Raw genomic sequence first — 144,179 nt, forward strand, 5'->3', positions numbered from 1 at the left:
GACATAATAGAATGTTACTGCAACATAAGAAATGATGAACATGTTAGAGTCAGAGAAATATGGAAAGAAAATATGGAAAAAAAAATATGAACTGATAAGACCAAAGTCAGCAGAATCAAGAAAACAAAGTACACGATAACTATAATCATATGGACAGAAAGAACAAATAAAATGAAATGTTGTATGGTAATATAATGATCAACTTTGGACCTAGAGAAGAGTTGGGAAAATGCACTTTCCTTCTTCCATTGCAGAGATGAGACACTGTGGATGTGGAATATTGCATATGTCCTCAGTTATGGTCAATATGTTGTTGGGTTTTACTAAATTGCTTTTTTCCTTTTATTTTTAATCTTTAAACAAAGGGAAAATCAGTTACAAAAACTGCTGAATAAAGGAAGGAAGGTAAATCCCAGAAATAAATGCAATATTAAAAGGGAAATTTTAAAATAAATTAGGGATTTAATAGGCAAGATGAGATATGTATTTGAATGTGGACAATGTGAAAATTTGTTTTACTTTATATATAATTGTTAGAAGGGTTATGGTTTTTCTGTTGAGGCTTTAAGGTTTAGGGGTGCTGGAACCCCAAAATTACAACATGCGGGTACAGTCCGAATGAATTCAACCCAAGTCTTCTTTCAGCTAAAGACAAGGTTTATTAAAGATCAGCCATATTGGCCAGATTCTTAAGGAATCTAAACATTTGTGACAATGGTAAAGACAAGTGCACCTGAGGAAGTCTCAGCCCTTAAATGGTGGCCAAGATGGACCTTATATACAGAAAGACTGTGGGAGTGATCTAGGAGTAGCCAGGTAGTTGGGGGTGACTGGAGGAAGGTCTAGGCAGGATCTGAATGGGAGTAACTGGGAGGTTGAATGGGATCTAGATAGGACCAAGGAGGGGAAGTTGGGGAGCAAACATCCTGTGGTAATAGACTATGCAGGGCTAAGAATAGGGAGATTGGGCACAGGCAATAAGAAAAGGTCAGTTGATATGACTACAGCTTCAGGCAACTGCCAGAAAGTTCAAGGAAAATTCATGGAAGTGGCTTTTTGGGGGCCTATCTTTGGCCTGTACCCCATCATTTCTCTCTTGTTAAAAAATTAGGTGTGGGAAGGACAGAAAAATGCTTATCAAACGAAAAATAATATGTTTTAAGCAATGTTTCGCAAACTTTTAAAACATGTTATATTGATATAGGTTGTTATTGTTGTTATTAATGACCCTGATGCAGCAAGCTAAGAGATGAGAGGAAAGGTACTAATGGAGAACAGACAGGAACCTTAACAAGAATTTTTCTTTAAAAATAGCTATTAGCCATCATTATTATTAATAGCTATTAGCTAGCTATTATGTAATGAAGGAGGATGGACACACATGAAGCTTTGGGGCCAACTTTAATGGGAATTCTTTTTAAGATCCTAGGAAATTCAATGATCAGAATTTGCCTCTAAATAACTATTCTTTAGAAATGTGTATTCAAAATAAATTTAAAAAAAACCAATCGCTGTTTCATGTTTGCTTGAATCAATATTTTGAAAAGAGTGAGCTTTCTAATTTGTAGTTAAAATTCTAGTACTGCCGCTCCACAAACTAAGATTAAAAAAAAAAAAGGTGTGTGTGTGTAATTAAAGAGAACTGCAGGTGATTGTAAATCCACCAATATAGTCCTACCCTTTTTATAAATATAACATGGAGGATTTTTATCTTTCACAATAGAAATAAACAAGTTAATTTTTTAAAAATTTTATCTGCTGTCCAAGACATATAGGAAATAGACACATATATGAGAACAAGAGTCATTTTCTCCCACTAGATAAAGGATATTGTGGCATTTTAAAAGTTTGAGAGATATAATTTCTGAGTAGTTAGTCATTTTATTAATAATGCCAGTATTTTAACAAAAGGAGATCAGTGACACTCTCAATTGCCAAAGACATTCATGGTGGTGGGCTCATGACTTATATGCCATTGGAAGAGGGGTGTTCCTAAGGGTGGCAGTCAACTTTGAATATTACAATGAGGGGCTGGGCCTATTCTAATGACTTTGATTATGTCATTTATTCTAAATTACGCAGAGCTTTGGGCAATCTATTCAAAGAATTTATCCCTACCGAGTAGACCTGAGTGGAGCACAATGGCTTCCCCACCTGGGTGGGGTCTGAACAAGATTATTAAGAAATTTAATCCAATCTCATTATCAGTAATGTTTTTTAAAAGACTGAACTTTGAAGAGATGCCTGAGAAAATCCTGGAAGTTGCCTGAGCTCTTCCCCATTTCCCTCAGAAACATTAATCAAGCCTCTAAATGGTGGTACAGTGGATAAAGCTCTGGCCCTGGCAGCAGAAGGACCTGAGTTCAAGTCTCACCTCAGACACTTGACTTAGTAGCTGTGTGACCCTGGGCAAGTCACTTAACCCCATTACCTCACCAAAAAGAAAATAAAACAAAAAATGAATGCTAAAAGACAGAGTGAAATAATTTTCCAGCTTAGGATAACTTAGAATTCAGGAAAGGTTTGTCTCACTTGTCTCACTTGAGTAAAAGCAGTAGTCCTGCCAAGCCAGCAAGAGGCTTTTAGCCAAAGTACAGATCAACAACTAAGGCCCCTCAGTCCTGGATCAGCAGGCCAGCTATAAGGCCTCCAGCCCCAGCACAGAAGACAAACTGCCAGTCTTGGAGGCCAGACCTCTGACCTCCAGTGCAAGAAGCTTGGGACAATGTTCCCAAGAGTAGAACTCAACTTAAAAAGTCAGGATGGTGAGGATGGGATCTAGACCCTAGGAAAAAAAGGAAAAACCCTGGATTTTCCCACAAGGTCAAATTGGCATTTGCCTGAGATTACATCCCATCAACTGGGCTTTCATTGTGGTTACACCCAATCTTCCAATTCTCTGTTACCTTTAACCTAGCCTAACCTTACCCCCCTATGGCCCCAGGCCACTTTCCACCCTTAATCCTATTCAAGGTTTCATTCTCCCTTGGCCATGTGGTCCAGATCCCTGGAGTTCTATTACTTCATAGACTACTTGGCCACTCCTAGATCCCTCCCATAGTCTTTCTATATATAAAATCCATCTTGTCTCCACCAGGATGCTCAGATTCTTATAATCTAGCCAATAGCTCACTAACATTCAGATTCCTTGAGACTCTGCCAATATGATGGATGTTCTAATAAACCTTATCTTTGGCTGAAAAAAGGCTGGGTCGAATTCTTTCTGACAGGACCTGCATATTGTGATTTTGGGGTCCCAGCTCCCATAAGTCCCTAAACCTCAACAACAAAATAGACTAAAAGACGAGCAAAAACCAGAAAAAAGCCCTGACCACAGAAAGCTGCTATGGCAACAGGGAAGATAAAGACACAAACTCAGAAGAGGCCAACATTGTTAAAATGCTTATGAATATGAATTGGTCACAAGCCCAAAAAGTCTTGGAAGAACTCAAAAAGGATTTCTAAAAATTAAATAAGAGAGGTAGAAGAAAAATTGGGAAAAGAAATGAGAGTTATATAATAGAGTCAACAGCTTGGAAAAGGAAGGACAAACACTGAGTGAAGAAAACAATTCCTTAAAAAAATACAATTGGCCAAATAAGGAAAAAAAATCCACTGAAGAAAACAACTCCTTAAAAAGTATAAACTGGCCAAATGGAAAAGGAAGTACAAAAGCTAACTGAAGAAAATAATTCCTTAAAAATTAGAATTGGGCAAGCAGAAGCTAATGATTATGAGAAATCAAGAATCAGTCAAACAAAATCAAAAGAATGAACAAAATAGAAGAAAGTGTAAAATACCTCACTGGAAAAACAACTGACCTGGAAAATAGATCCAGGAGGGATAATTTAAGATAAAGATCAATACTATATATGATAGGGAAGGAATAATTTCTATGGGAGTTTTAGTTAATTAGAAAATGGTTTATAGAACCTTTTGCAGTAATCCCCAACAAATTCTCAACTTTCAGGTGCTTAAATTAGAAACTTGATTACCCAATTTCTAACTGCTGTATTAATTACAAAGGGCCAAATTGGCCATCAATCCATAGCTATTTACCCAAGACCTCTATCCACTCTAAAAGTCAGATCAGCAGTCTTAATCACTGAGAAATATTCTACTCAGAAGAATCATTAGTCAATAAGAATGTCTGCCCTTTAAAATGAAGAAAGCTTACATTAAACAACATGTTGCCCGACTCAACCAAACTCACGTCAGATTCCATCCCTGCTACTACCATTCCAAACAGAAAAGAGCAAAGGAATAATAAATCACAGTTACTGGGCTCATGCTACAATAGCTTTGTTTCCTATTTGTCTACGCAGAGAAACAGGTAACAGATGCAAGGCCTGAATACAGAAATCTGGTCCCTTCTGTGATTGGATAGGGAACACTATGAAAATTAAAACCAGCATCAGGCCAATCCCACAAATGAAACCTAACTTAGAAACCTCTCTCCTTTACATTAAAGGAGGCAGAGTTGTAGCTGAGGAGTAAATCCACTGACTGCCTAGAAGGTACTTTCTAAAGGACAAAGGCACCAAGACAGCCAGAAAGTATAGACGGTGACAACTTCTAAAATTGCTTCCAGGAGATAAATCACAAGCTTTTGTTTGCCCTTTGCAGGGCTATCACTGCAATGCAGCTACTGGATGATGGAACAGGTTTATTTTGTTGCTGCATTCAGCACTCCCTAAGCCTCTGTGAAAACCACAGATTTACTGGTAGATACCCATGAAAAGCCAAGTCAACACAAAAGCAAAAATAAATTTTCCCATGGTGTCTCAGCTAGAACTGAATGAATCTGTCCTTTTTTTTCACCCCCAAACTCTTACATATATCAAAAGATGAATATGTGCATACCTTCTGTGATGTGATGTCCTCATTCTCCCTCCCCCCCCCATTCCCTCTTTACTTGACAAACTGTCCCCTAAGGCAGTGGTCCCCACCCTAGGATTTCCTCACAAAATCTTCATCTAAATATAAACATTGTCCTTGAATTTAAATGTAACTATAAAGATCACACTATTCTCATGTTTTAAATATTTTTACTACTACTACTACTACTACTACTACTACTACTACTACTACTATTACTGCTACTACTACTACTATTACTACTACTACCATCACCTTAAGGTTATATATGGTGTTGATTTTTTCCCCCTTCCCATTGCCTTTTTTATCTACTCAAAATGTCCTTGGACTCAAAATCTACAAGAGCTAGGAGGACACCAAAAAATTACGAAGGATCATCAGACTTCTGCACGGCCACTGAGGAGGCAAAGGCCACAATTTGGAGATTTGCTTAAGGGTTACATAGGAAAAGGCAACATTTATTAAATACCTATTTTATGTAACAGACCATGCTAAAGATGTTGTGTAGGGGGCCCAGATTGCTTGTAGTCGACTGGACAGGGCTAAGGCATGTATATAAACAGCTGTAATACAAGCAGGATGTGGTAAGTGGATTAAATGTCGGTGGGGGAAAAAGTAATCGCTGGGCTTCAGAGAAAACAGACTATTGCACTGAGGTGGAAGAGATGGAGAAAGCTTTATGAAGGTGTCATTTGAGCCAAGACTTGATACATAGGTGAAATTTCAAGAGGAGGAGATGTAGGGGGCAATATTAGTGATGGACTTGGATACAGAAAGACCTGAGTTCGATTCCTGCCTCAAACACTTATATGACCCTGGACAAGTCACTTCACCTCAGTCACCATTTCCCCAGCTCTAAAATGGAAATAATAATAGCACCTATATCACAAGGCTGTTGTAAAGATCAAATGAGTACAAATGTAAAGTGCTTTTGTGAACCTTAAAGCAATATATAAAGACTAGTTATTAGGTGGTGAGAAGTGAGGAGAGGGAACGATGACAGGGAGAGGGAACATTAAAATATGGAGGCAGAAAAGTGTTGAGCATGCTTACAGTGAGCAATGCACCTTGTAAGGTATAGTGTTTGTGTAGCTGGGTGATTAGACTGGGTAAGTAGATGGGATGCCTTGATGCCAACTGAATTTGGATTTCATTTAGTTGGCAATGGTGAATCACTGTAAGTTTGGGAGCAAGTCAATAAAATTATCTGAGCTATAATTTAGAAAGGTCGCTCTGGTAATGGTGGATGGGATAGACTGAAGAGGAGGAAGTCTGGTGGGAGGAAGCCTGGTTAGGTTATCTCAAAAATCCAGTCAAGAAGCAATAAAGGCTTGAACTTCGGTGGTGCCAGCGAACATAGGGAAGAGTACAAATAGATTAGATGAAGGGTTCCTAACCATTTTGGGGGTCAAGGTGACTTTGTCACCCTAGTGAATCCTATGGACCCCTTCTCAGAATAATGCTATACTATTTGTTACATTTATTACAAATTACATTTATTAGATATGTTACATAGTTATTATAAAATAAATCTCATACAATTACAAGGGCAACCAATTATATTGAAATAGTTATCAAAACATTTTTCAAAAGACAAAAAACAGGGGCAGCTGGGTCAAATAGTGGATAGAGCACCGGCCTTGGAGTCAGGAGGAGCAGAGTTCAAATCCGACCTCAGACACATAACACTTAACTAGCTGTGTGACTCTGGGAAGTCACCAATTGCCTCACCAAAAAAAAAAAAGCTTGAGGACCCCAGGCTAAGAATGTCTTAGTCAGAAAGAGATAGTGAGGGTAAAAGTGACAGCTAGTCCTCCTGACTCCAAATCTGGTGCTCTCTCCACAACACCTGTGGTATAATTATATAGCACAGGTTTAATATCTCAGAGAGAATTTCAGTTCACAAAGTTAAAATATAATTTCCCTCAACTCCAAAATTTAATCCCATGGCTTGTTACTGCCATTACATATATAGACTATTCATCAACTAGCATTTTGTTAAGGGCCTGATTGGGAGTCAAAAAAGTTTCTCTTCTCAAGACACTCACATCAGACAAGGAAAGCCTTGTAGCAGCAGTTACTTACTTCCTGAGTTGAGCCACTTCCTTCTTTAAACACTTCCTTATCTTCATCAATGTGTTTTATGAAATTAGCATGACAGACCTATTACATAATCGACTTTGAAACAGCGGATTCTAACATTATCTCAGTAACACAGAATCAGGTTCTTATATTCAGTAGAACTATTACAGAGGATATTCTACTATTCTAACTTTTTCTTCCATGAAAAACCTCCTGGTCACACCCACATTTTGTGAGCATGAGAAACTGTCAAAAAGAAAAACTGAATACAAAAAATCTGTCATGACTACTGTGCATCTAACACTAAAAAAAAAAAAACAACCATAAAAACTCTCAGCTAAGAGATTGTCTTCTTGGATTTGTCAATTTACTGAGGTGTCAGAGCCATGAAGCAGATACATAGAGATAAATTAATGATGTAATTACCTATCTAATTACACACCATTTTTTGAAACAACTTTTCAATGATCATTGCCCTTACATTAACTATCATGAAATTGTTCAAATTACATTTTTAAGAAGTTCCTGGCTAGCATGTGAATTCACTGTTAGTTTAGCTGAGAATTGGGTCAGCCAAGTCTAGAAGAGCTTGGAATTATACAAGAGAGATTACTGATTTGTTCCTACCTTTTGACTCAGGGATTCCTCAACTGGGAATATATTCCAAGGGGGAAAAAACACACATGTATCAAAATGTCCACAACAACATTATTTGCAGTAACAAAAAGCAGGAAACAAAATCTGAGCTCAAAGTGGCTGAACAAATTATTTTATGTAAATGGAGTAGATGGGGCAGCTAAGTGGCTGAGCTGAATTGCCTATGGTAAAATGGCTGGATGGTACAGTAGATAGAGTACTGGGCCTCAAGTCAGGAAGATTCATCTCCCTGAGTTCAAATTTTGTCTCAGATACACTTAACCCTGTATGCCTCAGGAAATGGCAAACCACTGTAGTATCTTTGCCAAGGAAACCCCAAACAAGGTCATGAAGAGTTGGAAACAACTGAAACAAAACAGCAAAATGGAATAGAATACTACTTCATTAAAACAATCTTAGATGAGTAAGAAGCGACCTTGGGGGCCAGAGTTCAACTCCCTCATTTTATGATGAAAATACTGAACCCAGAGAGGTTAAACATCCAGGATCGAACCTGGCCTACTCTTTAGGACTTCTCCATCTTGCCCCCAGGAACCCTGTCATTCTGTAAGAGCACATGATACTCACACCTCAATAAAATATTCAGTGTAGTGACATGCTGCCCAAATTAGTCACTCCTTTTTTCCATTAAATCAATCTGGTATTTGAAGGGATGTACTCTATAAAAAAGTTTCTACAGGCATTTGGGGGGTAGTAAATTTGTGGCAAAACAACATGTACCAATAAATTTGAAAACAGAATAATTTGTTTAAAAGCTTCTAAAAAAAACATTAGGACCATCACAAGGTTCATTTATTAGTACACAACTTCACAAAAAACAGACTACAGGCATAAAGTGTCATAAAATATTTATTTTTGTCAGAATAACTGACAGTTTTCTAAAGAGATACTTTTGGTTTATGTTTATAACAAGCATTTTCCCCTCTAAAGTCCATTCAAAATACTTCAACTCTGAGGTAAATTACAAACTTAAAAAATATACATATATATCCACCCCCGAGTTTTCATTATTAAGCAAAAAAAAGTTTTTAATTCCTTGAGTAGGATAAATAAAAATTATTCTCTTATGCTAATTTGGTGAACATAAATGCACTTTACACAGCAAAGGAATCTAGTGACTTATTGGCAAATTTAAAGTGAAGACAAGTCATGTACAAATTCTGTTCCAACAGAAGGCAACACTGCCTTTCCCACACATCCTTTTTACAGTTACCAACATTCTTCTGGCAAAGGCAGGGTTGTTTGTTTTTTTACTTTTATTTCTATCTTTAATGGCCTAGACAGCAGAGGCTTCAGATCTCAGCTACTCAGGGAAGGTATTAATCTGAATCTTCATCATCAAGATATTCTTCTGCATTGCTTAATGTCCGAACTACATCTAAAAGAAGAGAAAAAGCAACCAAATGTTAACACCCTTCAACACTTACAAAGCACTTCAAGTCAAGAGCAGGGGTTATTTATTGCTTACTGCATGAAGAAGTGGGGGGTGGGGGAGAGAAAGAAGAAAGATCAGCCCAACATTGGGAGTGAGACCCATATTATAATGCAAAAGAATACACGATAAGTACATCTCGAAGAGGCACCTGCCAATAAGAAAGAGCCAAATCAGGTCCCCAGATCCTCTTCTGAGGTTCTGTTCTCAAAATCGGCATCCAGCTCTAAAGAAGAAACTGTTCCCTAAATCTACAGTTTGCTATATTTTGGGACACATTTCTGAGAGACATGCAAAAAAGAAAGATCAGTAAATACTTCGTCCCTTGAAAAATACACACGGCCTACATGTATTGAACACCTATGCCCCCACATCTGCAGGTTTCCATCACCCCACCATGGACAACTCTATGACTGTTCTATTACTTAGGGGCAAGATAGACCCACGAGCTTAAATCTACTAGAACATGAGCTCATGAGGGCACAGACTGGTTAGCTTTTGTCCTTATAACCCCAGCTGCTAGCATTAGGCCTGGAACATAGTAGGTTTTTTAAAAGTGCTTGCAGATTTGCTGACAGTGTCAAAGACATGCACACAAGGGAGAGTAAGATAAATAAAAAAACTGACTGAACATAAGCTTGCTCCAGCCAAGAACCCACATAGCCAGGTGGTACAGTGGATGGAAGCATCAGGCCTGGAATCAGAAGATGAACTGAAATCTGGCCTTAGACATTTACCAGCTGTGTGACCTCGGGCAAATCACTTAATTGGTTTGCCTCAGCTTCCCCACTTGTAAAATGGGAATAATAATAGCACCTACCTCCCAGGATTGTTGTATCAAAGGAGATATTTGTAAAATACTTAGCACAGTGCCTGGCACAAAGTAGGAGTCTAATAAATGTCTGTTCTCTCCCCTCCCCAGGGAAAAAAAACCAAAACAAACAAAACACTACTAGTCTAGGAATAGCTACTCATCAAAAGCATTTATACAATGCTTTAAGGACATGTGATCCTTCCTAACAATCATAAAATTATATAAACAGTCATTAAGTAGGTGCTATAATTATCTTCATTTTACAGATGAGGAAACTGAGGCACGAGGAGGTTAAGTGAATTGCTCAGGGTCACACATCTAGTAAGTGTGTGAGGCAAGATTCAAACCTAGGTTTGACTCCAAGTCCTGTGCTTGCAGTCCCCTAGCTGGCCTGCGGCAATGGAGAAGGGGAAAGGGTAAACAAAAATAGAGATTCAAAAGGAAAGGCCCACTAAAAATTAGTACTCCCTAGGACCTGATTTAAAACAAAAAGCCAGGCCTCCATCTAGCCCAGTCAACCTTTCTATTCAGATTCCTTCAGTTAAGGGCAAGAGGCCTTTAAAAAGAATTTTAAAGAAGCAGACGGGAAACCTTTGTTAGGCAAATGTGACAGGGGAAAGAAAGGGTGCAGGAAGGCAGATGGGGGAGGATAGAGCTGATAACAAGTTTTCAAGCTTACTTGGAGTCAATAGATCATTGGGTAAATGCGCCTTAAGCAATCTGTACCTGATTTTTCCATAATAACCCCAACTTCCTAAATAGCTAAGAGCCATGGATAGAAAAGGAGATAAGCAACAGAACTGCAAAAAGGCCAAGCAAGACTCGTCTCCAGCCTTCCCTTCATCAGTCTCACCATCCCACTCACAGGAAACCTCTTCCTTGAGCCTCTGCTCTCCTGGTTGGTGACTCCTTTATAGGGATCATTATTTTAAGAAGGAAAGACCCCAGAAGACGCCTCACCCTACTCGTGGCCTCAATTCACTCAACACACTTTCTCTTCCCCCTCCCTGTCTCCCTGTTATATGTCATCTTCAGCTACTAAAATGACGGCAGGGACTGTTTTGTTTGCTTGTATTTCTATGCAAAGCACTTAGCACAGGACCTGGCATAGAGTAAAAACTTAATTAAGTGGCTTAGCCAGCTTCTGCTGAAATGCAATCAGTCTATGATCCACCACCACCACAGCAAAGCTCTTCCTTTTGTTTGATTTCCTTTCTTTTTTATATTCTCTCTTCCCTACCCTAAACCCAGATACATTTTGCTTTTTTTCTTGTCTCCCTTCAAAGTTACCCATGATATGCATTTTAATTGAATAATCAATCAATAAACATTTATTAAGTGCCTACTATGTGCCAGGCACTGTGATAAACACAAAAGACAAAAGATAGTCCTTATCCTCAAGGAACTTACAGTCTAATGGGTGAGACAACATGCAAACAAATATATATATATATATACACACACACACACACATACACACACACATATACATGTATAAAAATACGTATACACAGATTTATAAAACAAGCTATATACAGGATAAATAGGAAATAATTAACAGAGGGAAAGCATTAGAATTAAGAGGGACTGGGAAAAACTTCTTGAAGAGGGTGGGATTTTAGTTGAAAGTTAAAGGAAACCAAGGAAATCAATAGTTAGAAGAGAGGAGGGAGAGCGTTCCAGGCATGGTTAATAGCCAGAAAAAAATGCCTGGAGCCAAGAGAAGGAGCCCGTAAATGGAACAGTCAGGAGGCCAGCATCACTGGATCAAAGAGTAAGTGGGAGTAAGGTGTAAGAAGACTTGAAAGATAGGAGAGGGCTAGGTTATAAAGGGCTTTGGAAGCCAAGACCAAGTGGAGGGGTAGGGGAGAGAATGATCCTTTCCCCTGAAACCTGGCAGCCACCTGTGCTCCTCAGAGTTGACCCTGCTGTCAGAGATGACAGGAAATGGTGAAACAAAATGTATGCATTGTTTCTGCTTCAACACAGTGTTATTATGTGTGGCAGATATAAGATTCCACATAATACTCCATTTCCTACCTGTACCTTTGTATTGGCTGTCCTCGACACCTGGACTGCACTCCCTTCTCACTTCTGCCTCACAGAACCCTTCTCTTCTTTCAAGACACAGCTTAAGCAGCATCTTCTGTGTGAAGACTTCCCTTATCTTCTCAGTGGCTAATACTTCTTTAACTACCTGGTATTTAACTATGGTTGTTCAGTTGTTTCAGTTGTGTCCAACTCTTCGTGGACTCAATTTGGGGTCTTCTTGACAAAGATACTAGAAAGGTTTGCCATTTCCTTCTCCAGCTTATTTACAGATGAGGAAATTGAGGCAAGCAGGGCTAAGTGACTTGCCCAGGGTCACACTGCTATTAAGTGTCCGAGGCCACATCTGAACTCTGGTCTTCCTGACTCGAGGTCCTGTGCTCTATCCACATGCCACTTCACAGTATTTAGCTAATTTGTATTTATTCTGCATATACTTATATTTGTCTTTGTTGCACTTCTCCCCCCCCCATTAGAATATAAGTTTCTTGTGAATAAAGATTATTTCATTTATATTATTTGTATTATGAATAAGTGCTTGCTGGTTGATTGAAGGAAAGGGATAATTTTTCCCAGGCACTAACCCCGCTTTTTCCATTTGAGGCTTTGCAGGAAGGAGGAAAGAGAGGATAACAGAGGAAAAGGAAATGATGATAGGAGTGGTACTCAAGTAACTTGAACACATCTAAAAGTGAAAGAGCAGAATTAAAACTACCAAAAAAAAAAAAGACACACCATGATCCTTATCCCCCACTTTCAAGTACTAAAGTAAGTGGAATAAGTGGAATTTAGTGGTGACCCAGGGAAAAGACTCCATCATGACTGGGTCTGAGTGCTAGTCTAACGTCAAAGGCAAAATATTCAGAGGGATTATTCACAGAGAAATAGTGATCTGAATGTGTGCTATGTCTTCTCTTTCAAAACCACTGCATAAACTCTTTTCATGATTGTTAAAACTTGCTCTCAAAACCCAAAAAAGACTCCTCCTTTGACACAGATATGTAGACTTTGTTAAAATTTATCTAGAGAGCTATATATATATATATATATATATATATATATATATATATATATATATATATATATATATATATATAAAATAAATAGGACCTAAGCAAAGGTGGGGGTAGGAAGTAACTCCATCGATAGACTCTTGAGCTGCTAGAAAACAAAGACCTTGGAATAAATTTTGAGATTGTTGTATCCAAAAAACTCGCTGAGTGTTTCAGTGAGCATGTGTTTTAAATAAAAGATCTAGTTATAAATACGTTATCTGTAGCAAGGGATAGGAAGTACTATCCGACCCTGAGGAGCGATGAGATAAAAGCCTGAGTATGGGCAGGGGGGAGATTGCTGGAAAACCAACATTACCCAAATAGTAAATTGGGGGAATGAAAGGAGATATGAATCAAAAAATCAAAAGCTGTATTTCATTACAGCACTCATTTTTATCTGGGATTTTTTTTTTACGCCGCTAGGGTTCCTATTCCTGGTAGAGAAAAATAATCTTAAGAAGCCACCAAAACACCTTTTTTTGGGAAAACAATCTAACCTTAAAGTTTGAAATGAAGGTGGAAAGGAAAGAAATAATAAATTGAGATACCTGTTCCTTGTTTCTTCTTAAGCAGAGCAGCACAGGCAGCATTGGTCGCCATGTCCAGGGCCAGCTTCTTCTCATTATTTCTCAAGTCTGTCCTAGCACCTTTTACAACAAAAGACATGAGTCATTTTTTTTGGGGGGGGGGCGTGGAGAAGAACATCCATATCCTTAACAAATCCATTCCTCCACCACCCCTTTGAAAGCCTAAGAGAAACGGCAAAATCTTGTCTTTACCTCCCATCCAAATAAATGACCACCTTTGGCAAAGACAAGCAAGAGACAGAAGCATTATGTAACATAAAATGGCAAGAGTCCTTAAGAGGTCATCTAATTCAACTTTCCTCATTTTACAGATGGAGAAACTGAGTCCCAGTAAGGGGACCTTGTCTAAGGTCACATAGGTAGAAGGGGGAAAGGCAGTTTTGGCTTAGGAGGATTTTGTTTTAGTTCAGTAATAAAACAACAAAAACAAAAGAAGGAGGTTGTAATAGCATATTTGACACCTTCAATTAAGGACCTTGTGGCTAATGTGCTCATTACAGTCATCTGGGGATAGAGATAGGGACTAGATCTGTTATTTCATTTATATTGGGCACTTCTAAGCAGGGATACTCCCTCTACCATAGATAGAACCTTTCTCTGCAACCTGTACCTATAGCCCGTAGCCTAGCAGCAGTGGGAGGAGCAGGTAGGTGGATAGAGCATCAAGACCTGAGTTCAAATTTGGCCTCAGATAATTACTAGGTATGTGACCCTGGGCAAGTCACATAATCCAGTTTGCCTAAGCTTCCTCATCTGTAAAATGACCTGGAGGAGGAAATGGTGAACCATTCCAGTATCTTTGCCAAGAAAACCCCAAATGGGGTCATGGAGAGTCAGACATGATTGCACAACAGTAAAAGGTTAAGTGACTTGCCCAGGGTCACACAACCAGTATGTGTCTGAGTCAGGACTTGTCTCAAGGTCAGCTCCACTACATCATGATGCTTCTTACAATCTGTTATTACTCTTAAAAAAAAAAGATATTTCCCTTAATATTTCTATCAAATTAAGGTTAGAAAACTTGGCGAATAGTTTGTAACCACCCAGAGTAAATACCACATCATCAGATACATTAAAATAATAATAATAATAGCTATCATTTATGTAGCATTTTAAGGTTTGCATAGGACTTTACAAATATCTCATTAGATCCTCACAATAACCTGGGGGGTAGATACTAACATCTCTATTTTTACAGGTGAGGAAACTAAGGCAGACAGGCATTAAATGACTTGCCCAGCTAGAAAGGTCACACAGCTTGAAAGTATCTGAGGCCATATTTGAACTCAGATCCCCCTGACTTCAAGCCAAGAATTCTATCCACTGTGCCACTTAGCTACTAATTAGTTGTAAACTTTGAGACTATAATGACTGTGTTACAATTAACTAAAAGGTACCTTTTACCCTCTTGCTTCTAAAGATGTTCATTTAAAGGGAAAGGTCAAGGAGATGGGGAATGGATTTGATAGAGTGACATTTTATATCTGCAGGGTCTCTTTCAGATTAAATGAACTGGTTGCACAACTAAATCCACATATGATCTGCTGTTCCACATTGTTCTGTTGTCTAAAATAATTTATGCAATACATGCTTCAACTCTTCTTTAAAAAAAAATATGCAAAAAATTAACATTTAAAGGCTAAAAAAATAAAAATTTAGAAAAAGTCTTGAGCCAGACAAAACAGTACAATTTAGAGAAATAGGAAATAAAAATCTCTTGGGCTTCGTTTTTTTCTCCTGGGCAGTTCCAATTTATCTACAGCTGAATTTAAGTTGTTTCCTTCTATTCTTTTATTCACTTCTGCTTTATATCAGATTTCTTGTAGGATGCTGAGTAATACAGATTCTATATGCCCAAAATGGAACTCATTATCTTCCCCCAAACGCTATTCCTCCCTCTTCACTTCCCTATTCTGTTTAGGACACTATCATCCTTCCAGTCTAGTCTATTTACTGTTCCCCAAAGCCACCCTACCAGCTCCTGCCTCTGTGTCCCAGTGAATTTTGCCCCTCCCCCGACCTCTTCCTTAAATCTTTGGCTTCTTTTAAGGCTCAGCATATGTTCTACCACCTATAAGGAAGTTTTCCTGACACCCCTAGGTGTTAATACTCTCACCCTGTTTAGATAATTGTGCAAAGACATCTGTTTATATGCTTTATCCCTCTCTCCTAGGTAGAACAAAAGTTCCTTGAAGGCAGATACAATTTGGGGAGGAGGGGAGAGGGTCTTCATATACTAGCACCTTGAACAATGCCACATATGGCCTTCTAGGTCTTTGGGTGCAGGCTTTTTTTTTTTTTTTGGCTAGGCAATGGGGTTAAGTGACTTGCCCAAGGTCACAAAACTAGTAAGTGTTTTGTGTCTGAGGTCAAATTTGAACTCAGGTCCTCCTGAACCCAGGGCTGGTGCTCTATCCACTGCGCCACCTAACTGCCAAAGTCCCCTTTTTTTGTTTTGTTTTGTTTTTCCTTTTTAGGCAATTGGGGTTAAGTGACCTGCCCAGGGTCACACAGCTAGTAAGTGTCAAGTGCTTGGTCTGGGGCTGGATTTGAACTCAGGTCCTTCTGAATCCAGGGCCGGTGCTCTATCCACTGCTCCACCTAGCTGCCCCCCCCTTTTAAAGGCAATTGAGGCTAAGTGACTTGCCCAGGGTCACACAGCTAGTAAGTGTCAAGTGTTTGGTCTTGAACTCAGGTCCTCCTGACTTCAGGGCTGGTGCTCTATTCACTGTGCCACCTAGCTTTGGGTGCAGCCTTTTGACTGAGTTCAAGTTTTACAGAACAAATCCGTTTAAGATTTGTTCTAGGGGCAGCTAGGTGGCACAGCTAGGTAGCAGCACTAAACCTGAACTCAGGAGGACCCGAGTTCAAATCCAGCCTCAGACCAAACAGTTGACACGTACTAGCTGTGTGCTTAAAAAAAAAAAAGAGATTTGTTCTATAAAACTTGGACTGGCAAAAGGCCTCACCCAAGGATCTAGAAGGACACACGTGGCTTTGAGGCCACAGGTCTCCACCCCTATTCTAGGATAAAGATTGTGAGCTGGAAGGGAACTTAGAGGTCATCAAATCCAGCCCCTCATTTTATTGATGGGGTTTATGGAGGTTAAATAACTCACCCAAGGTCACACAGCTAGTCAGCTTTTGAGATCCAGGTATTCTTGACTCTGGGTTCAGTCCTCCACCCACTATACTCTACTGCCTTACCTTAGAAAGGTATCTAATAGGTACTTAATAAATGTGTGTGGTATTGGATTCAGACACCAACTAAACAGGTTAAACGAATCCTTAATAAATCCTTAATAAAAAGATTTGTTCTGTAAAACTTGGACTCAGTCAAAAGGCTGTATCCAAAGACCTACAGGGCCACGTGTGGCCTCGAGGTTGCAGGTTCCCCACCCTTGGGTTAAATATTAACTTTTTTCCCCCTGGTTAGTGAGTGCTACAGAAGAAAAGGCCAGACAGAATCTCAGACAAGCAAGACAGCTTTGAAAATAACACTGAATTTACTATAGACTCTAAAAGAAAAAAAAAAGCTGCATTTAATTGAGATTCACAGTTTCATATACAATACTCTTTTTTTGTACTACTATGTATATGGAAATGCTCATTTTGGTTATGTTTATTAAAGTTTGTTTCATTGTTTTGTTTTGTTTTTTCATTAAGAAAAAGAATAGAGTGAGTGCTGAAATCAATTTTTAGGTTTACCTTTCGCCAGAAGCATCTCTACAATGTCGGCATAACCCTTCCAGGAGGCAGCATGCAAAGCTGTGTCCCCCAACTTATTCTATGGAAGTAAGAAGAAAAAGCAATCTCTTCAACATACAAGAAAGAAAAATTCCAACTCTATAACACAATTAGACTTAAAAAGCACATACGCAGGTTACTAAAAAGAGATAAGTTTAAAGGAAGAGTTATGGTATGGTTTCCTCACCTGCTGATTTAGTTCAATATTTGGTTGGGTAAATAACACTTCCACTACATCTGAAAGATATAAAAGAGTAACACATTTTAAAAGGCAAAAATAAACCATATAAAATAAAATGAGATGTCAAGAATAGCATTTAACATTTTGACAATTAAAGAAAACCCACGTCATTAAAGTGCTTTGAGATTAGTCTTAACAGAAAAAAATTGAAAAAAAACCCCCCACAACTCTAAGTACATCTTCCATAGCATGGAAACATACTAGCAACAACGCATCATACCTTTGTGACCACCATGACAAGCCCAGTACAGAGCAGTGCTTCCAGCTTTGTCTAAGCCATTGACGCCAACTCTGTTATCCAAGCATTCTCTCAACCAGCTCAAGTTGCCTGCAATGATGGTAAAGTGCAAGTAAAGAAGAAGTTTGGTTTTGTTTTTAAATCAACACCTTTTTTACATAGAATTTCAGTTTGGAATGGATTAATCTACAAGGTCCAAATCATCACCTCTCTAATAATCCTATCACTATGGGTTGTGTTGGTTTTTTTTCCAGTCATTTCTGACTTTTTTGTGACCCCATTTGCGTTTGTTTTATTTTTTTTTAGGCAATTGGGGTTAAGTGACTTGCCCAGAGTCACAGAGTTAGTGTCAAGTGTCTGAGCCTGGATTCGAACTCAGGTCCTTCTGACTCCAGGGCCAGTGCTCTATCCACTCTGCCACCTAGTTGCCCCTATTTGAGGTTTTCTTGACAAAGATACTGAAAACGTTTGCCATTTCCTTCTCTAGTTCATTTTGCAGATGAGGAAAATGAGGCAAATAGGGTTAAATGACTTGCCCAGGGTCACACAGCTAGTAAGTGTGTTCAGCCAGATCTGAACTCAGGAAGATGAGTTTTCCTGACTCCAGGCCTGGCTCTATATCAACTGTGCCATCTAGCTGCCCCCTTTGGTACATTTTGTCAACTAAAGTCACTAATTTTAACTGTATTGTTACAAAGGCTCTATTAAGTTCCTGCCTCCTAAATAAACAATCCTTTCCCATGGAGTGTAGTTACATAAAAACAAAAGTAGAGGCCAAGAGAAAACATCAAATTCCGGACCTGTGCCATTATCAGCTCTTATTGAAGGAGTACTAACTGACCACTCAAAGTTACAGGCCTGCCAGTACTAATCCAAAATAATAAATTCTAAACATTCAGAATAATGCCTTTGGTAGACAGTACGAGCAGCCTAAAAAATATTAGCTTATTAATAACTCTAAGTTCACTGTCGGCCATAAGACTGAAGTGAGTACCTCTACATTACACCAATTTAAGAAATTTATGCAAATTAGCACTCTAGCAAGCCCCCTCAAACTAGCCAAGTCACACCCACCTCTCTTGGCAGCTTCATGAAGCGGATTATCTATGGACTCTGCTTGTTCAGCCACTAAAGGGAAAAGGAAAAAAAAAGGCAAACCCAAAATCAAATGACAATGCCAACTGGCACAAGATGCCAAGCCTGTTCAATACAGTGTGTGGCCTGTTTCACGGAGACTATCCTCTATCTAAAAAGTCACTGTCATCATTCCTATGGTTTTCGTTCCCATTTTATTTACTTAGCCAAAAGGAAGAAAACAAAACATCTCTCAGATGCTTTCTTTCCCTAAAGGCAAGCTAATCTTTATGTTTAATGAAAACAACCCAAGTGAAAAGGTAATTATATACCCACTAATTAGAAGGAGAAAAAAAGGAGATATACCACAAATCTGCTATTTCAAGCTTCTTCTAACAATAAAGAAAGAAGTTATATAAACATCCAATGCCTGTAATGCATTTTAAACATCTGTAGAAAGAACATTGAATTTGAGGGGCAAATTTAGTTTCAAGTCCTAGCTCTTGCTACCTCTTTGACAAATAACTTAAACTTTCTGAGATTCAGTTTCCTCATCTGTAAAATGAGGAAGTTGAACTTAATGATCTCTAAACTCCACCGCTAAATTCCATTAGTATGATTATTCTCAAGGTGCCTGAATAGAAGTACATATTTCCCCACTAATGAGTTGTTTTCACTAAACAGAGGAATCTTCTTTCTTAATAGAAATAACAATGGCTAATAAAAGCCACGGTAAGAATTAGCATGGGAAAAAATAGATGCCCCTTCTCTTTATCTCTGAGAACAGCAGTTTCATCTCTCAGAGGAAAATCTGTTCACTGCCCTCAGGAAGCCAGTCCAAAGAACGCTCTTTCAGCTGCAGGTGATCTAACATTGGGGCTGGGCTTAACTACCATGCAAAAACTACCTGGAGACTCACAATTTGTGGGGAATGGGGAGTTACGGTAGGTGGTGTTTCTATTGGCCCCAAACAATTCATTTCTTAACCAGGAAGCACTGGCCAGTAGGGAGAAATGTAGAAATGATTCACACCTAATCTCCTTTATGGAACCCCCCCCAAACTGGTCATACCTTTGTTCCAGTTATGCCAATAACTCCTACAAACCTTCCCCTGCCCCCCACCCCCCACCTCCTTTCCATTGTCTCCTGGGCCTTGATTATTCAGTACCTATATGCAAATCTGCTCAGCTCTAGGTAGCTATATATAGCTTCTTGTAAAAGTTTTTCCACTTTAATTTATAGGTACTTTTCTTTTATATCACTTGAGGGTGGGAACCATGTGTCTGATTCCCTAACTCTCCATCACCCAGGAGGTCATGGCAGTAATGACAAAGAAGTGGCACTTTGATATTTTACGTACCTTATTTCATCTGACCCTCACAACAACTCTGCTAGGTAGGTAGGTCCTTGAGGTATCATCCTCTATGACAGATGACAAAACTGAGGCTCCAAGAAAGAAGATGCCTTGTCTACAGTCACAGGGAGTGCTTGAGTCAGATCTAGAGCCCAGGTCTACTTCAGTCCAAACCTGGTCCTCTTGCCACTGCCCCGCATTGCTTCTTGAGGTAGTTATAGAATGTCACTTGGTGAAAAGCACTGTAAGATTAGGCTTTCCTTCCACGGATTTCAGGACACACAAACTAAGAAACAAATTGACTTGGCAACAGGAAGATTCAGGCCTCCGCATGGAAAGATGGCAGAGATGGCCATGAGATACTCTGTTCCCTATTCCATTTCAAGACTTTTGCTCATGGCACAAGCCCGTTTGGACCACTTCAGGGTGAAATTATTTGATAATCACATCTTCCATAATGGAAGGGGACCACATGGAGTAAAGAATATTCTAGATGGTATCTACCCTACTAATTCCTCAGTTATCACAGCCAGGAAGGGGGCCCATAAATCTAAGTAATTAAAAAAGAGGTTGAAATAATTATTCAGTGAACTGAAGTAAAAGTCACAAAATTTACCATAGTTGCTTGGAATGAGTCCAGTCCTGCCTTTTGAGGTCCCTTTCCACCAGTTGGTATCACTCTGGGGTGGCAGGTGGGAGAAACAATTAAATTATATTAAATCAATTTCAAATCAAATATGTGATATTAAAGATTAATGTTATGACTAATTATGTTAACTGTTATAATTACTAATAATTTGTAATATTAGATATTAAACCAATATGCACATTTGTTTCCAACTTATTTGCCCTATAAAAATCTATGTGCTCTATGAAATATAGACCTAGCTATCCATATTTATCAAGCTCTCTTACATCTTAACTACCTTTTTTCTCCCTAAACCATTAGATTAGCAACATAAATACCTACCTGTGGCAAATATAGTTTTTTCACAAAAGAAAAAAAAGATAAAAGGCAAAAATATATTAATTTTAGACCAAATGTCCAATTTAATTTATGTATTTCTGGTTTCCTTTAGTCCTTCTATGGACAGGTACTATTTTATGGTTATATTACATATAAAAATCTTTACATCTAGCAGCAACTTATTTATGCTTACCATGTCAGAAATGTAGATAATATCACCTTCTTCAAAGTACAATTCATCAGGCTTAAAAAAAAGAGAGAGGTAAAAGTTTGATTCCATTTCATTCCACAAATTATCTATGACTTAGTTAAGAATAAATAATTCAGAATCCCTAAAATGTGGTTTTCCATACATGGAAAAATTATCAGAGAAGTCATATTATGGAAGATGAATGGTAGATACAGATAAAAGAAGCTGGGTCATGCATCCTGATGGATTTCAAGTACCTATTTGTTATTATTAACAATAAATAGCATTATGTAGCACTTTAAGGTTTGCAAAACACCTTACAAATATTGTCTCATCACAATTAAAACAAGTTTAGTTCCTTTTGTAGTCTTCCGCAGAAGTCATTTATATTTAAAATGACACAAATTAAATACAGAATTTATAGAAAGCAAAATAAAATATTTAAATGTTAATTTAAGGAAACTTTTTTTTACAGAAATTCACTCTATCCCACAAATAAAGTTCCCAACAATTACTCATTCATTTTTTAAAAATTTATATTTTTAAAATTTGTTTCTGCTTTTGCAGACTCAGCTCCCCAGCTGGCATGCTACCTAAACTGACAGGAGAGGATCTGGTGAGGAAAAAAAAATCTACTCAGAATCCAACCATTTTGATCTAGTCCTGTGAATTCAGTGGTGCAGGGAATTCCAAAGTAAGGAACCACCTTCTACCAAAGCAGACTGGATGCTGCTCTGCAATTAATAATTGTACAAAACTACCCCATTAACAAAAACTTATAATTCAGAAGTTATCAAGCACTTACTCTAAGTCACAGTAACCAAAAGCAGCAACATCGAATCAATGGTCCTTTTGTGAGAGAGTATAAGATACACTGTGCTCTACATGTATTAACCAACTCAACAGGGCTGGATGTGATGGAGAAACTGCTCTCATTTATGGCTGACAGTCCCTTGTTAGAGGAAGCTAGGTGGTGCAGTGCATAGAGTGGTGGACCCAGAGTCAGGAAAACCTGAGTTGAAATCCATATCAGACACTCGCTGTGTGACCTTGGGAACGCATTACCCTCACCAAAGTAACCCATTCCAACTTTGGACAGCCCTAATTGTTGGAGCTAAAAGCTTTTCCTCTGGGACTTCTATTTACTGTTCCTGCTTATGGCTTCTGAAACAAAGCAACACAAATTTAATCCCTTTCTTTGTATGGTAGGTCTTCAAATGTCTGAATGTCTTACTAAAATACGTCACTCAAAACTACAAAAATATTCTTCCATTTCTTATTAGCATTACATTTTTTCCCTAAAGAAATGATCCAAACTTTTGTCTGTCACTATCAGTCTGTACATAAGGCAGCAGAATGGTCATTTTCCTTGTATTTTTTTTTCTAATGAAAATTTAAAAGAATCTATAAAAGACCTCCAAAATGGTAGCTTTCTAGGACATTAAGTTCAGACTGTTTCCTTGGAAAAAAAATATGGTGTTAATAACAAATAGAAGAGATAGTCCTACTTTACTTGAACCTGAAATGGTTTCATAGTTTTGAAGACCATATTTTAGGAAAGACATCGATAAACCAGAGCACCTCCATCTGGGTGGCAAGGACAGTGGAGGGGACTAGCAAACCAGGCATTGAGGTGGCATGGTAGATAGCATCAGGAAGAGCTGAGTTTGAACCCTGTCTCACGTACTTACTAGTTACATGACCCTGGGCAAGTCACTTAACCACTCCCAGGCTCAGTTTCCTCATCTGTAAAATGGAAATAATAGCACCTAACTCACAGGGTTGTTTGTTAAAAATCAAATGAGTTAGCATGTGTAAAGTACACTACAAACTTTAAATCACTATATAAATGTGAGTTATGAAGGAACTGTTCCAAATACATTTTGTTGTTCAGGTGTTTCAGTTGTGTCCAACTCTTTGTGACCCCATTTGGAGTTTCCCTGACAAAGATACTGGAGTAGTTTGCCATTTCTTTCTCTGGCTCATTTTCCAGATGAGGAAACTGAGGCAAATAGGGTTAAATGACTTGCCCAGGGTAACATAGCTAGTAAGTGTCTTGGATCAGATTTGAACTCAGGAAGACAAGTCTTTCTGATTCCAAGCCCTGTGCTCTATCAACTGCACTACTTAGTTGCCCAAATAAATTTTAGATTCATAGATCTTGTAGAATTATGGAAAAGAACACAGCCTAGAGTCACAGAATCTCTGAATCCTGGCTCTGCCACATACTATAACCTGTGCAAAGTAATGTGGTACAGTAGAGTCAAAAAGGCCAAGATGAAATTCTGTCTCTGCTAATTAATTTTGGGCTAGGTTCTCTTAAGTCCTCATTGTCCTAATTTATAAAACAGAGAGGGATATTATTTATACTACCTACTTCTTAGGGATTTTATGAGGAAAGCACAATGCAGATCTTAAAATACTACACACACACACACACACACACACACACACACACACACAATGTCCCAAAGACATTAAGGCATGTGTATGTATGTGTGTTATTAATGTGTTGGAGCTTGGAAGAATCTTAGACATAAGAGTCTTCATTTGTGTCATGTTTTCTGGGAGTTTTTTTAATATCTTTTTTTTTCTTTAGAGGGAGAAGAATAGAAGTCAAACAACATAAGAAAAATAAGAAATATTTCCTCAAAAAAATTTTTTTTCATGATGAGTTTCCCAGGGCCCTAAATGGGTTCCATGATACAATTAGATTTTCCCATATCCCCTTATTTGGGGAACAGGAGTAGATCACCAATTTTCTATACTTCTGACCACACACTTATAATGACTTTTAAGCCACAGGAAGCTGCATCCATCTCACCTCTCCACTCCTCTCACAGTTTGGCCTAATTTCTAAGTCTTAAAAGACAAGTTTGCTAAAGGTCTCAGTCTCACATCAACTAGACTCCTTCTCAACCTGATGATCTGTGCTTGTTAGGGTGAATTTTCCATATAATTACCTGATGAAAGATTTTTTTCTACAGTATAACTGCAGATAGATAACATTAATTATTAATTTCTTAACTTTATTAAAGTCAGAAGCAAAAGAACTTCAGACAAAATGAGGGGACACAAAACAAAAACATTTTCTTTGCTTATCTGTTAATTCATTCTGTTCTCCCTTGTTAAATGCTAGGGAATTTAGATAAGATTTTACTCCTCATTTTGCATCTGTATATGATTCTTTATATTAAAGGTTAAGTTTATAATTTTTTAAAAAGGTCCTCATTTGCCAAATGAATGAATTCTGACAGACAATGGGAAGGAGGAGGGTAATGTACCTGAAGAATGAGTCATCAGGAATAACCTGGGAAAATGGACAAAGCTGGTAACCTGAACCAGAATGACTATTTACTGGGCTCATTGACAGCACAGTTATCTTTGCTTAGAGAAAGAGCCAAGACAGTACACACTACTGGGTAGTCATTTAATGTTCGTTGAATGAAGCTGGATGATTTGTCAGAGATACAGAGTTAGGAATGCAGGATCATACATTTAAAATTGGAAGGGTCTTAGAGGTCACTTTGTCCAATGCTCTCATTTTTTATTGTGTCAGTTTGTTTTGCTTAATTGTACTTCTTTATAGCAAAAGAAGGTTCTACAGGGAAGAAGAGAATGGAGGAGTTTAGTTAGAAATGACAGCATTGTTTTTAAAAAGCATCAATAAAATATTTTTAAAGGAGACTAGATGGCAAGAATGTAGGCCAGGGCCTTCAGATATATGTCAGTCAACACACATTTACTAAGCACTTATGAGCCAGGCACTGTGCTAAGCACTAGGAATACAAAAGAAGACAGAACACAGTCCCTGTCCTTGAGGGGCTTAGAGTCTAATTGAGAAATTACATAGGGGGATATAAGAACAGCAGAGCAATGGGGTACAATATTAATGGCATTTTAACGTAGAACACAGGATAGTTATGTGGCATATTGGGTAGAGTGCCAGGCGTGGAGTCAGGAAGATTTATCTTCTCAAGTTCAAATCTGACCTCAGACACTTACTAACTGTGTGACCCTGGGTGAGTGAGTCACTTGACTATTTGCCTCAGTTTCCTCATTTGTAAAATGAGCTGGAAAAGGAAATGGCAAACTACTCCAGTATCTTTGCCAGGAAAACCCCAAATGGGTAATGAAGAGTCAGACATGACTGAAAGAACTGAATAATAATAACCATGATAAAGCATATAAGATGAAGAAATAATATGCAGGTATTAAAAAAAAAAGCAACTGAGGGCCTAATTTCCACAAAAAAACACCTAGCCACTAGGGAATAAGGTTATTTATATGAAGGTGCACAGAAAAGACCTGTCATTAACAATGACATTTATGGAATACTAAACGCAACAAACAAGAGTTAGATATGATAAAGAAAAATCCATCTATCTGACAAGAATTGAGCTAGAATGAATTCTTAGGTGTAGTGGAAAGATCTGGACTTAAGAGTCAGAAGACCTAAATTAAAATCCCATTTTCAACACTGGTCATGGGCAAGTCACTTAACCTCTCTCTGAGCCTTACTTTCTCCATCTGTAAAAAAAACGTAACAACAAATACATACATATATGTGTATAAACCTAACTCAAAGGGTTGCTCTGATAAAAGAGCTTAAAAAACTATAAAGCACTTTGGAAATGTTGTTAAGGTTCCTTCTGACTATAAGATTGTATTATTATGTTACCAATACTATCCTTCAAACTGGAAACAAGAACTTCCTAGGAAGTCCAAAAGAGACTCTTATGCTTGAAACAAGCAAAAAAAAAGGGTATCTGCTGATGGCCTTTGAAGAAATAAGGAGGAAAGGTTTCAAAGTGATAGCACTGGCTACCAAAGTACTTGGTCAATAAGAAAATTAGATCTAGATCTAGGTATGAATTAAGGACACAAAATATAGGAATATCAACATCAGAACATAATAAATATATTTTATATCCATATAGTGAATTTGCTTCAGGCAAACCCCAAAACAGAAATGACTGGGTCAAGAGTCCAGAGCTACTACAGGGCATGGAGTTGGAATAGGGTGAATGCCCAGGGTAGGGATCTATGGGAGCCATATAAGAAAGGATGCTCCTTACTCAGTATGGTATCTTTCAATCTAAGATAAGTCTAGGTAACTGGTTTAAGAATCTCCGATGTCCTATTAGATATCCAATCTACCTATGCGGGACATCTAGAAGCTTCATCCAGAATCTAGCCTTAAGAAACTTTGCACATGAGAACCCCGGGGGACAAGAATTAAAAGAACAGGCCAGTGAACAAGAGGAAGTAAGAAAAATCAAGGCCTAGCTCCACATACATGTGAGACCAGGTCTATCCAGTCCTTTCTGAGCTCTTATTTGTAGCCTTCATGTATAGCCCAGAGGGGGATGGTCACCCCCCACCCTGCTACTTGAATCAATACTATACTCATTCCCATAATCATAAATTCTAAAGTAACCCATGAGTATGTTTGTATAATTCCCTTTAAACTACCACAATTACAACATCTTTCTCATTAACAATTAGCTCTGAGCCACCAGGTTATTAAATATTATGTAGTTAATAAACTAGAGAAACTTCTGTTCACACAAGCTGTCGCTCCTCTCTTTCATATTTTACACACACCCACACACACACCCCTCTAATCCTGTAAGCTTAAACACAAAAATCACTGGATATACCGAGTGACAAATAATAAAACAGACACAAATATTTATTTACAATTGTTCAAATATGAGAAAAATCAGAGTCACACCTAATCGTTATTACATCCTTGAACGGTATCTATAGTCTTTGTGAAAAAAGCTATTGAAGTTGATGTTCTATATTTTTATAACTATCTTCTTGTTTATCATTTTAAGAACCAATATATTTCTCCACAATTACTAACAATAAAAGGAACTTCAGAAAACCAGGAGGGTTCTGTGCTAACTTCAAAGCCATCTAGGTCAAGTAAGGAAACACTGGCTGAAAAAACACTGAGTGGAAGTCAGCTAACTAACACTGGGAGACTAGTTGGCAAAAGGAAGAAGGGCTCCCCAGGGCAACAAAAAATGTCTTCTGGGGTTTGAGATCCAACAGGAATGACACCACACTCTTTGGAACAAAGATGTTTTATAATTTCACAGATATATACATATATATGTTTCACATACATACTTCATACACATATATAATTTCACAACTATATATACAAAATTACAATAAAAAAATTTGTAAAAGCATTATAAATGTTATATAACAAAGCCTGCTTATTTTTCATGATAAAAATATAATAAATTTGAAATACATATAAAAAAATTTGAAAATAGTTACATCATTGAAAACCCTAATGTTATCAATATCATCTCTCACTGGTGAGGAAAAGTGCCTAATTCAGAAAATGTCATTGAATAGGTTATCATGGTATTTTGTTTCTTTTTTTAAAATGTGTCAAATTCCTCTTGGGCAGCCATGATGCTATCCATTTTAGCTGAAAAATTTTTTTTTACATCATTCCATATTCCAGGTAAATCCGTTGGGTAACTTATTCCTACCTTTAATGAAACAGCTCCCAAAATACAATTTTGTTATGTACAAAATTTCTTTTCAGGGGCATCTAGGTGGCACAGTGAATAGAGTACTGGCCCTGGAGTCAGGAGGACCTGAGTTCAAATCCGGTCTCAGACAAGACACCTTAAATTTACTAGCTGTGTGACCCTGGGCAAGTCGCTTAACCCCAACTGCCTTCCCAAAACACAAAAATTTCTTTTCAATGATGTTTATTCCCTGGACAAATTAAGAAAATGATCTCTTACAGGCCATGAGCAAACTAGATGTTTCAAATTGTCATTAACACAAGCAATAATTTAGATTATTTCATTAGTTTAAAAATCAAAATAGCTTTGAGGTATAAAGTTTGCATTTTCCATTAACAAAACCCTCCCAATGTGTTTAGAGAATATTTTTCAATAATTTATTTTAAAATTTCTGACTTCAAATTTGTGGGTCAAAATGGAGAAAAATACCATATTAAGGCAAAATTGTCTCTAATTCAGTTTTGTTCTTTGATTCTCCACATTCCTCTTTTCCTCTATTCATGATGAATCATCGGGGGGAAAGAAAGGGTAAGAACATATAAAAAAAGTGAATTGTAGGAAAGACTTAGGCACACTGTAAGTTTTAGTTTTTCAGTCAGCTTTCAGCAAGTAACCTCCATGGATTAGAATAACCCCAGAAGTACATCTCTCTACAAAGTGAGACAGCATACAAGAATATAAACTAATATTTACTCCCAAGGAAGTTAAAAAAAAAAAGAAGGAAAGTCCCCCCCCTCCCATATATGTGAGGATATTTATGGTAACACTCTTGGTGGTAGCAATAAACTGAAAATAAAGTAGGTATTGATCTTAAGTCAGTCAACAAGCATTTATCAAGCACTCGTTATGTGCTTTGCTGGAGATATGAAGAGAGTCATAGATTTTGGGTTGAAATGAATTTGATACATGTAGCTCAACTTCCTCACTCTACAGTAATTGCAGAATGACTGAATAAATCATAACATATGGACATAATAGGATACTATTGTATCAAGAGATAAGACAAATAGAAAGAATTCACAAATATCTGGGAAGATTTGTATGAATTGATACAGAAAAAGTCTAATGACGCTAATAACAGAAGAAAACACTAAAAGACAAGTGAATTAGATCAATGCACTGACCAGGAGTCAGGATGAAAAATACCTCCCTCCAATTGGCAGAGCAATGGTGGACTATAGGTATGGAACATAGGATATGCTGTTAGGTACAGGATCATAGATTCAAAGCTAGGTGGGACCTTCTAGGATGCCTAGTCCAACCCTCATCAATTTTTCAAAATACACATTTGTTTTGCTTAACTATATTTTTAGTAACAAATGAGTTACTAGCCAGAGAGTGTTGCTGGGCTATGACATCCATATTTTTAAAAGCATCAGTATTGGGGATGGGATGAGAAAGGGGATGAATTCAGGCAAGGGTTTTCTAATATAAGAAATGTGGAACAAAAGGGCATAATGTTAATGACATTTTTTCTTTAGATATCAGAGATGAAAGTACAAAAAAAAAACACCCTACTGAAGGGAATCAATTTCCTCATTCTTTTATTTACCCAGACTATAATATCTTCCCCTCTTGAAGCATCCTAATTCTGACCAATCTTCAAGGCTGAGCTTAAGTCTCAACTCTTTCAGAAAGCCTTTAAATATCCCTCCAGCTCTGAGTAATCCTCTCCCTCCTCTAAATTAATAGTACTTATTATCCACACACCACTCATTTGGTTATCAAATGAAAATATGCATGTTGATACTTGTAACATTTTGTTCACTGTTATTTCATCTTCATGTGCTTAAGTAACAATACAGAAAACAAAAAGCAAGTTGTCTTGTCTCCCTCACTATGTGATAAGACTTTCTGCGTATCGTCTTGCCATGCTTGTATCTTGCAGACAGAAGGCACTCAAAAAATATTTTAGTTGCTTCACTGATTGATATGGTTAGTTCATAGTGCTTTCGTTTTAAAGGAAAGAAACTTAAGCATCCATATGGTAAAATACACAAAGCTATGTTGTCCTATATTTTACTAATAAGAAAGCTCTAAAATCAAACATTTCAAATATCCCTCAATGAATCAATCAATAGGCATATAAGTACGTACTATGTGCCAGACATTATGCTAAGTACTGGGAATACAAAGATAAAAGAGAAACAGTCCCTATCCTCAAAGATGTTACATTCTAACAGGAGACCTTATGAAAATATACATTATATATGTGTGTGTGTGTGTATGTGTGTATGTATACATACACACATACACACACACACATATATATATATATTTTTTCTAGCTATGGGCTAACACAATTCTGAATATTCCACAATTCAAATATTCATTCCAGTAACAGGTTATCACGACTTTTTTTTTTTAATTCTACTAGGGGCTCAAGATGGCCCACAACCTGACAAGATATTGGTAGAATTCGCCTTTCAGTTACAGAGAAGAAGTTTATCTCAAATTTACTGTTTATGTGTCAATCACTATCCATCCACTATCCATCCCCACCAGGTGAAAGGATACAGAGATCTCAAACAGGGCAAGAATCTTGCACCCGACCACAGAGCGTGAGGAACTGTACCTGGGGCAAATTCTTAACTCAACTAAGATACGACTAATTATCTTCTTCTTTCCCATCTTCACGATCCTTTTGGTTTTTTGTTTTGTTTTTAGGCAATTGGGGTTAAGTGACTTGCCCAGGGTCACACAGCTAGTAAGTGTCAAGTGTTTGGTCTGAGTCTGGATTTGAACTCAGGTCCTCCTGACTTCAGGGCCGGTGCTCTATCCATTGCACCACCTAGCTGCCCCTTCACGATCCTTTTGACATATAGTCAGCCAGTCAATCAGTCAGTTAGTCCGGGGCCATCTCCAGTCATCCTGATTTATATCTTGTCACTGGACCCAGATGGCTCCAGAGGAGAAAGTAAGGTTGGTGACTTTGCACAGCCTTCCCTCACTTAAATCCAATTTATTTGCAAGTCATGGCATCACCTTCCTGAAGTCATGGTCCTCTTTGAGAATGAAGTGACAAACAACAATCAGTCAAAATTTATTAAGATCAAAGAGATAGCTATTATTATAATTAAGTGCATATTATATGCTAGACCCTGTGATAAGAAAATTTTTACTATACCATTTAATCAAGTTTTAAGGGAAGAACTGTGTCCTATAGTGGAAGGGAAGCCACCAGAGAAAAGTGATGAACTATGAAAAACTCAAGTGTAACACAGGTACAAACCCTAATGTGTAAATCACAGGTTCATGGATCTTGGAGGGACAGAAAGAGACAATTATTCCAAAGAATTTTAAAGATTCTTTTCATTTGGGATTTTCTTTCAGAGAATTAAAAGTGCCTTAAAAGGTCTTTCAATATTCAGATCTCTAAGAGTCTGTTATAGACAATGAAAATTTGGTACCCAGTGGATAATAAGCCCAAATATATAATGATCCAATTTCTAATCTAGTGCTCAACTCTTCAAACTCTTCCTTAAACTTTTTCAATGAAAGTATTTATCAGATAAGCAGCTAGCTTTTCTTTCATTTTCTATATTTGCTGTCTACCTCCAAATCACAAAATCATAAAGCTGAAAAGGACTAAGCTTTGTACTCATGTGAGCTAGGCCAAGTCACCCTAACTCTATAGGCTCCAATTACCCCATCTGTTAAAAATCAGGGGATTCGACTATACCACCTTTGCTTTAAATTAAATCTATGATGATCCTATGATTCTCTGAGGTCATTTAGTCCAAACTCTTCATTCTACAGAAGAGGAAACTAAAGTTCAAAAAAGATTAAAAGTGATTGGCCCAAGCTAACACAGGTGATAGTGGCAAAGTCAGGATTCAGATTCATCTCCCTTTGACTTGAAATCAACACTCTTTCCATGGCAGCTGTCAAATCAATCTTTCTAAAGCAGAGAAGTGACCATGCCACCCCTCTCTTCAATAAACTCCAGTGGCTCCCTATCATCTCCAGGACAAAACATTAAATCTTCTTTTTGGTATTCGAAGTCTTTCACAAGGTGGTTGCATTCTACCTTTCTAGATTTCTCATACCTTCTCTCAGGCTCTTCCCATATTCTGTGATCCAGTGACTCTGGCTTCCTAGAGGGTCTTCTCACAAAACATTTTCATTGCTGCTCCCACTCGTACTCCATGCCTGGAATTCTTCCCAACCTCATGTGTTTGCTGGCTTCCTCCAAGTCCCTCCCTGTTAAAATTCCATCTACTAGAAATCTATCCTGATTTCTTTTAATGCTAGTAACTTCCCTCTGCTGATTATCTCCAATTTATTCTATACAAAGCTTGTTTGTACCTAGTTATTTTCATAATGTCTCCATCATATCATGACCTCCTTTTGCCCTTATATATCCAATACTCAGTTCAGTACTTAGCACATAATAGTTTCTAAATAAATGTTTACTGATTGACTCAATCCATATTTTAGATGTTGTTCATGAGGTGCTGTGGTTTAAACAATCTAAAAAAAAAATGATCTGGTAGCCAGCCTTCTGATGATTAACAGCAAGGCTGATCCTGGAAGGACAAAGTCCATATCATATTTCATACTTCTATCCTTCCCAGCTGGATAAGACCTGCCAGATTCTATTGCCAGTTTATGGTCTTTGAGGATTCCAGGTCATTTCCATATCACAATGAAGCATAAGCCTAGGACATTAATGGAGTTGTATGTGGATGAACACGTATGCAGTCAATCAAGAAACATTTCTTATTTACTACATGCTCTGCACCATAACAAACACTAGAATTCAAAGAAAAAGAGACAACAATCCCAGCTCCCAAGGAGCTTATATGCTCATGGAGGAGACAACATATACAGGCATACCTCATTTTATTGTGCTTCACAGATATAGTTGTTGTTTTTTTCAGATTGAAGATTTGTGGTAATCCTGTGTTGAGTAAATCTATCAGCGCCATTTTTCCAACAGCATGTGCTCATACTGTGGTAATTCTTTTTGGTAAGGCATAGGGTTTGTCTAGAGTCACACAGCTAGTGAGTGTTATGTTGTCTAAGGCTGGATTTGAACTCAGGTCCTCCTAACTCCAGGGCCAGTGCTCTATCCACTGTGCCACATAGCCACCTCCCATACTGTGTTAATTCTTGCAATATTTCAAACTTTTTCATTATTATATCTATTATGGTGATCTGTGATCAGTGATCTTTGATGTTACCATTGTCATTCTGGGGCACCATGAACTACATCCACATAAGACTTCAAACTTAATTGGTAAGTGTTTGTGCTCTGACTGCTCCACCAACAAGCTGTCCCCCCTTCTCTTTTCCTCTCCTCAAGACTCCCTATTCCCTGAGACAGTAATAAAGAATATTACATAAACTTAGTTGATAAAACAGCAACAGGGTTTGAGAGGACTGACTCCAATTTTGAAAGAAATTCTGTGGGTAAAATGCTATCAAAGAGCATTGCATGCTACAGAGAAAACTTTCTGAAAAGAAGAGCAGCAAACTTCATTGTTGTCTGATTTTAAGAAAGTGCCACAGCCACCCCAACGTTCAGCAACCACCACCCTGATCAGTCAGCAGCCATCAACATCGAGACAAAACCACCAGCATAAAGATTACTATGCACTGAAGACTCAGATGATGGTTAGCATTTTTTAGTAATAAATATTTTTTAGTTATAGTATGTAAAGTTTTTAAATGTAATATTATAGCACACTTAATAGACTGTAATATAGTATAAATATAACTTTTATTTGTACTGGGAAACCAAAAAATTCATGTGACCGGCTTTATTGTGATATTTGCTTTACTGTGGTCTAGGAGCAAACCTGCAATACCTCTGAGATATGCCTGTGAGATACATACAAAGTAGCCACAAGGTATCCTTGAGAGGGGAAGGCACTAGCAGCAGCAGGGGACTCATATCTATTCAAGGTGTGCCCATAAAGTGAGGAGACTGACATTGTTTTAAACCACCATACAACAAGCTGACATGTACATGAAAATGAGTCAATCATTAATATAAATAACTCATAGGGACTAGCAGCGAACTCAAGCTAAAAGGATTTCATAGCTTCAAAGTCCCTTTCTCTAATTCAATTACATATTTACCAATCAGTTCTGCCAGAGGATAGAATCTCAGAGCTAGAATAAGGGGAGACTCTGGAATTAGGATACGGTGCAATCTACTGTGGTCTTCAGATGGAGGGCAGACACACACAGACACAGACACAGATACACACACACACACACACACACACACACACACACACACAGAGGCACATACACAGATACACACACATACACACACGCCCACCCTTGGAAGGAAAGATGAACTATTTTCCTAATTCTCTACTAATTATCTTAACTGAATTCTCCTCTTAAAGGAAAACTTGAACTTTCCCCAACTAACCTCTGACATAAACGACTAGGACAGACCAGTATCTAATAGGTGAGTCATCACATGTACACTCAGAGAGTAGCAGTATGAGGCAACACACAGTTACAGAAGGAGGAACACCCACTGAGCAAGTCCCAGAGGGTTTAATCTTGGACGTCCAAAAGAGGTTTAGATGTACATGTGGAAGTGTGAAGAGTAAAAAGCAGGCAATTGTGGGTAGGGCTTCAAGCCAATATTAACTCCCTCCATCTCCTCATCCTGTAAAGGCTTTGGTAAACAGGACTGGATCAGGATGAGGTAGCAGACGGCTTTCTTCTAAAGAAATCAATAGAGTACACTGCACAGACCAGAAATACGTCTTTCTTGTCTGCCCTAGTTTCCCTACTCTGGTTTATCCAGTTTCACCAGGTTTGTAAAAGAAGCTGTTAGCGAGTGAGAAGGAACAACCAGGTTGTACCTTACTGGGTCTGTCCTGTACTCCACTCTTTAAAACCAAAGACAGGAAATGGTGACCAAAAGAACCAAATGCAATGAGTCATAGATCAAGGGTTGAAAGGGACCTTAGAAGCCATTTAATCCAACCCCCTCATTTTACAGATGACAAAACTGAAGCCAAGGAGATTAAGTAGCCTGCCCAGGGTCACATAAGTAGGAAGCACCAGAGATTTGAACCCAGGACCTTTGGTTTCAGAGTCACTACTCTTTCCACAATGCCATGCTACCTTGATAACCAATTAGATACTGGCGATCTAGTAAGAGTGGAATCAGAAAGAACTTTCAGGTTTCAAACCTACATAATTAGTCAAATCACTTTCAGAAATACTGTTATTGAATCACAACCACCACCACAATACCAATAGTTCTGGAAATGGCAAAACATACTAATAGATTTTTAATAATGACAGACTAGATCTGTGATTTCACTGATAGACCAAAATTCAGATGCAAAAACTCCCTCCTCCACCAAAGCAACTCAGCATCAGCTAGGCAATTTATAAAGTTAATGAGTTGCCTGGAGGAAGTGAGAAGTTAAATGATTTGTCCAGGGTCAAAAAAAAATGAGCCAGGATTTGAATCCAGATCTTCTTGACTTCAAGACTATCTGTGATGCTTCTCAGTAATACTAATGATAGTAAGAGATATTTAGATGACATCTTATGGTTTACAAAGTGATCTATGTACAGTATCTCATCTGATCTGATCAACCACATGAGAGAGGTATTAGTGTTCTTATTTCACAGAGGTAGCTCGGTGAAGAGAAAAGAGAGCTGGATTTGGAGGTAGAAGACCGAGGCTCAAATCCCATCTTTGCCATTTACTATATGACCTTGGGCAAGTTATTTAACTTGCCCTGAACTCAGTGTCTTCATTTGTAAAGTGAGAAGAGTAGAACATAGACTCATTCTAGTTAGAAATCTATGCTTTTGATTCTAGATGAGGAAACAAGAGAGGATGTGTCACATGTATATGGCCATAAGACTGGTAAGTATGTGTGGCAGAATTTGAAACCAGAACTTTTGATTCCAAGCCCAGCATCCTTTCCACTATATCATACCATTCTCAGATACAAAAGGTTGAAAAAGTTAACTTTCTTTGTAGGAAGACGGATATTTCTAAAATGTGTGTAGCTTGACTGGAAGGCAGGATATCCAAGTGGTACTCAGAAATAAAGCTTTAGAGGTCAAGACGAACAAAGACAGAGAGACAGCAGTCAGATTTCTTCTAAAGACATAGAGACGGATGAATAAATAGACAAAGAGATGAACAGATAAACAGATCCAGAGATAGGTAAAGACATACATGAACAATAAATCAATAGATATATAGAGATAAATGACAGATAAACTAATAAATGAATAGATCAATGGATATGTAGAGATAAACAGATAAATGAATAAAGAGAATGATAGAGATAAATGGATAAATATATCAATAGATAGGTAGACAGATGACGAATGAATAGATAAACAGATTAATAGACAGGTAGAGACATATATATTGGACAGTGAGCTATTTTTGTGACACAGAAGTGAAAATAAAGTTGCTAAAATGGATAAAATCTGTAAAAGAGAAAGTATGGAATGCTGAGAGTAGAAGTTAAGCTTGTAGACCTGGAGGAGTGAGATAAGTCAGGAAAGGAGAAGACTCAAGTCTGAGTCACAATCCAGACTCTGGCTAGTTCTGGGACCTTGGGAAAGGCACTTTCCCCTTCTAAGTCTTAGTTTCCTTTATCTGCAAAACAAAGAAAATGGTCTTCATGAGGTCTGTTTCCTTCAGGCTCTAAAGTTCGGTGATTCTGGGACAAGAGATAGAGCAGGCCAGAGAGGCAGAAGGAGACTCAGGTTAGCAGAGCATCTAAAAAGACAAAGGAGGAGAAAATTCCAAGAAGACAGTGAATAATGTAAATCAGAGGTTCCCAAAGTGGGCCATACTGGCCTGGGTGCTGGAACAATGGGGTGGGGAGAATAGTAGCCTCCAGTGCAATTGGGGGGTATTGAATAAAAATAAGTGGCAGCATAAGGAAAGAAGATAAGAAAATTTTGAAAAATTGTTCATACATGTTCCATCTGTGGTATAATAGTTAAAGTCATAATGATTACAGTGCTTTCCAAATAAACTCAAAAAATGCAAGTTATAACCCATGAATGGTCAAATCCGTCAACAGTTCTTAACAAGCAAGTGTTGGCAGGTTATCATGTCCCACTAGTCAGGAAGTCCAGCATATGCATGTAATGAATTGTTTACAATACGACACTATACAGTTACATGACACGGTACTGAATCATCAAAATTTCAATGCAAGAAAAACCCCACAAATTTACAATAAATTATTAAATTTAAGATGCATCATTTTAAAAAATTATTTTTAAATAATGCAATTAAAAAGAGTTAAAGAAAGCAGATTTCCAGGGGGTCACTGAGTAATTTTTTTTTAAGGGGCTGGTAGGCCAAATAGGTTTGGAAACTGCTGGTGTAAATAATGCAAAGGTCAAAGAGGAAGAAAACTGAAAAAAAAAAGCCACTAAACATGTGACATTTTAAGTAGACACTGGCCACCTCTGAAAATGCAGGTTGAAGGAAGGCTAGAAGGAAAGGAGGAAGGAAGAAAGAAAAGAAGGGAAGAATCAAATAGTTATTAAGCCCCTACTATGTAATAGGTATGGTCTTAAGTGCTTTTTAAATATTACCTCATTGATCCTCACCAACAACCCTAGAAGGTAGGTGCTATCACCCTCATTTTAAGGTTGAAGAAATGGAGGCAGAAAGAGGTTAAATAACTTGCCCAAGCTCATACAGCTAGGAGGTTTCTGAGGCTCGAAGTAGGCATTGGTCTACCTTCCTAACTCCAAGTCCAGTGCTCTATTCATTGTGCCACCTGGCCTTAAGAATAGTGGAGCAGACTGAAACCACGTCCAGGAGGTTAAGGGGTGAAGGGACAATACATGGAGGCAATGGAAAATAGATCACCCACTTTACATGGGAAACGATTAAATATTCATCATAGAAAATTATTCCTTCTAATCAAAAGTAAGACAAACGATTTGGAGTTAACATAAATAAGAAACTTAGTTTTATGTTATAACTAAAGAGAAATTGAATACTTACAGTTCTGGGTTCAAATGTATACAGAGCTCGGAAGACTCTGACCTGCCCTGAAAATGAAAAAAAAAATAATACGATTAATTTTCATTTTGTTTTGTTTTGCTAGGCAATGGGGTTAAGTGACTTGCCCAGGGTCACACAGCTAGTTAAGTGTCAAGTGTCTGAGACAGAATTTGAACTCAAGTCCTCCTAATTTCAGGGCCACTGTGCCACCTAACTGCTCCCTACAATTAATTTTCAAAAGCAAAATCTACAATGCTATCTACCATCAGTATTATATACTGTTATATAAGTATTGTAAGATAATACCAATAGTATGATACATATACATTTCAGCATTCCTAAAAGTTAAACAAGTGTGAAATTTATGGCCATTACCTAATATAATTAAGTTTTCAAGTTCAGACTCTAACGTGCTTTCCCCATCTCCTCTTACACTCATGGAGACAACCAGACTACTTACTCACCATGCTTCCAAACTCACTCTGCCCTTTCCTTCCTCTTTAGCTTTTGCTTAAGATGTCCCCCACTCTCAAAGGCTCATAGATTTAGAATGGTAAGGACCTTATAGACCATCTATTCCATGGGTTTGCAAACTATGCCAGACCCAAATCGACCTATTGCCTATTTTTGTATAGCCATGCATGAGAATGGTTTTTCTATATTTTTAAATAAATAAAATTTTAAATTTATATTAACTTAAAGTTTTATTGTATTTTAAAATGTAAAACCCATTCTTAGTTCTGTTGCTGCACAAAAACAAGTGGTGGGTCAGTCTGGCCCACGGGTTATACTTTGCCAGCCTCTGACCTATTCCATTCTTATTTTACAAACAAGGATACTGAGGCCTAGATCAGTGCTTCTTTTTCTCTGCCTTTTTTTTAAGGCAATTGAGGTTAAGTGACTTGCCCAGGGTCACACAGCTAGTAAGTGTCAAGTGTTTCATCTGAGGTCGGATTTGAACTCAGGTCTTCCTAACTTCAGGGCCGGTGCTCTATCCACGAGACACCTAGCTGCCCCCTAGAGCAGTGCTTCTTAAACTGCAAGGTTTCTGAACCACAACAACCAAAAATTAATTAAAAATCACATGCGTAATGATTTCGAGGTGTTTCTGGCAGCATCGCCCTTGTTGCATCAGGCAGTTTCACTTCTGAACACAAAAACATTTGCTCTTTGCACTGTGCATGCCCTCAGGCCACACAACACCAACAAAAGCCAAAACTCAAAAAGGGGTCCTGAGTGGAAAAAGTTTAAGCCCTAGGTAAAGTGACCTGCCCAAGGTCACAGAGATAGTAAGTAAAATTTGGATCCCAGGTACAACCTCTTCCATGAAGATTCTCTTAATCCTTCTCAGCTGCACACAATCTCTTAACCCCCCCCCACACCCCCCTCCTCTGATTTCTCATTTTCCTCGGTTTATACCTTTCAAACATAGTTTAACTTCAAAAAATTAGTGATTTCTTCAGGGTGGACCTCTTGAGTTGATCACATTCTAATCCATATTGTAATTAGCTGTGCTCCATCTTATGTCCTGTACTAAGCTCTTGAGCAACGGGATAAAGAGATCCTGTCTTAGATGTCTTCTCCATCTCTGCATCCCTACCATCAACCATAATGGACTTGCCTATACTAGGTGCTTTTAAAAAGTCCTCTCTGTCTGTCTGTCTGTCTCTCTCTCTGTCTCTGTCTCTCTCTTTCTCCCCATAAAATCAAAAAGATATAAAGAAATACTCAAAGGAAACTTGATACTTCTTTCTGGGAACCTTTAAATGTTATGCTATGTAATCTTTCCTTTTACTACTTCAAAGAGAAACCCTGAATAATCATATTGGATTTTTCTTCCAAAGCAATAACACTATTTTGAATATACTAACTATTCAATACATGTTGGGAAATAATATATGAAAATGCTTTATACAAAGCACCATTAAAATAAATATTATTTGTTATGATGCGAATGACCTAATTGATATGCCTCCAACTCTTTCAGCTTAGAAAAAAGTTGAGATTGGTGTACAAAAAACCTAGTTCACCCTTCTCTAGGTACAGAAGACTAGAGAAAGTTTGCAACACATGTCTCTACTATTTCAGGGCTTAGTTGTTTTTTTTTCTTTTTTCTTCTCCTGTTTTAATAAAACTAAATTTTTGCTCTCCTTCACCAGATACTTAACCTTCATTTTCAGTAGAGGTCATCTTTGTAAAGGTACTGACAGCCGGCCAGCTTAACTTTTACCTTACCACAAGCTACTTAACACTTCAAACAACTCTTAAGCAAACAAAATAAACCTTTAGCATTTAAAACAACGATTTGGATTGGTTTTTATCATTATTAGGGTAAATCTAAAATAAATACATTTTGCTATGACCTATCATTATCAAAAGAAAATTATAGTACCTCTGAAGGTCTCAAACAGTGACCACCCTTACCTGCCTAATAAACAGAATACCAAACTTTGTAGGTGAGTATGGTTGGTAGCACTATGAAAAGAATGCTAAATGCCATACAATGACTTAATGGCCTCAAATTAGTAGTTTTGTTTTGTTTTGTTAACTATGACTCACAAGGCTTACAGAAGAAAGTGAAAATGAAGAAAAGATAACTGGAGGAGAAACTAGCATTGCTAAGAAGTTGTACCACGCAGATGGAGACTGAATAAGTAAGGAGGGCAGAGACTAAGCAAGAGCTCACTTAGGGATAACCACTCTTAAATACTCCAAATATCTTTTTATTGGTATAGGTATTCCCTTGATCAGAAACACAATGCAACCCTTCTGAACTTTACTTCCACACTCCCTCTCCTTGCCCCCACCATCCCAACCACCCACCTTTCCCCCACTTTGTTTTTAAAGAGGACCAATGATATCACAATGCTGGGGTCAGGGTACAGAGTGTTTGACTGCGGCTAATCAGTACAACCAGAGTTTGGAAGGCTCTACTACAGGTAGGGCATAAGTAGCCTGTTAGAACACTTGGGATGGAGACGTCTCTGGATTTGCATAGTTCATGTTTCCTTTGCGCTATTGCAATTCTGCTTTGCTCATGGATATAGCACCTTTTTTGATGCAGGCATGCCACGCTGGATTGGTCCTGTGCCATCGGCTCCCATTTCTCACATTCAATAAGAAAGTTCTTAATACTTAATATTTTCCCCCAGCTTCATGTTAAAACAATTTTTAACATTTTTTTAAAATTTTAAGTTGTAAATTCGAGCCCTCCCTCCCCTCCCTCCTCCCTGAGATGGTAAGTAATCAGATATAGGTTATACATGCGCAGTCATGATAAACGCTTCCATAGCAGCCATTTTGTACAAGAAGACTTGAAAAAAAAAAGAACGAAAGAAAGTGAAAAATAGCATACTTCAATCTGTATTCAGACAATCAGTTCTCCCTCTGGAGGCAGACAGTATGCTTCATCATTAGTCCTTTGGGATTGTCTCAGATTATTGTATTGCTGAGAATAGCTAAGTCATTCACAATTCTTCATCCTACAATACTGCTGTTACTGTGTACCACGTTCTCCTGTTTCTGCTCACTTCACTTTGCATTAGTCCATGTAAGTCTTTCCAGGTTTTTCTGAAGTCAGCCTGTTCATAATTTCTTATAGTACAATAGTATTCCACTACATTCATATACCACAGCTTGTTCAGCCATTCCCCAATTGATGAACATCCCCTTGATTTCCAATTCTTAGCCACCACAAAAAGAGGTGCTATAAATATTTTTGTACAAATAGGTCCTTTTTTTTTTTTGAGAGACCTTGAGAGCATCCTTGTACTGCTTTTTCTGATAGAGTCAATCTAATGGCCTTTTCTTGATCCTCCTATCTTCTTGACCTCTCTGAAGCATTTGACACCACTAATCACCATCTGGTCTTGGATATTCTCTCTCATGGAGTGTTTTGTGACCTTGCTTGTTATTGGCTCTCTTCTACCTGTTTGGCCATTCTTCAGTCTCTTTTACTCATTCTTCATCTATGACACTCCAACTAATCCTGGTTTTCCCCCAAGGCTCTGTCCTTGGCCCTCCTCTCTTTCTCTCTGTAGTCTCATTAGTTCCTGTGGCTTCAGCGGTCATCTCTCTATGTAGATGACTTGCAGATCTATGCAATCCAGGCCTAGTCATTCTCCTTAGCTCAGGGGTGGGGAACCTGTGGCCTCCAGGCCACATGTGGCCCTCTAAGTCCTCAAGTGTGGCCCTGTGACTGAGTCCAAACTTCACAGAACAAACACCCTTAATAAAAAGGATTCATTCGTAAAACTTGGACTCAGTCAAAAGGCTGAGCCGAAGGACTTAGAAGGCTTAGCTACAATCCCATGCCAACTGTCCATATTTCAAACTGGATGTTCTATAGGCACCTCATACTCAAAGGCACTCAAAACACAACTCATTATCTTTCCTCCCAAACTCACCTTCTTCTGAACCTCCCCATTACTGTCAAGGATGCCATCATTCTCTTAGTCACTCAAGTTCAGGACTAGGGTATCATCCCTGACTCCTCACACTCACTCATCCCACATAGCCAATAAATTGCCACATTTTGTTGCCATTTTCTCCACATCTCTTAAATCTGTCCCTGTCTCTCCACTCACAGTGTCACTGCTGTGGTCCAGGCTTTTATCACCTCTTACATTAGATTCCTATTTGGTGCCCCTGCATCAAGTCTCTCTCCCCATTCCAGTCCAGCCTCCATACAGCAAGCCAAAGTGATTTTCCTAAACCATTACATTCAGGCTCAAATACAAACTCCTTTGTTTGGTATTTAAAGCTCTTTAAGCCCCAATCCTCCTCCAGTTTTCTTACCTATTGTTCCTCTCCTCACAATCTCCAGCCATACTGGAGTACTTACTGTAAGTTCCTCACAAACAACACTCCATCTCTGTGCCTTAGCACTGGCTTCATTTGGTGCCTGGGCCTCTCTCCCTTATCATCTCTGCCTCTTAAAGTCTCCAGTTGCCTTCCAGACTCAGATCAAGTGCCTCCTGAGACCATTCATGGCCCTCCCTGGATGCTAGTACCCTATCCTCCAAGGTTATTTTGTTTCTACTTTGTGCATGCTTTAGATAAGCTCCTGCCATTTCCCTGGTTTACATGTAAGTTTCTTGATGTGAGGACTGTTTCATTTTGTTACATTGTAGACATGATAAATGCCTGTTGACTGACTGACTGACTGACTGATTGGTGTGGTGGATAGAGCAGTGAATTAAGAAGACCTGAGTATGAATCTTGCCTCAGACACTTACTGATGGTGAAACCCTGAACAAGTCATTTGGTGACTTTTGGTAGCTAGGTGGCACAGTAGATAGAGCACTGGGCCTAGAGACAGGAAGACCTGAGTTCAAATCCAGCCTCAGATACTGCATGACCCTGGGCAAGTCGCTTAACCCTGTTTGCCTCAGTTTCCTCATCTGTAAAATGAATTAAAGAAGGAAATGGCAAACCACTCCAGTATCTTTAGCAAGAAAACCCCAAGTGGGCTCACAGAAAGTTGGACATGACTGAAATGACTGAATAAATGAGAAAGTAAGACTCAATGAACTCTTAAGATCCTTTCTAGCCCTAAATCTCATTATCTTTCCCCCAAATACTCACTTCTCACCTTTCCCATTATTGTCAAGGGCACCATCATCTTTCTAGTTACAACTATGATCTTTTGACTGCTGGAGAATAGAAGATCCTGTATATTAAACTAGATAATAGATGAATGAGGTCAGTCATAGCAAACAGGCTTCAAAGCTGGAAGGGACCTTACAATTAACCTAGCCCAGCTCCCTCAAAAAGGCAAACCAGTTAGGTTAGTCAGTAATTTGTCATTGTCATTCAGTCGTTTCAGTCCTGTCCAACTCTCTGTGACCCCCCCATTTGGGGTTTTCTTGGCAAAGATACTGGAGTGGTTTGCCATTTCCTTCTCCAGTTCATTTTACAGAGGAGGAAACTGAAGCAAATAGGATTAGGTGACTTGCCCAGGGCCACACACCTAGGAACTGTGTGAGGTTAGATTTGAAATCAGGAAGATGAGGCTTCCTGACTCCAGGCCTGGGACTCTATTCACTATGCCACATAGCTGCTCCCAATATTTGAATCCAGGCCCTCTGATTTCAAATTCAATTGTTAAATAGTTACCTACAAGCCCCCCAAAAATTCTTACAGAGGAGGAGAGAATAGGATATGGGAAACTTTGAGGAAATTTCTTCAATGATATCTATGTTACATTTTTTTTAATGACATACTTATGATCATAAGGTTCTCTGTTCTTGTTATATACTCCCCACAAAAAATCTATAGCAGATTCACCTGGCTACAATAGTATGATTAGCTAAAAATTACAATAAAGCAACATACACACACACACACATCACACTTCCTTGTTCACAAAAATTACAACTGTACATGCAATAGGACCCTAATACAGTTTTTTGACCCAGCCATTTAAAAAATATATGTTTCTATTTTTATTTCAGCTAATTCTCTCAAGTAATCCATACTGTTCTGGGAGACTTTGAGAGACAAGAATTTCTCTAGCATCCTATTTTTTTCTTTTTTTTAAATTAATTTATCAACAATCACTTCCATATACTTTTGAGTTTAAAATTTTTCTCCGCCTTCCTGCCCTAGCTAGCATCCTATTTTTTGCGCTGTTATTTTAAAACTACCCTACTATGACTTAGCAAGTTCTTGAAATCCAGCCTCTATCCCTTACTACCTGTGACTTTAGACTCTCTGGGTCTCAGTTTCCCAATCTAGAAAATGGGGGTATCGAATTAGATCAAGAGTTCCTAAACTTTTTTGTATAACTGTCTCCCTCTGGCTGTCTGGTGAAATCTATGAACTCCTCTAAATAACATTTTTAAATGAATTTAAAAAACAGAATTACAAGGAAATTAATTGTAGTAAAATGTCAGTACATATGATCACATGCTACCTAGTTGCAATTCTAATAATTGCAGTAATTTCAAAGTAGTGATAGGTACAAACAACATTTTTAGATCCTACAACAATGTTAACTAGATACAAAACCCTCAGTGACTACAAACACTACTGTGGTTTGCCTACATTCATAATTGAAAGAAATGTTAGGGGCAGCTAGGTGGTGCAGATTTCAAATCCAACCTTGGGACCAAACACTTAACACTTACTAGCTCTGTGACCCTGGACAAGTCACTTAACCCTAACTGCCTAAAAAGAAAAGCTAAATTTCAGTTAGAGATTATTGGAAATAAAGATGTAATTTTTCCCCCCACCAAAGATCATGGAGCCCCATCAAATCGGCCCATGGGCCTAAGGTTAATTAAGAACCCCTGGACTAGACAATCTCTAAAGGCTCTTCCTACTCTAGAGAGCTATGATCCTATGGTCCTGTTATCACATCTGGCCCAATATTTGCTGATATTAGGAAGTTATGCCTATGGTTAGGGTGATGACTGTGCATTCCTGAATTTATGCCAGCGACAAACCTTCCTGGTACTGACCCTTCTCCACAGACACACCAGGTCAATATTTTCAAATGGGCTAAAAAAAAAAATCCTTGCACATGTGAGGGAGAAGGAATGATAAAGCTGTAACACGCTATCACAATGATCTTATAGGAAACATGAACAAAAATTAACTGGAAGACTGAAAAAAATTGGAATTTTATCCATTTTTCCCCTTTTCTGCTACTATTCCATCCCTAGACAATGGATGGCTATAATATTCTAGTAAGGATAAGGTTGGATTTAGGATTTCATTGGTATAAGGAACTCCCAGATTTGGTAGATTGCCCTCATGAAAGAAGTTTAGTGGCTCTGCAAACTAATAGTTTCAGATCAGGAGTACTTAACCTGGGGTTTACGGATGGATTTCAGTAGGCTGTGAACTTGGATGGGGAAAAAAATTCCATCTTTATCATCACTAAATGTTTTGCATGACTACACATATACAACCCATATCAAATTGCTTGTCTTCTCAATGGGAGGGTGGGGGTAAGTGAAAAAAAAAAGAATTTGCAACTCAAAATTTTAATAAATGAATGCTAAAATTGTTTTAACATGTAAACTGTGGGAATAAAATACTAAATATTAAAAAAAATTTAAATTACCTTCACTAACCTTTGGTTTTCCTTGTAATCCTATATAATTTATTTTATGCATTTAAAATCATTATTGTGGGGTAGCTAGGTGGCACAGTAGATAAAGTATCAGCCTAAAGCATCAGCTCCTGGAGTCAGGAGGACGGGAGTTTAAATCTGGCCTCAGACATTTACCAGCTGTGTGAACCCTGGGAAGGTCACTCAACTTTATTGCCTCAAAAACAAACAAACAAATAAACAAAACATTATTCTGAGGAATTGGTTTCTCTAGACTTCCAAAATGCTCCATGACAAAAAGAATCCCCATCTTAAAAAGTTACATAGAGCACTGAGAGGTGAAGTAAACTTGTCCAAGGTCACACAGACAGCATGCGTCACACGCAGGACTTAAACCAGGGGTGGGGAGTCTGTGGCCTTGAGGCCACATGTGGCCCTCTAGGTCCTCAAGCGCAGTCCTTGACTGAATCTAAACTTCACAGAACAAATCCCCTTAATAAAAGGATTTGTTCTGTAAAACTTGGACTCAGTCAAAAAGGCGGGACCCAAAGAAGAAGGCCACATGTGGCCTCTAAAGCACAGGCTCCCCACCCCTGCCTTAAACTCACTTCTTCCTGGCTTCAAGGAAGGTTCTGTATCCACAATGCCATGCTACCTCAGTAATGTGCTAGTTAGTAAAGTGTTTTAAATAACGATCTTCTAAAAACTGAACAAATTACAAAATCTAAAATGTTTTGGTTTCAGTAACATCTCTAGAAAGGTAAAAAAGTTATTCTTTAAGCCACTTATTTCACAAGAGATATAAAATTCTGACTGTTAAAAGGCATTTTTATATTCACAGATTTCCAAATATCCCAAGAGCAAGCTCTTCCATCCAGACATCTCAATTTGCTTTTTGTGTGTGATTTCTAATGTCACAATGGCTCCTCCTCCTCAACTGTATTAAGTTTGGTAGACCTGAAGAAATGTGAAACTTTCACCAAGCCTATGTTTGTTTGTTTGTTTTTAAATACACACCCACACAACACAGAAAAAGGAAACAGCTCACAACAAAGAGAAGGGGTCAGGAGAACATTTTTCTGCTGACCTGATGCTTCCTTCAAGCCCTGAGATTAAGCCATCTGCACCACTTCAAACTTTTCGAAAAGAAGTTATGAAAAAGAAAATTTTTCTGGGAAGCAAATCAAGTAAAAAACATTCAGAGTACTAATTGCTTCACAGTTACATTATCAGTAATTCAAATAGATTTGTTACAACTAATGCCCAACAATAAAAGAAATCTCCAATTTGAATTTGAAGAGCTGGCTGACATTCAACACAAACTAATTCACACTTGAGACTGCACTGAAATTCGGTGATTGAGTCTTTGGTCATTCACGTTAAACCAGGGATTCTTAACCCAAGGTCCATGAATATTTTTAAAATATAGATTTTGATAACAATTTCAATATAATTAGTTTCCTTTGTGATCCTATATATTTTCTTTTCTGCATTTAAAAACACTGTCCTAAGAAAGGGTCCCTTACCCAAAAAAAATATTAAGAACTCTTGCTCTAAACTGTTCACACTTGAAAAGAGGGTGAGGTTTTAAGGATATTAAAAAAAAAAAGAACTGAACATTAACCTAGTAGGTTAATTAACCAGTGGTTAATGCTGAACATTATCTGTAAATGACACATTAAAAAAATAAAGCTTCCAGTTTTTAACATTTTTCATTCTCAAAAACAAGACGTAAGTCAAGAGAAAATGAAACAAAGCAAAAGAAAATGTGGGAGGAGGAGGGTGTTAAAGGAAAAATGGGATAAAAGGGGACATTTATAATAAATGGGCAGGTAGGTGGTGTAGTGGATACAGTGCCAGGCTTGGAGTCAGGAAGACTCATCTTCCTGAGTTCTAATCTGGCCTCAGACCCTAACTGTGTCACCTTGGGCAAGTTACTTAACCCTGTTTGCCTCAGTTTCCTCATCTGTAAAAAGAGTTGAAGGAAATGGCAAACCACTCTAGTATCTCGGCCAAGATAACCTTAAAATGGGGTCACAAAGAGATGAAAACAACTGAATATATAATAAATTTTTAATTAAAATTCTTCTTTATACATAGAAGTATAATTTACTGATGATCCTTACATCATATTTTCTTCATAAAGGCAGCATAGTATAATGTCAATATCATTGAATTAACCATCAGAAGACTGATAGTTTACAATCCATTTGACCTCTAGCAAGTGACTAAGTTTCAGTTTCTTCCTCTATAAAAAGGGAACTCATGCCCTACCCACTTAACAGGATTTTAGCAAGGATCAAATGAAATTCTACATATGTAAAAGTGATTTGTAAACTATAAAGTCCCATAAAAGAATGACAGTATTCTTCAAGTTACTGGAGAATAAGTAATGGAAATATGGTACTTTGTATATAAATACTGCCTTCCCTTCAAAAACCTCAAGGGGGGAAAAAGATCACTTAATGGAAAATTATAAGCAGTTGCAAAATCTCCCCAAAGTTCTTTCAAAACAGGACAGACCAACTTAGGTATTGTAAAACTATCTCCAAAGGTGCAAATATGCCACCAGCCTGTATGTAACCAACCCCAGTACATCTCAAACAAGATTATTAAAATAAAATATAATAGGACACAGATAATGTTTAATGCGTGGTTTTCTTTGTCAATATGTGGCTGGTTAGGGATCTTCACCTACGGTTTAGTGGTCCTGTTTCTATTTGAGTTTGAGGTTATTAAATTAAGGCTACTAGGATGGATCATGAATTCAGAGCTAGCAAGAGACCTCAGAGACCCATCTGATCTAGCTCCCTCATTTTACAGGTGCTGGCCCAAAGTTAAGTGACTTGCCCAAGGCCACCCAGATAGCAAGTGGCAGAACAGGGATTTGTACACAAGCCATATGACCTCAAATCCAGCACTCTATCCTCTGTACTACAATGACCTTTTGGGGCAGCTAAGTGGTGCAGTTGATAGAGCACCTGCCCTGGAGTCAGGAGGACCTGAGTTCAAATCTGGCCTCAGACACTTGACATTTAACACTAGCTGCATGATCCTGGGCAAGTCATTTAACCCCACTGCCTGGCCAAAAAAACCCCAAAAACAGTCACAGTGACTTTTTGTGGTGGTCTTGATCTGTTGCAAAGGAATTAAACTAACATAACCTTTAAGGTTTTCTGATTTAAGAAAAGTATGATCCCAAAAGATATGATTCATCTGCAGTCATCTTGAACTAGAAGAAGAGTCCCATCTTTTGTTCAGTACTTTACTTACTATTTATTGTTTACTATTTATGTACCATTTACTATATTGAAATAACATAAATCTTTATTTAGGAAGCAAACAGAATTGTTCTCATTCCATAAAGCAGACAGATTCCTTTGGCATTAGACTGCCTGAATTTTCAGGTGCTACAGGCCCTGAGCTGGTCACCTTCATACAGAAAAGTATAAAAGACAGGTTACTTCGCTACTCATTGATTAGATGAATTCCTTCCTGGAATTCATATGTTTAATTCTTCATGACCCCACAGTATTTTCTTGGCAAAGATACTGAAGTGGTTTGCCATTTCCTTCTCCAGCTCATTTTACAGATAAGGAAATTGAGGCAGAGTTAAATGATTTGTCCAGGGTTCACCCAGCTAGTGTCTGAGGCCTCATTTGAACTCAAGTCTTCTTCACTCCAGGCCTGGCACTCAATCCACTGCGCCACCTAGATGCCCCTGGAAATAAGGGGTAAAATAAAGATTTCCCCTTTTTTGTGGTATGCAGATGGTGACAGGGGTATTAATCACAGGTGGCACGCAGATACCTCTTGAAGAAGAAAATGGAAGACCTCTCAATACAGAAGCAGAAAAAAAAACTCTTTTAAGTAGTAACCTTAAGTTCTGAAATATCTGGTTTGTGCACTTAAGATAACTGAAAGGATAGGGTGAAGGTTTAACTTTGACATGAGCTCTAGTCTGGCTCTCAATATAGTTAAACCTCATCTACAAACGCTTAAACTATTGACCACTAAAGCATGCAAATACTACACTCTAAGCTTAGGCTTCATCAGCCTGAAATCTCTACCTTTTCCCAACTGTACTGGAAGACTAGAATTTTTTGCATATGGAAAGAGATAAGAAGGGAGAGAAAAAAAAAGCCTACCTTTAAAAACACATACACCTCTTCTAAGATTTATTCTAGCATGGAATATCCTTATATTTTGATCATTTGATGAAACCATAATTTTGATGTGGGCATGCCTTCTGGATGCAAATCAGGAATCACCCCTACGTCCCAGCACACTAGAAGACCTTGCACTAGTTCTTTTTATGTTTCATTGTAACTGGTCAAACTCACTTCCATTCTCCACTTACTATCCCCTCACTCTCAATACAGGACTGCTTCACCTCAAGTTCATACACGTCTGTCCACACACCAAGTCACCACTAGAAATAGGCTACAATCTAATTGTGCCACTCTATTTTGTCTCTTTGAGTCACCCACAATTTTGATTCTGATATGACTGATGTGATATGACTTTTAGCCATATAATATAATTGGGAGAATACTGGTATTTAAGAAACAACAATAGGTTGCCAATATATCAGTGGGGGGGAGTTTTTACAACAGCAGTTTCACACACACACACACACACAACACACACACACACACACACACCACGCACGCACACGCGTGGTGAAAGGTCCGTTCCACCCTCACACTCCCACCTCACCCTACCCTCCAAAACAACACACATGCACTCGAATGATGAAACAGGATGTTTTTTCTCTCACAGAACACAGGCCACCTAATGATAATTAAAAATCAAGGCCATCCTTTCTATTACTACGTTAGAGGAAACAGCTGTACTGTGTTGGCCCAACACAGCTCCCCTGAGCTTTGATGGATTGCAGCTCCCATAAAACGTAATGATGAAGCAAGAGAACAGCCTGCTCCCGTGGATGCATAATTATTTCATTCTACAAAAACCCAGTTCTTTGGGAAGTTACAAATAGAAACTGCATTCCTTGACAAGGAATTGACATTATCAAATTGGTGGCAGGCAAGAGCTTTAGAAACACGTAAAATACCTATATTCATAGCCATATATCCTGAAATCAATGAGTAAAACCAGATGTATAGAACCAATTACAAATTTAAAAAGAAAAGTTCTGACAACTGATATAAAATTTATATCACCTCCCCCGACAAAGTTAGTAATTTGAAACATTTCTTAACTGCATCAGCACAACTGGAGGACTCTGCCTCTTTTCAAATAAGTGACTAGTGTTTTCTGACAAAAGGATACTGTTTGATTAACAGTGAGCCTTTTAAAACTTCCTTTTTCGCCTCCTTTGCCCTAGAGTTTGGGGTACCATTCTACAATTCTTTCATATTTAAACAGTCACTTTTATATACCAAGATCTAATAAACTTGTCTTCTTTTCCCTTGCAGACTGTAAAACAAAAAGGATTCAGAATTTCAAGGAAAAGCTTCCTGCCAAAATTCTGTCATAACTTTGTATTTAACCACTTTGTGTGTTATACGGATATGTCATAGATAGATTATATGTATATAAGGAGTGTGTGTATATATTGTCACATGTGTATTTATTAACCTTGTATTTATTTTGTATAGCCTTATATTTGTGCTTCCCTCTCCCATTAGAATATATGCTCCTTATGAGTAGAAATTGTTTCATTCTCTGTATTTGTAGCACCAGTGCCTGGCACATAGTAAGCCGTTAATAAATATTCATTGATTGATTGACCTTCAAATAAAAACAAGTAAAAGCTTGATTAAGTGAGAAAAACTAGCAACAGAACAATGTTCAATTTGGGAGATTGGGAGCACATGAGTTCACAGAAGACCTTCCTTCCGGAAAGAATTCCCGATGCTTAGAAGGAGTTTTGTTAGATGCCTCTTGAAACACTGAAACTTAGGCTGTTCACCACCCCTGTTAGGCAGTGGGAGGTACAGTGAAAAGTAGGTTAGATGTGGAGTGAGAGAAACTGGATTCAGATCCTGGTTTTGCTATTTATGAGCTATGTCACCTTGGAAAAGTCAACTAAGTTCTCTGAGCCTTCCTTCCTTCCTTCCTTCCTTAATCTGTAAAATGAGGGATTTAGACTAAAGGGCCTCTAAGGTCCTCTTTCCAGTCTTAAATCTGTGACCTTGTGATGTTGGGTGTCTATAAGGCCAACCTGTCAGAGAAGGGCAAAATAAGGGGAAACCTAGTGTGATGTTTGCTTCAGCAAGAGAAAGAGTAAATTACATGGAAACCTAACATCAGAAGAAAAGAAAGGAAGACGGAAAGAAAGAAGGAAAGGAAGGAAGGAAGAAAGAAAGAAAGAAAGAAAGAAAGAGAGAGAGAGAGAGAGAGAAGAGAGAGAGAGAGAGAGAGAGAGAGAGAGAGAGAGAGGAAGGAAGGAAGGAAGGAAGGAAGGAAGGAAGGAAGAAAGAAAGAAAGAAAGAAAGAAAGAAAGAAAGAAAGAAAGAAAGAAGAAGAAAGAGAAAGAAAGAAAGAAAGAAAGAAAGAAAGAAAGAAAGAAAGAAAGAAAGAAAGAAAGAAAGAAATGGAAGCCTTGAGTGAAGGTTACTCTCAGGAGAAAGACTAGGCAGCACTGGAATTAGTAAAAAGTAAACTTCCTGCCTCAGCTAATCCACTCCCTAAATCACTTCAGACTTAGTTTGCTCATTCATAAAATGAAATTAGACTTTCTTCCAGAGTGACCTTGGGTAATCTCTTAACCTATCTGGGTGTGGTTTAGTTTAGGTAATTTCTAAGTTTCCTTTTCAGCTCTAAAGACAATATTACATGAAATTTCTAAGGTCTCTTTCCATACTAAAATTTCTATTATTTTACTTATAGTCTCTTACCTCTCCAATCCATTGCCCACAGTTATCAAATGTATATTACTAATACATAAATCTGATGATGTCACTGCCCCCACCAAAAAAGAAAACAAAACAAAGCTCCCTATTACCTTTAGGATCAAATAAAAACTCCTGGCATTTAAAGTCCACCACATCCTAGTTCCACCCTACCTTCCTAAGCTTATTACATAGTTTTCCCCTTCACATACCCTACATTCAGAGCAGTCAAACCTGTCTCCTTGCAATTCCAAATACACAACCTTCCATCTCTCATCTCTATGATTTGGTCCAGTGCCAAGCCTAGCCTGTACTGCCTCCTCACCTCCACTTCCTAAAATTCTCAGTTCACTTCAAAACAGCCCAGGCCTCAACTCTTATATGATCTCAGTTGCTAGAGCCTCTTCCAAGAAATTTCGTCGTATTAACTTGGTATATTGTTTTGTATATACTTACATGTGCACATATCATCTCCCCTAAGACAACTGAAGCTCCCTGCAGGCAGGGGCTTTTTATCCAATTTCAATATCCCCAGCTGATGTGGTTCCAGGACCCCAAAATCACAACACACAGGTCCTGTCCGAATGAATTCGACCCAAGCCTTCTTTCAGCCAAAGACAAGGTTTATTAGAACATCCATCATATTAGGCAGGCTCTTAAGGAGTCTGAACATAGGTAAACAGTGGCTAGATTATAAGAATCTACGCGGTGGCTAGACTTTAGGAATCTGAGCATCTTAATGGAGACAAGGTGGACCTTACATACAGAAAGACTGTGGGAGGGACCAGTAAACTGGGATGAACAGAACTCCTGGGACCTGGACCTCTTGGCCAAGGGAGAATGGAGCCTAGCTAGGTTTAAGGGTGGGAAATGGCCTGGGGCCATATGTAGGGAGGTGAGACAAAGGGAGATTGGGTGTAGCCACACTGAAAGGCCAGTTGATGGGATTATAGCTTCAGACAAATGCCAGAGATTTGGCCATGTGGGAAAGTCCAGGATTTTTCCTTTCTGGGATCTAGATCCAACCCCATTACAGCCACATTGACTGGTATGTTTTGTTGTTATTCTGTTGTTCAGTCATGTCCAACTCTTCATGATTCCATGGACCATAGTGCACAAGGCCCTTTTATCTTCCACCTCTCCCCAAGTCTATCTGAGCTCACGTCCATTGCTTCCGGGAGGCACTTAATACATACTTGCTGATTTCAAAGATATTCACTTCCTTTTGCTGTTCCTAAACCAAACATGTTTTCTTTCTCTTCCTCTCTTGTCCTCTACCCTTTTAACCATTCTCCCTCTCCCATATCTTGTCTGTCTCTCTCTCACTCACTGTTTCTGTCTCTCTCACACCCCGCCCCCTTACTTTTGGCCTTGTCCCTACAAATGTGTCCCCTGTAAGAAGATGAGATGCTCAAATTCTGGCCCTATGTATTGGAGAATTCATTATAACACCTGAGCAGAAATTTTTTAAGTACTATTATCAAGTTACAACATCACCCTCCATTTGCCTTGGTGGGTTTCTAAGTCACATATGGACTTAAAATAACTATTTTGAAAACAAACTCTGTTCCCTATCTATAGTTACTTCAATATATCAAGCACCCAGAATTCTGTTGCTGTGGTACACTTTCTACTTCAGAACGTGTTTCCCTCACAGACCTTTACAGATAATAGAGTTTCTATGGGGGAAAAAAATGCAGCCAGTCCTTTGAGAATGTGCCTGTGTGGGCTTAGCTCAGCTGATTCTCAAACCCCAGACATCACTAGGCTTGTTTTCAACTTGGTAGGAAATGCCTTCCCCTTTAGTGGCACAATCATTAAGAATGCAGGGTCACCATCATCTAGGATAGCACCCGAGTAAGACAACTACAGTGGTTAGGGGAGAAAAGCATCTTGGAAAATCATGCTGAGAGCATGAAGTTGAGTAATATGAGACAGGTCTGTCCATGTAAAACTGGAGCCAGTCTGAAGGGGACCTTGAGTGACAGAACTTTATTTAGCAAGCAATGGAGAAATCATTGAACATTTTTATGTAGCAGTGACAGGATCTGAGCAGTGCATTAAGAAGAATACATTTTCTCATCATACATATTAAAAATCCTACCTCTCACACTTATCAGTGTCACTCTAGATGACTCTGCACTCATTCCCATTAACCTACCACTCACCACCTTACTACCATGCTGAAAAAATGAAAATAAGAACAAATAATAGATGGCAAGTTCTCCCACTAAAAATAAATTGCATGAAAAATCTAAAACTACCATTACTTTTATTTCCCTCTACTGATTTTCTAGTCCCTATAAGTCCCTCTAATAGGTAGCATAAGCCTTTTAGGCATTGATAAACCAAATCAACCATAAACACTTGTCAATATGCTCAGGGTTTAAAAGTCAGGAAAAAGGTATAAAGGAAACAAAGCTAAAAAAATGACCTCTAGTTAGATTTTCTCGGAAACAGAATATTTGCTATATAGGTAGATAACTGTGTTCTAGTAGCCTCATTATAGAGGAAAAGAAAGGGGGGGGGAAACCCCAAGGGTGGTCAAGACGTGGATAACATTGGTAAATATGTGTAGGATTAATGCATTTTTAGAAGTTAAACACTTTTAAGTTTTAAAAATCTGTAAGGATAATATTCTCTTACACACAATCATCTACTCCCTTTGCTTCAACTCTCATGTCTTATTCAGTGCTTCAAGGACCTAGCTTAGGGCACTGGCAGGACTCCTGCAAGGAATCGGAGAGGGAGGAGGCTACTGTAACTCCAGGAAACTGAAAGGACTCGAGATCTAGCAATTATTTGCAATGGATGGAATAAAATCCAATCCACTAAAGTCTCCCCCTGATGCTTCATCACAGCTTGGAAGTGATCCTGAGTTTTCAAAGGGCAATACCAGTGGAAATGCAAGTACTGACAAGTCCTACAAAGTTGCAAAGAGCTTAAGTATGGGTTTGGACTACAGATGTAGTCACAAACGCCCAACTTTAGCAAGCCTAAAGAGGCTTAACCAGGTTGACTTCAGAGAAATGAATTTTGGCTTTTGAAGTCTATCTATTAAATCATAAAAAAGTCGTCACCTGTGTAGGCAGAATGCACATTGCCGTGAGATCAAAGGATGCACCTTAGAGATCCTCTAGTACAAACCCCTCATTTTACAAAATAGGAAACTGAGGCCCAGGGAGGTTAAGTGACTTGCCCAAAGTCACACAAAAAGTTGTTACCTATTCAAATGGTACAACCAGAAAAAGAAGGGCCAAGGCCCTTCTTTTATACTGATCTTAATCACCATGGTCATGCTTCCTGGTCCTTTTGGAGTCCAGGATAGATCCAAATCTGGCACTTACTACTTGAATGACCTGATTCAAATCATTTACCTCTAGGTAGTCCCAGGAAATGTTCTAAGATTAGTTAGAGTTGCCTATCTATATCAGAGGAAGAGGTTTCTGTATCAGGAATTCCCCACAGACATAAAATCATAGATCCGCGACCCTCAAAAAGTAGTTTTTTACTTCAGGTTAAAAAAAAATCACAAGTACAAGATAGATGTTCAACTGAAAAAGATCTGGAAGTTCCAGGATTCTTGCAAGCTGAATGCAAACCAGTATTAAGCTGTGGCAGTCAAAAAAATCTAAAGCAATTTTAAGATCAGCTGAGAGGCCTACTGCCCAGGACAGGGAAGGGATAGTTCTATTATACTCTGTCCTGGTCAAAGCACAACTGGACTATCACACCCAGTCTGAGGAAGGATGTTAATAAGCTGAAGAGTGTCTGGAGGTGGGTGACCACCTTCTTGAGGGGCCTTAAGATCATGACACATTAAGACAGAGAAACAAGTGCTGTTAGGCTGGAAAAGGAAAGACTTAGGGGACACAGCAGCTTTCTTCAAGTATCTGAACCTTCTGTTTGGTGTTCAAAGTCCTTCTTAACCTACCCCCTTACCTTTCCAGTTTTCTAACATCTTACTTCCCAGTTGTTGTTGAGTGGTTTCAGTCATATCCAACTCTTTGTGACCCCATTTGGGGTTTTCTTGGCAGATACTGGAGTGGTTTGCCATTTCCTTCTCCAGCTCATTTTACAGATGAGGAAATTGAGGCAAACAGGATTAAGTGACTTACCCTGGGTCACACAGCTAGTAAGTGTCTGAGGTTGGATTTAAATTCAGGTCTTCCTGACTCCAGCCCAGCACTCTATCCACTGCACCACCCAGCTGCTCCCTTACATACTCCCCAATACATACTCTTCAATGCAGTAATGCTGGCCTCCTTGTAGTTCCATGAACAACACACTGCATTTCTCAGCCAAGAGCATTTTCTCTGGCTATCTCCCATGCCTTGAATGCTCTCCTTCCTCATCTATGCCTCCTGGCATCCCTGGCTTTCTTCAAGTCCCAGCTGAAATCTCATCTACAGGAAGCCTTTCTCCACCCTTCTTATTCTAATGCCTTGCCTCCATTGATTATTTCCCATTTATCCTGTGTATAGCTTTATTTATTTGTTGTCTCCCTCACTAGATTGTAAGCTCCTTGAAAACTGGGACTGTCTTTTGCCCTTTTTTGTGTGCCCAATGCTTAGAACAAATATTGACCATCTGAATGTGTGACTGCCTACTAATATCTCCACAACATGGCTTAGGACCTGCCTCCTTCCCTCCTGTGACAGGGATTAGTTTTCCCTAAAAGGAGACAAAGTGGTCCTTGACCTAATTGCTCTACTTCTTTGCCAAATTTGAACTACAAGACAGTACTGGCTGCCTTCAATAGGCTGCCACATGGAAGAAGAATTTGACTTGACTGCTTGGGTCCAAAAGCTATAAGAAGAAATGGATAAAAGTTGCAAAGAAGCAAATTCAAGCTTGATACAAAGAAAAACTAATAATTAAAACTACCCAAAGAAGAAGGGGTCATCTCAGAAGGTACTGACTGCATCTCAATGAGAAGTCTTCAAGCCAAGCCTGGATGACCATTTGTTAAACATGCCGAAGAAGGGATTCTTGCTCGGGTCTGGCTGGATTAAATGATCCAACTGTGGGACCATCCTAATCTGACCACACACTGCTCTCCTCTCACATACTCTATGTTCCTACAAACTAGACTATCCACACTTTCTGTCTTTTTGTCGCCTGCCTACCCTGCCACCACATCTGATGTACACTCCCACCCCCCCCCTCTCTGACTGTGGAACTCATTCCCTTTAAGGCCCAACTCAAGTACTGCCTTCTCCATGGAGCCTTCCTTGACCCAAAGCCCCAGATCTAAGTGCTCCCTCTCCCATTCTCTCCCATTTTTACTGTGTTTTCCCCAACAAATCTACTTTCAAAGTGGAATGAAAGCTCCTTGTGAACAAGTATGGTTTCACTGTCCTAGTGCTTAGCACAATGCCTGATAGATAGTACACACAGGTAGGTGGTGGCAGTGGATAGGGTAGTAGGTCTGGAGTTAGGAAGACCTTAATTTAAATCCTGCTTCAGACACCTAATAGCTCTGTGACCCTGGGTATGTCACTTAACCTCTGTTTGTCTTAGTTTCCTCATCTGTAAAATGGGTATAATAATAGCACCTACCTCCCAGGGTTATTGTGAGACTCAAGTAAGATAATAATTGTAAAGCACTTAACACACTGCCTGGCATATAGTAAACTATATAAATTCTAGCTATTATCATCATCATCATCATCATCATTATTGTTAATGTTTACTGATGGATCAGCACAATGCTTGTATTCAGCAGGAGCTTAATAAGTGTTGACTGAACTGAATTCTTTAAAACTCATTTATAGTATCCCTTTTTAAAATTTTTTGACTCCCCCTTTAAAGTTACAATAAACGTAATAGTCAGCATTTATACAGTGCCTACTATGTGCCAGGTATTATGCTAAGTGCTTTACAAGTATTATCTCCTTTGATCCAACTCTGGGAGTGGGTGCTATTATGATCCCATTTTACAGATGAGGAAACAGGCAGACAGCGGTTAAGTGAGTCGCCAAAGATCACATAGCTAGTCAGTGTCTGAAGCAGAGAGGTAACACAGAAACAAGAAAAACAATTTATTAAATAATGGAGACATAGACTGTATATCACAGTGCCAAACACACTGTAGACATTATAATAAATATTTGTGAGCCAATTAATGTCCATAAGGGGTATGAGTAGCGATCCTATGAAGAGATTTATAGAAGTTTTACTTTATTCAGTAAATTATGGTAAAGCCCAGATAAGGTGATTTAATAAGAAGTATTAATAAAGTGATAAAGGTGAGGCTAGAGTCATTGGAAAGGAAAGAAAAAAAATTATACTTTGAAAATTGAGAAAGGATAATCAACAGCTTCTTGCCCCTTATAGTTCAGAGAACAGGACTTTCAAATTCCAACTTTCCATATAACAGAAGGATCTTATCAATCAATCCCACCCCCTTAAGTTTTTTTTTTTTTAAAGAACTCAAACAATCAAAGCAGGTTCAGAAAAGCTATTTCTAGGAACCTAACAGGAAATCTAAAATTTTCAATTTCTACAGTGAATCTGGTAAGACAACTGTAAGTCAGAAATGCAACATTAAAAATGATATTTTGTTTGCATTTTCCTTCAATATGTAAGCAGTTATTTTAATAGAAAACCTCTAGGGAAGGTTCTATGCCAATTCACCATTTTAATCAGGGTGTGAGTTACTAATTGTGTGAACACATGACAAGTCATTTAATTTTTTAGCTATTTGACCTCCACTATACCATGCTGTGTCTATCACTCTGGCAATATTTTTTTAATGTTCATTTTTAAAAAAAATTTTGAGTTTCAAATCTTTTACTTCCCTTCAGGCCTTCCCCACCCACTGAGAAGGCAAACAATATTATGTCCATTTTATAGAAAGGATGTGATACAAAACATTTACATATTAGCAATGCTGCCAAAAAGAAAAAAAAGCAAGAAAAATAAAATGAAAAAATATGCTTTAATTTGTACTCAGAGTTGATTGCTTCTCTTCATAGACATGAATAGCATTTTTTTCATCAATGAGTTCTTTGGAAATATCATGGATCATAGTATTGATCAGAGTAACGAAGTCTTTCACTGTTGATCATCATTACAATACTTCTTTTACAGGGTACAATGTTTAGGTTCTGCTCCCTTCCCTTTGTATCAGCATTAAGTGTTTCCAAATTTTGCTGAACCCATCCCCTCTTGTCATTTCTTACAGCACAGCAGTATTCCATTACATTCATATGCCACAACTTGTTCAACTATTCCCCAATTGATGGGCATCCCCTCAATTTCCAATTCTTTGCCACCAAGCAAGGAACTGCTGTAAATATTTTTGCCAAATTTCAAAGGGTATTCTGATTAGATAGTTTGACCTTCTTTCTCAGCAACTTGCCCAACTATCACCATCTTGTGTGGAAACTCATTCATTCATTCATTCATTCATTCATTCATTCATTCATTCATTGCTTAGTTTTCCCTTTCTGGCTATCAAATTAAAAGGAAAACTATCTCCTTAGGTAGAAAGCTCTACCATTCATGATTTCAAGCTAGCAGTGACATGTCGCCATCATGTAACATTATGGAAATAACCTTAGTAATGTCAGTTTACAATCCCTGAACTCTTTTAAGTGGTGTTGTTGTTTTGGGGGGTTTTTTTTTGGGGGGGGCAGAGGGAGAAGAGAATGAACAATTAGGAGGAAGTTTATTTAAATACCCACATTTTCCTGATATCTGTGTTTAGAGTTAGGTTCTAAAAAGTTTAGGAAAAAAAGGAATACTAACTGTTTTTCTGGGAGAGATTTGATATAACTGCTAATAGTATTAAAGAACTACTTGTTTCCAGGCACTGTGCTAAGTGCTAGGGATACAAAAAAAGGAAAAGGCAGTCCCTGGAGCTTATATTTTGTTACTATTGTTTGATAAAATATTTTGAATTGAACTTTAGTGTAATAAGTGAATTGATAAAAGGAAAATCTACATTTTAACATAATGAATTCTAATAGAATGTCAACTCCAAAACTAATGGTTTTTATTTACACTAGGTACCTCATTTCTTGATATTGGAGAGGCAGTTTAGATGGGGTGGTGGGGCTTCGAGAAAGGAAGAACCACCTTTGAATCCTACCTCTGACACTAGATGAGTAACCATGAGCAAGTCAGAAAACTCTGAGCCTCAGCGTCTTCATTTGTAAAATGAGGACTAGATGGCCTCAAAGATCCCTTCTAGCTTTGAATCTTTGCCTCTATAAAAACAGCTGCAGTCTTTTAGTATTTAGGCTATTGGGTACCACTCAGATCACTCCTCAAACCCAGGGATAATTACAAAAGCTTTTTTATAACTATCACAAGAGGGTCTACAAAGCTCTCTCTAGTTCACAGCTGTTTAGGGTTGAGGGTAAGGGGAAAAGGAAGCCCTTTCTAACCCTGAAAAACAAATGGGAGAAAAGGGAAGAAGAGTAAGAGGTAGAAGAGAAATCAGCGTGGTTCTGGAGAGTACCTTGAAGTCCACTGCAATACCTGGGGAATCCCAAACCTAAAAGGAGCCATCCTGAGTCAAACTGCTTCTCTGAGATTACCTCAGTAATGATGATGATGATGATGACGATGATGACAAATGCTGACATTTATATAGGGCTATAATGCTTGTGAATCACTTGTATACATTAACATTTGAGCCTCACAAAAGCCCCAGGTGGTAAGTACCACAGGTACTTACCTACAATTTACAGAGGAGGAACATGGCCATGCAATTAGTAGCTATCAGAGGCAGTATCTAAAATCAGCTCTGACTTCAAGTGTTCTATGAGTTATACCATGTTGGTTCTCTAAAGATTTATCCAGACCTGGAATACATAACTGGGAGCTTTTCAGGGCTACCCCAACCAGAGCTGACCCCCTAGGGTGGGGGTGGGGACCTGTATTCTCAAGGCAACATGTGGCACTCCAGGTCCTCAAGTTTAACACTTTTACTGAATCTAATCTTCACAGAACATACAGTCAACGGGCAGTACTTGAGGATTTAGAGGGCTACAGGTGGTCTTGGGAAAGCAAGTTCACCACCCCTGCCCTAGGGTAATGAAGGCAAATTCATTTTGCTTCCCTCCATTCCTATAAGTGGGCAATGACTCAGTCAGTCAACCAGTAATACACCCAAACTCTACTCCACCCCTATATCACTTCATAAAAGCAAATTCCCTTGACAGACATGCCTGGTGTTCCACATTGCATTTCTGTAATCTCTCCTACACACCTAGATATTTACTTAACTAAATTTTACATATACAATTTGAAGGATGGGGGGGAGCAAAGAGTGATTGTGATGTGATTGCCCTCCATGCCATCCTAGTCCTGGTGCCAATCCAAAATCTTGGGGCTTCAGAGTTGTCCCAAGTTCAGGTTGTAGACAGTGAGGCAATGAAAACAATAACCTCTATTAGATTGTGAGCTCACTGAGGGCAGGGACTGGTTGGTTTCTGTTTAGTTGTTGGGGTGGGTTTGGGGGTTTTTTTGCCTTTCTTTTCAAACCCTAGCACTTAGTACAGTGCCAGGCACATAAGAGGCACTTCATAAATGCTTGCTGACTGACTTTCCCCAAAGAAACAGAAAAACGTGGCAGATATTTACATAATTCCTAGGGGAAGACTCAAGGTACTTCCTGGTCGCAGATCAAGCATCTTCAATAGAAAGATGCCCAGCATGAGTTTAATACCATGGTTTTTCACTGAACTAAGGTAGACCAAAGATAGTGATTCTGAAAGAAACGTACATGGATGGGCAACTGGCATGAACTAAGACGTTATCTTTGTTCTTAGAAATCAGCTCCAAAAAAGAACGGGCTATAAATAAATCACCAACTTTGTAGACTTTGCAAATGTAAATGTCCCCAGATTCTTAACCAAACCACTAAAAAATATTGTTAGGTTGCCATGAGGATTTGTGTGTTTGTGGAAAGTCTCCATATATTTCCTACAGACCATCACTTGTGGTCTTAAGTTAGTGCAGCCACAAAAACAGGCACTGACCTAAGTGAAATCAGAACAGACCTAATATTTTAATAAGCTCTGACTCTCTTCTCTTCTCCCTTTTTGGTCATCATGGGACTCTGGGCTTGTGGGAAAACCCTGAATGTGCTTAGGTCAGCCAGATGTTTGTATTCAACTAAACCTTGAGATCTGGGAGTAGCAAGAAGAGGTCAGCAGCAGATTATAAAAGTTAGCGAAAATGTTGTGATTTAAAATAGTGATTTAAGAAAATTATTTGAAAGGCTGTTCTAAGGATCAGTAAATCAGTAATAAGCACCTAGCATGTGTGGATTATCATTTGTCATTTGTTATATTGTTCAGAAAATTTGTTATTATAATGTTTAAATCCAAATTCATGTGATTTAGAAATTGTTTTAACACAGAATGTTGTCCTGATCTCAGTAACTCTCCAGGAATGCCAGAGATGGCTGCAAAGAATTTTAGTTTCCCCCAGGTCTTAGTTCCAGGCCAAATGTTTCTACACTTAAGTCTTATTTTGGATCCACCCAAGCTTGTGTTTTGGGTTCCACCAAACAGATTGACTTACCTGCAGATATACATCTCAATCTGCCCTTCTCTTGAAGACTACCTACTGCTTACTGAGGCCAATCAGTTGAGTAACTTTACACACCAGTCTAAATCCTATATAATGCAAACCTTCCAGAACCTGCATGAGAGGGAGCCATATCTCCTTTCCAGCATGATTTCTTCTACCAAACATTTCACATTTGGGGGTCTCTTTTTTGCAAGCAATATATGTAACCCTGGGGTACTAAACCAGGAGGCATGGAAATAAAAACACAAAGACGCAGTCCTTACTCTTCAGGAGCTTGCATGCTAATGCACACAGAATAGTTGAGGGGTTCCATTGGTAAGAGGAAGAGGAAGGCAAAGGGGAAATCTAAATTGCATTATTTCATGAACATTTTGAAGGCAGGCACTATTTTTTTTTATTGATGTACAACCATTTGAATTGTTCAGCAACCAGACATTTTATAGCTACTGAAGTTAACAGCTCTTAGTACTATTTAGGGAGGATTCAGTTCAACAAAGATTATGTCAAGCCCTACTTATGTGCAAAGCCATCAGAGATACAAATACAAAAGTCCCCTAAAGTCCCAGCCCTCAAGATGTTTACAGCACAAATGAACAGATTCAACATAACACAAAAGTGATCACCAGAGGGAAAGAGTGCTTTTTAACACTCTAATAAGAGTTATTAGCACTCTAAGGGGGTGGGGAGAGGGAAGAATCAGGAAAGGCTTCCCTAGGAGGTAGTTCTGCTTTAAAGGAAGCTAGGAATTCTAGAAAGAAGAGATTAGGAGGGTTTTCATTTCAGAGGAGGGACAAGAATGGGTAAGAGACTAATCCTAAAGGCACACGGGTGGATTTCACGTACCAGGAAAAGCTAGCAGTCCAGTTTGACTGGTACGAAGAATGAGTGAAGAAGATTATACATAAAACTGAATAGGAAGAAGACTTATTGTTATCGTTCCCATCCCCAAATATCAAGAAAATAATGACAGCAATATAACCCTTCATACAAGGTCCATTATACCAGATAGTGCTGATGGAGTCATGGGACCTGAACCCCTAAAAGGAAAAGCCCCTGAACTTTTCCACAAATTTCAGCCCCCCAGATGACTAGCTTTCTCCTGAGCATCCAGCCCATCTCACTTTCCTCTCTCCCCAGAGTTGTTGGGGTGGGGGGTGGAAGGGATTGAACACAGGCACAGTAAGCAGTTGTCCCTGGGGTGTGATATAAAGGATAGCAGAGTTCCCCTCACCATAGCCATCTTTCCAACTAGCCAGTAATGACACCTAAAATTCCACCATTGGAGAATCAGTCCTCTAACTTAAGGTTCTTTTCTCTTCCAGAGCACTGGGTTAAAAAGTAATATAATACTCCTCCAGAGAAGTGCCAATTAAAGATAACCAGTTAAAGAAAATCATTAATGCTTTTTTTTCTTAAGGCAATTGGGGTTAAGTGACTTGCTCAGGGTCACACAACTAGCGTCAAGTGTTTGGTCTGAGGCCGGATTTGAACTCAGGTCCTCCTGACTTCAGGGCTGGTGCTCTATCCACGGTAGCCATCTAGCTGCCCCTGTAAATCATTAATGCATAACACCTTCCTAAGAATTAGTTTATCAGTTAAGACAAGCAGAGCCCTCTAAAAATGGGAGACTCTACAGAGGAGAATCTTTAGTTGGAATCCATAAGTCCTAGAGGAAAGCAGAAAGACAGGTCAAGAGGAGAGTGACTTAAGACACTGCAGTGGCAGGGGTGTGCTGGAACCAGCTCTTATCTACTATTCAGGAGATGGATAGTGAAATTGTCAGTGAGCATTTACACCTAGCAAACTGGCAAACGCTACAAAAGAGAGCTTGACTGTTTCCTTGATTGTTTAGACTTAAGAAAGTGATGGAAAATACATTAATAATGCAGATTTGCAGATAGCAGGATGTAAAACATTTACCAACACCCTCCTGAATGAAAGTCTAAGAGGACTGACTTACTGAGAGTTTTAGTCATCAACCAAAGCTGACAGCAGCAAAAAGACAAGACCAACCAAAGCTGAGGACCAGAAGAGGTTATAGGATGGAGGACAGCAGGAATAGGAAAGTGGATGCCGTACTAGATTTGAGTACCAAAGAACTCAACTCAACATCAGTGCAAAAAGCAAGACATCGGTCTGTTGGAAAAGTGAGAAGGGATGGGGAAGAGAAGGGAGCAGATTCAACTACCATTATTCAAACTTTGAATGAAAGAGCATAAGACAGAACACACAAATAAAGGTAGGCCAGGACATTAGTTTAGATTCAGGCAGGAAGTTGGGGAATCCTAAGATCAGCAACTATAGATCTAGTCACAAAGAGACTGTAGTTTAGGGAAAACTCCAGCATTCTAGAGCCCGGGCTGGAGGGAAGGTGTTTACCAAGCACATACTTAGGTAAGGAAAAAACAAACAAACCTGGATATAGGCAAATGAACTTCACTGGAAGTAGAAGAGGAATAGGGTGGAGGGGTGGGGCAGGAAGAAAATAGGATTTTATTCATTCAATCAAAATTATTTATTAAGTACATATTGTGCTCTATATTGGTGGAAGGAGGGAAGGAAACATCATACAAAATTAGGTAGGACATAGTGATGGAACTAGCACATAGGTTCCCAAGATAGGTGATACTGCCCCCTTGGGGGGCACTGGAAATATCCAGGGGGGTGCTGAGCAATTTTTTTTATAAAGGGGGCAGTAAGCCAAATAAGCTGGGAACCTCTGCTGCAGTAACAAGAGAAGCCACAAAAATTGATATTATATAATTCAGCACATTGGTACTATGTGCTCACAACCTTAGGATTTTACAGCTGGAAGAGACTTACTGGCAGTATTACTTTCATTGAATTAATTTAAACTATACAAAACAAAGGGCAGCAAGACAGATAGATGATCCTGAGCCAATGAAATGATCTAATGGGGCTACATCTGGAGGTTAAGTAGCACAAGAGTGAAGGTTAGTTTACAAGGTCAGGGAGTAAAGCAGGTTAGAGAATACTAGGTGACACAGTGGTTAGAGTCCTGGAACAGAAGTCACAAGCCAAGAGACTTGAGCTTCAATACTAACTGTTGCAACTGACCCAAGGCAAATCCCTAAACCACTCTCAGCCTTGGTTTCCCAATTTCCTAATCCCAAATAAGGATAGTAAGAGCACCTCTCTTCCTCACACTAGGACTGTTTGTTTTGAAGATAAAATGAAATAATTATTTCGTAAAGCTCTATATAAAGGCTGGTTAAAATCTAGTGTAGCCTCCTAGGACTGAGAAAGGGAAAAGTGGGAGATCTCTCTCTCTCTCTCTCTCTCTCTCTCTCTCTCTCTCTCTCTCTCTCTCTCTCTCTCTCTCTCTCTCTCTCACACACACACACACACACACACACACACACACACTGTAAACTTCAGACTTGGCTTTGGCAGACCCCAGTACTTGGAAGCAGCCAGCTGGGTCATTTAGATTTAGCACCTAGGCAAAGAAGTTAACATACAAACTTGTAAAAAGGAATGACATTCCTCCATGCAGGAAAAAGGGAAGGTGACAAAAAAAAAAGTAAGTCTGACACAACTAATGACTCCACCTTGTAGAATGTTGACTTTGGAGAGAGCGGTTTTAGTTTTCGTCACAGCGATTCATCTCATTTAAATAAATAATTAGAAACTTGGTATATTGGGGGAGGGGGTGTGAGGGGAAAACTAGCTGCTAAACTGAGAGGAGAAGGATTCAAACCCTAGCTCTTAGGAGACCAGGCTCTCATAGGGGAGATTTTTGACTTATCTTGCCCAGACCCAGGCCTCCACACTACCTCTCGGCCATCTACACTTCATGCTGACTCCATTCAGGCCATCATCCTAACATTCCCAACCCTTTCAACCTGGGACTCAGCATTTGACATGCCATGGGCTGTTTTGTTGTTGCTCAGTTGTGTCCAACTCTTCACGACCCTATTTTTGAGTTTTCTTAGCAAAAATACTGGAGTGGTTTGCCATTTCCTTCTCCAGCTCTTTTCACACATGAAGAAAGCAAGGCAAACAGTGTTAAGTGACTTACACAGGGTAACACAGCTAGTGAGTATCTGAGGTAGGATTTGAACTCAGGAAGATGAGTCTTGCTGATTCCAGGCCTGGCATTCTATCTACCTACCTGTCTTGAGCTTTCACCTATTCTCACCCAAAACAAGGTCTCCATGGACTTCCTAACCATCTCCACACCTTGTTGCTTCCCCTGTCCATTTTCAGATTTCTTTCATGTATGGTCTTCTCTCATTAAAATGTAAGCTCCTACTGGATAGGGGCTGTTTTGCTTGCTTTGTATCTATAACACCAATGCTAAGCACAGTCTCTGGGCACAAAGAAGAAAAGTGCTTAATGAATGTTTTATTTCTCTCTACTACTTCGTGAGATGTCAAACAAGTCGCTTAAACCTTTTAAACATTGTTCCCTCAACTACAAAGTAAGTATTAGATAATCACTAAGGGTACCCTTGTAGTTCTGATCCCATGAATTTCTTTGGATTAAGATTCCTCAGGATTATCACTAACACCAAAAAAGTCACCAAGTTTCAGGTAACCTTGTACACAGTGAGAAGTCAACCTTTCAGGAACACTAATACTGATCACTTTCACCAAAAGGTGAACCTGTGAGTTGGTATAGCCTGTTATAGTTGAAAGAGCTAGGGTGTTATTACCAGGCAAGTCACTCAGTGTCTCTAAGCTCAGAGTTCCCTACCTGTCAAATGAAGAGTAATAGATGCCCCACATGGCTGTGGTAGAAAAAAGTATTTTTAAAAATCTTACAGCACTATAAAACCATGAATTATTTGCTGCTGTTCAGTCGTTTTTTCAGTCATGTCCAACTCTTCTCAACCCCTTTTTTGGGGTTTTCTTGGCAAAGATACCATAGTGGTTTGCCATTTCCTTCTCCAGCTCATTTTACAGATGAGGAAACTGAGATAAACAGGATTAAGTGACTTGCTCTGGGATCATACAGCTGGTAAGTATCTGAGGCTGGATTTGAACCCAGGTCTTCCTGACTCCAAGAAAGGCACTCTATCCACTTCATCACCTAGCACCTATCATGAAACCCTTAAAACTTCACTGAATACCCCCAGCAATACCTAACTTCAGAGTGTTTTCAATCTTTGCACCCAGGACAAAGAGTGGATATACAGTCTTTGGACCTCTCCTCCCCTAGAAGTATGGGTCTGATCAGTTCACCTAAAACAAAATCACTGCTACTCCAAAGAAACTCCAAAGAAGATTTGTTTCTAGTCTAAGGTAGCCTATGGGTGGGGATAAATTGATTCAGTATATTCAAAGGATTTGTTCACCACAAAAGGAAAATTTAGACTTTCTGTGCACTCCTTCAGATATTCAGGGAGGGCCATCCTAGAGTGAGTTTCCTAGAGGTGACTCCTAGGCTAGAAAGCTAGTCTCTAAAACCTAACTCAGTCTACCGGGGGAAGTTAGTTGGTGTAATGGAATGAAGTTGATGAATCTGGAATCAGAAAGACCTGGCTTTGAATCTTACCTTAATCACTGAATAATTTAATAATGTAACCCTAGTCTAGTCCTATAACCTAAGCCTCAGTTTCTCCATTTGTAAAATGTGGATAATAACATCATTTACCTCACAGAGAGATTGTGAGAAACAAATCAAATGAGATAATAAATTCAAAGCACTTTGAAAACCTTAAGCTACTATATAAATGTTAATTGTCATCACTATATTAGCAACTAAGGGTGGTTGAGACCTACCTCCAACCTCCCAAATAAACTTAAAACAGGGTTAGGAAAGTCCCATACTAGGTACGCATTTACTGGTCTGAATTCTTTAACCAAAGGATTCTCCTTTTCTTACTTTCTTTTTTCTTTCTTTTTTTTTAAGCAAAAAAAAATAGCAAGGTAAGGTTTATGTCATAATATCCTAGGAAAATGCTGAGAAGTTAAATTCTATTAAAGTGTGTGTACCATGGTCTTTTCTTTTCCCTAAACAACAAACTGAGAAATGTACAACGTGATAGTCCAAAGTCTTCAGAAGGCAAGAGGAAGTGATTGGCAGGAAGAGGAAAAAGGTAATGGGTATTGGGCAGTAAGCAGCACCCACGAATTCTATTTAGTGTCATAAAGTCACTGACTCTCTTCAACCCTGGAGATTGAACTCTAAACACACAGTTAACTGTTAATAGTCTCAAAAAATAAAATAAGATAAAATAAAAAGCCTTAGTGGTAGACTGCTAAGGTAGATGTAAATGTCTCCTTCACTTTGGAACATTCCAGTTCTGCATAAACTATTACAGATGGTGCATGATTTTCTCTGCATAGATTCTGTGTCTACTTAGAGATGTGTGTGTTATTTCCCCTGCTAGCAGGTAAGTTGCTTGAAGGAAGAGATTTTTGTTTTGTCTTTGAACAATGTCCAGCATATTCAAGGGGTTTAATAAATGTTTAGCAAATTGCTTATCAATCAACTTATCCATTTCGCTTTTCCATTTATGAAAACAAAGATCCTGACTCTGAATAGAACTAAGCGCCTCTGAAGCTGACTAAACATGGCTACTCATAATGTACTTATCTGCACATTAACAGTGACTAGGTCTATCAGTATAGTGTCTCTCTTTTAGGGGGTAAAGAACAAAAAAATAGGATTTAAAAGACATGTGCACAGATTCAGAAAGTGACCAAATAGTCCTTAAAACTGTTTATCTTTACTAAGACCTAGTCAAATTGGAAGCTCTCAGATGGCAAAAGCTAGATTTCCTAATTCTTTTGTACAGTGAGTTTCCAGTATGATAGAATGGAAGCAAAATAGAGGCTTTTCAAAATTAATTTAAAAAAAATCATCAATTCATACTAAACATCCTTTGTTATTGTATAATGCATGCTACCATTTTTAAATTTTACTTATGCCATGATATATTTGATCTAAAATAAACAACTTTACTTATTCCCAACTCCTCCCCCCAAGCATTTGATTAATTTCTCATTGACATTAATCCACCACCAAATTCCTGGTGAAATGTCTCACCCAAAGGCACTAAGATAGACCCTGGGTTCTTATATCCTGAATAAGGGGAGCTTAAGCTCTGGCTGGTGGGTCCTACTCAAAATGCAAAGATTTGATGATGGATTTATCTACCTTCAGATCAGCACAGTGAAATCTGGAAAGGTTGTAACCAGGAAGTTGATAAGCTACTTGAGGGCATGGGGCTGTTTTTCTCTTTGTTTGTAACTCTAAGGCTTAACACAGTTGACCACTTAGTAAGCACTTATTACATGCTAAGGACTGAAAAAGAACAGAGGCTACAAGAAATTGCTGCAATAGGACAGATGGTAGTGGCTAGGGTTACCATTAATTGAAACTCACTTTGGCCACTGTTACTTTGCATACAATGAGGTTAGAGCATGGTTACCCAACTGCTCCCTTACCCCTCCTTTTGTCCATCAGTTTAGAGCACTTTCAGAGGTGGCATCATGCATAAATAGTGTTGTACCTTTACAAAGGGTTAGAACAAAACTCAGCTTCCAAGAAATTTATTATCTAATGAATTAATTCATAAGAAAGAGAAATAAGGATACTAATCAAAGAGCTCGAAAAAACAAATAGAAAATGACAATCATAGGAAGTGAGTAGACAAAGACTAAGGATTCTAAAATCTCTTTTAAGAGAATTTCTACTGGTTTTTGATGTAAATAAGGTATACACATTTTGGATTTAAATTGCCCATGATTTGGATTTCACAGAAAATCTGACTAATTCATTTATCAAGGGTTTAGTTTTTTGTCTATTTTTTTTTCTAACCTAACAAGATTTCACCAGGAGCCTAAGATATCTGTGATGTGGAAATTTCCTCAACCAAAGTAGATCCAACTGTCTGTAATTTATATTTTAAGAGAGTTGCCTAGAGAACTAAGAAGTAAAGTGACTTGGCCATGGCCACACAACTTGTATCCACTTTTCACGCTGCCTCTACAAGAGATTAGTAGTATATGATTAAAATGACAAATAACACTAAAAATAATAACTCCCAGAGGTAACTAAAACATAGAAGGAACCTTAGAGGTCATCTATTCCAACAACTTTATTTTACAGATGAGGAAATGAGGCTCAGACAAAGTGACTTGCCCAAGATCACACAGGCAGTAACAGACAGAGACAGGACCCAGAATTTGTAGCCTTAGATCCAGAGATTTTTCCAACGTAGCATCAAAGACTGTTTTAGTTGATTTTTTCCACCAAAATTGTAATTTAAGCAGAATTCTTCAGTTTTTATGATTTAATCATGAATGCTAGAATGATTTTTGAAGTGTAATTTTAGCTTTTCTGATTTAATTTAAATTTCATTCTCTGTATTATACATCTTTATCATTAAATAATAACCAAAGACATGAAATATTTATGATGTTTTGCTTTCATCCATAAAGTCACCATGTCATTAGGAAAAAAACAGTGCAGGTCAGTCCACAACAAGGCTTGAGGCTCACAGCTAAAAAATTTTTATCTTTGTCAAACTTGCTTAAACATGAAACTTCTTATAAAATTCAGCTCCTAAAATGATTTCTTCTAAATCCCATTCTTTACATTAAGTATTGAGATGAAGTTTGTAAAAAGAGTGTTCTTAGATATCAAACCTTTGTCTGCTTATGCTCTGACAGGCTAAACAAATTGACTTATTCCTCTCCAGCCTTCAGAATGCAAAAGGCGCTAAAAATAGTAAAACTTCTGGTATAGGAGTATTTTTAGAGAGTATTTTTATAGAAATGGGGAGGAGGGGACAGGGAAGACACAGACTTTGGGTTTGGGTCTGGGATATATCCAATTTAACAAGTACATATTAAAGACCTACCATATAAAAAGGCACTATTCAGGGGGCTGGGCTAAGGAATGATGTGACACTGACAAATATAAGTATTACCTCACCCTTGGCTCTGCAGGATTTAAAAAGCTTGAAGGGAAGATAAGAAATGAATACAAACAACTTTAAGTCAGAATGTGATAAGTGCTGCAATAAAGGTACAAACAATGCACAAGGCTAGGGATGGAAACTGAAGCTGTGATTTCATTGACTGAGGGAAATCCTCAGATCAAAAGTAGGTTAGGTATGGTCTCTGCAATTTATAGTCTTAGAAAGTTGCAAGGGGTATTAAAAGGTTAAGTGACTTGCTCACGGTCACATATGTACTATATGAGAGGCCAGACTTAACCTAGCTCCAAGGCTGGTTCTTCTCCAAAGAAGAGGAGGAAGGAGGAAAGGAGGGAGGAAGGGATAGAGAAGAGGGGAAAGACGGAATAAGCATTTTTTAGTTGTTTTTCAGTAGTGTCTGACTCTATGACCCCATTTTGGGTTTTCTTAGCAAAGTTAATGGAGTGGTTTGCCATTTCCTTCTCTAGCTCATTTTACAGATGAGGAAACTGAGGCAAACGGGATTAAGTGACTTGTCCAGAGTCACAGAGCTAGTAGGTGTGGCTAGTAAGCCACATTTGAACTCAGCAAGATGAGTTTTCCTGACTCCAGGCTCTGCACTTACCTACCTACTGCACCACCTAGAGCATTTATAAATAAATGGCTTATAGATGCTAGGCTAAGCACTAGTCATACAAATAAAAGTAAAAAGAAAGACAGTCCCTGACCTCAAGAAGCTTATAATCTACTTGGCATTTGAGCCAGGCCTTGAAGAATAAAATTTCAACAAGCAAAGAGACTGGGGGGAGGAGAATTCATGATGTGAGAATTCAACGTAGAGATGTGAAAGCATGAGCAAAGGCAGACGTATAATAAGCTAGGAGAAGCAGAGAAAAGCAAGCAGTGGGGAAATGCTGTAAAGCTAGACTTGGAGAAAGAACATGAAGGGCCCCAAAAGCTGAACTCCCAAGTTGATATATATTTAGGGGTGGGGAACCAGCAGAGACCACATGTGGCCCTCTAGGTCCTCAAGTGTGGTCCTTTAACTGAATCCAAACTTCCCAGAACAACTCCCCTTAATAAAAGCATTTATTTATTCTGTAAAACCAAGACTCAGTCAAAAAGCCAAACCCAAGGTTCATAACTGTCTACCTATAACTATCTAACTACAAAAGTTTACCAAGGAGTTACTTGATATTTTTAAGCAGGGGAATAACCAAATGATCCCAACTGTGCTTTAAGACACTAGCTCTAGCAAGTGTGCAGGATGGATTAGAGCAGAGAAAACTGGGCAGACCACTTAGGAGAGTATTGCAATAGTCCAGACAAGGAAGAAATGAGGTGGTAGCAGTAGGAACAGAAAACAAGAGAATGAAATACTGATCCATGTTAGTGGGGTTTAATGGTAATAAACAAATAGTGCCAATGTGAATGAGTACAATGACTCAAGTTTAAGAACTAGAGATTTCTAATATCTCAGAAAAAAAGAGGCTAAGTGACTGACAGATCCCATACCAGGAAAATAATCCATTAAGCAAATTTTTAAAAAAATGTAACAGCCTTTTTTTTCCCTGACTCATACAGAAGTAAGCAACAGACATCATCATAGACATTACTTAATTTGTCTCTAGACGAAGAAGAGCATTTGATCGATTTCCAGGGCTTTTTCTTTTTTTTTTTAAATAATTGAGTACCAAAGAATAACAAGGCATTATTTTCATTTGATAAGCTGCTCTCTCCCGGCAAATAAAAACCAAATATCCAATGGCAAAATTTGATCTCTTGCCTAAAATACTTTTAAGTCCTACTATTTCACTATTAAGAGATAATGGGGGGGGTGACTGGGAGTCAAGATAACTATATATATGCAACCCTAAGCAAGTCACTAAACTGATTTAACCTGAATTAACTCATCCATAAAATAGGTATAATTGTAGTAGTGCTTGTCCTACCCTGTCTTACAGGACTGTCATGAGCAAATGCTTTGTAAGGCAGAAAACCTGAAATCAGTACATAAAAATGTTCAGTTATTATTCACATCCAGTCTTTGGTCAAAATAATAACAAAGTCTATATCACTCTCTTTTAGTATGGCCTTCTTGTCAATAATTACTTCACAGTTTTAGGAATTCATCTATGTCATCACCATTCCCTCCTCTGATGCCTCAGTCTCTCCACTGCCAACGTGGATGCTGTTCATGAATTGCTGTGGCAAAAAAAACCCAAACCACTATCTGGTGCTGAGCCTGTCTGAAGTAGGCTGGTCCTGGAACAACCAACAGACTCTGAGTCCTCTGCCAAGCCCATATGCAAAGCATTTCCAACATGGTAGACCATAACAGGACACAGGCATAGCCTTCAAGGATCTGAGGTTACTTCCACCCACCAGGAGGCACAAGGTTTAGATTCAGTAAGGTTTATCCAAATTTAAATCCCAAGAAACTTGTAAAAACTTTGGCAACCAATAATTTTTAGAAAAGAGGCAGCTTGGCTCAGCAGCTTAGGGGGGAAGGGCTCCAAGACACTGGTTCATTTGTCACCGACTTGTGTGACCCTGGGTAAATCATTTAACCTCTCAGTAACACAGACTAAAAGTTTCAGAGAAACTGCCAATATCTATCTATCTATCTATCTATCTATCTATCTATCTATCTATCTATCTATAGATATAGATATATACACACACACACTGGTAAATGGAATCTCCTCACTGGGAGCACTGGCATTCACCAATGAAATCACAAGCGTAGTAAAAGAATTTTTTTCAAATAAAAGGGATTTATAGTATTCTTATTTCTCATTTTTTTAAAGGAGAAAAACTAAACCATGTTTTAAAACACTATAAATTTAGGGAGAAAATGCAAGAATGAAGGATGTGTAGAACAAAATCAAAATCCTTGAAATTCCTGAACATACCAATAGAAAAAATATATTCTAAACGCTGATGATACTTTCATTAAAGTTCAGTAACATGAAATTGCAAAAATCCCCCAAATTAAGAATTTCTACTTTTTTCGCTATTCATTAGTATCCCACTGAAACACACTAGATTCAGAAATCAGCTGTCCCTTTCTTCTTCTCTCCAAAGGACACAAAACCCTTCAGTAGCAATGATAAAAGTCTGCTAATAAATAAGAACTATCTGCCAAGGTGCTTGTTGAGATATCTCTCCCTTCTTTCAATAATTCTCCACTCGGGATGGCAGGCTCCTCCTCTCCAACCCGACCAGCCAGAAATATCCCCTTTCCCCCCATATTCACCCTGATGACTTTACTGCGTATATATAAAAGTGACAGCTTCGAGCGGTAATGGCCAAAGCTCCCGGAATTCTTCCGGCCTTAAAGCATTAGGCCGCTGGAGTTTGCTAAAAGCTTTCCAAAAATGAACCCAAGATCAATTGAGTGTATTTGTTCTTCCTTCCGGAGAGGTCCCTAAGGACTCTATACTTACCTCACCCCACCCCACCCACCATGCACTTCCCACTTTTAGGTCCGGCATGATTCTTGACCAAGACACAATCAAAAAAAAAAAAAAAGGAAGTATCTTTAAAAGTCGTTTGGAAAAAAATTTTTTTAAAGCTATAATCAATCGATTGGCTTTATCTTACCAGATATCCCTCCAAGAACGTTGGAAAGTTGCTAGTGTGTGCACCCACACCCAATCTGAAAACTCTCGTGTCATCAAAAAATAAATCCTATCATTTCTTGAACTTAAAAGTCATCGACTACCATCCAAAGTGGATCGATCTTAAAAGAGAAGAAGGCTCGGGCCAAGCAAGCCCCCTACCCCAGTGGCAGCGCAAGGAAGCAGAGGTGGCCTGGTAGGGGAGGACGAGAAGGGTCGAGCGCCCCTCCCTTACCTGGCTTGACTGGCTTAGGTGGCGGCTTCGACATCTCTGCTGCTGCTGGGGCGGCTAATCCGAAAGCCCGGGGGAGGGAGTAGACAAAGTACAGCGCTCCGTGCTCTGCAAAGTTTTAGTCTGCTTCCTCGGCCACTCTCTTCTTCCGTCCCTCCGAGATTGGCCGAGCCCACTTCTCGAAAGAGAAAAAGACTTGAAGGATGGTTTCCTCCAAGTTGTTCTCAGAGTCGCGAACGCACGATAAGGGAGAGCTTGGTCAATGAGGAAGTGAACGCTACATCAGCAAAAGCTAATTGGTTCGCGGGCCCCGAGCCCTCCAGCTGCAGCAGCAGCAAATGCATACAGCAGAGATGCGGAAGCGGCGCCGGCCCGGGAGAGAGCGCGCGAGCGAACGAGAGCGCGGGCACAGGCGGCGCGCGCCCGGCCGCTAAGCAGGCGCCCCGCGCGCAGCACCAAAGCGCGGAACCCGATCTGGGACCAGGGTGCGGGCGCGCGCCTCGCTGCCTGCTGAGGCCCCGCCCCCAGGCTGGAGCAGGGGCGGAGGGTAACCTGAACGGGCCGGACTGCGGTCTGCCAGTGGCCTGTGCACAGCGGCGGCCCCCGGAAGGTGCCAGTGCCCCCAGATTTTCCGCGTGCTGGTTGCGAGGATCTGAGCTGATCGCACTGACTGACGGCTTGCACTGAATGCTGCTCGTGCCCTCTGGATTACCAGGGGCGAAGTGGTGCCTGCCTGGGACTTCGGAACGCTACGGCGCCCAGGTGAGTACCCGATCAGTGCGGTGCTGCCACCGCGGCGCCCGCTCGGCGTCTTCTCCCGAGTGCTCGATGTGCAAGAGGCTTGGCAAGTGCGCTGCATCCATTTAGGAGTGCCTCGGTAAAGGGTGGCATGTAGGACCTTTCTTCGGGAGGGTCCGATAATGGCGCACTTTTAGAGGCGGATGTTGTTGCCACCGTGAGTATTCCACTGGGAGAGCTGATTCCTGGCGTGGGGAATAGAGGACCGGTCGTAGAGGCAGGAGGACCTGGATTCGAGTCCTATCTTTGACACATCGTGGGCAAGTCACTTAACCTCTTAGTGACCAAGCAACTCTCTTAAGTTCAAATTACCAACGAGTAGCCCTTCTTCATTGGTGGAGGGAGTTTCCACACCGTATGGTTACTTCCAAAAGGAATGAAATCACGGTTTCCCAATTCTGTCACCACCACTTCTCTGTAAAATAAGTAAATAATTACCTAGCCCTCTGACGTGTGTGTGGAGGGGGGGAGGAGTGGGGGTGGAGAATTCGTAATAATATAAGTTATCTAGGAATTGGGCTTCTTCTGTTGCTAATAAGCTTCTCATCACTGGAAGTCTTCCAGCAACTGGTTATATGTGTTGTGGAGAGGGTTACTTTTCAACTATGTGTTGGACTAGGTTGCTTCCGTGACTTTAAAGGTCATAGGCTTGTATTAGAGCTGAAAGGTATCTTAGAGGCCATCTAGTCCAGCCTTTTGATTTTGTACATGAGGAAACTGATTTGCCCAAGATCACTTAAGTAGTAAGCTTCAGAGGTACAATTTCCCCCAAATCCTCTGACTCCAGAGTCAGTGTCCTTTCCTTTACATTCCTGTTACCTCCAGAAAGGTAGCAATATCAGTAACTACTAACCCATATACCTTCTTTCTACAAAATTTTCATGAATATAATCTTCAAATGAACTGGGAACATCCTTGTTAAAGATATGAGGATTTCTACAAATTCTACAGCAAACTGCATCTTTATAGTCACACTTGACTGAATGGTATGGAGAATAAAAGATCCCAATATGCTTGTTATTTAATGTTTTGGTGGGGGGGAGCAAAATTCCCTGTTAAAAACTCTGCTCCAGTGAAGTGCCTCTATACATAAATAAAATTTGTACAAAATTCCTTGAAACATCTAACAGAGGCATTAATATCAGATTAATATCAAGCAAGTCAGAAACCAGGCAGGCATTCTCACCCAAGGCATTTGCCGGTATCATGAAGTACAGCATCCAAATGGAAGGAACCATTCCCTACAGATGATGAAGTCTTCTAAAAATCACCCATTTGCAGGTGACATTCTGCTGAGTACATCAAGCCTTGCAACATTTTACAGACTTCCTCTTCCACCCCCAACAAGGTCCATAATCACTCTGAAGCTTGCCTGTAACTATCCACACAGTTAAAAAAAAAAAGACACAAATGAATGAAGCACACCTGTTATTCAGAAGAAGCCATCTAGTTGGATGGATGGTCCATATTGCTGATCCATCATTACATTGTGGTTGTTTGTTTTTGGTTCTTGAAGAACACCATGACATCAGAAAAATGCCATGACTGGCAAGTGAATTGGATTTAAGTGAGGGAGGGCTGTGCAAAGTCACCAGCCTCACTTTCTCCTCCAGAGCCATCTGGGTCCAGTGGCAAGATACGGATCAGGATAACTGAGGATGCTCCCCCTGCCACCCATCATTACATACATCTTGGACAGACACTCCGATTTGTTAATGAGCCAGACTTAAAACTGAATAGAAGGAAGAAAATGAGGTAGATTGCCTTTGGAAAAATTGTGTAGTGCTTTTAATGACCTGAAGCTTCTCTTAGAAAAAAAAGGCCCATCATTTTATTCCAATATTCTTTTTTCTTTGAGAAATAGTCATCCAATATTAATATTTATACAATTGTACTTTGCTTGAATTGAAGATGTATTAAAGATGTCACATATATTTTTGTTTTTTAATATAGAAGAGCTGAGCAGGTATTTTCCATGCCTTTGGAAGACAAAACAAGTGGAAATTGGCTTAAATGAAAGTGACAAAGATTGTGATTAGACATAGGGAAGAAACAAATTGACTATTACAGTAATAAAACCCTGGAATAACTCCTGAAGAGATTGAGCTATCTTGGATCTACTAAAGGATGAAGCATGAAAAGGCATTTTTTTTAGTGCCATCTATTTGCAAGGTATTGTGCTAGGTGATGTGAGAAATATAATGAGTATGAGATACCCACCACAACTTATTTTCTAAACCTTTTCAAACCTCCCGAGGTTTCATCATCCCCCACCCTTTCAGCTGAGAACCTTCACTCATCTTTCACTGAAAAAATTTAAAAAAAATTTGTAGAAAGTTTGCTCTTTTCTTCTCTTCCTCATCCCACATCACCCAGATGCTTTCTGCCACTATCTCCTCCTTCACTCTTCACATGAAGAAGTGTCCTTTCCCCTTGGCAAGGCTAATTCTAGGTGTGCAAGTGATCCCATTCCATCCCACCTCCTGCAGCAGATTGCTCCCTCTGCTATACTGTCTCATTTGTCTTCATTCTCTCCCTGTTCACTGGCTGCCTATAAACATGCTTATATTACCCCATCATCAAAAAACTGTCACTAGATCCATCCATCTTCACTATCATCCCTCATCTCTCCTCCTTTTTTTAACATTTCAATTTGTTATTTATTTTTAACATTTTAAAAAAATTTTTGAGTTCCAAATTTTCTTCCTTCCTTCCACCCCCTCCCACATCATCCCATATCCACTGAGAGGTTAAGTAATATAATATCAATTATATATGTGAAATCATGCAAAACATATTTCCATATTAGCCATTTTTTTTTAAAGCAAGAAAAGTAAGGGGGGAAAGTTATACTTCAATTTGCACTCAGACTTCATCAGTTCTCTCTTTAGAGGTAGATGGCATTTTTTTCATCATAAGTCCTTTGGAACTATGATCATTGTGTTGGTCAGAGTAGCCAGGTCTTTCTTAGCTAACCATCATTACAACATTGCTGTTATTGTGCACCATGATCTCCCAGTTCTTCTCGCTTCACTTTGCATCTGTTCATATAGGTCTTCCATCTTTCAGAAATCACTCTCCTCATCATTTCTTTCTTTTTTTTTTTAGGCAATTAAGGTTAAATGACTTGTCCAGGGTCACACAGCTAGTAAGTGCCAAGTGTTTGGTCCAAGGCCAGACTTGAACTCAGGTCCTCCTGACTTCAGGGCCGGTGCTGTATCCACTTTGCCACCTAGCTGTCCTCTCATCATTTCTTATAACAACTATATTCCTTCACAATCATGCCATGACTTTTTCACCCATTCCCCTTCATTTCCAGTTCTTTGTCACCACCAAAGGAGCTGCCATAAATATTATTGTACATACAGGTCCTTTTCCTTTTTCTTTCATCTCTTTGGGATACAGACCTAGTAGTGATATTACTGGGTCAAAGAATATGGACAATTTTATAGCCATTTGAATATAGTTCCAAATCGTTCTCCAGAACTGTTGGATCAATTCACTATTCCACCAGCACTTCAGTAGTGTACCTATTTTTTCCTCATCCCTTCCAACATTTGTAATTTCTGATAGGTGTGAGGTGATACTCCAATATTCTTCTGATGGTACAGTGTCACTACAAGTTAGGGAATACCACATATAGTCTCTGAGGAATTCAAATTGCAGGTCACCCAAAAGGCAATGAGGAGGCCCATATTGAGTGTGAGTAGATTTCAAGGTACCTCCATTGCAGCCATCAGAGATATGTGTGACTGAAACAGAAGGCAGGTGTGGTGAGAGCAGTGATGACAACAACTCATGCACCATTTGTTGGTATCTGTGCAGCATCAGGAGTTCAAGAAGGAGGCCTTCAATATGTCTCCCCATGGAGAATTCATGGGAGGGCATGGACAAGAGTCATTAAGGATGAGAAGCTGTGGTTGGATTAGGATCTACTTGAATGAAGGGAGCACCTACAGCAAAAAGATAGATCACTGATCCATTGAGATATTGAAGCAAGTCTTATAACTTTGTTAAAAAGAAATAAAGTAAGGTTATTTTGACATATTTTGATAATCAACAACATTTATTTAGTGCTTATTATATTATATGCCCAGCATTGTGCTAAGCACTAGGGACACAAAGAAATACAAAAGCTATCCCTGCCCTCAAGAAGGCAAAATTCTCCATGTAAAAATAACTGCTTACATATCAAGTTGAAGGAAGGTAATCTCAGAGGAGAAGGCACATGGAACTCTGGAAGAAACCTCAGGCATAAGATGGGGTTTGAGCTAGGTCTTGAAGGAAGCCAGGAAAACTAAGAAGTAGAGGTGAGGAAAGAGAGCATTCCAAACATGGGAGCAGCACGTGCAGAGGCACTGCTGGGAGACAGAGTGTCAGGTGAGAGGAACAGTGGTTAGGCTAATGTAGCTTAATAACATAACATAAAATAATGTAACAGCTAGGTGACACAGTGGATAGAGTGCTGGGCCTGGAGTCAGGAAGATTCATCTTTCTGAGTTCAGATCTGGCCTCAGACACTTACTAGCTGTGTGATCCTGGGCAAGTCACTTAACCCTATTTGCCTGTTTCCTCATCTGTAAAATGAACCGGAGAAGGAAATGGCAAAACACTCCAGTATCTTTGCCAAGAAAACTCCAAATGGGGTCACGAAGGGTCAAATATGACTGAACAACGGCTGGATATAAAATCTGTGGAGGAGAGAAGAGTATAAGAAGCTTGGAAAGAGAGTGAATGCATACTGGCTTGAAGCCATCACCACTTCCATATCCTAATAGTGTGTGAAGCTGAATCCTCAAAGAGGATTTAAATGCCTTCATAACTTAGCCGCATCCAGCCCCATTACACATGACCCCTCTCCATGCACTCCGAGGTTCAGCCGTACTGAATTTCCTGCTGCATTTCACAGACAACAGTACATCTCTCATTTCTGTTTCTTGGCAATGGTTGTCCTCAGTCCCCAGAAGATTCTCCATCCCCGCCTCCACCTTTTGGAATCCCAAATTTATTCTAGGATTCAGCTCAGGCACCACCTTGTTCAGGATGTCTTTGCTGGTCATGCTAGTGACTAAAGTTACCTGTTTTGTGTGTACATATATGTGTACATGTGTGTGTATACACATACAATATAGAGAAATTAAGCAACTTGACCAAGATCACATAGCTAGGAAATGATGACAACACCAAAATTCAAATCGTGGCCCTTTCACTCCAAATCCAAGGTTCTTTCTACTATACAACAGCTGCCTCCTGGGTTCACAAATTGTACATTTAATATTTTTTCTAAAATTTTGCTGGGACTCAGCACTAAGGACATTGGCTTGTAGTATCCTGTCTGTGGTTGGTAGTTAATTCTTTGCTTGTTGTCTCAGTGAACTCCTTGAGAGCAGGGACTATCTTTTACCCTTCTTTGTATTTCCACTGCTTAGCAAAATGCCTGGTGCATAGTAGGTGCTTGATTGATGTTTACTGACTGACTGACTGAGTTCAGAGACTCCACCATTTTCCCCTTTCTTAGAAGTGGGACAGCAGTTTCCTTTTTCTGATACTGTAATACCAGTTTGTAATGATGTGATTGTAGACAGTGATATACAGATAAGGGAGATATTTGGACAGCAAAAAACCATCCCTGCTCCTCTCAAATCAGAGCACATTGTTTACCCATGAGGTATGAGTTTGGCCAGTACATATATACTGAATATACAAGAAAAATACAAATAATAAAAATCAGTCCAAGAATATATTGGCAATCAATCACTAGATTGTGTTTTCTGTGACTCCTCCAAGCTCACCATCAGTTCTTCTACTTCTCAGCTGTATAGAAGGGATTTCAATACCCAAAGATGCTATAAGTTTAGTACAGCTAACTTTGAACTCATTTGGGGCAGTTAGATGCCATCAGGACATAGTAAAAGAATAGCTCACTTAACTTTTTTTTTCTTGCTCTCTCAAAAGGATCTCTCTTTTTTCCTGATTCTCCCTGGCTTTTAATACTAAGCAATGCGTTAGAAGAGTGTTTGGGGATATCCGTACTTAGAACTCCATCTTCATCAAAAGTATTTAAGAATCTGATAACACACCAATTACCCAGATCAAATCTCAGCTTCCCAGGAAGACAGTGAATGGTTTACTTCCCCTGAGGTTGTTTTTGACATCCCAGTGTGTTTCTGGCTATCTTTAAGGAGTGTTAAAAAAAAAATTCTCAGAACTAAATTTAATTCACTTTAGAGTCTTGTCTAGGTATTTATGAATGTATCCATGGACACTTATGCTTATTTGTTTTTGTATATACATGAATAAATTCATAAACACATAATTATGCATAATAGGCACATGCAATAGAACAACTCTTTGAGGAGTCCCTGAAATCAAACAAATGAAAATAGGATTTAAGACTCATAACTTCAGAAAGGCGGGCATAAAGATTTCTGAATGTTTTGAAACACACACAAAAAAACTAGCTTCTTAATATTCTATTGGATTTCATATCTCTAATTGAAACTCTGTTTCCAGACTGACAATCTAAGAAACTTTCACAACAAGCCTTAGGCGAAAATTGTAATATGGGTGAAATTTGTCTTTAGCCTCTTTCCTGATCCTCTGTCCTTTTTATATTCTTTGGGGGCTTCTCCCTGCCCCTCCTGTCAAAGCATCTGGAAAATGAATTATACCACTAAAATGTTAGTGGACTCACCATCATTCCTTCAAAGGAAATCTGAACTTAAAAAAAAAACTCTAGAAAGGTGGTAATGTTTAACCTAAAGAAATGTCTGAAATGGTGTGAATACAGACTGTGGTATACAGTAAGAGAGCTATTTTGGCAGCAGAGGACCATCCCTGCTGCCCTCAAATCAGAGCACACTATATATCCCTGAGGTATGGGTTTGGCCAGTACTATACTTATATGCAGAATACAGAAGTAAATTCGAATAATAAAAATTTTATGTATGTATACATACTTGCAGTTACTAGCTAATTGACTCCGATTCAATAAACATCTATTAAATACCTCCTTACATGCAAAACACAGTGCTAGTTACCAGGGATACAACAATAGAACACAAAGTATCCCCTGTCCCCAAGGGATACAACCCAGATGAGTAAAAACAAAATAACTTGAAAAGTAAGAAGGCACTTCCTCGAAGGGGGTATAAGAAAAGGCTTTCCGTTGGAGATGGCATCTAAATTATCTAAATGAAGCTAAGGATTTGAAGAGGTAGAGGTGAGGAGGGAACATTTTCCAGGCGTGGGGGACAGCTTATGCAAAGACATGAAGTCTGTAGATGGAGCTCATAGTTTGGGGTACCTAAAATGGGACAGTGTAACTAAAACAGAACTCATCTTTCCCTCAAAACCCTTCTGAATTTCCCTCTAGCTCACAACGTCTGCAATCTTTGGCTTCTCTTTCCCACGTGCTCCATATATCTGATCTGTTGCTAAGCCTTGTCATTTCTACTGTGATAGTATCTCTCATATATGTTCCCCTCTGTCCTCTCACACAGATAACAACAACTGGTTCTCCTTAATGCGTGCCTGGAGTATTGTATTAGCCTTCTGGTTGGTCTCTCTGCCTCCAGTCTTTCCCACTCTAATTCATCCTCTACTCAGCTGCCAAAGTCATTTTTCTTTTTCTTTTTTTTTCTTTTTTCTTTTTTTTTAGGCAATTGAGGTTAAGTGACTTGCTCAAGGTCACACAGCTGGTACATGTCAAGTGTTTGTTCTGAGGCCGGATTTGAACTCAGGTCCTCCTGACTTCAGGGCCGGTGCTCATATCCACTGCACCACCTAGCTGCCCCCAAAGTGATTTTTCTAAAGCACAGATGTGATCCCTGCCAACCTCCCCCTGCCTACCTCCATTTAATAAGCCTCAGTGGCACCCTTTTAGTAATACTCCAGGATCAAGTATAAAATCATTTGGCACTTAAAACCCTTCACAATCTCTCCCCTTCCTACCTTTCTCATCCTCTTTATTCTCTGTGTCTTGGAATTCTCTATCTCACCTCCGATTCCTGACTTCCTTTAAGATGGAGCTCAAATCCCACTTTCCACGTAGGGTCTTTCCCACCCTTATCCCTCCCTTCCCCTGCTAGTGCCTTCCCTCTGAGATTACCTTAGATCTGTTCTGTATATATCTCGTACATAAAAGTTATTTGCATGTTTTCTCTCCATTTAGAATATGAGCTGCTTTAAGATGGGAACCTTGTGTCTGTTGTACTTTGTCTACTCAGCTTTTAGCACTACACCCGGCATACTCCAGTAAGCGCTTAGTACATGCTTGCTTAGTGAATGACAGTCACAGCCACATCAGGGGAGGAACCAGGCTATAGAGAAAGAAGGTGTAAGCTCAGAACATTGTTCTGCCTGGTACAGTAGTCACTTGATTGAATAAATTGTCCAGGTTAGACATGAGCTGGTTTACTGAAAGAACCAAACTCCAGATGAACATGATGGCACACCCCTATAATCCCTTGCTACCGACAAGTCTGAGGCTGATGGATCACTTGATCTTGGGATATGTGAGCAGTAGTGGGCTAAGCTAATCAGGTGTCTGCAATAAGTTCCACATTAATATGGTAAGCTCGGGGAACTGGGGTTGCCCAGGGAAGGGCAAACTGGCCCAGGTAGAAAACAGAGCCAGCAGTAGCTTCCCTACTGATCAGTATTGGGATCCAGCCTATGACTGGTAACCGTGCTTCCAGCCTCCAGATTAGGAGACCCAGCCTTAAAAAACAAAAGCGTGTTTGTGATAACCCTCAACTATCTCTGATAAGAGTAGAAACTGGCATGAATAATTTTTTTAAAAATCATTTGTTCTGAGCCCTGAATACATCATGTGAATTTTTAAAATTAATTAGTGAATATCAGAAATGAATTCACGAATTGATCAGTTTGAATTACCTTAGCCTTACACTAGTTGTTAGCACATAGCATTAGAGCATATCAGAGAGAAGACAACCTATTGTTAAATATCAGCTATGAATGGTCAATAGGTTTGAAAATCCTTACATGAGTAACAGAGATAATTATATTTTTTCTTGTTAGCTCATTTTGTCTTGTGATTGTTTTATTTCTAAAAAATTCTCCTTTAATGATGTATTTTTTTTTATTTTAGAAAGTGGAAGTAATTTGAAAGCACGTTATGAAAACATTTGTTGTTGGAATTAGTGGGTAAGTAGCAATCAGATTGTTTTCCTCTGAACAGCTAGCTGAGAGAATAGTTTTCACAGGTGGTGTGGAGGTGGGGAAAGAGGGGTGATTTTCAAGGATTGGGGCACAGTCCAAGGCGGATGGGTCTGAGTAGAACGCACAAAATTGTGGAGCTCCTAGAAAGCATGGGGCAAGAGAAGTTCATTCTCTCAGTTCGTGGTAATTTCCATATCCTTCTCCCTAGCTTTAGGGACCGTCTCAGGGATTTAGTGGAGAGAATTTGTCTCTGTCCAGTTTTAGATAACCAATGACTCTGGAAACAATCTCAGTTCCTCCTTATGTATGCCTTAATGCACAGGAGACAGGTGTGCAGATCAGATACCTGGAACATCTCTGGGCTATATGAACAAAGATTGTATTTCTTTTTCCACCATTACCCTTTTTCTGTTTCCCCAATATATATTCAAATTTTGTTACTCAATTGCTAAATGAAAGGCTGAACCACTGTGATGTTTCTTTAAGAGAAGTTTTTGTTTATATTATTACAGCATACAATCAATGGGAAGTGGTTTTAACCTCTGAAACATCTTGAACTCTTCTTTTTCTCTACACATCCAATTAATGGTCAAGTCTGGACTAATCTACCATTGCGATGTCTTTCATACCTGTTCTTTCTATTCTATTCTCACCTTTCTAGCTCAGGTGTTTTGTTACCTCCAAACTGGACTGTTGTAGTAGTCTTTTACCTGGTCTCCATGATTCCAGTCCTTATCCCCTTTAGTTTCCTATGGAGGTAACTGCAGATTAATGTTTCTAACATATTATTCTAATTATATTATCTTCTCTTCCAAAACATCCAATGACTCTCATTTTCTACTTCTCGGTCTGACTTCCATGATCTGGCCCTAACCTTAGCTTTCTGCCTTTTTCTCCCACTATCCATTTATAGTGGGTACTCTATGTTGCACTCTCATCTTTTCATGACTCTTCACCTTTGTTGCTGTCATCCTCTTTATCATGAGTGCCCACCCTCATCACTTAACTGTTAAAATACTAATCTTCCCTTGAATCATGGGCTTAAAAGCCCCCACTCCTATTCAGTTCATCTACAGAATTCAACAAATATTTGTTAAGTAGCTACCATGTGAGAAGGGGAGATGAAAAGACAAAAATGAAACATTTTCAGTGCCCTCAATGAGCTTACATATTATTCTATACACAGATACATGTGATACAAGGTAATTTGAGGAAGAGAACACTAGGAACCAGGGAGATAAGGGAAGATTTTGCATAGGGAACATAGGAATTGGGACCTGAGTTGAACCTTGAGGGAAAACAAAGTTTCTAGGAGACAGAGCGAGGGAGCAAATGCATTCTAGCCCATAAGAAAACACAGACACAAGATGAAATGTTGTATTTGGGGAAAATTGAGCACAGTTTGGACCGAACAAAAGGTACACAAAGAGAATTATGAAATAAGGCTAGAATATTGGTTGGACCCTGACTATGGAGAGCTTTAAATGTCATGGTCAGGAGTTTGCATTTTATCCTAGAGGAAATAGGGAACCATCAAAAGGTTTTAAGGATGGCACTTACATGGTCAGACCCATACATTTTGGATTGTATCCAATATCATCTGTTTTGTGAAGGATGAATTGGAGTAGGGGGAGGCTGGTGGAAGGGAGGATAGTAATATGGCTATTTTAACAGTCCAGGCTGTAAGCTCCTTGAGGGCCTCTTTTTTATGTCTCCAGCACTTAGCACAACACCTGGCCCAAAATGGAGCTTAATAAATGGGTATTGATTGATTATAGGGATGGTGTCCTCAACTCAATTGGTAGTCAAATGAGTGGCTAGGAAGGGATGCCTATGAAAGTTGAAGAAATGGAGAAGGGGAGTACACGATAGTATAATGTAGAAGTATAGAGTATAGATAGACTTTCTCTAAAAGTTTATCAATAAAAATGAAATAGATGCAGGATGATAGCTTGGGGGAGTTGCAGGTTCAGTAAAGTCTGTTTCCTTTTAAGAATGGAAGAGATCTGTGTTTGTTTATAAGTACCTGGGAAGGAGTCAATGGATTAGGAAGATAAGAGAGAGACGGAGGCAGAGAGACAAGGAGAAAACAACAGAGAGAAAGAGAATCTTGGAATGATTGATGAAGGGAAGTTCCTGGAAGAGAGAGGAAGGTATCAAAGGGCATCAAAGGACACTGACAGAATGGTAAATTTTGGCAAGAAGAAGGGCCACCTCTTCCTCAGACAGGAGCAGAGAAGGAGGAAACAGTTCTGAAGACTAGAAAGAGAAATGAGGAGCTCATGGTGGATGACTAGTTTATTCAGCAAAGTAGGAGGCAAGTTGAGAGAGCATAAGAATTGTGTTAGGGTTAGAGGGGAGAAGAGAAGATATTGAAAAGCTGCTATGAAAAATGGGGTAGAGAGTTAATCTGGGGAGAAAAAAGGATCGTGTAGTGCACCCAGGAGAGTCCAATTGAGATTGGATAATATGAATTTATGTGGACACAATTCATACAGTTGCATGATTTCCTTCAACATTTTACAGCAGTTCAGGTCGGGGTGATCCATGGTTAAAAATTTGCAGAGTGTAAACAATGGAAGCATAAGAAGAAAGGAACTTAAAAGTGAGACCCAAAGCAGGGATGATGGATTGGGGAAACATCTATGGAAAGAACAACTGGCAGCCTCAGACACTTACTAGCTGTGTGACTCTAGGCAAGTCACTTAACCCCAATTACCCTAAAAAAAAAAAGGAAAGAACAACTGGAATTCAAAGTGAAGATAAATACTTGGTTTAGGAGTAAGGCAGAGGGGAAAAAATTGAAGGACAGTAGGCTATGAATATTGAGGGTCTTGGTAAGGTCTGTTACATGACTTCTCTAGTTGGTAGCTAGGGAAGAGTAGAGATGGAGGTTATGGGAGTTGAAGAAGTTGATGAATTGGGAGGTTAGAGCATTCAAGGTGATGTCAAGTTGAATATTTATGTTCTAAGTATGAGATGAGGAGTTGAGGTGAAGGGGAAGACTGAATTCTGGAGCAAGAAGCTAGAATGACCCAGGGACCAGTATTTGATAACAACTAAGAGATGAAGATGGAATAAACTTCAAAGAAGAAGAGACTGTTAAGTGATGGTGGCAGAGAAAGGATGCTTTGGTGAGCAAGGAGTATTCCAATATCTATGTTTTGGGGGAGGTTTTGGGGGCGGGGTTTGTTTTTTGGTTTTAGGCAGTTGGGTTTAGGTGATTTGCCCAGGGTCACACAGCTAGTAAGTGTCAAGTGTTTGGTCTGAGACCGGATTTGAACTCAGGTCCTCCTGACTTCAGGGCCGGTGCTCTATCCACTGTGCCACCTACCTGCCCCCCAATACCTGTTTTTGTGTACCAGTGTTCCAGGGGAAATGAGAGGAGCAGCCAAGACTGAAGAGTGCCCAGGGATGAGTTATCACCCTAAGAAACTCTGGTTTCCATGAGCACAAGAAGAGGATGAATGTGAGAAGAGATAGAGTATGTAGAAAAGTTTAATGATGGAGTGGAAATAATAAAGAGTAAGTGAAAGGCAAAGGAGGATGGATAGGAATAAGGCTAGATGGGATAGGGATGAGGGTAGCAAGGAAAAAGGTTTTCACCTTGGCAGAAATCAACTCTGAAATTAGGGATTAGGGGAACTGTTTGCTAGCCAGAGGACAGGGAGAATGCTAGCTGGTCAATTATTCAGGTAATGGGATCACAAGCTCAGAGATAATGGCAGTAAGGAAGGTCATGTTTCAGAAGAGGCCCCTGGTCCTTGGCAACAATCAGTCAAGTCAAAAAGCATTTTTTAAAAGCCCTTAATGCACCAGGTACTATGCTGAGTTCTAGAGATACAAAGAAGGGCAAAAACAGTGCCTGACCTCAAGGAATTCAAATTCTAATGGAGAGGCAACATGTAAATATGTACACGATCGATACAGAGTGAACAGGAAGTAAGCTTATTGAGGAAGGCACTAAAGCTGGAGGACCCAGGAAAGGCTTCCTGCAAGGAGCGATGTTTGAGCTGAGTCATGAAGGAAGCCGACTATTCTAAGAGTCAGGCTGAGGAAGCAGAGCAGTCTTCATTCCATTGTCCCTCTCTGTGACAGTCCTTGTGAAGGGGACTGGGGCACTGAGTTCAAGCACAATGGTAGTAGCCCCTCCTTAACAGCAGTGAATCTTGCCTAAGGTCACACAGCCGGTAAGTGTCTGAGGTCAGATTTGAACTCAGGTGTTCTTGACTTCAGGCCCAGTGCTCTAACCACTGCACCGCCTAGCTGCCTTGGGCTTAAGTAGGGCCACACTAGAGGTATTATGAGCTTGCAACCTGTCACAGGTTAGGTCCCTCAGAGGCTATGTTAATGTTAACTGACAGGGCAACACTATCTGATACTACATGTACCATGTTGCATAAATTTTCCAGGTTTTTGGTAGCCACTGCATGAATGAGCCAGCATAGGCTACAGACAGACAAGCATACTACAGTATATTCATCCACTCAAAAGTGTGACACAGTCCATCAGTAGGTGAGGGACATGTGTGTCTCACAATTCCACAGATGACTTAGAGACTGTCCCTCCTGAGCTATACGACCCAGAGTTTGGATAGGGTCAGTTAGGTGTTAGGTCTTTAGTCAGGCTTACAAAGAAGTTTGGGTAAGATAAGGGTTAGGGCACATAGAGAGGAAAAGGTACATTTTTAGCAAAAGAAAAAGGATGCGAATTTAGGGTTAGGGTTAAAAGGGTCTGTGACAAAGGTCTTCATCATGGCTATTTACACCAGTCCAAAGAGCACAGTGTCTTCTTCTTTAGTCAAGTGGTTAATCAATATTGGTTAAGTCCTTTGTGCCTCATTAGAATAAAAAGAGGGTGAGCTCCATGAGTTTTCTTAAAGTGATAGGGGATAGTATGCTCTGTGTGTGTGTGTGTGTGTGTGTGTGTGTGTGTGTGTGTGTGTGTGTAAAACCTTACTACCCCGTATCATTTTAAGAAAACTCATAGACTCACCTTCTTTATGTAGATATATAGATATAAGTAAAATTTGTGTTTAATTGTTGCCTTCTCTAGGGCCAGGTTGGGGAGGGGGAAGTACAGAGCAGAAACAAAAGAAAATTTAGAAGGAAGCACAGAAAAGCAGGATAGCTTTGAAAACAATATGTAGTATTTATTACATAGTTTTTGTTTGTTTTTTTGAAGCAAACAGTTTGAAATGGAAATTCATGGTTATATATTGAATCCTTTCTATGTTGTGCTGTACACATGGAAATGTTCTTTTTTGTCTTTTTGAATTTAAGTTTTGAAAAAAATTGAATGAATAAATTGGAACAAATTAATAAAATATTTAAATTAATAAAAAATTTAAAAATAAATAATAAAGTGATATAGGAGAGAGATACTGAAGGGGTATGTGAGGTGTTCAGGGAGGACTAACAGGGAGCCCTCTGGTGTGAGGGCTGCTTGTCCACCTTTGGTGTCCACCTGTCCCCCAAACCTCACTTGTGGCTCCAAGAAGCTGTAGCATAGGCAGTGGCCCTACTCCGGTGAAATCATTTTGTCAGACAGGCTAAACCAGGCTGAGGGTAACTGACAGGCCTCAAACCCATTGGTGAGTGAGGAGGATGTCCACCCAAATCGGGCAGATGAGAGTAATTTGTTCCAACAGCCAGGAAGGTGGCTGAAGCAGGTAGTGCTTGGTCAGACACCAAAGAAGTCAAGGTCATCCACTCCATCCTGGGCCATTGCCAGTCTTGATTTTTGTCTTACCACTAGACTTTGATGACTCTGGAAGAGAGAATGAGTCTGATAACTTTGTGCAACTCTGCCTCACTCAAATCCAGTTCACACACAAGTTAAGACATCACCCTGTGATATCATTGGTCCCCTTTGAAAACGGAGGAGCAACAATAACAGTGGGTCATTTATAAGAAGCTAAATAAGTAAATCTATTGCTTAATACTTAACCCATATTTAACCACAGATGGTCATTTATCTCTTCCAATATGCCTAGTTATTCTTATTGAAATGGCATCAGGCTACTATTGCATGTTCTTAGGTAGCAGCTATTGTATTGAATAAATTTGTTGTTGTTTGCTTGTGTTGTGTGTGTGTGTGTGTGTGTGTGTGTGTGTGTGTGTGTGTGTGATTTTAAAGGCTGTCATGGTGTAAAGGCAAGAGTGCCAGACTAAAAGTCAGGATGAGTTAAAGTCAAATCCTGCTTCACATACCAACTAGACATGTCAATATGAGCAAGGCATTTAACTACTTTCAACCTCAGTTTCCTCATTTGTAGGATGAGGATAATACCTGTACCACTAACCTTTGAGGCTTACTGTGAAGATTAAATGAAGTAATACATGTAAACTACTACAAAAATGTCTCTTGTTGCTGTGGATATAAAATGAACTGTCCTTAATTTTTTTTTTTAAATTTCTTTGTTTCAGTGTGACAAATGGTGGGAAGACAACCCTGGCCAAAAAACTCCAAAAACAGCTTCCAAATTGCAGCGTCATCTCACAAGACGATTATTTTAAGGTATCTTAGAAATTTCATTGAGAGAAAAGGTATACCTTAAGGCAAGTATTTATTAAATTGTTAGAGCGATTGCTAAACATTGTGCCTGTTGTGGTAAAGGCAGATTTGGGTCATTTACCTGATCATCCACTAGGTGACGCTATGAATTAGTCATTTCTCTTTGGTTGTTTTTTTGTTTTGTTTTGTTTTTTCATTCATCAGTTCATTATGTTTTAATATCATCACCAGAATCATTGACTAATGATGACACTTTTTTATTTTTAAGTTTTTGTCATTTCTGCTACACTTAATATTTCTTCTGATATTCATATTCATTTTGTTCTAGCCAGAGTCTGAGATTAAGATAGATGAGAATGGATTTCTACAATATGATGGTAAGCTGATTAGTGGTATCATTTACAAATTTATGCACTAATGTTCATTTCCTTTTTTTTTGCAACATAAGGGCCTCTTCTGAACAAAAAATGAATCTTAAAATTTTTTTAAATATGTCTCTTAAATCAGTACACACTTAATCATGCTGAATAGTTTTAATTAATTAAATCACTTCCCCAGTTTTGCATGTGAAATTTGAATTTTTAAAGCAGTGGTGAAATTATAAATGTTCTCTCATATCAAATTATCCTTCATTCTGGCAGAGCAGAATTCTTTAGTTTCCCCTTTCCTTAAAGTTGTTGGAAATGGGGCTGTAATGTAATACTTAGCCCCCTAGGGACCTAGCCTGGGGCAGAGCGCTCTACCTGCTTCTAGGTCCTGCCCTAATTCTCCTCGCCTCAGGTGACCTTCCGCTTTTCTGGCCCTCAGACAGCCAAGCCATTTTCCCTCAGCTGCCTGTAAAGGACTGTCCATAGATCTTAGAAACAGATTTCATACTCTTGAATAATAGGTGACATTATCCTAAAGGTAAAGAATTTTAAATACTGTAACATATAGCCTTTTTATGCCCTTAGAGATCATAGGCCTTAGGACATGTATTTATGTACATGCACGTATGTGTGTATACATGTAGAGAGTACATCAGAAATTAGTAGCAAACTCTTAACTCACTTTAGTGGGGGTTTAAAAAATTGTTTAACCTTGGCAATAATAGTAACTATCAATTATAGAGCACTTTATAGTTTTCAAAGCATTTACATATTTTATTTCATTTGATCTTTGCAAACAACTCTGTGAGATCTGTGCTGTTATTATCCCCATTAGATGTTGTTGTTTTTGTTGAGATTTCAGCAGTGTCTGACTCTTCACGACTCCATTTGGGGTTTCTTGGCAAAAATACTGAAATGGTTTGTTATTTCCTTCTCCAGCTCATTTTACACATGAAGACACTTAGGCAGGCAGGGTTAAGTGACTTGACCAGGGTCATACAGCTAGTGAGTGTCTGAGGCAAGATTTGAACTTAGGTCTTCCTGACTCCAAGTCCATTGCTCTATCTACTGTACCACCTACCTTCCCAATCCCCCTTTTACAAATGAGGAAACTGAGGCAAGCAGAGACTCAGAGGAATTAAGTGACTTGCCCAGGGTCACACAGCTAGTAAATGGGTGAGGCAGGATTTGAACTCAAGTCTTCTTGACTCCAGGTCTAGCACTCAATGCACTAGTTGTCTAGGTGAGAGTGGAATAAAAGTTCTCTCATCATTTCCTCCATATATGTGTGTATATATGTATGTATGTGTGTATCTGTACATACATACACATATGTATGTAGAAAGAGAGAGATTATTATTTCTCTCTTGTATTTAATAACTAATTTTTAAATTTGGACCAAGGTTTTTCCCCTTTTTTTTCTGCCTTCTCATTCAGAAATCAACCAGTGTGGGAAATCTTGCTCAAAGATTAACCCAGCCTGGAAAGCTAAGATCTAATCAAAGACAGTGAAGAAATTCTAAGCTTAGGCAAATAGGTGGATTTTTGCTCATTGTATTTACTCAGACAGTAAATGGAAAAATGTAGAGTCTTCTTTTTGTCAGATGGGTGATATAGAAATTGACCAAGATTTTGGTGCTCAGTGTCAGTACCCCAAGAACCTCAATGGAATAAGCCCAACTCTCATTATAATATTCATTTTCTCATTAATTGTTAACCAATCAGAATTGATTGCCACCCTCAGGAATACCCACTCTTCCAAGAGCATATGAACTGTGAGCTCACTGCCATGAGTCATCTTTGGTCCAAGAGAGACAGCTAAGTGACCATTCCTTTTATTGATAATATGCTAGCATTATTAATAAAATGATTAATTAGCCAGAAACTGTCTCTTAAACTTTTAAAATATCACAATATATATGTGTGTGTGTATGTGTGTATACATATACACACAGAGAGATAATCACTTAGAGAAACAAAGACATTTATTCCTTGTTTGTGCCTACTTGTCCAGCTGAAACCAAGGCATTTTCCCATAGTTCCCCTCCACCTTTTCCAGGGTACATTCAAGAGCTTATTAGATGGTAGAGAGTGAACCTAATTGTATGACTGTATTTGCAGCTTGTTGAGTTTTGCTAAAAAGAAATTCAGAATTTACAGAATGAAATTATGTCCTTAGGAGTCAGAATTTTTCACTGCGTTTGAATTCTTATGTCCCATACATCCCCCTACTTCTGCCTCAGCCCAAGCTTTTCTTCTCTGGCTTGCTGCTTTGGAAGGAGTAGTGTGATATAGTGGTTAAAGTGTAAGACCCAAAGTCAGACCTGGGTTCAAATCCCACCTCTGAAATTTGTTAGCTGTGTGGCCCTGAGCAAGGCATTTAATTTCTCTGAGTCTTAGTTTCCTCATTTCTAAAATGAGGGGATTGGACCACATGGCCTTGAAGATTTTTTTTCCCATCTATAATCCTGTAATTGTTTTCTGAGTTTGTAATGGTACATACACTGATTAAGAATGGATCACTTCTCAGCACCTTACTTTGTCCTGGAAGGCAAAAGAATCATCTTTCTAACATGAATCATATTAATTAGGCATAATATTAATAATTAGACAAGGGGCTCTAATTTTTCTCTCAAAAAATAAAAATTTGTAATAGCAAATAAAAAATTGTAATTGCAGCTTTTAAAAAATTGAAAATATTCACTACAGACAGTCATAAGCTTTAGGGCATTGGGTATTTTGATGAACGATGTGGGTTGAGTGACCTAGCAACCAGAGTTACTTGCTATAAGGAAATGAAGCATGGTCAATGCTTTGCCCCATCTTCCTAATGCTAGCACAAGCCCACATGAAAGGCTAACTATAATGATCCTCATGTTTTTAATGCATAGCTCGCCTTTGTGGGGAAAATTTTTTTTTTAACTGTAACTATGATTTCATTGGTGTGAGAAACTCCCAGGGAGAAAATTCCTTTTACCATTGGAGGCTGGCATCACCTGTATAACTTCTGTGGAGTTGCCTGGAACACTGAGAGGATAACTGCCCCATGGCCAGTTTGTTATCAGAGGCAGGACTTGAACCCAGGTCTTTATAACTCCGAAGTCACCTCTGTATCAATTTACACTACATTGACTCAGGGAACTTATATAACTTTTTGATATTAAAGCTCTGGACTTGGAATGCCTGAATGAAAGTCCTACCTTGATACTGACTAGCTGTGTGACCCTGAACAAGTCACTTAACCTTTTTCAGCCTGTTTTCTCATCTGTGATGGAGACATAGCTGCCTACCTCACTTTGGTCCTAATGTGGACTATGCAGTAGCACATTCCTGGAGCTGATCCATTCTCCCACTTCTGAAGGTGGACTTCTTCTGCTTTATACTTGAAAGTATAAGAGAGGGGATAACTGGCTGGGAAGGGAAGGACATTGGGGGAAATGATGTCAGTAAAACCTTATTTTAAAAAATTTTTGCAAAGAGCACTTTTTCCCATTTATAAACTCAGTGGTCTCAGGAATAGAAACCTCATATGTCATTGGAGGCAGCATGGCAAAGAGAAAAAAATACAGGAATTGGTGTCAGTAGATCTGGGTTCAAATTTAGCTGTATGACATTTATTATTATCATTATTATTATTATTTTAATGGAACTAGAAGAAATTAGTTTCAATAGTTGACACTGAAATTTCCAAAAACATAGTTTTTGACTTGCTTTTTAAGAAGTTGAATTAGGCGACATATTTCCAAGGTTTTCACTAATATCCCAAGTAATTATTCTAGAATGCTAACTGGAAAAAATACTATTTTCCTTTCTCTTCCCCCCCCACTTCATTTTTAGTTTGTTTTATAGAACAGAGGTTCCTTTTCAAATTCTTGGGCAATGACATATCTTATTTAATGGTTGAGGTTTTACTAGTATTGTGCAATATCTAAGATACACTGTTGCTCATAAGTTTTTCTTCTTTCAGAATGCTGCATATTTAAATTCTACTTTCAAATTAGTGGGTTCCAAATACGTGTCCTTCATACAAATACAGATACATAAAATCTGCTCCTCCCGAAAAATGCTTTAGTTCCAGATGTGGTGCTTAAAATGTTTGATATTCATTTTTTGAAGGGAAAATACAATGATGCTATTTCTGTGACATTTACAGGGCTCCAGAAGTACCCCAAATATCTCACTGTAGGCATCTTTATTGCTACTCTTTTATATTTTGTCTTTTTAGAACTTGAAGCTCTCAATATGGAAACACTGATGTCTGCTGTCTACTCCCAGATGAAAAACCCAAGAAATTCCCTAGAATCAGATGACCTGGAAAGTGCTGAGGAAGTCCCTATTTTAATCATTGAAGGTTTCCTTCTCTATACTTATAAGTAAGCATACCACCCTAACATTGATTTCAAGTAGACAAGGAAAACTCGAGAACTAAATATGTTATCATCTTAGGCCTCTTGATTCTGTATGGAATAGAAGATATTTTCTGACCATTCCATATGAAGAGTGCAAGCGAAGAAGAAGGTAAAATTTTAAATTACCTTTTTTTCATTGTCATCCGTATCAGGATGTGTGTGTATATGTATGTGCATGTGTGTAAAAATACTCAATCATGAATTAGTACTTTCAAACACCTCCTTCAGATCTTTACTTGTAGAGATTGTGTATACATTATATTATTGTATATGTCACCATTTATAATATAGAGAAATCCAAGTTCATGGCTCTAAAGAAATAAAGCTTTTGGTTAAGTTAGTTTGATTTTTTTTTTTGGCTACACGATGGGGTTAAGTGACTTGCCCAGGGTCACATAGCTAGTAAGTGTCAAGTGTCTGAGGCTGGATTTGAACTCAGGTCCTCCTGACTCCAGCGCTGGTGTTCTATCCACTGAACCACCTAACTGCCCCCTGATTTGATTTTTACTGTCCATTCATTTACAGGGATGAATTTAAAGTGATGTTGATTCAGGCCCCCTGCAAATTGTTCCTCTAAGAGAAGACTAACAAAAACACCTAATATCCTTTAGCTTATTTTTTTCCTTATTCTTTAGGCTGTAGACCTAAAATTCATAGCATTATAGAATGTTAAAACTAGGAACACTGATGTGCTGGAAAATGTCTAACAACTGGCTCTCCAGGGAAAAAACGTATGCCCAACGCACTCATGAGTTCCATGTGTGTTATTACTATTTTCTCCATCACTTCTTTAAGTCTAGATGCTCCAATAAATAAATGAATGAATGGATTTAATAAATTAATGACATCCTAATTTAAATAAATAAATAAATAGACAAGCAGATAAATAAATAAATGAAACCCTGATTTGTAGCACTTGCTGATTATCAAGGTACAAATGCTCTATTAGCTGGAGTCAGGTGGAGCTGGCACCAGCTGGAAGAGATCTTTGAGATCACATAGTCCAACGTCATCATCCAGCTTGGACCTTGGTGATACTCAGTTTCCCTATAACTGGATTTCTCTTTTGTTTTCCTGCCTGAGTCCTCATCCTCTGCTACTACTTCCTGCTCTGTGTAGCTAGATCCCCATTAGTGTGAATAATGAATCTCATAAAGTGGTCCTATTATTCAGATTCCCACTGCATCTTTCCACTGGGCTGGAACTAATTACTATATTTTATAAAATTATAACTTTGAATAGTACAGATTGGAATATGTGACCACTTCATGGAATTCATCATTTGAACTAAGTGGGACCTAACTGTACTCCAGCTGCCCAGTGATTAGGGTCTACTTTGTCCTCCTAGTCCTTCCAGTGTCTTCCTGGCACATAGTAGGTGCTTAATAAATGCTTACTGACTGACTGATTAAACTCTAACCTCTTTGTGACTAGGTACTTGCTATCTGTTGCTAGACCCTCTCACTTATTGACTACTTAACCTCTTCTACTGACGTTTGCCCCTTGCTTGCTTGCTGCCTAGGTCTCCACCCTGTGCCTTAGCTCTAGGTATAGACAATCATCCTGTTTCTGTTCTCTAGCACTGTCAATAGAACCCCTTCCTTTTTCTTATATACCCCAGATTGAACCTCCCCGAAAATAAAGCTGCCCAGTTGCTTGCCACTCAGGTCGTTCCCTCCACCTATAGTGAGGAAATAGGGAATGAGAATGGATATGGCCTAGTGAAAGCTTTAGTTTGTGAAAGAAAACAATTGAACAGGAACCATTTTATAATAACTATAGGACTGCTGCAAAGTGCTAAAAGCTAATTGGTGTCATTATTAAGTCAAAAGGGCCTAGTGTATCTCAAAAGCAGTAAATTTAGGCCAAATAAGAGTGCTAAAGTCTTACACCAGTGCCTTGTGGTAGCATTTCCCTTGAATTCTATATTTTTAAAAGTTATGCTATCACAAATACTTGATGATTGATTGATTGATGCCAGTGAGACATGAGCTGTGCCAGGTCCAGCCATACTGGAAAGGCTTAGTTTACAGGTTGGCGGTTATCCAGTCATCTGAGGATCAGCCCAGCCAAGTATGGAAAGCCCTGTCACCAGAGAGTCAACTATGGGGGGATGAATTGTTTTTAGCCATAGCAATTCATGAAGATTGTCTATTAAGGCATGGAGGAAGGATTACTGACATCAAAGTTAAAAACAAACCAGCTATGAAATGGTGGGTAAGAGCAGCCCTAGTGTCTATGATAAAATGGCAACCAAGTGACAACCTTAGGGGTTGTCAAAATCTGCTGCAATGAAAAAAATTTTATATACTGGTTATTTCCATTTATATATTTGTTTTTATTATATCACTTTAATTTTCATGTAAAGTCAGCATTTTCTAACATCTGTTCCTTAGGATGGGTCAGGGAGGGCCAAAGGGGTCACACAAAGGCACATATTTCTCTGCTAAGAATGGAAACTTTAAGAAGGAAAGATGAGCATGGGCAGCTCCAAATCCAGACAAGCAGAGAAGCATCACAGGAAAGCAGGAACAGCACTCCTACTCTCCTTATACATCCTAAAACCATCATCTCTCTGACCAGAAAAAAACCCCATCAATGCTGCTAGGTGGTAGAAAGGGACTTTTAGGGAGAAAGAAGCCAAAGCCTCAATCAGCCCATTTGTAATTTACAGTCCAATACACAAATTAGTCTTAACTTTAGTCCACCCTATAAAGATAATATTCTTAGTTATCTTCATATATTGATACTCTTATCTCTACCTTGGGAACAATGAAATCTAATAGAATTTTCTTTTACAGATTACTAAAGGGAAAAAACAGATAATTGTTGATTAATGTTAATGGATTTGGTAGACCTTAGAATATATTACGTCTTAGTCCATCTGCTAGGGATGAGTCTTGGCATAACTAACTAGGCTGGTCCTTGGACAATAGATAGTTTGTTGTAGGGACTATACTCCCAGGATCCTATTTTTCACGAGTTTTTAAACTAATTGTTTGGTCTGACAAGTTATTTTATGACTTTTTCACTGATGTTGAGTTTTAAATAATATACACTGAACTGTTTTTAATTATTAGAACTTCAGTGGCAGAAGACAGTTTGGAAAAATTTATATCTGGGGTAAATAAGTGTCCATTAAAGTTATTTTATTAAGGCATGTTTTATTGCTTTCATACCTCCAAACACTATCTCAACTATATCTCTAAAAAAATATATCCTGCTATTAATCATTTATTTTATGTAAGTGAAAAGAAAGAGAGTGAACATGATATAGCAAATAGAGAGCAGGTCTTGAAGTCAGGAAGACTTTGGTTCAAGCCCTGCCTCTGACCCTTACTGGCTGTCATTGTCATTTCACTGGACAAATGATTTCACTTCTCAGTATGTGAGACCACTGGGAGAGGAACTTCCTTATTGGAGCTTCTACTGGTGAAATCTCTGGTCAGTATTTAAAAAAAAAAAGAACCCTTCCATTTCCTGACCATTCATGTTCTATTTAGTATATCATTTCCAATTTGCGTAAGTGAATATATGCCTATGCGTGTATTTATGGATATCTCTATGCATATGTATCTATAAAACCTACCGTGGTTTTTTCTTTTTTTTTAAAGCACCAGGGTCTATGAACCACCAGATCCTCCAGGATACTTTGACGGGCATGTGTGGCCAATGTATTTAAAACACAGAAAAGAAATAGAAGACATTGCAAGAAATATAGGTATTTAATTTTTCTCTTTGGTCAAAGTATTTTCTAAAATTATTTTTCCTTAAATGAGAGGAAAAAATTTAGGAATTTTCTCTTTTAAGGAGATTTTTCTGGACAACTTTACAGTCACTGTACGTCATGGTCAAAATAGTACTGCTCTTTAGGCTTCATCACCTCGTCTCTAGGACACTGGCTATTTTGGTCTCTGTTCCTAGTGTTTTGACTCTTGCCAAAAGCCAGTCAACGTTAGGGCAGCCCTGTATGCCCAGTTCAGGAAACAGAGGAGAGTAGAAGGAGCTCTGAAATCTGAAGATAAAAGGATCTAGGTCAGGTTGAGGTCTGCTACTTCATAGTTGTGTGATGCTGTACAAATCATGTAAACTTGCTGGCCCTCAGTTTCCTAGTCTTTGAAATCTGATACACACACACACATATATACACACATTACATTATATAATGTATATTATATATGTGTGTGTAATATATATATTTGTACTCTCTAGCTCTTGGGGTGGTTGTGAGAAAAGTGCTTTGAAAATCTTAAAGCATTCTACAAATATAAGTTTTTGTTAATAGGAGGTGAGGAAAGAGGCAGCTGAACAGAATTAGGGGGATGAGTGTTCCCCTTCTCTTTCTTTACCCCAAAGTGGCAGGGCAGCAACTTTTACTTTAACTCCACTCGCTCTCACAAAAACAAAGTATGGGCTCCTGAGAAGCCTCTGATGGCATCCACTGTTACCATTTTAAAGTGGGGAGGGAGAGGCAGGGGAGAGGAATATATGCAGAGGAGAGTTATGCAGGAAAAACATTTTTTTCCTTAATTTGTTCTTAAAATATTATTGAGTGACTGGAGAACAACTTAAATAAAGTATCTGTCTCCTACTTTCACAATGGTCATTTGTGTCCTGACCCTGAAATGGAATGGAATCTTTTTTCTTTTTTCTTGCAAGGCAGTTGGGGTTAAGTGATGTGCCCAGGGTCACGCAGCTAGCAAATGTCAAGTGTCTGAGGCAGGATTTGAACTGAGGTCCTCTTGACTCCAGGACTGGTGCTGTATACTGGTGCGCCACCTAGCTGCACTAGGATCTTTTTTCTTTCATCTCTCCATCCACCCTCTACCTCTTCTGGGTCATTTCCCTCTCCCTCTTCCACCTCCCCCCCCTTCCCACCTTTCACAAACTTTTTTATTTCTTACCCATTTTCCAGTCCTTCATCTTCACGTACTTCCTCAATTCTGCTTTGGTTGAGTATTTTAGATAATTATATTCCAAGTCATGGAAGCATTTAGATTTTTTCCCAAAAAGGAGATACATCTTTTCCTTGTTTGTTTTAATTAGTCAGCCTGTGGAACCATGATGATAACCCCAAATAAGAGTACTTGGTTAGATCTGTTTCTCTTTCTTCTCCTTTTCCCACAAACCACTCTTTTTAAAGTTTTTATGCTCAGATATCAAGCAAGTGAACTTCAGCGTAAATATGGGCTCGCCTCCAGGTTTGGAGTTACAGAAAAGATGGAAATCACTGCACAAACTAATTGATACATTTGCTTTGTTTTGTTTATGCCTGGCTTTCTTGTGGCTCTTCTCTTAATAATATTTGATTTTCCAAGGTACAGTGAAACAAATTTGACAGAAGCAGGCAGGAGTCTAAGAAAAAAGAATAACCCTACATGTTTTGTAATGTTAAATATTTACTGAGAGAGATTGATGACTCCCAGACTCCAATTTCATTGATCTACCACTAAAGATTATTACAGAGATCTGTCTTATTCAAGTCCAAGGGAGAGAACAGAGAAATAAGTTTTACATAATTCACTTAACGCATTTGTCAGCCATAAAAGCATAAATCCATATGAAATTCAAGTTAATGAACATTCCTGCCTCACCAAAAAAAAAAAGAAAGAAACTTTAAAAAATTATAAATTGTCCTGGCAGGAAAATCTTTGAACCGATTTTCTCCATCTTCTAAGACAGTGAGCTAAATTTATGACCAGCTGTGTCAACTTGGCTGTGGATCTACTTGGATGACTTGACTGATTTAAAATAGATTTTTTAATGGTCATAATCATGTGTTCTTTATTTAAATTCATTAGCTTGTAGAGAGATGTCAATTTCATCAAATGAGATAATGTGTGTGCCGTAAAGCTATCGTTTCTGTTATTAACAATAATAACTACAACAACAATAATAAATTTCTCCATTAAAGCCCCACTCTTGTGCACCAGTGAGGTATGGAGGTGACCCTGGCTTCCCAAAGGCTATGACAACTGGGTGTGAGGCTGATACTACCAAACTGGAAAGGCCTCAGGTACGCTCTCAGCAACAGATTATGTGCCAGGTTTGGACAGGCTCACCACCAGAGGGCTGGCCACCAGCTGGTGAATTCTGGCCTCAGCAATTCTCAAAATCCATCCACAAAGACGCCAATGAGATTTCTTTCTGTATCTGTGGAAATCCTGGCTTACTGAAGTATTCAATTATTCAACATCCTTTTTGTTGTTGTTCTTAGCAGCTACCCAAAATAAGCCTCCTTTTAAGTTTTCATAATCCTGAGGAGTTCAGTAGGTCAATGTCTCATTTTTTTTCTTTTCCCTCAGTTTATTTAGATGGGACAAAATCTGAGGAAGACCTTTTTTCACGGATCTATAATGACTTGATAGAAGAAAGAGCAAAGCAGAAATGTGAGTACGGTCCAGTTAAATGGGGTTGGGGAGGAAGGGGAGAGGCACAATACCTCTCACTATGATCTCCCTGCATGATTTTGTTACCTATTTTTATTAAGCAAAGTTAAACACTTCAGGGCATTGAAGAAAAGTTTGGGGATATTGCATGGCAGGGGGAATTCTCTTCAGACTTAGGAGTTCTTAACCTGGGGTCCATGAGCTTATATTTATGATTTAATATCTATATTCCAACATAATTGATTTCTTTTGTAATCCTATGCATTTTGTTTTATGCAGTTAAAAGCTGAATTCCAAGAGGGGTGTTCATAGACTTCACTGGACTGCCAAAGGGCCTCTAGACATAAAACAGGTTAAAAAAGCTCTGAGTGCTGAATGCATGCCATGGTAGGTGCTTAATAAGTGCCTATTGAGATAAATGTGATTTATCTCAATCAATCAAAAGTGCAGGCACTTATTAAGCACCTTCCATGGCTAAAATCCATTGCCAGGAGAGAGGCAGCATAGGGAACTGCCCTTGAACTCAAGTCCTATCTCTGACACATATTGGCAGTGTGACCTTTACTGTCCCCAGAAAACTCTTGTAGAACATTTGTTTATTATTAACAGGTTGTGTATCTTCATGGGGGAAAGTTTTTACATTGATGAAATCATAGATCTAGAGAGAAATTTTTTAAATGTATTGGGTGCTAGATTACAAAGACAAGTCAGTTCACATTTATTAAGTGCCTATTAAGGCTCACTGTGCTAAGAGATGGAGATAGAAATAAGAAAAAAGAAAAACCATTCCAGTCCCCAAGGAGCTTGCCATTCAGTGGGGGAAGACTACCCAAATGGAAGCTGTAAAGGTGGGGAGAGGGGACACCAGAGGGTATCTGGTGAGGGAGAAAATGATGTTTGTGAATTTGAAATCACTCAGAGCAAATGAAAGTAAATGAAGTTAGCTGCAAAAATCTGAGCCTGATAATAGAGAGGGCATCTAGGTGATGAAGTAGATAGAATGCCAGGCCTGGAATGAGGAAGACTTATCTTCCTGAGTTCAAATCTTGCCTCACACATTTACTAGTTTGACCCCGTGCCCATTTTGCAAGTGAGGAAACTGAGGCAAACAGGGTGAAGTGATTTTCCCAGGGTCATGTAGCTACTAAGTGTCTGAGACCGGATTTGAACTCAGGAAGATGAGTCTTCCTGACTCCAGGCTGGGCACTCTATCCACCGCAGCATCCACTATTCCAATGATGGTATTTAATGTCATGTATTTGTGAAAATCTTAAAGCTTTACAAAAGCATTAGTTATAATTACCACTCAGAGGTTGTCATGTCACATTTTGCCTAGAGCCCCATCCTTCCTTGGAAGAGCAACTGCTATTAGATTAGACTTCAGTGATGTAGAGAACTCCCTGTACCAATATAGATGAGCGCTTCTGCAACTTGTAATCTTAGAGAGTTACTAGGATCATGGAGGGGGTAAGTGATTTGTCCAGTGCCGTATAGCTAGTATATGTCAGAGATAGGACCTGAACCCAGGACTTTGTGGTATTGAGGCCAGCTCTCTAGCCACTGCACTAGACTGCCTCTCTTGGATTAAATGGTTACTAAAATGATTGATAGACAAAAATCAAGAATCAGAGGGGGCAGTTAGGTGATGCAGTGGATAGAGCGCCGGACCTGAGTTCAAATCAGGCCTCAGACACATAACACTTACTAGCTGTGTGACCCTGGGCAAGTCACTTAACCCCATTGCCTAGCCAAAAAAAAAAAAAAGAATCAGAGGAACTTCTCTGTGTGTCATAGACTACCATCTCTAGCCTTACAGGATTCTGGCAAAAGAGCCAGGGAAGGTAATTTGAGGTGCTTAAACAGAAGTTGATTCTGGCCTTTGCACAAACACACTCATTCTCTGCTAATGGGAAGCATTCAGGAAGGGCCATTCTTAGGACCTGAGGGAGGAGCACTAATCCCAGAGCTAGAGCTGATTCACTTGTAAGGGCCTCATGCACTGCTGTTAGCTTGACTGAGTCCTGACAGGGACAGAGAAGGCTGAGGCAAGGAATTCAGTCAAATTTTGCCCCAGATGAATGGTCCAAATGGATATCACGCTGGGCCTGGACTCAGGAACGTGTTCAGTCTTTTCAGGAGTGTCTGATTCATCATGACCCCATTTGGGTTTTTCTTGGCAAAGATACCAGATTGGTTTGCCATTTCCTTCTTCAGCTCATTTTACAGATGAGGAAACTGAGATAAAAAGGGTTAAGTGACTCACCCAGGGTCACATAGCTAGTAAATGTTTGAAGCCAGACTTAAACTCAGGGAGATGAGTCTTCCTGACTCCAGGCCCAGCATGCTATCCACTGTGTAACCAACCATCACTTAACCTCAGTTTGCCACAGTTTCCTTAACTGTGAAATGGGGAACATAATAGCACCCACTTCCTTGGGTTGCTGGGGAGGATTAAATAACATAGTATTTGTAAAGTACTTAGCACAGTGCCTGGCACACAGGAAGTGCTTGTTCCTGTGAGGTAAATGCAATTATGATCCCCATTTTACAGATCAGGCAACTGAGCTTGGGAGGTTAAATGATTTGTTCAAGGTCACATAACTGGTAGATGTCTGAGGCAGGATTTGCTCTCAGTTCTTCCTGACTCCAAGTCCTGTACTTTATCTACTGTCCTACCAGGTGCCTCTAATTATCATCATTATTATTGTTGTTAATTTGTTGCATTTTTACATTATGTCGTTATTGTAATTCACACTGATATAGTGCTTTACAGTTTACAAAGTGCTTCCCACAGAATAGCCCAAGGAGAGGATAAATAGAGTGCAAATATCCCAGCCAGTTTTGCCCCCTGTTCCAGTTGCCCTGAGCACTTGACAGCATAGCTGGTGCCAAAAGGCCATCTGAGGATAATTTCTCTACGTGCCTGCTCTTTCCTTGCTCCTCCCAAGAGTCTGGCAAGGAAAGTGGCATCTGGGCAGCTTTTCACTTAACTGCCTCCTGAGTGTATTTACCTCCCCACCACCCAACAACATGGTTCAAAAAAAATTAACAGACAGAGGAGTGGGGGAATGAAGAAAATTATTCCAGGAGTACCACAAATGACCCAGATAATTTTTTTAATCAATTCTATAATGTAATACAGATAGTAACTCATTGGTAGAGCCTCCACATTTGAAAATGTTAGAGAAATTCTGCCCACTTTCCCTGTTCCAGTCTGGAATCCTGGAATAGTAGATAATCCTATATGTTCTTAAATTTCTTCTGGAGGAAATGCCATTCACCCAGAAAAACAGGGAAAAGAAATAATTACAGAATTGTTTCAGCTATTGCTTAAAAACTACCCCTGACCACACCTGTCTTTCTTGGTCTCCCCGGGTCTGACACATGCTGCAAACTTAATAAATACATGTTGACTAACTGAATGACCATGTGATAGGATATAGAGAGATTTATAAATAAATGTAAGAAAGCAGAGATAATTCGCAGTGCCATAAAAATACAAGCAAATAATACAGACCTGGATGGAAACTTAATCACATCTTGGATAATGAAGGGGTCACAGAACAAAAAATATCCTAAGACAGAACTTAGCCATCAAGTGTAGTGAGGATATATTGGGGGATTATGAGCACCTGCCTTTCATCTGGACTCAGTTCAGGGCATTTCAGCGTACAGATGCTGTATTAAAAAGTTATGATTCTCACCCGTGATTGTTGTAGTCATTGGGTGCTAAATTTATCCCTGTGCTTCCTAAGATACTCATGAATATTCAGCCCAGCCTTTGGGGCTGTTTCCTTCTTTATGATGATGAATCTGATCAGTAAAACTTTTGCTGGCAGACTAGGGATTGTACTGCAACCCCTTAAGCATTTCAGTTGTTTAATCAGTTACTCCCTCTTAAAATTGTGCACCTTCTGTAACATCAGCTCTTGTTGATGACAGTCACACAGAATATGCCATAGTGTCTCTAGATGGGGTGAACCCATTAGATGATTTAAAAGAAAAATAATTGCTTAATTCTTTGAGAAAAAAGCATTCCATTATGGGGCCAAAGCCCACTGTAATGAGACTAAAAGAAGAAACAACTTTGATTAGTTATAATGAGCAACCCAGGAGAGCTAATGATGAAATACTCTTTGCCTCAGTAGAGAGGAGGAGAACACAGATGCAGTGTAGTAGGCTTTGTCAGATGTTATTACTGTATGGATTGATCTTGCTTAAATGTTTACCCTCATTACAAAGAAGGCTTCTCGGGGCAGCCAGATGGGGCAGTGGATAGAGCACCAGCCTGAGAGTCAGGAGGACCTGAGTTCAAATTTGGCCTCAGACACTCACTAGCTGTGTGACTCCGGGCAAGTTACATAACCCTAGTCGACTTAAAACAAACAAAATAAAAAACATAGCCTAAGAAGAATCTGTGTGTGTGTGTGTGTGTGTGTGTGTGTGTGTGTGTGTGTGTGTTGGTGTGATAGAAGAGAATTAAAAATATGTCTTTCTCATAAAAACAAAAGATTCTTCCAAAGTCACTGTAACTTTGTGGTTCTTGCTTAGTAGGATTCACAGCTAAGTATTCTCCATTGACAACTCTTCTTTTGATATTTTCCCTGAAGGTCTGCAGATAACTCCCAAGGTGCCTTCCAACTCAACATCTAGGGTCCTATGAGTAGCATCGAGAGGGGATCCATCAGAATTCTTTCCAGTGTGGATTAGAAGAGTCTAAAGAAGCTATTCAGTCACATAACCAAGAGAATGATACCCGAAATCACCACTGTAGTGTAAAGGAAAACAATACTAGAAGACTTCAGATTACTCTAATAACCAATCTTGATTCCAGAAAACTGAGGATGAGATATGTTTCTCTCCTCTTGGGAGAGAGATGATGGACTAAAGGTGTGAAAAGCATCATATCTGTATGTGCCATGATCTGATGGTCAGTGTTTTTTGTGGGGATCAGGGTGAGCAGGAGCTTGCTCAATTACTTTTTTTTTAATGGGAGAAGGTTGCATGGGAGCATTAGGAAGTGACAAGGATGTAGAAAAAAATTAAAAATACTGGTAAGACATTGAAAGAGAGAGAACAAAATTATTTTTATTCTAAAGGTTCAGTACCTTGGTGCTATTGTCAGCTCCAGCTGAGTCTTGTCAGCCCTGATGGAATGAAGCACATATGAAAAGCAGATAACTCCTTTAAGCAAATAAAAATATCATCTTTCATTACCTGCGTACACCGTCAGGGGTGGGAAATGTGCTGCCTTGAGGCCACATGTAACCTTCTAGATCCTTAAGATGATTTTTAAAAATTATCTGTGTCATTTGTGGTACTCCTGGAATAACTGTCTTCATTTCCCATCTCCTCTGCCTGTATTTTTTTTAATTTTGTGAAATTTGGATTCAGTCAAAAGGCTGCATTTCAGGATCTAGAAGGCCACATGTGACCTCAAGGCCTCAGGTTCCCCACACCTGCACCAGGTCCTCCACAACTTCCCCACAGTTCTACAATATGCTCAGCTCTTTCTATCTTAAAAGGCATTTCCTGTGCCCCTGCTACTCATTGACATCATCGACCCAATCACTGTCCCTCCCCTTCACTACCAAAAGTCTAGAAAGAGGAATTTATACCTGCTGTCTCCTTTCATTCAGTTCCTTGCAATCTGGTTTCTATATCCCCTGCTCTACTAAAACAACTCTTTGCAGGGTTACTAAGGAAGCTAAACAACGGCTTTCATGTCGATTCTAATCCTCCTTGATTTTTCTGCCTCATTTGGAGTACCCCTCTTTCTGGATAGTGCTATCTCCCTTGACTTCCCTAACACTGAGCTGTTCTCTCATCTCTCTGACCATCCCTGTCCTATCTCTTGCTACCTTCTTCTCTGGTATTTTAATGTAGATTTCTCCCAAGTGTCTGTCCTTGGCCCTCATATCTTCTCTTCCTATACTTGGTGATGTCATCCACTCCCGTAGTTTCAGTTATCACCTCTACAGATGAACCCCAAATCTGTATTTCCAGCCCACCCCTTCCCTAGAACTTCCATCCCATATTTCCAGATGTCTCCCTGCATAGCTTTAAATTCGACGTGTTCAAAACTGAGCTCATGTCCTCCAAAATCTAGCCCTCCTATCTCTCTGTTTCTGTTGAAAGTACCCATCTTCCTGGCCACCCGAGCTAAGTACCTTAGAATTTAACTCTTCCCTAACCCTGACCCCCACACCACATACCACACATCCAGGTATTTGCCAAGTCTGTTGATTTTATCTCCACAATATCTGTCCACGCAGTGCCTCCTTTCCATCCCTACTAAAAGTACACTTGTTTATGCCCTTGTCTATTTTCAGTAGCTATTGTAATAGCATCCTGACTTGTCTCCCTGCCTCCAGTTTATCACTACTTCCCCTGTAATCTTCCTAACACACCTCTCTGATCATGTCTCACTCTTCAAGCTTCTGTGGTTTCTTTTACGTACCACCAAATCAGATATAAACTCCTAATCCTAGCATTCAAGTCTCTCCCCAATCTGGTTCCAACCTGCCTACACAGCCTTTCATTATAGTCTATATCCCAAATAAAGTGGGCTACTTTCTTTTTTTTAAATTAATTTATTTTAGTTTTCACCATTCCCATAAGCTTTTGAATTTTAAATTTTCTCCCCCTCCTTCCCTACCTCCCTCCCCAAGACAGCATGCAATCTGATATAGGCTCTACATATACATTCCTATTAAACATATTTTCACATGTTATAAAGAAGAATTAAAACCAATAAGAGGAACCTCAAGAAAGAAGAAAAAAACAAAACAGAAGGAAAAAAAAGCAAATTGTATGCTTTGATCTGCATTCAGACTCCATAATTCTTTCTCTGGATGTGGATAGCATTTTCCATTATGAGACTTTTGGAGATGTCTTAGGTCCTTACATTGCTGAGAAGAGCTAAGTACTGGGCTGCTTTCTTTTCCATCTTCTGGTCCTGCCTTCTCTCATCTCCATTGCCTTTGCTCACACAATTCCCTGTACCAACAGAGGACTTCCTACTTCCGTATCCCCCTGTTGATGTCCTTCAAGACCCAACTTAGGTGCCACTTCCTCTGTTTACAAACCTCCATCCCAAGTGAAAGTGATTTCTCTTTCCTTAGATTTCTTCTAGCATTTTGCCTGGACCTGTCCTTTCTACTTAATTATTTACATTAATTGTCTACCTGATCATTAGATTTTAAGTTCTTTAAGAATAAGTTCTGTTGTGTGTGTGTGTGTCTGTGTGTGTGTCTGTGTCCATGTCCATCCTCAGCACCTAGCACAGTATATGCACAAATTAAGCACTTAATAAATGCTTCGTGAAATTGATTGATTCTTCTAGTCTGATCATCTAGATTCTTTATGCTCTTCTTCTCCCTTTCCCCAGCATATTAACCGATTTCCAGTGAAAGTACCCAAATAATGTGATTTAGTCCAAATAGTCTGGAAAACAATTTGGAATTATGCTTAAAAAAAAAATTGTCCAAGCCTTTTGACCTAAGCATCCATCTGCTAAGCTTCTATCCCAAAGAGGTTAAAGATGGAACAGAAGATCCAAAATATATGCCGAAGTAAGGAGGAGGAGGAAGAGAAGGAGAAGATAAAAGCTATCTCATAGAAAAACAACTAACTTCGAAAGGTAATTGAGAAGAAAAAATCTTAAGAATCATTGAAGTACCTAAAAGGCATGACCAAGAAAAATAGCCTAGTTATATTTCAAAGCATCTTAAATCTACCCAGATCTGTTAGACCTGGAGGCTGAAGCAGGGATAGAAATAATCCATCAAAAGAAATCCCAAAATGAAAACTCCCAGGAATGTTGTAGTCAAAATCCAGTTTCCAGATCAAATAAAAAATATTGCAAGGGGTCAGAAAAGGATTCAAGTACCAAGAAGCCACATTTGGGATCACACATGATTTAGCAGCTACTATTGCAAATGAGTAGAGTGTTCAGAATAAAATATTCCAGAAGGCAAAGAATATAGGCTTAAAACCACAAATTACCCAAGAAAATAGAATACAGTCCTACAGGGGGAGTAAATGGATCTTTAATGAAGTAGAAGACTTCAGAGCTTTCCTGATTAAAGGACTAGAACTTACAGAAATTTTCACTTTTAGCAAGAATCAAGAGAAGCATAAAAAAGTAAACATGAGCAAGCAATCATAAGAAATTAAATAAGGATAAACTGTTTATGTTCTAGTATAGGGAGATAATGCATGTGTCTGTCCCCCCTGAACTCTATTATCACAAATAGTAGGCGGCATCTAATTAGATGGAAAGCCTGAGAGTGATTCTATTATGTCTTGTTGATTTTTTAAAAAGAACAGGAATACATAAAGGGAGGATAAGAAAATAAGAAATAAGCATTTATATAGCACCTCCTATGTGCCAGGCACTGTGCTAAGTGCTTTGCAAATATACTCTCATTTGATCCTCACAACAACCCTGGGAGGTAGGTGTTATTATTATGCTCATTTTATAGTTGAGGAAATTGAGGCAGACAGGTTAAGTGACTTGCCTACAAGTCATACAGCTACTAAATGTCTGAGGCTAGATTTGAACTCAAGTCTTCCTGACTCCAAGTCTAGCACTTGGACCCGTCTAAGGCCCATTCATTAAACCATCCAGCTGCAAAGGTTGCAGGAGAGAGAGAAAGTAAGCTTAAGGAGAATTATCTTACATAATCAGGATTTGCAAGCATAAATTTATACAAACAAGAAGACAGGCTTGTGAGAGTAGTGAGAGACAGAGAGACTATAGGCAGCCCCAATGTTGTCCTAATGCTTATAAAATGTTTAAAGTCATAGAAGAAGCTTTCCAGTGCATTGGTAGAACATCCTTGGGGGGTTTATGGGAGAAGAGGGATTAGAACCATACCAGATAAGAAGGCATGAATGTGTTTCAGTCTTCACCCATGGGGGAAGAACCCACATCAATTAGATGGTAGGATTTAGAGCTAGAAAGGATCTTAGACATCATTGAGTCCAACCCCTTCATTTTACAGAAGAGGAAAATTAGGCACAAAGAGAATAAATGATTTGCCTCAGATCATACAGTCCAAAAGTGATGAGATTTGAACCCAGGTCTATCCTGACTCCAAGTCTAGTTTCCTTACCAACTGCACCATACTGCCTCCCTAATGAATTGACATTTGAAACATCAAAACATGAGCTCACAATTCTAATGAAGTACTGAATATTAAAATACGAGTTTACCCATGTATTTCCCAGAAAGGGAAAGGTATATATCTTTAAAAAATCATGAAAGCGTGTCATTTTTAAGAAAGTAGAATAATCTGCCTTTCCCAGAGTTAGGGCAAGTATTTGATTGCTTTTATGGCACTCCTGGCAATAATATTGTATGGAAATTTATGCTGCTCTGAAATGAGCTATCACTGAAAAAAATAGTTTTCAAGAAATGGGCATATACAATTACTTCTATGATGATTACCTCTTAATCACCACAGAGTTTGTCTCCTGGGACTGAGTATAATTTAAAATCTAGAATGCCAGTGGGACAATTATCACTACTTTATAGACTCAGGTTTGCAAAGCCATCACTCAGGAGTGATTTTGTACCTCCTAGACATTTTGCTGCATGTAAGCTTTGATCTCGCCAAGTTGAAGGTAGTGTGGGTGGATATTGTGGTGAACCAGGAGTCAGGAAGAAGTGAAGTTGAATCCCTGCCTCTGGCATGTGCTAGCTGGGTAACCATGCATAAGTATTTTTCTTTCTGAACATGTTTTCTCATCAGCAAAATGGTAATAATAAAATATGCAGCATCTTCACAAGATCGTTGCAAAGCTTAAATGAGATAATGTATGTGAAGTGCATTATAAATGTAGTCTGGGTTTTCAGTCTACGTAGAATGCTGTAGAGACTAGATTAAAGGAAACAAACACTTTTGGAGTTGACCTCTTTTGAACTTAGCTTCAGCTCAAGAAGAGACACAAATAACAGCAATTTTCTTCCTCCTTTGTTAAATATGATATACACATTCCATCTCCCCTCAAAAAAAATTGTTATGTAGCCTAAGTTCACGGTTTCATATACAAGCTTTTTTGAGGAAAGGAGAGAAGAAAAAAGGAAGGAGGCAAGGAAGAGGGGAAGGAAGGAAAGAGAGACAGGTGAGAAAAGGAGAAACTCGAATAGGGGCAATGTATCAGAAGTTCACATTTCCACCCTAAATATGCCATAGTTCAGAGACTCTCAAGTCAGTCAGTATCATCTACCAAGGTTATTCATCTTGGCCTTCCCTGAATCCTTGTACTTATTCCACAACAGAAGGTTCTTGCTTTTAATTACTCCTGTTTTACTACAGTAAGAAAAAAAGCTGTGTGTTGCAGCTTTACTGTGTATGTTTAAACTTTTGTTGTTCCTTCAGCAGGTAGAACCAACTATGCTTAGCTTCTGATTAAGAAATTAATTAGTTAAAATGAGCTACCTACCACTTCGCATACAAACTCCTATCCCTATAGTCATATCCCAGGTGAAACCTCTTAACTTGACTTCTTAATATTTTCCTTCTGCTCCTGACAATGGACTCCCTAGCAATAGTCTCAAGCTGCCTTGGATTCTCTGTTTTCTCTGAACTCCCACACAGGGGTCCTAAAGTCCCTCCCCTAGAGGGACCAAGTCCCAAGATCTCTCTCCACAAAGTCTCTCTCCCCACCCCCTTCCTAAACTCCAGGTTTTGTACCGCTTGCTTTAGGAGGCAGAATTTACTTGTCATAGCTCAATAATGTAAAGTCTTTTATTATGCCATACTGTTTTTGCACACAGGGCAAGTATGGGTTCCCTGACTCCATTCAGTTCAACAGAATTACTCTCTTAGGCAATGAGAACTGCCCAGTTTTCTCAGTCTTGCATTCCAGAAGCTTTTAATGACTCATCCTTTTGGACATCACCTATTATCAGTTTCTTTAAAGGTCGTGCAGAAAGATTTTGTAAACCTCACATTGACTGACCACAAGTTAAGTAACCTCACAGAATGATGCTAAAAATGATGGTGTTTATATTATACCCTTCCAAAAACTCAAAGTTCAGTGATGTTCATACATTCAGAGCTGGAAGGGGGCTAATTTAATTTTATTTTGCAGATGAGGAAACTGAGACCCAGAGAGAGATGAAGTGACTTGTCCACAGTCACATTGGCTACAAATGGCAGAGCAGGATTTCACTAGTCCTTTGACTAAAATCTAGGATGACCTCCAGTATTCCATGGTGTATTTGCTCTTGTTTCTGTGATCACTTGGGAATCTGATTGTCTCATCCAATGGTGACCTATACTTTGCAAAGGAGGGGTGGAAGGGTGGTTCTTGTGGTCCCTGGAAACTTTAGATCTTCTGGCCTAGAAGGATCATGGCTTACACTGGGAATCCATTAAAGATTCTGTGGTTTTAGAAATAGAGGCAGGGAAAAATGCTCTGAAAAGCATATTCAGGCTTCAGGATATATTCCTAGTGTTAACAGGAATTTTTTACTTTCTTTACTTTCAGGACTCAGGGCCATTCCTCCTGCAAATTTTGGTTTGTCTTAATATTAACTTTACCAGTCTGGGATGTGAAAATTTACTTAGAGCTTTAAATATTCCTTGAATAAGAAGCCAGAGGTAGGGGCAGCTAGGTGGTACAGTAGATAGAGCACTGGCCCTGAAGTCAGGAGGACCTGAGTTCAAATCCAGCCTCAGACCAGACACTTGACACTCACTAGCTGTGTGACCCTGGGCAAGTCACTTAACCCCAATTGCCTAAAAAAAAAAGAATAATAAGACATAGTTTTAAAGTAGGAAGAGACTTTAAGGGGCAGCTAGGTGGCACAGTGGATAGAGCACTGGCCCTGAAGTTGGGAGGACCCGAGTTCAAATCTGACCTCAGACCAAACACTTGACACTTACTAGCTGTGTGACTTTGGGCAAGTCACTTAACCCCAACTGCCTAAAAAAAAAAAAAAAGAATAAGAAGCCAGAGGAAAAATCTCAACTGCCCCTGAATCCTTGGCGGCAGGTAAATCTTCCTCCTTAATCAGTCTATTTGTGAACCATCTAACGTTAGTTTAATCCATAATCTGACTTAGTTTACCTACAGGGTTTGTATGATGAAATTTGTTTCCTTAGGTGATATATGAGATTATTACTATAAATTTATTTAACTTTTATGATATTGAATTAAATATGTAATTGTGGATCTATCTTCTTTTAATCTTTTATGACCTGAGAGGAATGTACAAGATTGCAATAAGCTAAAGAATTATTTCTCTGCCCCTCTGATGTAATTTTGCCTATAAGAAGCCTTGTCCTCATGATTATTAAGGTTTTCTCTGAGGCTTTCTGAACCTATTCTTGAGCAAAATAATAAAAGCTAGGTTTTTACCTCTATAATTTCTGGTACCCTCTATAATGTCTGACATTGTGGTAAATATATGTTTGGCAACAGTTGTCTACCGCATGAACTCAGACAGGAAATATTCTTCCCATAACACTAGACATGACTGGTTTGCATAGTAGACCACCTGCTGTCTCCAATCCGCATGAGATTTTTGCCTTATTCAGCCGATGAAGGGTTCATGAATAAGTGTGAAGAAGAGGAAAAACAACTGATTAGAATACATATAAACTACTTTGCAAGCTGTAAGGTGCTATGTAGATGTCAGAAAGACTGTATGAAGTAGTGGATAGAAAAATAAATATCTGGGTTTGAGACCTATTTCTGATGCATATGGCTATGCAGTCCTTGGGTATAACCACTCAAGTACGCCAGGCAACTCTTTTAAGACTATAAATTGCATGACTAATATTGTTAAACTGAACCCTTCTCAGCATTACAAGGATCTAAGACATCTCCAGAGGCCTTGGGATGGAAAATGCTGTCCACATCCAAAGAAAGAACTGTGGAAGTCGAATTGCTATCACTTATTTTTACCTTCTGTTGAGTTTTGTTTTCATCTTTCTGATGGTTCCTCCTATTGGTTTTAATTTTTACTTACAACTTCACTAATGTGAAAATATGTTTAATGGGTATGTAAATGTAAAGCCTATATCAGATTGTGCACTGTCTTGGGGAGGGTGGGGGGGCAGGAAGGGGGAGAAAAATTTTCAACTCAAAAGCATATGGAAGTGATTGTTGATAAATCAAAATAAATTAATAAAATTAAAAAAAAAATTTAAAAAGACTATAAATTGCAGACAACATGCAGATCTGAATTTCTCATTGAGAGTTCCTAGACCAGTAGAATTACAAGTCTAACCCAAACATTAAAAGTATATAATCATTATTATTATTATTATTATCTGATTGAGCCCTGTACCAACAGCACTGAAGGAAATTTTGATTATGCAGAGGCAAGGGAAAGAGAAGATAGTTACCTTTGCACAATAAACCCTTTAAAGTTTAATAAGATCTGGGTAGGATAGTGAAATGGGGGATTAGGGGTAGCACAAGGGCCATGGGAAGAAAAACGCAGAGGGACAAGGAAGGTTACAGAAAGAGTAGGAGGGAGGCAGCTAGGTTGTATGGTGGATAGAGCACCAGCCCTGAAGTCAGGAGGACCTGAGTTCAAATCCGGCCTCACACTAAACACTTAACCCTTACTAGCTGTGTGACCATGGGCAAGTCACTTATCCCCAATTGCCTAAAAATTAAAGAAAAGAAAGAAAATGGGAGAGCGCTTATTTTAAACCCTGACCTAGGGCTAACTGGCCAAAGGAGAAAACCTTCTTCTTCCTCCACCTCTGCTGTGTTGACTCCCATTTCTAGGAAGTATATCTAAACATGTGCTTAAGCATCTAAACATATGTTTAAATATTTGTGTGCATACATGCATATATATATGATAACTGATAAATGATATATGTCACTATAAAAAAATTAACTAGTCACATTAGTTCTATTCATTTTAGTACATCCATTTTGCTTAAAAAAGTCAGTGCATTCAACCCTTCATAATCTTAACCTCACCCTTTGTATTCAACCAGTCTTCACCAGCCCTAAACTGTTCTTGTCATTATCCCCGCAAATTTGGGCCATGGTCATTTCTATATGTCCACATGTGATCATAATGTATTACTGCATTTGCTTCATATTGAGTAACTATGACATCATTATTCTTGCATTTGCTGTATCATTAAGTAAATATTTTATGTTTGATGAAAGCTGAAGATGTCACGGCGCCTGATTTTGTATAAACAAGGATCACACCTGTGAGTCCTCAAGAGCTACGATGGAGAGTAGGAAGAATGTTTCTACTGGGGTAACCAAAATCACACCTAAGATCCTGAGAGCATCTGAGTTGTAACTACATGGTCACAGACCTTCTCTAAGAACTTCAGATCTGCTGGTGTGAAGGCAGGTCAGAGAGAGCAAGCTAGCCTAGAGTGGAGGTAGGTGAATGGGCTTCTGTAGGATCTACACTAAGCTACCCCATTTTTCAGGGATCCAGTTCTACCTTCTCCATGAAACCTGATATGTCCACTCCAGGATATATCACTGTCTTTCTTCTATGAGGAAATATTTGTCACCCATTTTTATACATCTAACTATTAAAACCATTGGTAGGCCCAAGGGGCTTGGGCATTGCATTCTTTCCCTTTACACTAAAATGCCCCTCTGCTCTTGACTCCAGGCACTTGCTGATTAGATTGGGTTCACTCTTAGGGAAGAACTTATTTTTTAGTGAGAAGACTTAGGCTGCTTTCTCACATTCTTTGGCTCCTAACATTTCCCAACCTGTTGCCTCAGGGGAAAAGTGCTTAAGGTTTTGCTTCATGTCTAGCCTCTCCTCAAAGCAGGAAGAAGGATATCCATTGCACAGTATGAACTAAGTGTAGAACAGGTATTTATTTCCTATTCACAAAAGAAATGCTTAACAAAACACACACAAGTTCATAGAAAGACTTAAAAAAAGGATTCAGTAACTTAACATAACTATTGTTACACTCTACTAGTAGGCTGACACTTAAATATCATTAAAATGTAAAGCAGTTTATAAGGACTGCTGAGTATACATTGTTACATTTCACACTGACTTTATGGGGTATATAGGATGTTCAGGGAGGACCAGCACCTCTGCTATGAGGGCTTGCCAAGCTCTGTTCAGGGCTGCTCATCCACCTTTGGTGTCCACCTCTCACCCGCCTTTCACCAGTGGCTCCAAAAAGCTGTAGCATGAGCATTGGCCACACACTAGTAAAACCATCTGGGAAGGCAGGCTAAATCAGGTTGAGGGTAACTGATAGGCTTCAAACCAGTCAGTGAGTTAGGGTGATGGCTACCCCAAGCATGTGAAGACTTCCCCTGGTGGAAGGGGAGGATGAAACCAATTCATTTCAATGGCCATGAAGACGGCCGAAGCAGCTGTTGTGGAGAGCTTAGATTGTGGTCAGACAGTGAAGATAACAACACCATCCACTGCTTCCTGGGCCATCACCAGTCATCCTGACTTTTGTCCTGGCACTGGCCTTTGATAACTCTTGAAGAGAGAGTTAGACTAATGACTTTTGGGGGCAGCTAGGTGGCGCAGTACATAGAGTACCGGCCCTGGATTCAGGAGGACCTGAGTTCAAATCCGACCTCAGGCACACAACGCTCACTAGCTATGTGACCCTGGGCAAGTCACTTAACCCCACTGCCTAAACAAAAACAAACAAAACAAAAGACTAATGACTTTGTGCAGCTCTGCCTCATTTAAATCCAAGTCAAAGCATCACCCCATGATGTCATTGGTCCTTTTCAAAAACAAAAGACGAACAACAACAATAACATGGTCCCATTCAAAGTCTGTGTCTTCTGGCCAACCAGACAAAGTCTTGGGTGCCTCCTTTAGGTGCTGGTAATCTTCTCCAATGCAGAAACATCCTCTGTTGATCGCTCCCTCTTATGGACCCAAGCGCTCTGCCTCACAAGCCAACAAGGTCGCTTTCGAGCTTGGACATATCTTTCTAAGGTCATTGGTCAGTCAGCCGTATTTGAGAGAGACACAGAAAACAGAAGAGGCAGCTACAGCTCTGAAATCCATTCTCAGGCTCATCTAGACAGGTCATGTGCTTTAGCTGCTATGTACTCATGACTGTATGATATTGGGGTAGGGAAAAATTTCAAGCTGTTCTTTTTCCCACCGCTCATAGGAAGTCCCAAAGTTATGTAATGCCACCTGAAAAACCAAAGGAAGAAAGGAAGGAGTAGAGTCACTCCATTTTTAAAGGTCCACTGAGTCATCAGCTCTTCCTGATTAGTGGCCAATAAGCAGTTTGTTTTATCATCTCCAGAGAATCCAAATGCTGAGTCATGCATAAGGTCAGCTGGAAACAGGCAAAAGAGCTCTGTGTGTGCCTTGGTCAACCTCCAATCATCCTTAATTATAGTACCAGGCTTTGGTATTTAGAGCTTTCCTCAAAAGAAAGGAAGTGTTTTCTACTTTAGTTGTATCCTAGCTAGTCAAACAGTATTACCTACCCATTAATCAGTAGTTACTAATTAATTACTTCCCATCCAAGCTAAGGGCTGCCTTCCCCTTAAGAGCAACCAGACTACGGCTGTAACTCATGCTACAGGTGAGAGCCTGGTGAGAGGTGGACACCAAAGGTGGATGAATGGCCCTGAAAAGGGCTTGATAATCCCTCATACCAGAAGTGCTCATCTTCCCTGAGTACCCCATAAACCCAGACAGGCTTAACCAGGGTGAGGGTAACTGACAGGTCTCAAACCTGTCAGTGAATTAGGGAGATGTCTACTCCAAGTACGTGAAGACTTCTGGTGGAATGGGCAGATGAGAACAATGTGTTCCAACACCATGAAGGCAGCTGAAGCAGTTGCTGTACAGTGCATAGATCTTGGTCAGACATCAAAGACACCCAGGTCATCCACTGCATCCCAGACCATCGTCAGTTGTCTTGACTCTTGTCTTGTCACTGGACATCAATGACTCTGGAAGGGAGAGGTTGATGGAGGGGCGGAGCCAAGATGGCGGAGTGAAAGCAGTGACTTGCTTGAGCTCTCCTCCAAACCCCTCCAAATACTCATAAAAAATGGCTCTAAACAAATTCTGAAGCAGCAGAACCCACAAAAAGACAGAGTGAAACAAATTTCCAGCCCAAGACAACCTGGATGATTGATCAGAAAGGTGTATCACACCGGGAAAGGTCTGTTTCTGTCGGTGCTGAGAAAGGAAGGTGGGGTTTCAGCTCTATTCCCCAAAAGCGTGGCTGGGGGGGGCAGCTGCTTCCCAAGCTTCTGGCCTACAGACTGAGAGGGAATCCAGTGGCTGATCAGAGAGGGATCACAGGGATTTCTTTGCCAGTGCTGAGGCAGGAATCTCTTGCTTTGCCTGTGTTTGGATCTGGGCCACAGTTCTGGGCAGTGGTGCTGAGGTAAGGAGGAGCGCTGGCTTGGTGGAGCTTGTAGTGGCTGTGGAGAGGAACCCCTCCTCACAGTTACAGGACAGAAAGGAGTACTTGTAGTCCAGGCCAGGAAAGGAGTAAACACCTCGCCCCTTATCATACCACCTTGGAAGAACTGAAAATTTACAGGTCCCTACAAGTATTTCTGCAAACAGCTGTACAAAACCCTGAAGCTTAGGACAGCATATTCTCCACATTGGAAGCAGATTCATACCTTAACAAAGAGTTTAAAACTCAAGTAATTGGCTGGGATCATGAGCAAGCAGCGCAAAAAGAGTCAGACTATATTATCTTACTTTGGTGAAAAAGAAGATCAAAATATACAACCAGAAGAAGACAACAAAGTCAAAGCTCCTACATCCAAAGCCTCCAAGGGAGAGGCTGATGACTTTATGCAACTCTGCCTCACTTAAATCCAATCCCCACGCAAGTTAAGATATCACCCCATGACGTTATTGGTCCTCTTGGAAAATGAAGGCTGAACAATAACAACAACTCCCCATGTAAATTGCACAAATCTTTTCTTCTAGCTTGAGTCCAAGTCTCAGTATTTTCTGGAGAAAAGGGATAACTCTTGTGATACACCTAGGACTTTGGAATACCAAGTCCACTAACACCTTTGTGTGCACTTGTCTAACCTTTCTAGCATAAGAGTGATATGGAGCAGCAGAGAACACCTGGAGTCTAGGGAAGGAAGAACTCAGAGGGGACAAAAGGAAGATACCTAAGGAAAGGTCATAGAATATAAATCCCAGGAAGGGGAATGATTTAATGGAAAGAGCAACACACAGAGAGGCAGGAGCCTTGAGTTCTAGTCCTGGCACTGCCTCTTACCAACACTGTACTAGTTGTCCAAATTTAAACAAGTCACGACCCCAAGGAACTGGGAATCAGGAGCTCTGTGTGCCACTTACTACAACCTTTGGACAAGTGACTTCCTTTCCTTGCTCTAATTTTACTTATCTGTAAGATAAGTGGGTTGGATTGGATAAGGCCATTAAGGCCCCTTCCAGGGGCCTTCTAGGAGTCTTTCTCTGAATAACAATTTGTATCGTACCATAGGATTTGAAGCTATAATAGGCCTTGAATCATCTATTTTAACTTTTTCATTTGAAAGACAGGGAAACTGATAGAGAGGCCAACTCAGTTGCCTGAGATTATATTACTAGAAAGCAGCAGGTTTTCTGATTCCGAATAGGGCACATTGAACAGTTTACTACTCTGATATGCCTCAACCATAATGATAGACTCAGATCTGTTTGCCTTAGCTAACCATTTTTCCTTCTCATATTTATTTTTGTCCAACATACTCAAAAGTGTCAATGAGGTTGTTTTCTGAATCTCAGGCTTTGTTTAAAAGGAGCTCAAAGGTTAGGAAGGTAACACTGCTCTGTAGCCAGATAGCATGGGTTCAAATCAGTCTTCTGATGCCACTGTGTGGCCTTTGGCAAATTAGTTAGCCTCTTTGGGCTGCAGTTTTCTAATCTGCTAAAAAAAAAATTGGGTGTTGTATTAGATTGCTTCTGAGATCCTTTCTACTTCTAAATCTATGAATCTAGTTCTGGAGTTGTTGTGTAGGTAAATGAGATGATAGTTGTAAAGTGCAATGCAAACCTTAAAGCATTACAGAAATGCTAGCTATTGTTATTATAAATCCAAGTCATAGCTAACCAGGAATTCCCTCTACAACTTCCTTGAAAGTACTTATGAAGCTTCCACTAAAAGACATTCAGTAACAGGCAACTCCATATGCCCTAATGCAGACCATTTTTTTGGAACACTAAAATTGTTAGCAATGTTTTGTTTAATATCAAGCCCAGATCTAAAATTCTTCTTCCACGTGACACAACATCCTTCTAAGTCTTCACTTCTCCATACTAAACAATTTCAGTTCCTTTAGTGACTTCTCCTTGATGCAGTGAAAATAATAGGCCTAACAATAGTCTTCATAATTGTTTCTCTTTTCTGAGTCTTTAAAAAGAATCTTATTCGTGTCTTCTATTTTTACATTAGTCATTTCTGGATGTTGCTTACCTGTCCTGCTGTCATACGGTTCCCCCTTGTAACAAAGAAAAACAGTTAAGCCAAGTGAACTAGGGGCAGCTGGGTTACTCTGGAGAGAACTTCTGGGCTGGAGTCAGGGAGACCTGAGTTCCAACCTGGCCTCATTTTTGTCGTTTTTGTTGTTATTCGTCTTTCATTCTCTCACCCTCCTGATGTCATTGGTCCTCTTTGAGAGTGTGGCCTCAGATACTTGCTAGCTGGATGACAACCACAGGCTCTTTATTCTTCATACCCCAGCCTATCATCTGCTTGGTCTCAGGGACTGGCAAAAGCCTGGGGTGCGGGGCTGCCTGTATAGGCTCCCAGTGGGTAATGTGGTATAAGCTGTTAAAATGACAGCAACCAAGTGACTTACTCTAAGCATTATGGTGTCTCGTGTTGAGGTTTAGCGGTACTGGGACCCCAAAATCATGACATGCGGGTCCTACCCGAATGAATTTAACCCAAGCCTTCTTTCAGCCAAAGACAAGGTTTATTAAAGATCAGCCATATTGGCCAGACTCTTAAGGAATCTAAGAATTTGTATCACTAATGTAAGTGGACCAGATCTTAAGAAAAGGAGCTGTTGGCTAGATTCTTAAAGAATCTAGCACCTTAAAGGAGACAAGATGCACTTTATATATAGAAAGATTGTGGGAGGGATCCAGGAGTGGCCAAGTAGTCTGGAAGGAGGAATCTAAGGAGGATCTGGATGGGAGTGACTAGTAAACTGATTGGATTGGATTACAGCCTCAGGCAAATGCCAGAGATTTGGGAAAGGTCCAGGGATTTTCTTTTTTTGGGGTTCGGATTCCAAAGACATGGTCTTATGCTTTTAGGGGTTCAGATCCCATCCCCATCAGTTGCAAAGAAAATGAAGATTACTTCCTGACTTTATGGCGGCCCAGATAAGCTGGGTACCAGTCCTCTAAGTTTCAGGAGGTGGGTAACCACTGTTTCTCAACACAGCCAAAAGTGGGTAAAGAAGGTACAAAACTGGGGAACCAAGATACTGTACTATTGAAAGGGGCAAGATGGTAGTGGAGTGTGACTGGGGCACGGTCAGCACCTCTTAAAGTCTGTGTTGGGGCCAATACTCTCTCTGTATGAGCAGTCTCCTTATCAGTTCTAGTACACTGTGAGCAACCAAATGGAGAAATGGCACACACTTCTCACCACACCTACTTTGTGCTAAGTAACAAGCTAGGCAACAAATAAAGACAAAAATGAGAGAATCCTCAAAGCCTTCTAAGAATTTTGTTGAACTGGGCAGATAAAATGTAAATAGGATCACAGCTGTAGTGCTGGAAGGGACCTTAGAGGTCATCTAAGATGAGGAAACTGAGGCAAGAAGAAATAATTGGCCCAAGGTTCCCCAGGTTGTAAATATAAAAAGTAAGATTTGAACCCAAGTTCCCTGACTAAAGATCAGTGTTCTTTCTGCTACACATACAGGTAACTAAATACGTAAAAACAATTTCATTTGAGGAGGGAGAAAGCACTAACAATGTCTAGAGGCATCAGGAACATCTAGTGTTTAGAGCTAGTGCTTGGGCTGAGCCTTGAAGGAAAGTAGGGATTCTAAGAGTTAGAGGTGAGGAGGGAGCAAGTTGCAGGCATGGGGGATGGCACTTTGACTCATCGGTTTATTTAGACTTATAAAACTAAAGGAACTAAATTGGAAGGTCTGATGCCTTCATAAAAAAGGTGAGAGAGATAATGTGTAACATCTTTGTATAATTTTATTTCATAAAAGCATGGAAAATTATACCCTAGCTTTAATTAGACCTTTTCTTCTTTGGAAAAGAAAATACTGCCTCCTTTTATTATGCCTTTCATCCCTCACCACATCCCTACAAGGCAGGCAGAACTCAAGAAACAGTTGCCCCATTTTCTGAGGAAACTGAAGTAGGAGCTGATAAACTACTTATAATCACCCAGCTAGTCTACCCAGAGATGGAGTTAAGTTTATTTTGATAAAGCTCTGATATTCGAGTTTTATAAGGAATTAAAACAAATACAATAATCATAGCCAGCATTCATATGGCATGTTAAGGCTTACAAAGCACTTTAAGTATGTCAAGTCAATTTAATCATGGCAACAACTCCATGAGGTAGGTGCTAATACTAGCTAGCATTTATATAGCACCTACTATGTGCCAGGTACTGTGCTAAGGGCTTTAGAAATATTTTGATCCTCAGAACAAACCTGGGAGAAAGGTGCTGTTATGATAATAATTTGCATCTGTAATATTCCCATTTTACAAATGAGGAAACTGAGGCAAACAGAAGTTAAATGAATTACCCAGAGTCACAAACTAGTTAGTATCTGAGGCCACATTTGAACTCGGGTCTTCCAGACTCCAGGTCCAGCACTCTATTCACTGGAGCACATAGCTTATTTTAATATAGATAAGCTGGCCACTTTTAAAAGTTACATGCTGAATTTATTACATGTTTAAAATAAATACATAGCTAGCTACACCTAGTTCACTTGAGGACTAAAAAAGCTAACTGTTTTTCTTTGTTACAAGGGAGAACTCTATCAGAGTGAAAGGGGTAAGGCAAAGGAATATCCAGAAATGACTGACAGAAAAATAAATACCACAAATAAAGATTTTTTGAGAGATTCAGAAAAAAGAAAGAGTCGTGTGCTCTATTTTTAAAGATTATTGCTAGATTTGTTAACAACAATTTTCATTGCATCAGAATCAGTTTTGATGTATTTGTACATTTGTGTTGTATTCAGAATTTTTTCCTGATGACTCTTATATTTAATCATCTCTATTTCATATTTCTTTTTCTAACAAAATTGTGTGTTTATTAATGCAAGAGGAGTCTGGCTAATCCTCAGAATATTGGTCCTATTCCAGAATACTGGCCCTTCTTCAGAATATGTGCAGCATGCTCTATGCCTGACAACATGGGGAAGCCAGGGAGTCAGCTTCTGGAAAGGTCTGTTGATTTGGAATGGAAGGGCCTTGCTGTTCCCTCAGAGCATAGGCAAGGATTCTCATTATTTCTGGTCTTCATACTACAGGAAGAAGAGGACCTATTTTAATGGATATTATATTGGAACAGGGGATGCCTTCTAAGTGTAGCCACAGCATTTCTTTTCCTCCCCTGGCTATGTTCTAGGGAGAGGATATGTTATAAAATTCTAGGTGGGAAGGGGCCTCTGGTCCTCCCCCACCCAAAGCTAGCCCCTGTGAGTGAGGTTTTAATACCTCTTTGTGATGGTTCATTATTGCTTTGAGGAAAAGTATGGACGATAGAAAAGACCTTGTGGATTTTGAAAGGTTGAAATAATCAATGCCAAAGGTCAGGGAACTGTGGTCCATATTGGGATTTGTTGAAAATTGAACATGTGGTGGGAGGCAGCCAAAGCCTTGGAGAGTGACCTCCCTGACCCAGCCCAGAGGTAGAAGTGGGCCATTTCACATTCAGAAGTGAACACAGTAGGAAAATGCTTTGTGGAAAGCTTTAAGACTGAAGTTACTCTTTCCACAGCTGAGGTGGGAGATGGGAAAATATGACCCACTGACTTAGTGGAGAAAATCCTTGGCAACTTCTATTCATGCTGTATCTTCACAGGAAATATCCCTTTTGTGAAAGCTAGTTGATGCTAATTGATTAATGATGATCATCAGAAAGGATTAAAGATGTAAAGGAGATAACTAGCTATAACTTGGTGATTGATATGGGGGAGAACATTCCTGAATGGGGGGTTGAGCCTATAGCAATGGAGAAAGATACCCCCAATTCCTTAGGGGTGCCATTAGAACTCTGACAGGGCAGATAGAGAGTCTTGCTCTGGGAGCGCTCATTCTTCTGTATAAGCAGGATGAGGATCCTCAGAATTTATATGGGCTATGTTAGTAAGGTTCCGCCTGTCAAGCATGCCAATGTCATTATCAAAAAAGATTCCCTAGGTAGAAAGAGAAAAGATTCCCTAGGTAGAAATGTTGGCCTTCATAGATCTGGGGGACTGTAGTCTCAATCCAAGATAACTTCTACAAAATACTCTATATTTTTATATTTGTTGTTCAGTTGTTTTCTGTCATATCTGACTCTTCATGACCCCATTTGGGGTTTTCTTGGCAAAGATCCTGGAGTAGTTTGCCATTTTCTCCTTCAGCTCATTTTACAGTTGATGAAACTGAGGCAAATAGGGTTAAGTATTAAGCCCAGGGTCACACAACAATAAATGTCTTAAGGCCAGATTTGAACTCAGAAAGTTGAATCTTCCTGGCTCCACGCCTGGCACTCTATCTGCTTCACCACTTAGCTGCCCAAGGGTTCTCTCATCTTTCTTTAAGCATTCAATAAAACCTTCCTTCCTTAATTTTGTGAACTACATGGTTGCAAGTGGAGATGGTGTCATCATATAGGGTGATGTCGGGTATGGTTTCTATAGATTTTCTAGATCAGGGATAAATACAATAGAGAAGTGAGACATACCCAAAACTAAAACCAATCTTTTGTATTGTAAGAAACTCTGACAAAGTTTACAATTGTGTAAAGAATTTTAAAATATCAACACAAATGTCTAAAAGCTAGATTAATACAATATAAGATAAAATGGCAAACAGAGTGGCTAAAGTAGAAAAACATGCTCAAAAATAATTCAATTAGAGAAAGCTCAGGAAGCAATGCAGATGAGAGTGACACATTTGGAGGATGAGTCAAAGAGAAAATCTCAGTATTTTTGGAGTCCAGGACAATATCTTAGATAAAAAAGATCTGATCACAGTTACTTTAGGAAATTATACAAGAAAACCTCCCAAAGGTGTCAAAAACAAGTAGTTAATAAAACACCAATGAGGAAAATCTCAAAATTCAAATCACATCATCGTCAAACCTCAAAACTACAATGATTAAAGAAATATCTTTAAAGCTGACTGAAGGAAGAAAGACATCACTTGACAAAAAAAATCAATTAGGACAGCCAGTTGGCACAGCGGATAGAGCTCTAGCCTTGGAACAGGAGGACCTGAGTTCAAATCTAGCTTCAGATACTTGACACTTACTAGCTGGGTGACCCTGAGCAAGTCACTTAACCCCAATTGCCTTAAAAAAAATCAATTATGTCTTGATAAAATTTTCCTATAAAATCTAGAAATGACCCAGGATTTTTGGAATAAAAGACATATATGTGGTATATATGTATGTTTGTATATACATAATTTATAATTCATATATGTTTGTATATACATAATTTAAAAACAATTGTGGAAATTACAGTAAAACTCAAAGGCAGTTTATATTGTCTATATCAACAGGAGAGAAAAATAAAAACTCAACAAATTGAACCTAAATTTAAAGAAATTAACAACAAATAGCATCATGGAAGCATAGAGTTAGAGTAGGAAGAAACCATAGAAATCATTTAGTCAAATTCTCTTATTTTATGTTTTAGGAAACCAAAGCCCAGAGATGCTTATTTACTCAACTAAGATCATATAGGTAGTAAGTAGAAAAGCTGAGATTCACATCCCAACAAATCCAGTGGTTTTTACACTAGGAAAATAGAAAACAGATTAGCAAATTAGGGGGTTAATAAAATAAAATAAGTAAACAAATAAACTAAATAAAACCAAGGATTGTTTTTTCCAAAAAAGCTATTAAACTAACAAATTTACTGCATAAAATTAGAGAATACTTTCCCCAAAAATTAGACATTAGAAAGAGAATGATTATAATTATTATAATTATATAATGATTATAATTATACATAACTATATAATGATTATAATCAAATTAAGAAAATGTTCAGAAATTATTTAATGAACTTTTATGAAAATAAATCTTTAAAATAGTTCAGTGGATAAAAAAATGCAGAATACCTAAAATGACAAAGCAGCAAATCGATAACATAAGTAGAACAATCATATGGAGCTAAATTGAAGCATATTAATTATTAGTCTTGTAAAATGGCACCAGAAACAAAAAAAGCTTCACAAGTAATCCTTCCAAATTTTTAAATATTGTTTAATTTTATGTGGCCTATAATGTTCTTAAATATAAAGAAAGATAGCATGTTACCCACTTCTTCCAATGGTGCAAATATGGCTTTAACTCCTACATCTGGAGAAGATAAGACTAAAAATCAAAATAATAGACTAATACCATTAATGTATATTAAAATTATATAAATATTGGAAAATAGAGTACTACAATACATAAGAATTGTTCATTAAAATCAAGTCAAATTTATAATCGGAATGTAAAGATTTTTCAATATTACAAAAATAATCAGCATATTAAATAATACAAATAAGACTTGTTAAAATATGTGATTATATCAACAAGTACAAAAAGGCCTTTGGTTAATTTAGTAAACTTTCCTATTGAAAGCATCAGTTATCACATACCAAAAAAGGATTTTTCAAAACATGTCAACTTGAATCCTAAAATCAGCATTATATGTGATAGGCAAACATTGGAGACATTCACAGCAAAAAAAGGGATAAAGCAGGTCTGTCCACTGTTGCCATTTTATTGAATATAATTTTTTTAAAATGCAGGTAGGGCAAAAAAGCATAAAATAATAAAAATGATTATATCAAGTGTAACTAAAAATCAGTGAAATTAGGGTTTTCCTTTCAGATTTAAAAACAGACTATAAGGTTGTCATTCTACCTGGTAGTGGGAAAATAGATTAATGGACTTGAATTGAGGAACTAGATGTAGAAACAAATGTATGCATAAACAAGGTACTTGACTAACTTGATCATAAAATCCTGGAAAAGAAAAAGTTTGGAAAATTGGATAGCAATCTGACAAAAAAGAAAATGAGTATAATATTTAAAAACTAATTAGATTAATATCTAATTAAAAGCAATTAGTTAGAAGAAAAAAGAACTGTATTAATATTCTTTCCAATTTTGGAAAAGAGACAAATTTTAATCTATCAAACAAATAGATAAAATTGTCATAGACAAAATATATTAATTTAATTTTGCAAAAATCAAAGGATTTCACAGTATAACAATCAGCATATTCAAAAAGAAATAGATTTTTCAAAAGTATTTTTATTAATACACTTGAAAAAAGTTTATGTCAATTATCTATGCAGAATTGATACATGTATTTATAAATGTAGTACTCATTCACCAATGAATGAATGGCCAAGATATATTTGGGAGCACAATGTAATTAGGACTAGAGAATTGGAAGATTTGTTTGAGTCCTATTTTGACCACTTACTGACTAGATGACCTTGGGGAAATCATTTCATCTCCCATCAAGTGATGAACAATTTTTGAATTATAATTGTCAATACTCATTTAAATTTGTTTAAACTGTGTCAGAAAATGCAAATTAAAACTACTCTGAAATATCACTTCACACTTATCAATTTCATGAAAATAATTAAAAATTATAAAACTTGGTGTTAGTGATGGTATGGAGTAAAAAGATGTTATTACAATGTTGTTGGAATTGTAAACTGGTGCAAGACAATAGTTACATGATTGATTATACCTACTGATCAGTGATTCTGCCGCCATATTGCTTCCCGCTAGCTGGTGATGGGAAGGGAAGAGCTGGTCAGTCTTCTTCTACCCCTAGCTTAAAGATATTATTTAAAAGGGAAAAATTATTTAGCTGTAAGAAAAATGTCAATAGATGCTTAATTTTTAATAATAAAAACTGTAAACAACCCAAATGCCCAACAATTGTAGGATACCGAACAATACTTCTTGTTAATGAAATGGAATTGAAACGTTTAAGGGATTCAACCTGTGATTTATCAGTGTGGGGAGCTCCCATTGTAAAAGACACAGAACAAATAAGCTCTTTTGTTAAAGTATGTGTTTTTTTCTTCAAAATGTAAATAGTTTGGTGTTTAGGATTCTATTTAGCAGTTTGTTCTTTATTTTATTTTTATTTTGTCATATTTGCTGAAATTTTAATTAGGATCATAATAAAAATTATTTTAAAAACACCTCACCTCATATAAACAATTATATGGTTTGATACTGAATTTATTTTAAAATGGTGACCTTAGACTTACTTATGGGATTCTCATATAGAATAGAACAGAAAGACATATAGAAGAATAAGAAGGCCATCCATATTTGCAGTTCTCCCATATCCTTACAAGGTGGTTTGAGAGAAGAAAAGAGTCTACTGACCATTTTGGTCTTGTCTTCACTATATTAGCACTTGAAACACTGGTAGTCATGGTCCTTACCATGTGTTGACTGATATACCAAGTGCTACCATCCTCAGATGGAGGCCAGTAAAGAAATCTGTATTTGCCTAGAGGCTTGTGAATTTGATTAACAAGGCTTAATGCTGAAAATTGAAGGGAAAGGAGAAAATAGTCAGGATTTATGGGCCAAGTGGAAAGCCAGCAGTAAAACCCACATATTCGTACAAAGTATCAATAATAAACAAGCTAAATCAGAGATCTTAGCATCAAAATATTGGGATTAAGCAGAGTACCTCTTATCTGCACAGAGGAAGTTAATAATGACATAGAATTAAGATCTTGAGCCCCAGTGGGTAAGGGTAAAGGTAAGTGGCAAACATCTAGGTGGTGCAGTGGATAGATGGCAGACTGGAAGTCAGGAAGACCTTAGTTAAAATCTGGCCTCAGACACTCATTAGCTGTGTGACCCTGGGCAACTCATTTAACCCTATTTGTCTCAATTTCCTCATCTGTAAATTGAGCTGGAGAAGTAAATGGCAAACTGCTCCAGTATATTTGCCACAAAAAACCCAAATGGGTTTGCAAAGATTTGGACACAACTGAGACAATTAAATAAGTAGGAAGCACATTAAACAATATAAAACAAACAAACAAACGAAACCAGATAAGCGAGGTACCCATATTAACAGAAGCTATATGTAAGGACCTTATATAGATACTGCTTCCTGACTGGTTGTATTTTGCAAGGGAATTGAAACTTAAGGTCATATTGTGGGAAATCTGATCTGAAAAAACTGAACAAAAGCATAACAAAAGATGAGGGAATAGCAGAAATGTAGTAAGGAAGGAGGAGATGTTTTAGGACCTTCTAGAAAGGGAGATGTCTATACCCAAAGAGGTTGTGTATGTTAAGCAAATTGACTTATATTTATAGTATACCTTAAGTATACTAGAATATACTTATATTTATATTATACTTTGTGAGCTTAGTATAATTGGTATTATTGTTGCCACTTTACAGATGTGGAAACTGAGGACCAGAGAAGGTACATGACTTGTTCATGGTCCCACAGCTAATGTTCTCTAAGAAATAACAAGAGTTCAGTGTAAGTCTGAAACTAAGAGCATGGTGTGTAGGAGGAAAGATGGGTCATATAGGAGTACTGTTGAAGAAGAAGAAGAAGAAAACACTCCCAGAGAGAAAAAAGTTTGTTTTAAAGTGAGGAAACCACTGAAAAGTATGGGAAGTTAAATGTTTTCTGTGAAGGCCATGATAAATTAGGGTAAGAAAACAGAAGAAATGGATTTAGCTTTGAGTGCTTTGAAAGGCAATAGAGAAACCCTTCAGAAAAACGCAGTCTCCAGACGCAATTTTTTTCAGTAGTATTAGATCTCCTCAATCAAAAGTGTCTTTTAATAAATAGAAGCTTTAAATCTAGAAATTATTATGCTACAAATCAAAAGATACTTCTAGGCTAATCACTGTTGACCACCTGACAATGAGGCAAATTTTATTATAGATCATAAAGGATAAGGAAGCCTCACTGCGCAGGTTGAAGGTTGGAGTGCAGGAATGCCTCTGATGAAGTTAATGGGGACTGAAGCTTCTTACCCCTCTGAGGCTGGCTGTAGGCCAAATTTAATTTAAAGAGAGCTAGAACCTCTGGGATAGTATTTGATGATAGTGTTTGATAACATTTGACCTTCCTTCTAAATCGATGCAATGGTTTGTTTGAAAGGCAGGAGAGAAGAGGAGCTATGTGGTACAGTAGTAAGGCCTCAGAGTCTTCTGTTCTAAAGTAGTTTTCTCTTAGGTGTCTCTGTGTTTCCCCGTGTTGTATAGGCCCCAGGAATTTTTAGTGTGGTAGGCCATACTGAAAGGTACATGACGTCTTAAGAATATTACAAGTTTATATGAAGATAAACTGGTAATTCTGGGCCACAAAGTCAGTATTTTAGGAAAAGCCTTCTGAGATCTTCATTATTTTCTCCAGATTGCCAATGACAAAAGCTATAGATCCTCCCCTAGACTTATACCTCTTCCTGAATTCCGAATTTCTGTTAACACTACTACCATTATCCCAAGAATTTATGTTCAAAATGTTGGTGAAATATCTGACGTCTTCCTCTTCTTCAACAGAATACGTATAATCAATTTCTTACGTCCAATCAATGCTATCTCTCTCCAACTCAGAACCTAGAACACTGGACTAAATCTGATGAAAAGAAATTTAATGATGACAAACATAGAGGGTTATATAGACTTCAAAAACTGATCTAGCATGGCTAGATAAACATTCACACAATAAAAACTGGGAGTTTTAGTGGACTGCAAGCTCAATATGAGACAATAGTGTAATGTAACAACCAAAAAAAAATTATTATTGTGATATTGGGCTGCATTGAAAGATATAGTATCTAGAAAAAGGAAGTTGTAGCCGTCTTGTACTCTCTCCTGGTTAGACTAACCTGAAGTATTTTTGTTCCTTTTTAGATGTGATAGTTGAAAGACATTGCTTAACGCAAAGTGTCCAGAGGAGGACAATCAAATTGAGGAAAGATCTCAAGATCATGATATATAAGCATTAGTGGAAGGAAGAGAGGATTTTGCCTGAAGAATATTAGACTAAACAGCAACATGATAGTTTTCTTCCACTGCTTGAAGAACTTTCTAAGAGAGGGTAAATAGACATGTCTTTGCTTGGCAAGGAGCAATAGATAGAGATCACAAAGAGAAAAATTTAGGACTGATATCAGGAAAAGCTCCCTAAAAATTAGAGTTGTCCTGGGGGCAGCTAGGTGGCACAGTGGATACAGCTCTGGCCTTGGAGTCAGGAGGACCTGATTTCAAATATGACCTCAGACACTTGACACTTACTGTGTGACCCTGGGCAAGTCACTTAACCCTGATTGCCTCACCAAAACAAACAAAAAAATTAGAACTGTCCCGAAGTAGAATGGATTGCCTCCAGAGTTCACAGGTTCCCCCCAGAGAAGGTCTTCAAAGCAAAATTGAAAGATTCTTAGTCAGGAATCTTCAGAATTTTGGGGATTTCTTGTTCATGTATCAGTTGGACAGGGTATCCTTTGAAGTACCTTCAAACTCTGAGATTTTTTTTGGGGGGGGGGTTGAGGCAATCGTGGTTAAGTGACTTGCCCCAGCTCAAACAGTTAGTAAGTGTCAAATGCATGAGGCTGGATTTGAACTCAGGTGCTCCTGACTCCAAGGCCAGAGTTCTATCACTGCACCACCTAGCTGCCCAAACTCTGAGATTTTTAAAAATCTCTCCTAACCGTTGTCATGTCTATGATGCCAGATCCAGTTTTTTTAATCTCTTGTCTAGATTATTGTGGTATCTTATTAATACTCCTCAACTTCAGTTTTCTTCTGATATAAACCACCTTACATACAGCCATCAGACTTGTTTTCCTGATACTCTTTATTCTAGGCCTTCACTTTTTTTTATATTTTATTTTTCAATTACATGTAAAATAATTTATAATTCATTAAAAAAAATTTTGATTTCTAAATTCTTTCTCTTCATCACTCAATCATGCAAAACATGTATCCATATTAGTCATGTGAAAGAAAACACAGACCAACCCCTTCCCCAAGAAATAAGAAAAATAAAAAAATTTTTTTAAAAGTACACATCAATCTGTATTCAGACTCATTTCATTTCATTCCCTGAAGGTGGATGGTATTTTTCTTTATAAGTCCTTTGGAATTGTCTTGATCATTGTATTGATCAGAATAGCTATGTCATTCACAAATGATCATTGTGTAATATTGCTGTTATTGTATAAAACGTTCTCCTGGTTCTGCTTACTTCACTTTGCCTCAGTTCATGGAAGTCTTCCCATGTTTTTCCAAAAGCATTCTGTTCCTCATTGCTTATGGCACAAAAGTATTCCAACACAATCACACACCATAACTTATTCAGCCATTCCCTAATTGATGGGCATTACCTTAATGTACTTTTTTTTTTTGCCACCAAAAGAAGAGTTGCTGTAAATTTTGTACACCTAGGTTCTTTTCCTTTTTAATTTTTTTTTTCTTTTTGCTTTTTGGTGAGGCAATCAGGGTTAAGTGACTTGCCCATGTCACGCAGCTAGTAAGTATAAGGTGTCTGAGGCTAGATTTGAGCTCAAGTCCTCCTGACTCCAGGGCCAGTGCTCCATCCACTGTGCCACCTACCTGCCCCTTCAAGAAATTTCTTAGGACTCATGATGGAAAACGCTATCCACATCCAGAGAAAGAACTATGGTGCCTGAATGCAGATCAAAGTATACTGTTTTCTCTCTCTCTCTCTCTCTCTCTCTCTCTTCTCTCTCTCTCTCTCTCTCTCTCTCTCTCTCTCTTCTCTCTCCCTCTTTCCCTTTCTCTTAGTGTTTCCTTTTAGTTCTGATTCTTCTTTTTTTTTTTGGTTGGGCAACGGGGGTTAAGTGACTTGCCCAAGGTCACACAGCTAGTAAGTGTTATGTGTCTGAGGCCGGATTTGAACTCAGGTCCCCCTGAATCCAGGGCCGGTGCTCTATCCACTGCACCCCCTAGCTGCCCCCTGATTCTTCTTTACAACATGACTAATGTGGGAATATGTTTAATATGATTGTACATGTACAGCCTATATCAGATTGCATGCCATCTTGGGCAGGACAGGGAGGGGGAGAAAATTTAGAATTCAAAATCTTATAAAAATAAATGTTGAAAACTAAAAATAAACAAAAAAATACATTTTTAAAGCTCTTAGAGATACAGACTTAGTAATGATATTGTTGTTTCAGTGGGTATGTTTAATTTCATAGCACTTCGGGTGCAGTTCCAAATCGCTTTCAAGAATGGTTAGACTAATTCACAACATCCCCTCAAAATAAATCTGTGTCCCAATTTTTCTACAACCCCCCCAACATCCTTTTCTGTCATCTTAGCCAATCTGTGAGGTAGTACCTCAGGGTTGTTTTAACTTGCATTTCTATAATTCATAGTTATTTAGAGCATTTTTTCATATGACTAGAGATAGCTTTGATCTCTTCTTCAGAAAACTATGCTCATATTCTTTGACCATTTATCAATTGAGAAATGACTTGTATTTTTGTAATTTTGACTCTGTTCTCTATACATTTAAGAAAAGAGGACTTTTTCAGAGAAACTTATTGTAAAAAATTTTCTCAGTTTCCTGTTTTCTTTCTAATCTTGGCTACATTGCTTTTATTTTTGCAAAATCTTTTGAATTTAATGTGATCAAAGTTATCCATTTTACATTCTGTGATGTTCTTTATCTCTTCTTTGGTCAGAAATTCTTCCTTTACTCATAGAGCTAACAGGTATACTATTCCATGCTCCCCTAATTTGCTTATGGCATCATCCTTTATGACTAAATCATGTACCCATTCTAACCTTATCTTGGTATACAATGTGAGATGTTGATCTATATCTAGTTTCTGCCCAACTGCTTTCCAGTTTTCCTAGCAATTTTTGTCAAAGAGGGAGTTCTTGTCCCACAAGCTTGAGTCTTTGCATTTCTCAAACACTAGATTACTACAGTCATTCACTCCTATGTATTGTGTACCTAATCTAATCCACTAATCCACCATTTTATTTCTTAGCCAGTACCAGATTGTTTTGATGATTACCATTTTGTAATGCAGTTTGAGATCTGGCACTGCTAGGCCACCTTTCTTCACATTTTTTTCATCAATTCCCTTGATATTCTTGATTTTTTCTTCTTCCAGACGAATTTTTTTTCTAGCTCTATACAATTTTTTTTTGGTTTTGTGATTGCTATGGCACTGAATAAGTAAATTAATTTAAAATTGCCATTTTGATTATATTGGCTCAGCCTACCCATGAGAAATTAATCTTTTTTTGGTTGTTTAGATCTGATTTTATTTATGCGAATAGTGTTTCTTAATTGTGTTCATATGGTTTCCGCATTTGTCATGACAGGTAGACTCCCAAGTGTTTTATATTGTGTACAGCTATTTTAAATGGAATTTCACTTTCCATCTTTGGCTATTGGACTTTCTTGGTAATATATAGAAGTTCTGGTGATTTATTTTGGATTTGTTTTATATTCTGCAACTTTGCTAAAGTTGGTAATTATTTTAACCAGCTTGTTTAGTTGATTCTTCTCTAGGTGTACCTTTATACCATCTGCAAAGAGTGATACTTTTGTTTTTTCATTGCCTGTTCTAATTCAATTTCTTTTTCTTCTCTTACTGTTATAGCTAGCATTTCTAGTACAATATTGTATAATAGTGGTGATAATGGGTATCCTTGCTTCACCCTGATCTTATTAGGAAGGTTTCTAGCTTAACCCCATTGCAGATGATGCTAGATGATGGTTCTATTTACTATTTATCATTTTAAGGAAAGCTCCATTTATTCGCTCTTGATTGTTTGAAAAAAAAAAACAGAAATGAGTGCTGTATTTTCTCAAAAGCTTTTTCTGCATCTATTGAGATAATCATATGATTTTTTTTGTTTTTTGTTATTGATATAGTCAATTATGCTAATAGTCTTCTTAAAGAAAAGAACCAAGCATTTCTGCTATAAATCTCACATGGTCATAGTGTATGAGCTTTCTAATATATTGCTATAATCTGCTTGCTATTATTTCATTTAAAATTTTTTTCATCAATATTCATTAGAGAAATTGGTCTACAATTTTCTTTTTTTGTTTTTCTTTTTCTGTTTTTGTTCTTCCTGCTTTAGGTATCAGTAGTATATTTGTGCCATAAAAGGAATTTGAAAGGACTTTTTCTTTGCCTCATTTTCCAAATAGTTTATAAAGTATTGGAATTAATTATTCTTTAAATGTTAGCAGAATTGACTTGTGAATCCATTTTGTGCCAATCTCTTTTCCTTAGGGAGCTCATTTATGGCATGTTCAATATTTGACTCTTTCTCTTTGTCATTTATGTAAGCATTGAGAGAGATACATATTCCCCCAAGTGCTGCTTTGGCTACATCTCATTAATTTTTGTTTGTTGTCTCAGTGATAACATTCTCTTCAATGAAATTATTATTGTTTCTGTGATTTGTTCTTTAACCCATTCATTTTTTAGTATTACATTATTTAGTTTCAATTAGTTTTTAATCTGTTTCCTCAGCCCTTTATTGAATGTATCATATTTATTGAATTTGTCCTCCTTTCTATCAGAGCCCCCCTCCCCTTCTCTTATCTCTATCCCCTCCTACTTCCCTGTAGGGTATGATAGATTTCTAAATTGTACTGCATGTGTAGGTTATTCTCTCTTTGAGCCAATTTTAATTAGAAAGAGGTTCATGAATTTACTGCTACCCCAGCATCTTCCCCTCCACCATAAAAGCTCCTCTTTTATATAAAATAATTTAACTTATTTTATCTCTTCTTCCCCTTTTCTACCAATACATCACTCTTCCTCTCCCTTCATTTTTTTTCCAATATCTTCCCATCATAGCCAACTCACGCCCATACCTTTTGTCTATGTATACTCCTTCTAACTGCCCTAATAATGACAAATTCTTCAGAGATGTAAATATCATCTTCCCATGTAAGAAGGTTAACAGTTTAACCTTACTGAAAGCCTTATGATATCTCTTTCCTGTTTGTCTTTTTATTCTTCTCTTGAGTCTTGTTGAAAATAAAATTTTCTATTCAGCTCTGGTCTTTTCATCAGGAATGTTTGAAAGTCCTTTATTTCCTTAAATATCCATTTTTTCCATGAAAGATTATACACAATTTTGCTGGGTGGGTGATTCTTGGGTGAAATCTTAGCTACTTTTCTTTCTAGAATGCTACATTCCAAGACCTCCAATCCTTTAATGAAGAAGCTGCTCAATGTGATGTTATCCTGTCTGCGGCTACACGATATCTAAATTGTTTGTTTCTGGCTGTTTACAATATTTTCTCCTTGACCTAGGAGTTCTGGAATTTATATAATTCCTGGGAGTTTTCATTTTTGGATCTCTTTCAGGAGGTAATTGATGGATTCATTCAATTCCTATTTTGTCCACTGGTTCTAGGATATCAGGACATTTTTCCTTGGTTAACCTTTTAAAATGATGTCTAGGCTCTTTTTTTTTTTTTACCATGGTTTTCAGATAGTCCAATAATTCTTAAATTATCTTTTCTTGATCTATTTTCCAGGTCAATTGTTTCTCTAATTTGTTATTTCACATTTTCTTTTTTTTTTTGTTAGTCTGTTGATTTTTTTTTCATTGTTTCTTAATGTCTCATGGAATTACTAGCTTCCCACTTGACCAGTTCTAATTTTTAAGAAATTATTTTCTTCAGTGAGCTTGTTGTACCTCCTATTCCATTTGGCCAATTCTACTTTTTAAGGAATTCTTTTCTTCAGCAAATTTTTATGCTGCCTTTTCCATTTGGCCAATTTGATTTTTTAAGGAGTTTTCTTGAGTGAATTTTTTTAGATCTTTTTTCCATTTGGTCATTTCTGCTTTTTAATGAGTTCTTGCCTTCAGTGAATTTTTGTGCCTCTTTTGTCATTTGGTCTATTCTGTGTTTTAAGATGTTATTTTCTTCTGTATTTTTTTTTGTGCCTCCTTTTCCAAGCAGTTGACCCTTTTTTCATTATTTCCTTTCATTACTTTCACTTCTTTCCCCAATTTTTCTTCTACTTCACTTATTTGATTTTTAAAATCTCTTTTGAAGTCTTCCAGGAGTTCTTACTTTTGGGGGCTGAGACCAACTCACATTTTTCTTCATGGGTTTACATGTAGCTATTCTGACTGTCATATTCCTCTAAGCTTGTGTTTTGACCTTCCTTGTCATAAAACTTTATATGGTCAGGTTATTTTTTGTTGTTTGCTTATTTTTCTAGCTTATTTCTTGACTTTGAACTTTATGTTAAATTTGGGTTCTGCTCCCTTGGTGAAGGTGGATTGTCCCAAGTTTCAGGTTTTTCATAATGCTGTTTCAGAGCTATTTCTGGTGGTCTATAAATTATCAGTTTTTCCAAAGTGTTATGATATAAGAAGAGGAGTGGTCACTGATCTCCTGGTTTGTGCTCTAGTCTACAAGCACTCCTTTTAACCCTGAAACTCTGGCTAGGGCTTTTGCTCCCCTGAGGCCTCATGCTCTAGTGCTAGTGCTCTTCTCCACCCTGGGACTTTGATCCAGAACTGTGTATGGGCAATGCAACATAATCCTGCACACAGTGCCAGAAAAGCATCCACTGTAATCTCCTTCTGACCAGTTGTCTGACTTCACTGTATCATCTGTGGGCTGAGAGCTCCAAAAACTGCCACTGCTGATAACCTGCTGCTGGCTTACCAGGGTACAGCTTGCATTGGACTGCACTCCACTCTCACCCCAGTAAGACAGGCCTTTTCTGTCAATCTTCTAAGGTATCATGAGCTGGAAATTTTTTCACCCTATCCTTTTGTTTGTTCTGTACTCTAGAAATCCTTTTGAGGCATTATTTTAAAGTTGTTTGGAGGGGAATTTGGGAGAGCTTAGGCAAGTCTCTGTCTTTACTTTGCCTAGAAAATATTTTTGAAAGGATGATTTGCAAGCATTTATAAAGGGAAATGGTGACTATGAAGTTCTAGCAAGGATTCATCAAGAACTGGCTATGCTAGGCTAACTTCATTTCCTTTTTTGACAGGGTTACTTAACTAGGTGGCATTTCAAAATGCTTGCAAACCATCCTTTAAAAATATGTTCTCACAGTCTCTGAAGGTCAGGCTTACTTTATTTTTTCACCAACCCCTCGGAGAGACTGGAGATGGGTTGGAAACACAGCCAAAGGAACTATGACTATGGTTGGCAGACTGGAGGCTCTGAAAGTCGATATGGGCAACCATACCAGGTATCAGACCCTAACACTGTGAATGTCAAGGGTACCTGCAAAAATAATGGAAGAGAAGGGGCTCAAGGAGTTATTGGTGTCTACTGGGGACCTGACCATGGTCTAAATGTAGAAGTGATATACATTCTGGATGACAGACAAACCAAAGAGTATCATTAGAAGCAGCTACCAAAGGGATTGAGCAAGCAAAGCCCCAAAATAAGGACAGAATTATTGTGTGCACAGACAACCAACTTATCACCAAAGGTATGAATGACTGGATTGAGAAACGGAAAGAAAATGGCTGGAAAACAAGTAAAAATAGAGATGTTATCCACAGGGAACAATTCACTAAGCTGGATAATATGACTCAGGACGTGATGTTGAGTGGAAATATGTACCTGCTCATTCAAAAGTTGAAGGCAATGCTGAAACTCAAAGACTAGCCAGAGAAGCAATTAGAAAGAAGTGAAAAGAATCAATACTTGCAGATGGTGAAATTTAGTTTAAAGTGTCACTCTCTTTAATTCTGCAATATAATCTCCAAATTATTTTCTCTTTACCCTTTCCGAACCTTGTGTTGGAGCTGACTTTTTGGTCATTTTCTTCATATCCTTTCTTGGTTTTTCTAGGCGCTATTTTAATTTTTCTTCAGTAATATAAACAAAAAAATACTATATACTATGCTATAAACATACTATAAACAACTGTAGAAATTTTTCATATATACTAATAATAAAAGAAAGGTAGATATTTTCATCTCTGTCAGATCCAATTGAATTCTAACTTGCTCAACTCTTGTCCCAAATCACCTAGAAACCAATCCAGACTGTCTGACTGTTCACATGACTTGGGGTAATGGGAGTCACCAATTTTCCTTCAGGTAAAATGGATTGTGAAATAAACCTTGGCGTCTGCCCTGACCTTGCTTTCTAATGACTTCCTGGCTTTACTATTTGCCCTGCTTATATGCCCTACAGTATCCCAATATCATCTCAGCTTCTGACAATCTAAAGATGTCTGTCTGGGCCATGTAGTCTGCCTCGCTGGTGCATTTTCATGACTTTTAGGACTTAAAACTTTTAAAAGTCTTTTCATTTACCCAGCAACTGAACTTTCTAACATATTGTCTTCCCCCTCACCCCCCCCCACACCCCAAGTGTGAACTTGACTGTAGACTGTCTTTCCATAGTTGTCATCCATCCCCAGCACTGAGCACAGTATTTGGAACTTAGTAGGAATAAGAATTCAATAAATGTTTTTTTATTAATTCATAATGTCTGGTTTAGGGCTCCCCTTGCCCTTCCAATAAGTGACATTTTTACTTTATGAAACAAAAACATCTTTTTCCATTTAAGAAAAATATTAAGGATTTGACAAAGGTAGAAAAAAATCAGGGAGAAGGAGGGACTTTGGGAAGAGGTCCAAAATGGGTATTTGGTGATATTCTGATCAATAATGATGTTGAATATTTTACATTGAAGTTTTTCTCCTTTTTTTTTTGTTAAAATATACTTTACTTTTACAATTCTGGATATTGGTTGCTGTGAGAAGTTTGTAGAAGTTTCTTATAGATTCTGGATGTCAAAGTCAAATAATTAAATTGTTCCTGTTTAAAAAAATATATTCTATAATTTTGCTAGAACTTGAATTCAAGCTCACCAAGCTATCACTCTTAAATTATGTTCTCTTCCATTGGGTGGGGAGGGAATGAAATAATATTGTTTCTTCTTTAGTCCTTTGGTTCCTATCCTACTCTCCATAGGCTTTTAAGTATCAGTGATAGTAGCTCTCCAATTAAATTCATAAATTCTATTTAGCAAATATTTTTAAAATTTATTATTTGTTTTGTTTTTTTTACATTATTTTCTTTTTTAATTCCCTCCTACCCCCAACCCCATTCACTGAGAAGGCAAACAAAATATCAATTGTACATATGAAATCATGAGAAACATTTTTCCACATTAGCCATATTTCAAAATAAAGTAAGAAAAATAAAGTGAGAAAATTATACTTCAATGTGCACTTAGAGCTCATCAGCTCTGTCAATGGAGGTGAATAGCAATTTTTTATCATGAATCTTTTGAAATTGTCTTGAATCATTGTATTGATCAGAGTAGCCAAGTCTTTCACAGGTGATCATCATTACATTACTGTTATTGTGCATAACAATCTCCCAGTTCTTCTCACTTCATTTTGCATATAGTTTTGCCATGTTTTTCTGAAATCACCCCCTAATCACTTCCCACAGAACAATAGCACTTCATCACAATTATATGCCATGACTTGTTCAGACGTTCCCAAATTGAGGAGCATCTACTCAATTTCCAATTTTCTGCTACCACAAAAAGAGCTGTTACAAATACGTTTTTACATATAGGTCCTTTTCCTTTTTCTTTCATCTCTTTGGGATAAAGACTTAGTAGTTGTATTGCTGGTTCAAAGGCTATGCATAGTTTTGTAGGCCTTGGACATAGTTGCATCATTAACAAATATTTATTAAGCATCTGCTTGCTATATGCCAGGCACTGTACCTAGATCTAACTAGATGAAGGGAAATCATTTACTAGTCTTCCATGCTATACTTGCATGCAAGATGAAGTCATTTTTCAGTCATTTCTGACTCTTTGTGACCCCTTTTGGGGTTTTCTTGGCAAAGATACTGGAGTGCTTTGTCATTTCTTTCTCCAGTTTATTTTACAGATGAAGAAACTGAGGCAAACAGAGTTAGGTGACTTGTCAAGGGTCACATAGCTAGTAAGTGTCAGAGGCAAGATTTGAATTCAGGACGATGTCTTCCTGACTCCAGGCCCAGCATTGTATCCACTGCACCACCTAGCTGCCCATCCTAGATGAAGAAATGTTAACTAAAGGATGATACAGTTAGGTGACTTCAAAACTGGTTGAAAGACCCAAACTGAAGAGTAGTAATTAAAGAGTTGATGTCAGCCTGGAAGTACAGCTCTAGTGAAGGGCCCCGCAGATCTCTACTTGGCTCT

General features: G+C 38.6%; 2 protein-coding genes and 1 pseudogene across 3 annotated transcripts; 2 read left to right on the top strand and 1 right to left on the bottom strand.

Annotated features, from left to right (window-relative positions):
• Positions 1 to 8,448: 8,448 nt before the first annotated feature.
• OSTF1 (osteoclast stimulating factor 1) lies at positions 8,449 to 76,484 on the bottom strand. The gene is made up of 10 exons (XM_021008510.2): positions 76,129 to 76,484; positions 37,908 to 37,954; positions 21,369 to 21,419; positions 20,825 to 20,888; positions 18,855 to 18,908; positions 17,763 to 17,870; positions 17,489 to 17,538; positions 17,263 to 17,341; positions 13,516 to 13,614; positions 8,449 to 8,995 (listed from the first exon to the last, which is right to left on the bottom strand). Exons 1-10 carry the CDS (start codon positions 76,160 to 76,162, stop codon positions 8,937 to 8,939), a joined length of 645 nt encoding a protein of 214 aa, XP_020864169.1. The 5' UTR covers positions 76,163 to 76,484; the 3' UTR covers positions 8,449 to 8,936.
• A 49-nt stretch (positions 76,485 to 76,533) lies between these two features.
• On the top strand, positions 76,534 to 111,120 carry NMRK1 (nicotinamide riboside kinase 1). 2 transcript variants are annotated; one of them, XM_021008511.2, is made up of 9 exons: positions 76,541 to 76,887; positions 86,036 to 86,091; positions 92,535 to 92,625; positions 92,951 to 92,999; positions 97,216 to 97,363; positions 97,437 to 97,508; positions 101,014 to 101,120; positions 103,705 to 103,788; positions 108,399 to 111,120. In XM_021008511.2, the coding sequence occupies exons 2-9, from the start codon at positions 86,063 to 86,065 to the stop codon at positions 108,449 to 108,451; spliced, it is 633 nt and encodes a 210-aa protein (XP_020864170.1). In that variant the 5' UTR covers positions 76,541 to 76,887; positions 86,036 to 86,062; the 3' UTR covers positions 108,452 to 111,120. The 2 variants fall into 2 exon arrangements, with proteins under 2 accessions (XP_020864171.1, XP_020864170.1); XM_021008512.2 differs by lacking the exon at positions 97,437 to 97,508 and having other exon boundaries at positions 76,534 to 76,887.
• A 29,997-nt stretch (positions 111,121 to 141,117) lies between these two features.
• LOC144456659 (ribonuclease H1 pseudogene) lies at positions 141,118 to 141,652 on the top strand (annotated as a pseudogene).
• Positions 141,653 to 144,179: the final 2,527 nt, after the last annotated feature.

This window comes from Phascolarctos cinereus, unplaced genomic scaffold (assembly GCF_003287225.1).
Source record: "Phascolarctos cinereus isolate Bilbo 61053 unplaced genomic scaffold, phaCin_HiC Scaffold_4;HRSCAF=312, whole genome shotgun sequence".
NCBI classification, from domain to species: Eukaryota; Metazoa; Chordata; class Mammalia; order Diprotodontia; family Phascolarctidae; genus Phascolarctos; species Phascolarctos cinereus.

Bases quoted from the DNA above. Each gene is read 5' to 3' on its own strand.
- OSTF1 (XM_021008510.2), bottom strand. From the start codon at position 76,162: ATGTCGAAGCCGCCACCTAAGCCAGTCAAGCCAG. The intron at 17,539-17,762 runs GTATGATGCGTT...TATATCTTTCAG, and splicing joins TTGTCATGGTGGTCACAAAG to ATGTAGTGGAAGTGTTATTT. The intron at 8,996-13,515 runs GTATCTCAATTT...CTCTTCTTTTAG, and splicing joins TAAGAAGAAACAAGGAACAG to ATGTAGTTCGGACATTAAGC.
- NMRK1 (XM_021008511.2), top strand. From the start codon at position 86,063: ATGAAAACATTTGTTGTTGGAATTAGTGG. The intron at 92,626-92,950 runs GTATCTTAGAAA...ATTTTGTTCTAG, and splicing joins CACAAGACGATTATTTTAAG to CCAGAGTCTGAGATTAAGAT. The intron at 97,364-97,436 runs GTAAGCATACCA...TTATCATCTTAG, and splicing joins TTCCTTCTCTATACTTATAA to GCCTCTTGATTCTGTATGGA.